At 42.9% G+C, this 144,179-nt stretch overlaps 4 protein-coding genes across 4 annotated transcripts; 3 read left to right on the top strand and 1 right to left on the bottom strand.

Annotated features, from left to right (window-relative positions):
- Positions 1 to 47,407: 47,407 nt before the first annotated feature.
- On the top strand, positions 47,408 to 48,680 carry RRS1 (ribosome biogenesis regulator 1 homolog). Its single transcript, XM_080339603.1, has one exon. It carries the CDS (start codon positions 47,487 to 47,489, stop codon positions 48,555 to 48,557), a length of 1,071 nt encoding a protein of 356 aa, XP_080195729.1. The 5' UTR covers positions 47,408 to 47,486; the 3' UTR covers positions 48,558 to 48,680.
- Positions 48,681 to 50,325: 1,645 nt separating this feature from the next.
- ADHFE1 (alcohol dehydrogenase iron containing 1) lies at positions 50,326 to 68,328 on the top strand (the record flags this gene model as incomplete). Its single annotated transcript, XM_080338736.1, has 14 exons — positions 50,326 to 50,381; positions 50,763 to 50,800; positions 53,061 to 53,104; positions 53,277 to 53,330; positions 54,550 to 54,704; positions 54,871 to 55,067; positions 55,470 to 55,547; positions 56,652 to 56,757; positions 58,010 to 58,162; positions 59,298 to 59,396; positions 60,342 to 60,420; positions 60,563 to 60,659; positions 63,781 to 63,938; positions 68,245 to 68,328. 14 exons carry the CDS (start codon positions 50,326 to 50,328, stop codon positions 68,326 to 68,328), a joined length of 1,398 nt encoding a protein of 465 aa, XP_080194862.1.
- A 13,769-nt stretch (positions 68,329 to 82,097) lies between these two features.
- Positions 82,098 to 98,997, top strand: VXN (vexin; the record flags this gene model as incomplete). Its single annotated transcript, XM_080364126.1, has 7 exons — positions 82,098 to 82,164; positions 85,317 to 85,372; positions 92,084 to 92,219; positions 93,888 to 93,971; positions 95,755 to 95,816; positions 97,468 to 97,553; positions 98,811 to 98,997. 7 exons carry the CDS (start codon positions 82,098 to 82,100, stop codon positions 98,995 to 98,997), a joined length of 678 nt encoding a protein of 225 aa, XP_080220252.1.
- Positions 98,998 to 117,573: 18,576 nt separating this feature from the next.
- On the bottom strand, positions 117,574 to 139,326 carry MYBL1 (MYB proto-oncogene like 1; the record flags this gene model as incomplete). Its single annotated transcript, XM_080340555.1, has 16 exons — positions 139,153 to 139,326; positions 135,134 to 135,236; positions 134,931 to 135,002; positions 131,985 to 132,077; positions 130,722 to 130,942; positions 128,770 to 128,947; positions 128,463 to 128,537; positions 126,868 to 126,972; positions 125,430 to 125,663; positions 124,740 to 125,108; positions 124,094 to 124,236; positions 123,568 to 123,682; positions 121,837 to 121,953; positions 121,646 to 121,750; positions 119,519 to 119,698; positions 117,574 to 117,702 (listed from the first exon to the last, which is right to left on the bottom strand). The coding sequence occupies exons 1-16, from the start codon at positions 139,170 to 139,172 to the stop codon at positions 117,574 to 117,576; spliced, it is 2,259 nt and encodes a 752-aa protein (XP_080196681.1). The 5' UTR covers positions 139,173 to 139,326.
- Positions 139,327 to 144,179: the final 4,853 nt, after the last annotated feature.

Raw genomic sequence — 144,179 nt, 5'->3', positions numbered from 1 at the left:
TGAGGAGAAGGAGAAATGCAGTTTGTTTACAGTGATAATGATGCAAGATATAAAGAAGTGTATATAACTAGAAGGAGAGAATTTGAGTTTCTTCAGCACTCTGAAAAAGAAAATTAAACCCCAAACATTTTTTTCTAAGACAGGAGTGAACAAAGGAGCCACCTTCCACACCTCTGGTTTCAGGGCTGGAGATGTGCCCTCTGTAACGAAAGCAGGAAAAGGAACACACAATTAACAGCTCAGTGATTTATATCTGGTGTTTTCTAGAAAGGCTGAGCCAAACTTTGAAGATAAATGGAGAAACTTGCAGCTTTACACTGTTGTAACTTAGAGCAAAATTTGTTTGTCAGTAGTAGAGGGAATAGAGGACTTATAACTATGGCACAAAAGTCCTTTGTAAGGTAGACTTGATGTAATTTTTTTCAATAGGTATAATGTAAGTACTTAGCAGAGTGTTTTTCTCTGGCCCCCTGACATTTAAACAGGAATCTATTAGTCAACTGATGTCATTAGCTAAAGTACATTCTTTCTAAGGATGACACTGATGATCTAATCGATCATCATTATTAAGCTAACATCAATCAACTGCAGGTAGACTACAGCAGCTGTCTGATAGATAAAGTTCCTCCACTAAAGTTGGAGACAACAGACTTCTAAACTCCTTGCTGTTTTTAAAACTCACAAAATGTTAATGGGCCAAATTCTGCTGCTACTGATTTCAATAGTGGTGTTACTAAAATTTATGCCGGTTTAAGAAAACAAGGGGAAACAGTGTTTCCTTATTTCAGCAATGGGATGTTCATGGTTGTGATAAAGCAGTTCAGAAGAGTATGGAAGATAGTTGCCAATTAGGTACCAAAGGCAAATATTATTAACAAACTTCAGCTTTACAGAGCATCAGTCTAATTCAGGGAAACAAATTCTTAGAAACTCCTAGTCCTCTTCACAGTGAGTTTTAGCAAAAATGAAGGGACAAGCTAGAAATAAGACAAATTTTGATTTGGGTGTTTGTACACCCACTACTGACTATTCATTGTGCTCCACTGGTTTGTTGAAGCTCTTCTGTAGACAATTTCATGCATACGTTGAGAAAAGTTATGAACTACTATATTAATTGTGTTCAGGGAACAGGATATCACCAACTTTTAAGGTGATTGTTTTCTCCATTTGCTGATGGCAAGGGAGTGAATCACCATAGAGTGGGTGTGGATGGATGGTGACCTCCACTGAGGTGATGACTTCCAGTAGTAAACAAGTATGGGGAAAGGGGTGAGCTTTGCTGGGAAAAGGGCAGGCAGACACATTCCTCTTCAAGGAATGAAAAGGAAGCAGAGGTTTTAAAACACTTATTTAGTCTCTATATGGTTATTAATCTTCTCAGATAATGTAGGACTGATTTCTATAGGGCTAACCATCCCATAGACATGCCATGTTCCTCATGGCAGAGATCTGGTACCCAGCTTGGTCTGGAAAGATCATTGCACTCTGGAGCTGCTAAACACACACAGCTGTGGCAATCCATATTGCCAAGCCCATATTCAGGAAGGATGCACCACCACTGAGTTTTTAAAGGATACCTCGATAGAGAAGTTCCTGGCCATGAAGAAACAGAATGTGTATATGTCCTGTCTTACTACTCCAGCTGGATCCCTACAAGTCAAAGGGGCCAGATAGGATTCATCCAACGGTGCTTAAAGAGCTGGCTAATGTCACAGCGAGACCTCTCTCTCTAATTTTTCAACATTCTTGGGAATCTGGAGAGGTCCCAGATGACTGGAAGCTGGCAAACATTGTCCCAACCTACAAAAAGGGAAACATGGATGAGCCCAGCAACTACAGGCCTGTCAGCCTCACTTCTGTTCCTGGCAAAATCATGGAGAAGACTGTTCTGGAAGTTATTGAAAAACATCTGAATGACAACACAGTCATTGGTCCCAGGCAGCACAGGTTCATGAGAGGAAAGGCTTGCTTAACAAACTTGATTTCACTCTACAACAAGCTTATACACGTAGCTGACCAAAGGAAGCCTGTTAATGTGATCTTTTTGGATTTCAGTAAAGCCTTTGATACTGCCTCTCACAGTGTCCTCCTGGACAAGATGTCCAGCATATAGCTGGATAAATGCAGTGGGTGGGCAACTGGCTGATGGGCTAGGCTCAAAGAGTTCTAGTAAACGGGGTTATGTTGGGCTGGTGACCAGTCACTAGTGGGGTTCCACAGGGATCCATCTTAGGGCCAGCGGTCTTCAATGTCTTCATAAATGACTTAGACTCAGGACTTGAGGGAATACTTAGTAAGTTTGCTGATGACACAAAACTGGGAGGAGCTGTCGACACTCTCGAGGGCAGAGAGGCCCTGCAGAGGGATCTGGACAAATTGGAGAACTGGGAAATCACGAACCGCATGAAGTTCAACAAGAGTAAGTGCTGGATTTTGCACCTGGGACACAGCAACCCTGGCTGTGCATACAGACTAGGGGACAAGATGCTGGAGAGCAGCTCTGCAGAGAGCGATCTGGGGTTTCTGGTCAACAGCAAGTTGAGCATGAGTCAACAGTGTGCCCTGGCAGCCAAGAGGGCAACCGTGTCCTGGGGTGCATCCAGCACAGCATTGCTGGCCAGGCAAGGGAGGTGATTGTCCTGCTCTGCTCTGCACTAGTGCGGCCTCACCTGGAGCACTGAGTGCAGTTCTGGGAGCTGCAGGATAAAAAAGATATAAAGCTACTGAAGAGTGTCCAGAAGAGGGCTACAAAGTTGATGAAGGGTTTGGAGAGGAGGTTGAATGAGGAGCGACAAAAGTCACTTGGTTTGTTTAGCCTGGAGAAGAGGAGACTAAAGGGAGACCTCATCATGGTCTATGGCTTCCTCACAAGGGGAGGAGACGATCTCTTCTCTTTGGCAACCAGTGACAGAACCCGAGGGAATGGCAGGAAGATGAGCCAGGGGAGGTTTAGTTTGGACGTTAGGAAAAGGTTCTTCACCCAGAGGGTGCTGGAGCACTGGAACAGGCTCCCCAGGGAGGTGTCACGGCCCCAAGCCTGACAGTGTTCAAGAAGAGACTGGACAATGCCCTCAGACACATGGGGTGAACTGTGGGGTTGTCATATGCAGGGACAGGAGTTGGACTTGATAATCCTTGTGGATCCCTTCCAACTCAAGACATTCTATGATTCTGCAATTCTATCATTCTGTCTTGAAAGGATTTCTGGTCTCTGAGGATTTACTTACCTGTTTCAAAGACCTATGCCCTGATGGCTACCATCAGGACATCAGCAAGGCCACAAAGTCATCCCATAAAGGCACATTTTCCTCCAGTGACCGTGAGACCGGGGCAGGCAGAGCCTACACTGTAAAGAGGAGATGTCATACCAGTCTCTGAAAGACAGGAACGAAAGGGAGAGAAGAAGCAAGTCCAGATGGGGGTGCCTGTCAGGTCTGCCTCATCCCTGTCAGATGTCAGCTGCCTCCACTGCTTCTAACTATAAATGTGACAGATAGGTGCCTCATGCCAGTGAGTGCTTATAATCATGCATGATGAAAGAATCTGAGATTATGGTGCTGTCAGTGGATTCTGTGTCAAACTGGAAATTTATATTTAGTATTTGCCTCACTTGAAGTCACTTAAGTTATTGCTGCAGTTCTTAGTGAATTCTAGGCCCTGCTCCCTCTACTCTTACATCTGACTGAGAGGTTATGGAAGTGGTATTCAAAAGAGCCCGTGGAAGGCAGACTTCTAAAGAAATTCAGTAGGATTCAGGTATCTCAAAGCCCCTTCAGAGTCTGTGCCCACAGAGTGCCAAGTAAATGGAAAGTGAGTTATCTTAGCCCAATCCCTTAGCACAATTTTCAGTGATTACATGAGGCACAAAGTATCAAAGATTTGGGCAGACTGAAGAGGTCAGCAGCAAACTCTAATGTAAATGAACATGAACTCATCAGCTCCTGTGATCTGCATTGATTTGCACTCACTAAATACTTTGCCAGGTTTCATCTGACAGACTAACAGACTGAGCTTTGTGCCACAGATTAATGGAAGAGGATAATCTAAAACAGTGCCAGTAATAGCGTTTTTGGGTTCCTCTACCTTGTACACATGAGAAAAAAAAAAAAGCAAGTAGATTTTTGATGAGTGTAGACTCATGACCAGCCCATCCTCATACATAGATGCAGGTTAACCACACTCAAGATACCTGGTACAAGTGTGACCTATTTCTGTTCCAAATTCAGAACAAGCTCTCCAGCTATCTGCACTTCTCCATCAGCCCAGGTGTAACTATGCTGGGATAATCTTAGCACTCTAACTCTACCGGGATGGCTCAAGAGCTACAGTTCTCTAAGGTGGATGAGTGCTCACCAGAATGAATCTTGTACCAGAACAACTCCACTTCAGTGAACTCTGATAGCACCTCTGGGCATCATTCATTCAGAGAGTGTTTTAGTCTGAAGGAAAAAGAATGAAGTGACAAAGAGGAAGTTCAGCTTTAACAACATCAGCTCCACTGAGACAAGGGACAGCTCATCAAACTGCCAAATATATCTGTATGGATTTCTGCGGGCAGAGCTGAGCTTGTTTTGCTCTTCTTCCATTTAAAAGTCATGTCTAGTTCTTGGTTGGTCTTGGCTATGTCACTATGTTTCCCCTCACATCCACCAGAGGGTGGAGATTCTCCTTAGTCCTCCTTTTGTATTTATAGAAACATTCCTTGTTGCCTTTTACAGCAGTAGCTAGGCTCAGCTCTAGTTGGGGTTCAGCCCTTCTAATTTTCTGCGTGCATAACTTCACAGCATTCTTGTATTCCTTTTGAGTAGCCTGCTACTTCTTCCAAAGATTATAACCTCTTTTCTTCCTGAGTTCCAGCCCCAGCTCTCTATTCAGCCAGGCTCATCTTCTTCCCTACCAGCTTGTCTTTCAGCTCCTGCGCATTTAAGATTTTCTTCTTGAAGAGAGACCAGCCCTCCTGGACTCCTTTGCCCTTTAGGACTGCCTCCCAAGGGACTCTGCCAACCAGCCTCCTAAACAGATCAAAATCTACCCTTCAGAAGTCCAAGGTAGCAGTTCTGTTGAATGCCCTCCTTACTTCTCCAATAATAGAAAACTAGATAATTTCATGATCACTATGCCTAAGGTGGCCTCCAACTACCACATTACTCATGAGTCCTTCTGTGTTCACAAATAACAGGTCCAGTGGGGCACCTTCTCTAATTGGCTCATTAAACAGCTGTGTCAGGAACTTGTCTTCCATACGCTCCAGGAGCTTCCTGGAATGTTTCATCTCTGCTGTGTTGTATTTCCAGCGGACATCTGGTAAGTTGAAGTCCCTCATAAGAACAAGTGCTAGCGATTGTGAGACTTCTCCCAGCTGCCTGCAAAAGATTTCATCTGCCTCATCATCCTGGTTGGGTGCTCTGTGACAAACTTCCAGCAGGATATCTGCCTCATCAGCCTTCCCCCTGGTTCTTACCCATGAACACTCAACCCTATCCCCACCCTTATCAAGCTCCAGACAATCAAAATATGCCCTAACATACATGGCTACTCCACCTCCTTTTCTTCCTACCCTATCCCTTCTGAAGAGTTTATAGCCACCTATAATCATTGTCTGATGTGCGCACAACCAACTGGGGCACAGTCATAAAATATATGCCTGACAGATTTTAAATTTGGCCTTAGATAACATATGTATTTAGCATAGATATCTAGTTAATAGCAACAATCTCACTATACTCCATTTTGTATACTGTGTACAAAATTTCTTAAGCTGTACATGAAAAAGCGGTTACTGGTTTCCAGATCCACTTCTCTTGAACTGATTTTTCTACCTCTGTATCATCTTCTCATAAATTTTGTATCTGCATATAACAAACTGTGGGGACATTTGTAGTACCATTTTAATATCACTCATTATCTTTAATGTTACAAAATGACAGTACTGGAATTATTAGTTTAAACAACCAGAGTGGCCATTGACATACAAAGTACTCCATACTCCATGAATTGTGCTAATAAGTATTTATTTCCTTGACAGCAGAAGTAAAAAATCTCATCCAACTACATCAAATTGGCTATATCCTGCACTGTTAATTCCTGATTTGCATGGCTCCATCTGAATAAAAAAAAAAAAAAAAAAAAAAAAATCTAGGAAGTTTCATGTTCATTTGCTGGTGGAAAAATAAATGTAACCATAGTAAGTAATTCTATTGTGTTCTCAAATTGCAATGGTTTCCAGAGCTGGTTTATCATCAGACTGTTCTTGTCTAACATATCTTAAAACACCTGAGAGATTGAGAATTTTCCTCTAACAAAAGTTTTCTGTTTATATCTGGCAATAGACTGCTCAAAGTCTAGCCATAACTTTGCAGAACTAGTCTTAATAGGACTGTTTGTGTGTCTCGTCTCGTTTCAAGAAGAGGAGCTGCTGCCTGCTCTGACCTTTCTCAGAATGATGCACCACACCTATACCTGAAATGCTCAAGCTGACTTTTGCAATACCTACTTCTGGAAGAGAAGGTGTTCAGTACCCAACAGAAATAAATCAAATCAGTGACCTTTACTTTCAATACATATGTAACATCTGACAGTGATCTAATGGTTTTCCCATCCAGGGTTGGAGGTGTGAAGAACTGACCTATCTGTTGCAGCCTGGGCAAGTCCTTACTGTTTTTCCCGCAAAGCAAACAGTTTCCCAGGTTCATTGGACACATCCAGCCTTTTAAAATATGGAGGAGACTTTGTTTTCACTTATACCCACAGAAATTCTGAGTAAATGAAGCAGGAGACTCTATGTGTGCTGAAGTTAAGAAATGCTCTAGGACTCCTCCCAAGTCGACTCCTTATTCAGACCCAGTTTCACATTTCACAGTATCACGCAGTATGTTTGGGATTGGAAGGGACCTCAGAAGATCATCTAGTCCAATCCCCTTGCCGGAGCAGGAACGCCTAGATGAGGTCACACAGGAACATGTCCAGGTGGGTTTTGAATGTCTCCAGGGAAGGAGACTCCACAACCCCCCTGGGCAGCCTGTTCCAGTGCTCCGTCGCCCTCACTGAGAAGAAGTTTCTTCTCAAATTTAAGTGGAACCTCTTGTGCTTCAGCTTGATCCCATTACCCCTTGTCCTATCATTGTTTGCCACCGAGAAGAGCCTGGCCCATTCCTCGTGGCACTCACCTTTTATATACTTACAGACATTAATAAGGTCCCCCCTTAGCCTCCTCTTCTTCAAACTAAAGAGACCCAGCTCCCTCAGCCTTTCTTCATAAGGGAGCTGCTCCATTGCCTTAATCATCTTTGTTGCCCTACGCTGGACCCTCTCCAGCAGTTCCCTGTTCTTCTGGAACTGAGGGGCCCAGAACTGGACACAATATTCCAGGTGTGGTCTCACCAGGGCAGAGTAGAGGGGAAGGAGGACCTCTCTGGACCTACTAACCACCCCCCTTGTAATACACCCCAGGATGCCATTGGCCTTCCTGGCCACAAGGGCACAGTGCTGGCTCATGGTCATCCTGTTGTCCACCAGGACCCCCAGGTCCCTTTCCCCTACACTGCTTTCTAATAGGTCATTCCCCAGCCTATACTGGAACCTGGGGTTGTTCCTGCCCAGATGCAGGACTCTACACTTTCCCTTGTTAAATTTCATCAGGTTATTCCCCGCCCAACTCTCCAGCCTGTCCAGGTCCTGCTGGATGGCAGCACAGCCTTCTGGCGTGTCAGCCACTCCTCCCAGCTTAGTGTCATCAGCAAACTTGCTGATAGTACACTCTATTCCCTCGTCTAAGTCGTTAATGAATATATTGAATAATACTGGCCCCAGTACTGACCCCTGAGGCACTCCACTAGATACTGGCCTCCAACTAGACTCCGCACCATTGACTACCACTCTCTGGCTTCTCTCCTTAAGCCAGTTTGCAATCCACCTCACTACTCTGTTGCCCAGACCACACCTCCTCAACTTAGCAACTACGATGATATGGGTGACTGTGTCAAAGGCTTTTCTGAAGTGAAGGTAGACCACATCCACCACTCTGCCATCATCCATCCACCTTGTTACATTCTCATAAAAGGCTATGAGGTTGGTCAAGCATGACTTACCCTTAGTAAAGCCATGCTGACTGCCCTTAATAACTCTCTTATCTTTGATATGCCTTGAGATGGCTTCTTCTTGACCTTTTTGAAGACTGGAGTGACATTTGCTTTCCTCCAATCCTCGGGCACCTCTCCCGTTCCCCAAGACTTGGCAAAGATGATGGAGAGTGGTCTAGCAATGACTTCAGCCAGCTCTCTCAGCACCCGCGGGTGCATCTCATCTGGACCCATGGATTTATGGATGTCCAGACTACTTAATTGCTCCCTAACTCAGTCCTCATCAACTAAAGCAAACTCCTCCATCGACCTGGCTTCATCCGGGGTCTCAGGGGTATGGGGCTCCCCAGAACAGCCTGTCCCTTGATCCTGACCCATACACTCTCAACTCACACATCATCATGATGTTCAGGAATGCTTCTTGATATTTGAACAAAAGTATAATATTTACAAACTTCCAACACATAGCTCTTTACAAAAAATAAATCTGCAATTGTTCAGATTGTTTGTTTGCTCCCCAGTCAGTGTAAAGTTGTGCAATGGATCGGAAAGTCCCCGCCAGCTTTTTCAAGGTACACATGGAAATCAAGGTACATGTGGAAAAAAGCAAGACTTTCAAAAACTTTTGCTTCATTGAATGTCAAAGCCTACCTCCTCTGCCCACAGGGTCTAGTTTCTGCTCACGTGCGAAATGTTAGTAGAATACTGAATTAAAATTACTCCAAACAGCAGGATTTTTCAAGAGTTGCAAAAGAAACAACAGGAAATTGGGTTTTGCAAAGAAAGCCACTGCTAAGACTTCGATTGCCATTTAGAAACTGCAAGTCAATGTACAGCTCTTAAGAAGAAAAGGCCTGTTAAATTCAGTGTACTTTTCATGCAGTATAACAACAAGGGTTTAAGCATATTTCTTTCAGGCATAAAGCAAGTGGAGAAATGTTCATAAATGTGAAAATTAATGTCACTTATCATGAAGCCTGATACAAAATCTATCTAAACAGATGGAAAGACTCTCCTGACCTCAAGGTCTGTTGGATTTCTCCCTTTTCACACTATGGTGACGCTCCATTCTAGGTATTTGGGCAGAAGCCTATAAGATCTCAGACACCAGGCAATACAGTGAGAGCTGGCTCTTCTGGGAAGGGAAAGGTCAATTATCTCAACATATTTAAAATTAAAATTATTAATAGTGCTTGCACATTAGTCTTTAACCAATTAGACTGGGATCTCTAAAGGAGATTCTTCTTTCTCTGGGTATGGAAGACCTGACTGCAGTTACCTCCTTTGGCAGGAGCTGAATCCAGGGAATGTACTAAATAACAGGCTCCACTTGGAAGGAATAGAGAGTGGAGAAGACAAGAAAAGTCCTAATGACTTAATTCTTTAGTGCCCTTAATTGCTTGGTATCACATTTTTCAAGGGAAAATAAAAAGTCCAACAATTTTCACCTTCCCAAAGAGCCTAAACATGTTAGTCAGTTTCTGCATATGTTTGCTCAGTGTTCCATAGAGCTCCCAGCTGGGATGGCACCACCTGAGAGCAGTCTGCTGGAGGTGGCTGGGATGCCCATTGGGGGACAGGCAACCTCTGCTTGACATCTCCACCCTGAATAAGGCCACCAGTGGCTATGAACCTCTTCAACTGCACTTTTCTGGCATGTCCTAAAAAGTAGGCAAGGAGCATCCATGAAGTTTTTGCTTTTCAGGCTGGTCTATTTTGCAGCAGGTGTTCAGAGAGACAAAGACTGGGTGTCAGCCTGATTGCCAGGAAACCCCCATGGTGGGCAGTCAAGTGACAGATTGTCCCATCGGGGTTCAAGGTCATTTGGGTTCGGCTCCTGCTTGAGGGAGTATTTCATTATTTGCACACAGTAGGATAACAGCAACAGGAGTGACTGAGAAACCTTTCTCTTCCCACCTTCTCCTGCCTACTCCTCCACCTTACAAAATCCATGAATTAAAACTCTTTCAGAGACAATGAGAGATGTGGGCTTCAAAACCACCTTGCAGGTGATAAAATTGACCCAGTATCTGCCATATTGTAGTAGTAAGTGCCCTTGCCCCTGACTTACTGGAGAAAACAGGAGCTACTGCCACCAAGGTGTTTAGGATTCACAGTTCAGTGAAATAAAAAGGGAGATAATTATACATGGTTCAACACAAACACATTTTTTCCTCATTTTGCCAGCCATCAGTTAGTCGTGCAGCCCTAATTTTGAACATTATCAAATGCCTCTATTTTTAAAGTATCCTTATTCAAGAACTCTGAGTCTACAGAAGGTATCAAAGACATTTAGAAGCAAGAAAATCGGAAAAATTTTTACCCGATGTCACCTTTCATATTGCTAGAAGTGTTAACTAAAGGTTTGCTTGTTCAAAGTGCCATGTTAATATTAATTTAGTAAAACTAGTTGTGATTTATAACTCATTAAACAGCAGCAGAATACTGTTATAGAAAAAAGAAAACCAACACATAAACTCACCAGTTAGTGGATAAACTTACTGCCTCTTTGGTGTTCTGCACAGGTCAATGTCAAGAGGGTAAACCCTATGGTCAGAATAGAAAAAGGTAAAATTCACGTATTTGCTCTGACTTTCGACACCTCACTACTACCAGCTGTTAAACTGCATAAGAAAAAATTGCTAAGAAGAAAAAGGCCACACTGTCAACTAAGGAGGACTTTCAGTATGACTGAGGAAAAAGGTGGTGGGCAGAATGATGTAAAAACTGTCCTTTGCCACTGGAGGAAAAACCAAGCCAGCACCCTGGGGGAAGCTCTCCTCCAAAAGCCAAGTAGTCCCTCCCAGAAGTACATTAAGGCCTGTCAAAAATCCACCTGGATGGATAGTCTTGTTGAAGGCTGCTCCTGACCTTTTCGCTCAGCCAGTCAGAACTCCCCTGCCAGACCAAACACATTTACTAGCACCTATGTTTACTTTGTTTCTACAATTTGGCAAAAATCACACTGCCCACGGAGCCTTCAGAAACTGATGTGGCTCCTGATGTGGCTGGGATCTACTCCTGCACCCAAATCCATGGACAAGGACTGGGGAGCTGACAAGCAGCTGACAGCAGAATTTGGAGCATTCTGATAGTGATTAAATTTACAGTCCCCATAGGATTACTCTGTGAATGATGCCAATGTAGGTATTGACAAGGTGCCTGTAAAACCGCACTGTTCCAGCACACAAAATGAACATATGTGTCATGCTGAAGGAGCAGTGCTGTTGTTGGTGTATGCTCACCTCCCACATGAAATGCCATCACACCTGTTAAATCACGCTTGAAAATGTGTTAGCACTTAACCAGAAATATTTTCAAAATAACACTCAAACATAAGAACCCTTAACTGCTGGAAACTTCCCCCTAATTTTCTGCTAACATTTACTTGCTGAAGAAGCTCACTTCCCCAACAGATTGCAAGAAAAAATTAGGAGGCCCGTTGGCTGAGCTGAATGCCCAGACGATTAATGCTTTTTAATAAGATCTTGACATTTCTCATTCTGACCCTGATTAACACAATGCTCTTCAATTCTGCTTCCTGAAAATATGTTTTATTGAAAAGGGAGAGAGAAACGAGAAGTGTAAAAACTTCTGGCAAATATCTATAGGTCACCCACACCATGTTAAACTGCTGGGAACATTGATGTTGCACAGGCAGGCACTTAAGAAAATGCTTGAATTAAAGCTGCCTGCGGAGAATGTGGTGTGTGAGTGTGGAACTGATGACAGTCGCACGGCAAATGAGGGAGGTGTGATAATCCCCTGCACAGGGATTGTACAGGAAACCGAATCATGTCATTTTGTACCTCTGAGTGCTTGAAGCTTTCAACCACAGTATTCTTCTCTGTTGTTTTATGTGTAATTTCCTAGTTCTGTATTTTTTACCTTTTTTATTCATTTATTTTTTAAAGCAAATAATGATGCTCCTGTGTTGTTTCACAGTGACAGTCACTGTCAGTGGGACCACAGCTGCTATGGAGTAGGCAAGATAGGAACAAATATGATTTCTAGAAACTTCATCTTCTCCAGACCTGAGGCTTCTGGTCAACCTGTAACTTGGCCCTGCAAGAGGAGAGCAAGAGAGCTGAAGGTGAACCAGACTCTCAGCCCAAGTATTTCACAAGCAAGCACTGATATGAAGTTGTACTGAGGCTTGCTGGGATGGAGTTAGCTTTCTTCATAGCAGCCCATATGGTGCCATGGTTTGGATTTGTGACTAAAACAGTGTTGGTAACATACCAATCTTTCAGTTATCACTGAGCCGTGCTTGCACAGGGTCAAGGCTTCCTCTGTTCCTCACTCTGTCCCCTGGGAGCAGGCTGGGGTGGGCAAGATGCTGGAAGAGGCACAGCTGGGAGAGCTGACTTGAAATACCCAAAGGGATACAGGGATTTCCCAAACCATTTAACATCACGCTCATCAATAAAACTTAGAAAGGCCAGTCTTCAAATGACTGCTTTCCAAAATAGCCATTGCTTGGAGACTGACTGAGCATTGTGGAAATGATTGCCTCTGCATCACTACTCTTTTTTTCCCTCTCTTCCCCTACCAAACTGTATTTATCTCAACCCAGCAGTTTTCTCACGTTTACTCTTCCAGTTCTCACCCCAGTCACTCTGACGGGAGGGACTGGACAAGCAGCAGGATGGGGGTTTAGTTGCTAGCCAGCCTCAACCCACCACAGAAGATCCCAAGCTTGATTTTCCTGTTGTTGGCAGCTGTTAGTGCATGCCAGTGCTACATACAAGGAGGACATTCATCATGTGCACCACAACAACGACACCAAGAGAAACGACACTGTTGGTGCTGTAAAGCCAGTGGAGAGAATCCACCTTGTTGGCTTTTACTCAGACAAGTTGCTGAATCTGATCAGGATGCTTCTCTGGACAGTAAAGGAAAACAAAGGGCCTTGTGCTACCTGAATCTTGGAGTAACCAGAAAATATGTGGTACAATAGATGGTAGTCACTAGCTAAAGAAAATCTTGCTTTTCTCTTCAAACCTGTAACATTGATTCAAGGTTTAAATGTTAGTGCTTGTCACATCTGCTTTAGTCTGCTGCAGGCTAGTCCTACAACAGAAATGTCTTCATATTCTTGTGCGCTTAGAAATGATTCTGAGTGGACCTGACGTTTTTCTGACCAAAGATTGTGATGACTAATGACAGTATATATGTCATATTCTAACTTGTAGTTTGATGACAGTCAAAAAATTAAAGAACTGTTGTGTTTCAAAACACAGGAAGTCCTGAGCCATGATACAAATTCTTAGTCACCCCATTACCCTAGGGATATGAGTTTCCAGCAGGATTCGAAGGTTATTTGTTTGTTTCCAATAATGCTATTAAAGCTTCTGATTTATTTGAAATAGCCCATCATCTGGTCTGTATTTGTTTGCAATTTACTTTAAATTTCAAAACAGTTAATTAAAAGGTTCTCTGAAGAGCTCCCATAGCCAAGAGCAGTGGCCTATGGTGACAATTCAACAACAGTGTCTGTGATACCTACACCACCACAAGCATGTAGAAGGCATCACTCTCAGATTGTCTCCTATCTGATGACCTCATTATATAGGCATTGATACAAACTGTAACCAACATTGTTAATTACCAATGCAGAAAAAGAAAATGAAGCAATTCTAGAAGTTTATTGAAGCTGTGCAGAATCGCGAAGGACCTGAAAATACGTCACTAACCCTGCCTTCTTCTTTGTAAGAGTGTTGTAATCTGTCATTTACTGAAGGTGGGTAATTTTTTTTATTAGTATTAATATACACAAAAATTATCCTCATTTTAGTATGCACAAAAATAATCCTAAAAGTAGCCACTTTTTGAAGGTCTTGGGCATTTTGAATATAATTTAATGGCAAGTGTGAAAAACAAGTGAGTGTCAAATGAGTCCCCAGAGATTTCTAAATGCCATAAGTAGAGAGAGTTATTGATTGTTGCTTAACATGCCTGTAGAAAATAATGGGGTAAGCGCAACTGTGCTGTAGCAAATAGAGTTATTTCATTTGTTGTGCCAGCACCAATATTTAGACATATCCAGAGCTGAAGCCTCATTATTCATAATGCCAGCTCCACTGTAACAAAAAAGGGACAGCAAGCAGGATACTGAGCCTTGTGCTTTTGCTGTCTTGCACCAAAATCGTGAAGTGGTTTAAGGAAGAAAAGGCAAATCAATAAGTAATTATTTTACAGCCCTCACCACTCTTCACCCATGTCAACTAATTGAGCTAATAAATAATTCATGGCTTTCTTGCTACCTCGCTGGAGACGGGCGGCTGTTTCCTCTAATGTGTCATCACTATTGATAAAGAGGTGACAGGGATGATCTTTCCCCATCTCCTTTCAGTCACATGTGGCCTTGTGAGTTTGACAGTGGTAGTTCAGGGTCTCTCTGCCAAGCTGAGTGTGGCTGGCAGCAGAAGAGGGAGGCTCGGGGTGCCCAGGCTGCCTAATAATAGGGTATCACTTGTATTCAGTCTCCTCCTCATAACACAAGTGAGCCAGGAGGCTCATGTACATGATCTTCACTCCTGTGTCTCTCTGATGTAGCTCATATGAGAGACGCCATCTGGGAAGTGCTGGGGCACTGGGGGCTCCATGTGGAGCAGAGGGGTCCCCCAGGGTGGCAGGGCAGGCCCTGGCAGCCCATCCCATCCCACCCCAGCCAGGAGCAGGGCAGCCGGGGGCACCGGAGCAGCCCCAGCCACAGACAGACACTTCCCTGGGGACGGGCTGAGGCTGGGATGGGATGTCAGCCCATGGGTCAGGGTCAGGATCAGGCCTGGTGAGGGTAAACAGGGTGAGACATGCCCAAGGTGGTCCGGCTCAATTCTGACCACACCACCCCCCGCTGTCCCAAACCTAGTGTCCAGTGCCAGGAGCAGGGGATGTGCTCAGGGCCCTGACAGGCAGGAAAACTAAAACTCTCATGAGAGGAGTTTGTGAGAGCTGGAGAAACCAGGCAAGTTATTAAGACACAGCCCCTTCCACAGGACTCCATCCATCACAGTAGGACTGCACAATTCATTAGGCCACATACAGATTAAAATAACCTGGTGGGATTTCTGCGGTCTTAGTTGATATTTATTAAAATTGGTTGTTCTGAGGCTAACTACAAACACCACAATTTTCTGTTATTTCTGGCTTTTTAAATATAACACTGCCTGCTTTTCCTCCATGACTGCTTTTCCTTTTCCCACCAGAAAAGAAGGGCTATTTTGGATGACTGGGCAGCCTGGTGCACTCTGATTTGACTTCTTTGGTTTCTTTGATGGGATGGTATTTCTCACCAGCTTTCAAAAAACTGCAAGCATCACCTTCCATATCCAAGTCTTCCTGTGTGAACTTTTGGACATACCAGTATTACAAGTTTTAAAATACATATGAGGCAGCTGAAAGGTAAGTTAGAAGAGTAGGTAGGAATGTGCTTTTTGATTGCTGAGTGTCAGGTTGTGCTGTAAACATCAACATGAAGTTCAGACTCTGAACAGAGACTAGGGTGGGGTGATTTACAGAGGATGTTTCCCAGAAATCTCTTTTAAGAGCTTATAAATGCTTACCTCTTTAACAGACTTCACTTTTTGATTCGTATTTTCTACAAGTACCTCCTTTACACTGCTAATTTTTCCTAAATTCAGTGTATATGTTTTGGGTGTTCATAAGAATTATCTTAGGGAAAAGTTAATGTTTTGAAATAACATTTCAAGTTGAAAGAAACAGAGTGATCTCAGAGTTCATGGGTTGCACTCCTATAAAGTGAAATTATTAAGGGGAGATACGGTTCTAATTTAAAGAAGGGTCCTGCCCGTGAAAGGTTGTCTGAAGTGAAACCTCCTGAAATGCTTATGGGGTGGACACTGGGTCCTGAACACAGACCATTTCACTCCGAAGGTCTGCTTCTATTTGGCCAGTCTTTGCTAATGCAGACACTGTTTCTCTGTAGAGGAAAGGAGAAGGAATTTTCCGCCTGAGATGCAGAGGACAAGGACCAGACCAGAGGAAATGAAGGAGTAAGGAACCTATTTGGAAATAAAAATGTTTTTTGTTTCTGGGTTTTTTTTAGTAGGTACTACAAAATTATTTAGACATACAGACAGTGAGCCTCAAACTGAGATGAGGAAGCTACAGCAAGAGAAATAGAATGTGGAAGAGGGAATGGAAGCAATAGCTGGGAGGAGAGCAGCACAACAACAGCTGGCAGCATCCAAACTGTAATTCAGAGAACAGGTCTTGGGTGAAGCATACAGAAGTTTTACCATTGACTTCACCCTGGAACACCAAACTGCTTTAGGCCCGTCAGCATGAGCTGGGTGTAATTTTTAGGGTTGTTACAAACACATTCGAACTTTTAAATTCAAAATTGCCTCTGGCCTCCACTAACACCTCACTTCCCAGTCTCTTCTAAAGCTGAGTTTGTGCCCATGGCTGTAAGCTAAGCATGGACAGCCACTCAGCAGGAACAAGTTGTCATTGATCTACTGGCAGTTGCTTAGATTTATACCCGCTGGAGATCCTGTTCTCAGGATTTGGCAGTTAAATGAAGAAAGAGCTAATTCTGAAATCTTTTATATTTAAAAATGAAAATGTCTTTGTACTCGAAATCTAAGTCTGTATTATTAAGCCTCTTACCAGCTGTAGTTTATTAGCAAGGCACTAGGACTCGTGGAAAGGAAGAACAGGATGTGATTCAGGTGAATCAGAAATCACTTCAGGATTGATAATATTCAGGACTTTTACCTCCTGCAGTAGTATGTAATAGCAAGCTGGTTAATCAGCAGAGGAAATGCACAGGATCTCTATAAATTATTTAATTCAGAAGTGACAGGAAAAATTATTAATGAGTGACACTATGATACAATGGTGTGACCACCTGTAGTTTAATGAATTAACATTGTTACAAGAATCTCTGCTTAAGACTTATACACTTAATTTGATTGTGTTAAACATGCCACTTATTTATCATTATTAATGGGATTTCTATTTTTAGGTATTGGTCTCAATATGAGCAATGGGACAATATAATCAAAAGCAGCTTCCATGATACATACTCTCTGTGGAAAAATTGCAGTGTTTCTCTGTGTGCTCCGTCCATTGTCTATTTTTTTGTCTGATGTTGTCACAACTATAAGCATAAGCCATGACAGAGTCATCATCTAAAGAGTAGCAGTTTATGGAGACCAATTAGACAGGTTATGCAAGAGGCTCAGTCCTATCAAGCAGCTTTTACCCTAACTTCAGGTCATATATTTTATTACAGTTGGTGAAATGTGATATTTAAATGTGAATCCTGCTCTGTGCACAGCCACATCTCTCTTCTACCTACAGTTCATCCTGTGCTTGTAGTCACACAGCAATCCAGTCCCTTTCATTTGCTGGTTAATTTCCTCCTGGTCCATTCCTTCCACTCAAACAGTTCTGTCCCTCCTTCTAAAAAAGATTGTAGTACAACTGCAAAGCATACGGAAGGCGAAGTGGGAAGTAACCTCTAGAGATGACCAGGTCCAACCCCCGCTTTGAAAGCAAGGCCTCAGATTAGGTTATCAAGAGCTCTGCCAAAAAAAGGCTTGAGGGCTTCACTTGTAGTGAGGGAGATGCCACCACTTCTCTAGGCAGCCTCTTCCAATGTTTAATGGGTCTCATGGTGAAGACTTTTTTTGGTTTGTATCCAGATAGAACTTCCTCTGAAATAACTTGTGTCCATTGTTTCTTGTCCTGTCACTGTGCACACATTTCTTCCAGTTTACAGGGCACCAGATTATCAAGTACTGTAAATGAACACAGTTCCACTAACTCTCACCATCTGCAAAAGTGATTCACTAGCACTAGATATCTATGTTTTCTCTACCCTGACGTGACATCAGAACAAGTTTCCTTGGGAGTCTCCACACAAGAGGCTGCAACCAGCAACCAGCAGCTATGAATAGAGATATCAAACTGCCTGCCTAGTTGACCTTCTGAGCATCTCTACAGATGATGTACAGCAGGGGCACTTGACCTAGAGTCTTTGTGTTAGAGCCAGCATGAAGACTAATCCATCTTCTGAAAAAGACCCAAAAGCACTGGCAGGAGCAGGTTGGGAGCCAGAGAAACTGTTCTAGCAGTCTGCTGCCTTATTTTCCTGAAGTACTGCAGTTCCTTCATGTTACACCCAGTCTCATGATGTCGCACACACATGCTCTTGTCAATTTTATTCATGTGACAGCACACCTTGGATTACCTGGCAGAGAAACTGCCACTGCACAGAGCCCACAAGAGCCTCCACATGGCACCTCTGTTCAAAGATAGCACATACCTCACCCAGGCCCTGCTTTCTCCTAATCTTCCCCTCGCCTATGTGACTGTTTAAATACCTTTCCTGCTTCAGGTTTGTGGGCTTGTGAGGGTTTTGGTTTGCCTTTTTTTTGGGGGGGGTGGGAGGGGGGGTTGGGTCTTGATTGTTTGAATAGTTAAAGCTTGGGTTAGGAATACATGCCATTGATTATTGATCAAATTCCAGTCAAACACAGTAAGACAAGTGGAAAGGTCTTTTCACACAGGAAAAGGAGGATTTTTTTTCCACATGCAAAGAATACAGAGAAAGAATCAGGAGGCAAAGGAGCTGTCAGAGCGAAGAATGGCTGCACTGTCAGTAGTGCTTCAAAGATTGTGTTCTAACTGCAGAAGAAGAAAACTAGAAATTGAAAAATGACAATGCTAGAAAACCTCATTTTGGAGACCCACCCATCACTAACACTGTCCTTTCACACCCTGCCACCCTATAGAAAGTAATGACATGTGAAGTGCAATATAGAACTGGATATAAATTGTTGTTGTGTTGAAGAGATGTGGCATGGATCTGATTCCATTTGATCTAGAGATGTGGAAACAAACGAGTTCAACCAAGGCAACATGAAAAGCAAACATATAAAACTATACTTTAGGCTAGTTACAGAAAATTCCACTTGAATTAAACCTAGATAGCATGAATGAACATGACTGCTACAGACCAATGCCCAGCACACCATGAAAATCAACTTTTTAAAAATGTAGCCTATGGTGACAAAGAGGAAACACCACGCTTAAGAAGTGATGAAGTCTCATTTGCCTGAAACTGTAGGTAGCAACCTCGGGTCTCTCCAGACTTTTTGGTGTCAATTACTCTTTTAAAATTTCAAAACTATGAGTTCTCACTGTCTGCCACATCCTTAGGAAGCGGGAGGTGGAAATGAGGTCACAGCATCGGTGGGGGCCACTCCTTCTTTGTGGCCTTCCTGGGGGCGCACTGATTTCCTCTGCCCTTACTTCTCCTACGTGGCCATCATCCCAAAAGCTGAGGCTTCCCCTTCTTTTCCTTGACTCTAATACTTCATGCATTTCACTTACTGCTGTCTCAAAAACCCTTTTATATAACTTGGTGCAAGACCTTACTGAAAATGTGAAACCAACTCTAATAAAAACTCGGACCTAAGCTGGAGAGAGTGTCAACTTGGGAACATACAATAAACAAGCCAGCAATTACCAAAAAATAGCATAAAAACCAGTCTGTTCTGTACCTCCCCAGCATGAAGTATTAACTAATTTAGACCACTTTTCAAGATCAGTTTTGATGCAGTCTCATCACAGTAAAATGATTTCAAAAGATATTGCATTGTCTTCAATATGGAAAATTCTGTAAAAACTGCTGAAAGAAAAAATAATAGGAAAAAGCCTAGCACATCTACACCATTTACTCAAAAATCCATTCATTAAAAAAAGTTAGATATGAAAGTTTACACCACTTTCTCTGCTGACCTAAAACCAGGCAAATGACCTTGTCCATCTTATAAAATTGGCTGTTACCATAACTGCCCTATTTTGGAAAAGGGCTAAAGGAATATTCATCCTGAAGCAAAACTTAAAGACTTGTACAAATACAGCTTAAGGTTTCTAAGCCTACATAAAATATTGAAATTATCTTCTTCAGATACCAAAATACTTTGATTCAATTGTTTTATTTCTTGAATTATGTTGAAGAACTCCTTTACTTCCCTTCACATGAAGAAAAAGAATAGCAGGATCCTGAGGTAGAGAAATTGTTACAATAAAGAAGTAAAAGCTGCATTTTGCTCCATGTAAAAGAATAAGAAAACAGTCCGCTCATGGGCAAGCAAGTGCCTTTACTGTGTGTCCTGATAGTTTCTTCAATGCCATTATATTGTTTACAATATAAGACCATAACAAAAATTAAACATGGAAGCTGTATCTTAAACACATTTTAGAATAGTTACATTCTTGCAAATAATTAACATAGTTCCCACTACACTTATTAGAAATTCAAATTCACCTAGTTGCTTTGCTGACACCTCCTACACATCCTCTGATACAGCTGTGGATAAGATGCAGGATCCATACAGTTATTTTAGGAACATCCTCATGGAAACTGTTGCAAAACCTCACAAATGTTGCAGAAACATACAATAGGAAATTATGCAGTCTACTGATGGTTTTTGCACTCCTTTTGCATATAAAATCAGAAATGTTTCTGCAGCAGAATTCAGATTCTATGCATTGCTTTACACAAACACAGGGCACAAAATAATTACATGCCCTTATAACATATTGTCATTTATGTCAATAACAACAAAGTATACCTGAAATAAGTTTGTATTTGAGAAAGCAGATTCTGTGAATTTGCTCTGGTCTTTGCAGAATTCGAAGGGAGCAGCAGGTGCATTTTAGAGGCAGAAATTTGCTCCTTGGGTGTTTTAAGGGGGGCCGTGGGCACACACTGGTGATTGGGAAAGGAGCTGTAGAACTAGAAGGAGCCACAGTGACAGTGGCAGGGTGCTGAGCTCGTCCCCTGCTCCAGGCACCGGCTGCCAGGCTCAGGGCAGCTCAGCACCAAGGGTGACCCCTGGTCCCCTGCCCATGGAATGATATGGCTGGAACAAAACCTTGCCATCCTGGGCTGTGTGTGACCAGTTCCCCTCACCAGGCCTGATCCTGACCTCCACCCACGGGCTGACCTCCCATCCCAGCCTCAACCCGTGCCCAGGGAGGTACCCTATGCCAGGGCTGCCCAGGTGCCCCCAGCTGCCCTGCTCGTGGATGGGGTGGTGGGTCCCTGGCTGGTGTCCCCCCAGGGAGCTCCCAGTCCTTGCAGCACCTACACCAGTATAAGTCCTGTCACCTTAATAGTTCTTTTTCTTGTTACAAACACATAACCTGGGGTAACCCCAGGCATGGTTCCTCACTGCTTGGCCCCACGCAGTCATTCTGACTTTGAGCCGCAGCAGGGTGTGCAATGGCATATTATGTTCGGTTTGTATAAAAAAAATATACAGGTTCAAGGCAAAAGAACACCAGGGCCTTCGAGATTCACCTCAACTGATTTTAAGGGCAAAATTCGGCTGAGCACCTGGTGCCACATGAGGTCCCTGAGTCTCTGCCACCCAGTCTCCAGCGCTGCTCCAGCAGGACCCATATGTCCCACCATTCCTGTGGTGTGTCCTCCAGCCTCACCATGTGGTGGAGCAACCCTGAACACCTGTGCCAGGGAAATCGAACTCAGCTCTGACTGTCTATATGGTAAAAGTGAAACTCCTCTGCAGTTTAAAACATCTAAATTTAGCTGTGACAGATGTTGCCATGGGAGACAAGTGTCTAAGCTCCCATCATCAGCAGTGGAGCTCTAGTCAGTACAGTCAGGGGAGGTAAACAGCTGCCCAGCCAGAAGTTTTTTACTTTTTGGTGGGCTAAGTTCGTACCTTGAGAGTCGGGGAGCAGCAAGAGTGGGTTTTCTTTGGAAGTGAAGGCAAGCTGGGAGCCGAGGGTGGCAGCAGGGTTGGCAGGGTGGTGGCCTCGCTGACACTAAGTGCTCTCCCTGAGCATCAAGACAAGAAGAGCTGAGCAGATGAGGCAATGTAAAACATTATTAGCCAAGACTCTTGTCATTCCCAGTGAGTGTGTAGTGGCAAGGCAGAGCTTAGGCCAGGGCAGAAAGGCAAGTCAGAGAGCCAGGGTCAGGCTCAGGGAGCTGTGAGGCCATGCAGGGACACCTCTGCATCACAACTGGGAAAGAGCCCCAGGTTAAAAATAGCTCCCAAGAGAAGGAGGAGCAGGACCCCTCTGAGGAGCCTCAGGACCAGCCAGCTGCATCATATCTAATCTGGTCTCAAGCCCAGGTTGCCAAACCCCCAGGATTCGGAGGGTTTTACATGGGTCTCTGACAGCAAGCTTCATTGTCTGCACTCAACAGGGACTTGATTCAGCTGTTACTTCAGAAGGGTTGGTGGCTCCTGTAGGTTTTATGGCATACCTGCCAGCCCTGAGTAAGTGCATTAGACTTTCTGAGGGGTTTAAAGTAGCTATATACAGGAGCTTAGACACCCTTCTACACCACTGAGACTCCTACTTATAGACACCTACTTGTAATCTGCAGCTAAATCCCACTCCAGGTGTCCCGCTCAGCTAACTGCCTGCACTCTCTCTGCCATCAGCAGTGAGAGAGAAGCAGCTCCAGAAGCAGTTCAGCTCATTTTAGGTAAGTTGGACAAATCTCTCTATGGAGCTGCCTTCCTCTCTCTGTGTAGAGGAACCAAAATGATTGATTAGACAAGATAGCTACCTAATAAGCAGCTAAAGCTGAAGGAGATGTGTCCCACCCTTTGTTCTTAGAGATGCGGCTGTGCAAGAGATACTGACGGAAGACTACAGCCTGTGATACTAGTGTAAGGACTCACTAACGCTGTGGGTAGCTACACTGCACATACACCTACACTGTAAAATTCTGCACCTGGATCTTCTCAGAAGCTCCTCAGCCCTGGCAACATTAAGTCCTAGCTCCTCGGCTCCTGTCTGCACCCTCTCAGGATCTACAAACTAAAAGCTCTCTGTTTTGTGTGCAGCACTTGAACTGCGGAAGATGCAAAGCTGTGTGTGCCCTAATACATCAAGGACCACACCAAAACAGCAAGGAGGGGCAATTTCCTCATTTTAATCCAGTAATTTAGTCCAAGTAACATTCAGCAGGTGGGAGACCTGGGCTCAGTGACATGCTCTTAGCCCTACATACCACATCTCCAGAGCCCTCTCTGAAGGCAGAGAGAATAAACCATAGACAGAAAGAATACATGAGAGCATCTAATCAGATGTGTAGAGCACTCATCTGAGAGAGGATAAATCAGCACTTTGGTTTCTGCATCAGATATTCTTTATTTCATCAAATGGCTGCCTGATATAAACCACAAACATTAATTGGCACAGAGAGTTGTGGTATCAAAATTCTTTGTTCTTCTTCTTATACCACAAGTAACTATGGATTCCAGTGAAAAATGAGTATAAATTACATAATTCATTTGCCTCTTTATACATCAACTCATCAAAAGCCTATTGAAATATATCTTCCTGCTCCCTGCATCATACATCCCCATTAATCAGGCTTGGTAGTTTGTTAAGGTGATTAATACAGTAACACAATCTTCTGGCATGAAGTGATGTAAACGTGGAGGGTGCAAAGAGAACAGAGCCAGGCTCTTTTCAGTGGTACCCAGTGCCAGGACCAGGGGCAACAGGCACAAACCAAAACACAGGAGGTTCCCTCTGAACACCGGGAAACACTTTTTCACTGTGAGGATGACCAAGCACTGGCACAGGTTACCCAGAGAGGTTGTGGAGTCTGCGTCCTTGGAGATATTCACAAGATGTCTGGATAGAGCTCTGGGCAATCAGCTCTAGGTGGCCCTGCTTGAGCAGAGGGTTTGGACCCAATGCCCTCCAGAGGTCCCTTCCAACCTTGGCCGTTCTTAGAGCCTGTGCTTATTTCACTCCCTGAGTCTGGTGGAGCACCAGTTGCTTTGTGTCAGTCCAGTTATCTAAGTGCTTCAAGGCTGTTTCATGAGCTGTGACCAGCAGAACTCAGGCACTGGGGTGTATTAGAAGGGTGGTGGTTAGTAGATCAAGAGAGGTCCTCCTTCCCCTCTACTCTGCCCTGGTGAGACCACACCTGGAATATTGTGTCCAGTTCTGGGCCCCTCAGTTCAAGAAGGACAGGGAACTGCTGGAGAGGGTCCAGCGTAGGGCAATGAAGATGATTAAGGGAGTGGAGCACCTCACTTATGAGGAAAGGCTGAGGGAGCTGGGTCTCTTTAGTTTGGAGAAGAGGAGACTGAGGGGTGACCTTATTAATGTTTATAAATATATAAAGGGTGAGTGCCATGAGGATGGAGCCAGGCTCTTCTCGTTGGCAAACAATGATAGGACAAGGGGTAATGGGATCAAGCTGGAACACAAGAGGTTCCACTTAAATTTGAGAAAAAACTTCTTCTCAGTAAGGGTGACAGACACTGGAACAGGCTGCCCAGGGGGGTTGTGGAGTCTCCTTCTCTGGAGACATTCAAGACCCACCTGGACATGTTCCTGTGCAACCTCACCTAGGCGTTCCTGCTCCAGCAGGGGGATTGGACTAGATGATCTTTTGAGGTCCCTTCCAATCCCAAACATACTGTGATACTGTGTGATACCAAAGTTTGGGGACTGCTCAAAACCCCTGCAGAAGAGAGAACCTTGTAAGAAGAAAAAAGATTACTTGGGCACATGACACATTCTGTTTTGCTCCAGGGAAAACTACTGGAAAAGGTCACTGATTCAATTTATTTTTGACCCACTATAAACTTTGTATAAAGGACATGATTCGGTGAGCTCATTTTCACTGGGCTGAACAGCACAGTTAATATGCCTTGGGTGCTAATCATTTCAATTAACGAAACCTAAGAAATTTGACTGAAAAATGTAAGCAGACTCATATTCTCCCTCACAGCCAAATGCACAGGGTCTCCATTAATTTCTGTCAATCCATAAGGTACAGATAGGATTGTCTCCTCTCTTTGAGGCCAAATTTAGTATTTGGCTGCAACCTGCCCTCTTACAAAGCCTCACCTGTCACTCAGTGGGAAATCCACAATCCTGGACAGAGTTCGTCCTTCCAACAAAGGGCATCCTGTTTTCCTTTGGTAGCTGGTCTTCCTTTCCTCAACAACAACAACAAAAACCTTACATAATTAAAAGTGCATCTTTATCTTAAGGTGGTTTTAAAACAATCTGAAGGAATGTGTTAACAGCAATGTATATAGCATGGCGAGTATAAAATTTTACACAGATTCTCCCTTTAACAGTGAGAATGGTGAGAAACAAACTGTGCTATGAAAACTAAATGTGCATCAGAACCAAATTTAAAACCATCATTCAGAGGGTAAAATGTGATTTTTCTGGAAAATTAGAAATACGATCAATGGCATAAGTGTTAGCACCAGTTAATGGAAGAACTCTATTTAAAAAGTTTGCAGCCTTATTTTTCTGTAGCTCCCTCTAGCCTGGTAGCTGGACCAAAATATTTCTAAGTTTAGACCCATGAAAATGTACACTAAATATAGGATATAAAATAACACTTTATGAAAACAAAAATAAAAAATTTTCAGCTGTGGGTGTCTTTGGTAAGAGCTTTACTCTTAGGTGGCTGGCTCCAGATCTTACTCATTTCAGTGGGAGTTGTGGGATGAGGAATTTCTAGGCTCAAGGACACTTTTATCCAGCTGTGTCAATGTACATGAAGGAATTTTGAACCTGCTCTTCATTTTCCCAAACCGTTTCTCCTCAGCTTCCTTCTTCCCTGTGCTTCCCTATCTAAACCCTTTTCTCCTCCCTTTTATTTAACAAAGACAGACATCACTGTGTTGAACCCCACACATCTCCAGGCTGGAGTGGCTGCCCTTGCTAAATCACCAATCTGACAAGACCAGGAGGAATGATATTCCCATCTAGTAATAGTAGGAAATACCACAAGATGTGGCTCAGTGAAGTATTGACTTTTTCATGTCATGTCATCATGTTTCTCTCTCATGTCATCTTTCAGTAACATATGGAATGTAAATTCACAAGTTGCAATGACAAAACTGGAGGGAACAAGTGCGGCAGACGCAGACTCCTTTAAAAAGTTGGGGAAGTTATAATATCACGCTGCTCTGCCATCACCTGCCCCCCAGGAGGATGAGGGCTGGCCGAGCTCTTACCAGGCACCCTCTGCACATCCTTGAGGTTATTCGCCTCCTCCAGCTGCAGCAGTTAAGCACGTCTTGCAAAATTTAAATGTCATTATCGGGAAGAGTCTGGTTAATGTTATCTAGTAAGGAGAAGACTCTTGAGTATACACATAAAGAACAAAACTCTCATATAACTAATTGGCATCATTTTACCATCAACCTTAAGTGAAGAAAGTAACAGTAGTCGCAGAATTAACAACAGGAAACAAGATTGTTTCTGGCTCAAATCAAGAAAGTTCATTTCAAAGTTGGAGTGGTTATGCTTTTCCACCTAAACTGTAACACTTTGATGAAACTTGACCCACTGGAAGCAGAATAAAGGCCATCCTCCTTCAAGAAAACAACATATGACTACTCTTTCCTCCTATCTATGACTAACCCCAATTAGAATTTACTCTTTTTATAAATATTCAGGCACCATTTGACGCACTGCTGAAGGAAGATAAATCTGAAACCATTTCTGGATGAGGAAGAATCACAAAGATCATTCACAGGAGGCAAACGCACTCATCTGTGAGAAATGGGAGGTGAAAGCTCTACAAGGATGGAGCACTCTCAAACTATCTGAAGCACTTGATGGATCTTTTCCCACCCTCTGTGATTAATAGAATGCATAAGCTATTCAGTCTCCAAGCATTTTGCTTGAGGAAGCTTTGATTTGAAAAATGAGACAAGTGCTTCCAATGCTGTCATTGATAGAAAATTAGGTGATAAAAGAGAGCACATTTAAGCAGCTCTTAAATATTCATAATTAGAGCTGTCAAACCACTATACTATCCCCTCTCTCTTCTTGCACTTACCCAAACGTTCTGTCAGGAGTAATGAAAACAGCAAAGCTGGGAGGATATGACAGGACTGAAGTGCTTCAGAAGTAATCACAGGAGGACAAACAGGTTTGGGTGGGGTTTTTTTGGTCCAGACCACAGTGCAGATGTAATCATCAAATCAGATGTACCTAATAGTTAATTTGCTATGTTGTGAGGTTTTGAGTAGCTTTTCTTTAGTGAATGGTACCATCAGAGGTTTCTCCTTCTGCTACTTCCCCTCTGTTTGGTGCATAACAGAGTATTTGACTTACCAACTTGATTGTTTGGCGTTTTTTTACCAAATTGATTGTTTTCCTAGAAATACATTTCAGGATTATTTTTCTCAAATGCTGAAAAGAAGATAAAATTATTTAATGCAAAATTATAACTATAAGCAAAGACAGTTAATTTATTTTAATGTTAGTAAAGTAATATATATTTATAGAGATCTTCTCTTTCTAAAACCCCATACTGACAGAAGTGGCTCTTCAACCACAACATCCCAAATATGAAAGTAGGTATATTTAAAAAATGAGGGATTCAAATTGTTATGAAATACATTAACTTTTGTTCTAGTATTCTATTAATTTAGAAGAACTGCAACTTATCTCTGCTTTTTCAGTCAGTTTTGTGCTCAGTGTGGCAGGAAGCTGCACAACTTCACCAGCAGCCATGAGATGTGCTTGAACAGGCAGTTGCACAAGCAAAGCAGCACTTCACATTGCAGGTTGCTGCTGACTGGACTAAATCTCTGCCACAAATGTTTCCAGAAGAACAATATCTTCGTGGGGTGCAAATGCTCACCATTTGGTTAATCACTACAAAAACATCTTCTGTGAGCACAGCTGCAACTATAGAAGATAATGTTTGCTTCATTCATGCTTTTCCATATAGCTTCTAAAGGTACAAGGTCTGCCTGTGCTGGAAGGTCACGCAAGCAAGCTACAGCTGCAGGAGCTCTGGGGCAACCCAGGTCTCAACCTAACGTAAAGCACACTGCAGTGACTTCCAGTTGCCTTCAGTGGCTACTGGACTGGTCCTCAAGGGGCATTAAGAGCAGATTACAAATTGCACCTAGTACTGCTAGGACCATTTCTAAATGGGAACAGAGTTATAAGGTTGACTTGAAACCCACCTGAGAGGCAGAGAGCAGTACAAGGCAGTCACTGGTACACAGTAATGTTGTCCTCTGGTTTTGGTGCAGGAAATGAAGACAAATGGCCTTTCCAATTGACACTTCAGGAGGATGTGTGCGAGAAGAATGGAATTACTTCCAAAGAGTTTTGGATGGGTCCATATCCCTACGCTAATGAAATGAGGCTAGCTTGTAAAAATAAAAGGGACTGGCACCTCACTTTCATGTCACTTCTGAGAGGTACCACGCGGTTAGGCCTAGGGAAAAATAACCGATTCATGAAACATATTGATCATATGTAAACTGATTTTGTAATAGTAAGGAATTAAAAATCTCAAAATAATGCAATTCTCCAGAAAGGGAACAGAGTCCAGGACAGACTGTCCTGGTGGTAGGCGCTGAATGCCCTGGTGTGTCCGGCTCCAATATCACCCGGATGGCAAAGTGGCTCACAGCTGCACATCCTGGACATGTGTAAAGGAAGATCTGGCACACTAAAAGAACATGGCCCCCACTGGGGAACCAAGTCCTTGGTTCTTTATCCCTAAATGAGTACACCCAGATCATGTCAGAAAGTGGGCAGACAGAAAGGGGGTTTGCGACAAAAGATGTGCCGAATGCATAGTCTGTGTTCATCCATATCTGCAAACAGGTTGATTGAATGTGTGTGTAAGTTTCATCATAATGTAAAATAAATTTACTGTTTAAGCAGACAAATATAATATATTTTCCCATGTGTTTGTGATAGCCCACTTCTGCAAAGTTTTTGGGCTCAATCCACCATCTCAAAAGCCTTTCTTTAGAGTCAGAGGCAGGAACCACAGTGTTTTCCCTTCAAACTGGCACCACCTTGCACCCTCCTTCACAACTGTAGGAAAAAACAAGTATATTTTGACTTGCAAAACTGTAAAGCGCTCTAAGGAGGACTGGACTTTACAGCTTGTTAGGCTGGATCACTAAGATAGTGTTTCTGGAAAAAGCAAGACACTATTGCTCATTCCCGTGTGCAAGTGGTGGGTGGATACTGAAACATTTCTGTTGTCACTTTTTGATTTTATGTGGCTTTGTGTTGAGCCTTAATTTGCTGCTTTTTATAGCTCGAGTGTAAGGAATACAGTTGAGCAAATGTTACTGCCAACCCCCCCAAAAAAAACTTCACAACCTGCTATGAATACTCATTTGCATTTTTGAACAAATTCACTGGGATTACAGTCCTAGTTCATCTCCAACAAGTATTTAGGTGAATTCCCGAATGAGAAGCAACCACAACTGTGAGCAGGGAGCACCGTGCTTCGAATGTGGGGTAGGTCCAAATCTACCTGAGAGAAGTGAAGGGGCTTTGGCCACCCCCCTTGGTACTGCTCACCCCTTCTCACACAACAGGACCTACGAGGTCTGTAAGAATGATGACACAATTTGTCCTGTAGGTTGGGACAGTACCTGTCCTCACACCTCAGCAGCATGTTTCGGGACTGACTCCTAAATTTCAGTAGCGTGAGCAGAAGCAGATTGCTGCCTGGTATAACAACAATACATAAAGCATAGCTGTACAAGTGCTCTCCAGTGTGGGGAGTCCCATGGTTTTAATGATGTACTGAAATATTTGTCTCTGTCTTTGGCCATGCAGCACAAGTAGGAGAATATTGTCAACACTACAGAAACACAATGAGTCAACAGAGTTAAATCTTGAGCCACTGACGCCAACAGGAAATTTCTGAGGGAGCTGGACTGGATCGTTGTGTACTACCTCTTCACAGACATTTTAAAGATGTATATGTTGTTTTTTTACTGTACCCCAGAGCATAGCACTGCTGTACCTAAAAGCCTGTGGTTTCAAAGACAACAAAGAACAGAAATCTTCCTTCACCAGAAAAACTCGTTCATCTTTAATGTGACTTTCAGCTGGTCCATCCCCTGAGCTGACGCACTCCAAGGCCAGGCGAGCACTGGTGGCATGTGGGAAGTGTCAGGGGTCCACGGCCAGGCAGGCAGGAGCAGAATATGCCACCAACACCCGCTTTCAGCAGCACCCAGCCCCTAAAGCTGTATCATCACTGCACCCCTCAATGTCCCAGTGCATGAGACACCTGGCACTGGGTAAAACACGTGAAGCTGCCATGAGGGGCTCCAGGTAGGACAGAATATTGCTTGGAGTTCACTGGATGACACCAGTCACATTGCTGTGCATCACCCCTTCTCCAGATTACAGGTTGGGTGACCAGTTGCATCTGGTACGTCAGGTCAAGGGCTGAAAGTGGGTGAGCCACAGGTGGGCCAAGAAGCAAGTGTTCATCAAGGGCAGACAGCTGAGTCTCTCCAGTTGACTAGCCTACTTTCCACCTTTATCCCTCAGGAGATGAGTAAAGATTTTCAAGGAATTCCTTAAGTAGTTTGATTGCCAAACCTATTTATATATCATCATCATCATCATTCCAAAGCACCAAAGTGTAGAAATAAAATAGACTATGAGTAAAAACATGAGCAAAGGAAGAAAAGAAACAGGAAAGGAGATTGGAGGAGAAAAAACAGCTTCTTCAGAGGAGATAAAAAGAAGGAAGCAGAAAAAAATACTCTGGGTAGGGAATGTATACATAGTACCTTGAATGGTCTCTACTTGTCAAGGTCCCACACAAGAAAGACAGGATCATCTCACCTACCTGTGACAGCTCATATGTCACAAAGACTGTACTTGAGTTACTCAAATTGCCACTAAGCTTACTGAAGAGAAATGAGCAATTCTAGGGCAAGTCTCATCTTGCCTCAAAGCAGTTATCCAGAATACCTCAGTATTTCTTGTTTCTCTCAACTGGCCTATACAACCAGCTCTGTGTGGATGCCTATAGTCTAATCACCTAAAGCTAGTTGAGGTTAACACCACAGTAACATCCCACGCACTCTTGCATGGTCTCTTCTGCTTCTTGGTGTTCTCTGGGACTCTTGAGCTCCATGTTTCCTGCTTCACAGACAGAGGTGCCAATCACAGACAAAATCTGTCACACTGCCAACCTGGAAAACAGCTGAATGCTTGGGAAACCAGGACCTGGCACACCACAACACAACACACAAGACAAGTAGGCTTAGATGTCCCAGGGCATCGCTGACATGCACTGTCAGTTTCTAGCCATAAAGTCAATGCCTGGCCAAGTAGCGACTCGTGTACTCTCCCCACAGTGAAGACTTTGGTAAATCATATAGAAACAGTAACTATGTCCACTTCAATATTGTCAAATACAATGGCCTGTGGTAACCTGTCCTTCACAGGCTGGGTTCAGGTCTTGTGTAAATCCGCTGAAGTCAGGGAGAAGATGTAAAGGGAACAGAGCACAAGTCCAAGTAGAATGACAATAGTGGGCATATTCAGCAGCATACTAATTCGGTTCACTAAACTGGGCTCTTTCCCACTTTATTCAAATTACTGTAGTGAAAGAGACATTTATAGAATGAAAAGGTTGGAACAAAGTTTGATTTAAATAAAACTGAACTAAATAAAAAGGTACATTTTCAGCTGGCAGAAAGAAACAGACTATATTTGGATTTTGGTCAGAATTCAAGGACTGTTTTTATCGCCTCTAAATATGGCAGCAGAATTCTGAGGTTCCTGGTACTGCAAGTGATTCTGGAGGCACATCCTCTTTGGAAGATTAGGGTAATTTTCCACACATTTACGTTTATTAATAGAGGGAAGGAGAAAGATTTAACTGTCTCAGAACTGATGGAACCTTGTGGAAGCTTCAGTTCTGGGAAAAGCTTCTGTCCAGAGCTTGTACTTGCTGCTCTAACAGACATTTTGCATCAATACATTGCTGCCTTCAGTCATCCACCTCTTCATCCCAAGAGAAGTTGAGAAATTATCAGGAATTCCTGATCCATTTGAGAACGCACTTGTGAATGTATTTTCAGGCAGGTATTCAAGTAAAATGACTCTGTGTTCAATTCATACTGATGAGTTAGGCCATGAATGGTGACGGCCCCGGTTTATATCCACAGTGGCCATCCATGGTGCTAGCAGAATCTGCAGACCTTTGCTGAACAATGCCATGGCTCAACTATTCCCTTTTTTGGTGGGTTGCTGGTCTGACTAAATGCTGGCGTTCAGTATTTTTGGATGGATTTAGGCTAACAGGCAAGTGACCTTGAGCTCATCATGTTCTGCCAGCTGCTCTGTGATGCTGTCTGCCTGCTTCCCACCTTCCTCCCTGTTCTCACCTGCAGAGCTCATCCCACCTGGACAACTTCCCTTTTCCCCTTCTACCCATCAGAGAATGAATGGTCTTCTGACAGACAAGGCCACGTTTCTCAAATTCATTGACTTAAGTGGAATAACTTCAGGTTTTACCCACGTAACAGACAGAGTGGGGATGTGTGGTTGTTAGCAATCAGGACACATAACCACGGGCGTAGTTATATGTGGTGCTTTATTTCAGCGCTGGGAAACCAGGGGTTCGCACCCAAAGCTGGCTTCGCTGGTCAGTTTAAGTTACACAGTATTTATACAGTCCATTCACATACATATTCATATATTCATTAAGATACGTAACGGTTACTCGACATCTTGGAATTATTTTGATCATGTGCAGTGCCTTTGCTCAACCTCCAGAAATACTGCATGTACTTCTCCTCACTCTATGCGTATTTAGGCTAAGATAAAAGCTAGGTTGTTAAGATAAGAGTATACTTGAACACGATATGCTTGAACATCCTTTCAGGGACAGTTTACAAAACTGATTCATCCTTTCAGGAACATTTTGTAAAACTGGTTCTGTTACTAACATGGTGAGGACCAGTAATGTACTAGCAGGGAGCTGGGGGATGATGTAGCTTTCTTAATACTCTTCCGCAATCTTGTGCCCTCCACACCACCTCTGACCAGCACAGTTTCACCAGAAGACACTTGCAAGAGCAAAAGGAAGCAGTGAAAATGGAAGCATTACCATGATCCAGAAGTGTGACTGCAGCTCTTCTGGGCATACTTGAGTCACCTTCAGCCGCCAGCTCCAGTGTGGACAGCAAGCACTTCTGCACAGACTCTGCAGGACCCTGGGCAAGCACTTGGCTGCAGATGGTCTCAATGTCACAGCTCCCTTGTTATCTGTAACCAAGCCATGGAATTTCAGGTGAGCTCAGGATAGAAAGGCAAGTCACAGTCTGCCCGTTGAACTGCACAACAGTGAAGGTGTAAACCAACGTGCTGAGTGTATGGGACCTCTTGGTGCTTTGGAAATGCAAGTGCAGCTGTTGGCACGCTGGCTGGAAGGGATGTAAACAGACTATTCATCCACCCTGAAAACCTCCTGCATATCTACACATGCACCAGTCTCCCCGTGAAACAGCATCAAGTTAACTACATGCATTCAGAGGCTTTTAAACCTTGTGATCTTACTGGAAGAGGAAAGCTGAAAACAGGGCACTTACTTATAATGAAGGCATTTACAGAAGCAAGACTTTTATCTGTTTACCGTGTGGTACTGAATTGAGGATTCTGTGAGCATGTGCATCAGACAACTGTGGAAAATGTATCTACGTTATCTTTGTTCAATATCTCACTAATGTGAAAGAAAGACTAAAGGTCATTTGTCAAATGTAGTTGCGAGGTAGGAAAAAAAAATCTCTCATGTTGGATATCTTGAAACCTTTAGGCTCATTATATTTTTGTTGAACAGAGAAAATGTGATCAATGAATCATTAGGTGTCCTGTGCCTGATAATGGAGGTCAAGAATGCCTTTTGATGATGAGTTTAAGATGCTTTCATTAACCTGTCTCAAGATGGTTGATTGCTTTCTAATGTGATGAGACCCTCTCCAGCACTTGAATTTTAAATATTTAGAGATCTTCATTGTTAAATGCTTCTCAATAATGCTTCACAATAAATGAATTATTGTGCAAGTGAAACTCAAGGTAGTTTTTAACAAAATCAGAGAGATTTCAGTATTCTGTAAAGACTAATCATGTTTTATAAAGTGCTTGCTAAAATAAGGGTACTAATAGGAAGACACCTGGAAATTAATGAGGAACTAGGTGGATCTCATTTTCTTTTCACACTAAGTTTCTGAGTATGTGAATATACTAATTTCTAATTCTAACTCTCTCCAGTTAACTTCTGGCTCATTATAGCAGTGCATATGTAAGAACAAATGAATTCATCTATGCTCAGGTCCTAAGGAGCAAAGCCATTTTCAGCCTTGATGCTTTCTGATGCAAAATCTATTTTGCATCTTCTTGACTATATAGATTACATTCACATTCACTTCACAATTCTGTTACACAGTTAGAGAAGTGCAAAGTGATGTCTGACTAAATGAGAATCAGGTTGTCCCTCATAAATTTTCGCTCCTGTTTCAAGATCCCAGTTCCCATTTCATTTACTCCAAAGTGAATCACAAGTAAATCCATTTAAATCCACTGGACTGTACAAATGGGAAAACAGAGAAAGGAAGATCTTAATTAGAGACGAACAGCAGTGTTCCATATTTAAATGGCTGCATGCTTTGTTGAGTTAGAATTTATGGGATTTTGTTCATGCACCCTTTTTAGAACTCTGACAGCTTAGGCCTTCTTTTGAAAGACAGTTCCAGAATCAGCTCTGAATTTATAAAAAAGAACAGAGGACAGTTTTTCATTAGGTCCTGCCAGTACCAGCTATTCATGGTGGATGAGTTTCCTGTACCCTAGATTTACCTGGTGATATGCTAGAAGACAAATTATTAAGTCACTAATTAGGCTGGTAGACGTCCAAATTCATATGACTTCACTTTATCGTACAGCTACGCGACATAATGCTCAATTGTCTCATCTGCCATCTGCTTTGGTGTCAAGATGTGCTTTTTTCCAAGTGACATTCTGCTGTCAATCGCAGCACTCTTGACATTTCTAAATGTCTTTGTTAAGAAGTTTGTGGTCTGCTTTGTGTTGCCACAAGAAAGTGGTGTTGATCCCCACCAGGGCCTTGCTGTTCATGGCAGCAGGAGGGATCCCTCACTCTGCCATTTCTATGCAGCGCCCTAGAAAATTCTGAATTTTCCTCCCAGTTCCTTGACAGTTTCACTTCCGAGTGAAGGATTCAGATGATTGCACTTGGTCTGTTTGCTATTTTGCTCTTCCTTTGCTCTACACATTCAATATTTTTCTGACACTAATTGCAAGTATGACATCAGAAAAATTAACATTGGTATCTAGGTGAGGACTGCAATGAGTTAATGTGCTGCTGAGATGCTCGGCTTACTATTCTCAATTTAATCTAATATAGACTGGCTGTGTACTGTAATGTATTCTATTGTGTACTGTATTGTATTCTATAAGGGGGAACCTCTCTTTAGGCAGCAGTTGTGCACAAAACAAAGTTATACTGGCTCAGGAGCTGAATATGAATCAACAGTGTGTGACAATGAAAAAAAAAGCCTGCCTTATTCCTTAGGGTGTTACAAGGAAGGCCATTGGCAAGAACTGGGAAGTATGTTACTGATTTTCTTTCAAAGCCTAAGAAAGATGTAGGCATATTTGAAAGCTTTTGGGGACAGCAACAAGAATAAAAAGCCTGGAGAGCCAACAACAGACAAGGATGGGTTAGAGGCACAATTATCATCAGTGCAATTTCTGGAGGTCTTTCTCATTTGCAATGCTGTCTGTGATTTTTGAATTCTTGTCTCAATTCTTCCAGCCCACAAACACCAACATGTTCCCTTGGGGAAACTGTTAAATATCGCAGGGAACTGTAGGGAACAGGTAGGAAAAGCTGCCTCACTGAGGGCTCATTCACAGTGCTCATGTCAGGTTGTGACACAAGTTACAAGGATGTTAATAATTGTCTGAATATCCGCAAGGTTTTTTTCCCCTTACACACCCTTTCCAACAGCTGAGCCTAACTGTCCCCTCTGAGGGCACCTAACTGCACCTTGCAGATACCCAGACAATTATTAACATCCTTATAGCTAACTAACCGGGTCCTAACTGCACTGTCAGATACAAACAACACAGCTACTCTTCAGCTTGATGCTGTGAAGCTGTGGCCCTCTCAGCAGCCCCACTGACAGTGTGTGCACAAAAGCAGGCTCGGAGAGCTGGCCCAGCTGATGGAACCCATGGCAGTGCCCAGTCACACCCGTCAAGGATCAGGCTGTAGACCTGTACTGTAGCAACAGGAGAATTTGGTTCATGAAAGCTTTCAGGATCAGGCCCTGCATAGCTTTCATAATGCATTTAAATAACTTCTCTCAGACACTGAAAGAAAAAAAAAAAGTAGTTTGCACCGTACAGAAAAAGGTCACAACAGCACTTACATTTCAACAAGAGGTAATTAACATATTATCTGGCCTTTCATTTGTCAGTTCTTATAAAGTGATGCACATGGCCAGCAGTTACAAAGGATTCGTCTGTACTAATGTTAGCAGAGAAAAATTTCTTTCCAAAACTCTAAAAGTTGCAAGAAGGGGCTATTAAGTAACACCGAAGGTATTTGCATGCTTCCACTCTTTTGCTTCAAGGTTCACACCGAGAATGAATATGCAAAGCTTTTTAGTGGGGCACTTGCCATAAGATGTACATTTGAACAAAATACACATCTAACAATCCATGTTCTATGGATGCACACACTCCTTCATTTTGATACCACAGTGACAAGGCAGGGCCTTCTGACTTTTTGTTTGGTGAGATTTCCTAGGAGAGGGTTTTGCATTTGAAACCTGCAGTTAAATGCGTATCTCGCTTGGAGCCCTGAAATCAGTAGGATTCTTCATGTACCTGAATATCTTCCTGAATCAGGCTGCAAACAACAGTTTTCCCGTCTAGTTTAGCTAAAGATGAAGCTGAGAGCTGAAGCGAGGTAGCAGCCGACAGATTTTGGTCTGTCTGAACAGCGCTCATCCAGGACCAGCTCTCATCTTGGCAAGCCCCACTCACTGCCCACAACACACACAAAACCTGGCAAAACTTTTTCGTATCCTAACATTTGGTAATGTAATGGCATGATTTTAGTGCTGCTACAGCAAAAGTTTGCCAAGGATTTAAAGTTAAATGTGTCTTGTGGACTCTGAAAGATCTATCCTTTTGTTTTTAGACAGAAGCGTAATCTGAAAGCAACTCAGCTTCTCCCTGAAAATTGCTGTCATGCTACCACCTCGAAAGACAGCAGAACAAAGTATTTCAAGTGATTTCAGGGACTTGTATATCTGGGCATTTTGCAAAGAGCAAGTTTGTAACAATCTGTTGAATTTTCCAAAATTATAATGAAATCAACTCAGAATCATAGCCTGTGTCCTGTTTGATCACATCTCAGCAAAGCTATTTACAAAAAAATTGGTGGGTTTCTAAATGGAAGAGATTGAAGCTCTAGTCCAATAAGGTTCTTAAATTCATGCTTAATTTTATCTGCCTGGGTTTAAGCTTCAAAATCCAAACAAAGGAAAGTGCAGGTGGTTAGCTTGCAAAACAAATCTACCTAGCTGAACGTAGGCAGAAAGATAGGTTTACAAGTATATTTTATTTCTATATGCATGTAATTTTAAAATACTGTACTTTACATGGAAAAAGCAAACTCAAATGTGAAGGTATACAAGTACGATTTTTTCCAAAGGATAGCAATCAATATTCCATTGAAAGTACATTTTTCCTATATGTAAAACAAAGATCTCATGCCACACTGAAGACCACTGCTGAATCCATTAAGATGATGAACACAAATCTTTGAACTTCCCATCCAAAACCAGATTTTTAGTAAATAAGATGTTTGATAGTATCCACCTACTTATCTTTTTCTTCATATTGTTTGAGCTTAGAGGGTTTATTAAGAAACAGGCTTAGAGTCAGATGTTTCCATCATAATAATCCGTAGCCTGAACAGGAGCATCTCCCATATCCTCAGTCCAGTACTAAACAGAATCACAGAATGTTAGGGATTGGAAGGATCTCAAAAGATCATCTAGTCCAATCCCCCTGCCGGAGCAGGAACGCCTAGATGAGGCTACACAGGAATGTGTCCAGGCAGGTTTTTAATGTCTCCAGAGAAGGAGACTCCACAACCCCCCTGGGCAGCCTGTTCCAGTGTCTGTTACCCTCACTGAGAAGAAGTTTCTTCTCAAATTTAAGTGGAACCTCTTGTGTTCCAGTTTGAACCCATTGCTCGTTACCCCTTGTCCTACCATATATAGTTTTTTTTTCTTTCTCTAATCAGAAAAAATATAATGAGAATATGCTTTATCCAGAGCTGTTCTGCACAGCTTGAGTAAATTGGAGTGACGAAAAAGCTGCAGCCATTCAAATCATTCCTTTAAAGAGATCTTGCTCTCCTCTTTTTTTCCCTACTGATCCTCTAAAACTTATTGATGAAGTATTTTTCCACTCAGCTTTTCTCCTCTTTTCTCTGCTCTCTCCAATTGTAGATGCCTGTATTTTCATTAATGTAGGCTACAAAGCCCAGGAAAAGGCCTTACCAAGTGAGTGAAAAGCAATTTCTTTCCAATATCTAACACTGCCCACTCCAAATGTTCAGCTGGGATTTTCCATGATCCTCTAATTGACTGTTAACTTCAATAAAGGTTGAGTCATAAGCTTAACTCACAACTCAACTGTTCCTCAAACTTACCACCACCTGTTTCTCACACTTACCACACCATTCAAACATATTGCATCGTTTATATCAGTGCACTATAAGAAAAATAAGCCCATCTTACTCCTGCAATTTGGTGGGTATGTTTTCCAGGTCCCCAGAAGCACTGTGTAGACCTACATGAGAAACACATGGTCTGACACACCTCGGCTCAGCACGTGGCTATTCTGCCCACTGACAAACTAGTCTCCAGACAGACTGTGGACTAGAGCAAGGTTGTCCCATAAATCAGGGGAATTCAAGCTCAGTGCATCACTGAAATAATTAGGAACACTCACAGATATGAGCAGGGCAAAGCAGAGATGGTCACAGAATCATAGCATAGTTTGGGTTGGAAGGGACCTTCGAAGGTCATCTAGTCCACCCGCCCTGCAATGAGCAGGGGCATATTCAACTAGATCAGGTTGCTCAGAGCCCTGTCCAGCCTGGCCTTGAATGTCTCCAGGGATGGGGCATCTACCACCTCTCTGGGCAACTTCAGCCAGTGTTTTACCACCCTCATTTACCATCCTCATGTCTAGCCTGAATCTCCCTTATTTTAGTTTAAAACCATCACTCCTTCTCCTGTCATAAAAGGCCCTGCTAAAGTCTGTCCCCATCTTTCTCATAGGCCCCTATTAAGTACTGAAAGGCTTCAACAAGGCCTCTCTGGAGCCTTCTGCTCCTGCTTCAACAGGAGCAAGTAAGTAAACATGGTAGAAATATCAGGCCTTGGAGATGTAGCTGATATATCTGCATTAATGCGGCAAAGAAGGGGAAACGACAGAAGGAAACAAAAGGGATGAGAGAAAAACATGGCCCTGGGTGACGGGTGACGTGGAGCCCTTCCAGAGTGCCCCAGATGGGTCCGTAGGGAGCAAGGCAAGCACCAAGAAGCCCAGAGAGGAAATCAGTGCAGGATGATCCTCAAGAGAAAAGGAATGTGTCCTTTCTCAGAACCGGGGATATTTAGACAGCTGGAGAATGCAAATGCTTGGCCCTGTAGATACTCTAGAGAAAGGAGCATCAAGGAGCAACAGCATAGCCCAGCAAACACTCCTGTTCCCATATAGCACCTCACGCTAACAGCAGCAAGGACTGTACATGAGTTGTATGAGACATCTGCAGGTTTTAAATCAAGAGTTAACAGTACTGTAGCCAGTCATTCACCTTTGGCTACAGAAGAAAATATTTTCTTTTATTCCTTTCACTTCTTTTGTGAAAATATTTATTTATTTTCATTTTATTGTTGCTCCTAGCTACTGCTACACACACAATTACCCTGCCTCTGCCTGAAAATTTCCTTAGTAACTGAGGAAAATTACAGACCAAGCAGTTCCCACAGTGCCTGGAGAAGGATTTTGGAACTGAGATTCTATCCCATTTTACAGGTTTGCCCCCTTTCCTGTAAGGCAGCAGCTGAGGAACAGAGGTACGCTGCACAAAACTGGAAGAATAAGGATGCATACACTGTGCAGAACAGCTGATCGGGTTTTGTGGCAGCACGAGGGAGGCTCTGAACAGCCCAGAGAATCGCTCATCCCCTCCAAGGACCCAATAGCTCTGACTGCAGATGAGGACAGGGAATTTCCTGCCCCAGCTCCAAGGGCTCTGATTCACCAGCAGTGGGGAGGTTACCTTGAGATGGCCAATGTTGTTTCTGCTCCCAGTTATCACCCCCCACCACCCCTTTGAGATGCTCCCAAACCCTTGGCAGGAATGACTGAGCGACCTATATAGCAACTGGTTTGGTTTATAGTATTTTATAATAAGGTAACCCCAAATTGCTGCCAGTTTCCCTTAATACTGTGTTAACCTCTACGACTTCTTTTTCAGTGCAAGAACTATTTTAACCAAATCCGTTGTCACTGGGTAATGATGGAGAGTCACAGCCTTAGGCTGTATGACATTCAAAATGAAAAATATTTGTTCAACAGAAATTCCCCTAATTTACTCTTAACCACAACATACATCCTGGGTGCAAGCTCGCACAAGTTCACAGTTGATTCTTGTCTTATATGAGTCACCTCTGGTTACATGTGGTTGAAAACCTCCGTAACTTGGATTGAACCTATAAAGTGCCATATTCCCATGTACAAAAAGACCTAAATGAAGATTTTTTTCCCCCTCTCATTGGTAACTGTCAGCCTAAAATGTATTAGCAAGACCCTGAAGTGACTGCAACCAATGTAACTGAACATCATTAGTATCTTCTACTTGGACACCTACAGTGTACATTATCAAAGTAGCTTGTGGGAGGCACAGCTGCACGCACAAACTCTTTTGCTGCTTTGTGGCAGGACCTGTATGTACATTCCCCACTCCCCATCACAACACCTTCAACGTGCACTTCATCACACTGGTATCAAAGGTATCTTTAAGAACAACATAGTCTGAAAACACACTTGTGGAGGGCTACGGTGGGTCTGTGGATTCCCTGATGAGGGCATGGGAACAGAAATTAGCCTTGAAGATATGAAGGCCTACCCATGAGAAAGATGGGAGTAAAGGAGTATCCGGAGATGTTAAGGATGTATGTACCTGTGAGAGAGAAGAGAGTAGAAGAGTAACATTGATAACAGCAAAATTAGCCAATGAGATGTTACTGCTGTAACTTGTAACCAATAGTGAAGAGATAAATGAATTGGTAAAACTGTATAAAAACGTGCTTGCAGCAATAAATGGCATCTACTGCTTTCATCCTGGAAGAACTTAGTCTATGTCATTTGTCCGTCTCAACCGCGACACACACTGAGGGCAAAATTCCACCTTGACTGATCAGCCTCGCTGATGAATGGAAATGAGGAGGATAAAAGGTTACAAACCAGGCTTGGGGAGCCTTTTCCCTGCTGACTGTCAGGTGGTGCTGAGGCTTTGAAGACACCTTTGGCAAGCAGCATTTCAGCCTACATATCCACATCACCCAGCAAGGGCTGGGAGAAGATTCAGGCAGTCATGGTGTGTGGCATGGTTGTGGTGTGTGTATGAAATGATGATACTGGGACCTATGCCTAGCCTCAGGTTGAAAGTTCCCCAATAAGTCACTGAAGAATCATGATCCTAAATGCATTGCTTTTTCTTGCTTTGAGATCAGGTCTCATCCTTCTTCCTTTAGCAAAAATCAACATTCAGATCTCTCTTGCACACATGAATGCAGTTACCTGCATAGGCTTAATCACATGCATGCAGTACCTGTACACGCACATAAAAGGCTGAGATATTTTATTGAACACATGTCCCAAAAAGCCTTTTCTAAGGCCACTGCTGGAAAATGGATTGTTTCTAACTCACAAAAGCATCAGAATATAGGAGCTGGCATCATCACTGTCAGCAGACACACAGAGATTTACCCTACTCTCAGATTCACGGTACCGAACCTCCTGCTACATTTGGTTTGTCTTGTGTCCTTCTGTCAACAAAAATCAGGTGTGACTATGACATACCCTTTGTGTCATGGATGAAGATTGACACATTCCATCTCGCTCCCAGTGTCAGAGATATTTCCAACCATGAACTCAACCCACGAACAAGAAGAATCATTTTTGTTTTTCTGGTTGCAAGTGTAGCCTTAGTCAAGGGCAAATCACTGTGCACAGCAGATTTCTTCTAAAAGAAGGAAATGTGTTCATTGGCTTTTTTTTTTTTAACATGTCGAAGTAATCTTATGCCAAAAAAGTAGGTCTACTATAGACAGGTGATGAGAGGGAGTGACACTGGGAAAATAACATGTTACTATGTTGCCATTCTTTCCATCACTGTCTGAAAAAGTTCTCACTCTGTTCTTTAAATTCTCTTTCAAAACACCTAGCAAAACCAAGCCACCATTGCTGGTACTTCTAATACTGAAAACACACTACAAGAAAACCTTCTTAAAACAAAAAAATCAGGTCACTGTAAAGCTCATAAAAAAGCAAACCACATGAGAATCTCTTTTCAGCCTGATTCCCTGATGTACAGCAAGATAGGCATCAAGCACTTGGGAAGGCCTCAAATTAGCTTTGTTTTGTTCACCAAAAATCAGTTCAGTGAAACCACACACTCACAGCCACTCCGCTGATCACAATAAATTATGGTCTACCCATCTCTTTCCTCAGCACCTGCAGTCATCCAAATCTCCCTGCTATCTTACCAGCTATCTGTGTTCTGCCTTCTGGACCAAAAATCAAGCTCTGCTTAGCATCCACTCATAGCTGCATTCCCAGCTACCCAGGCTGAGGTTTTGGGACAGGAGCTGCAGCCTCCTGAGTTTTGTCTTCATGGTTTTACACAAATTCAGCACTCTCCTAAAATCCCACTAAATTTTCAGACAGGAAATCTAATCGTGCTCATTTACAAACCAAGTTTTTAAGCACATGAGCACAGATCATCAGCATCAACAGAAAATCCACATGCCTAGAAATAACCATGTCCCTTTAACACATTTCTAGTAGGGACTTACCCTGGTAAAACCACAATAAGCAGCTACCCATTACCCGCAATCCGCAACTTAAGTCTTTCTTGAATAGTAAAACTGACTATCAGGTATATTTTTGTTATACCCCTGAAGTCAATCCTGATATTTGACAAAAAATGGTGGCTCAGGTCCTTGCAGGTTTTTTTTAAATCCCCCACAGTCTTTTTGTTTTTCACATTATATGGACTAGTGAATGAGTCTTTGTTTAGCCAAAGTTTCATGCCTATGCTTCATTATTTGGACTGCAAAAGCACTTCTATATCCCAGGAAATAAAAAGAATGCTGAAGTACATGAAATACATTTTACAGGAGTAAAAAAAAGTATTGGGAAAGAGAATTTGGTCCACAAACTGTTGTACTTAATTGAGCTGCAGTGAGCAAACAATTTCTTCCTTACAGGAAGAAATCCTAGAACATAGATTTTTAGTTCAAAGTGTACTGAACAAAGTCAGTAGCAAAGAATGATTTGGAGACCATGTGGATATTTTAAGGGCACTTTTTACTATTTGCCAAAATTACCAGCACTTTGGGTTTTCCTGGTAGAAGTGTTCTTCATAATGATCCTCACAGCAGGCTTATGAATAGGTTGAATCATCTTGTAACTACATCTACTGCCATCCAGAGGTAATTGGCAAAAGTTTGAAGAGTAAATCTAAGTTAATGGTATCACTAACCGTGAGACACAAATACTGTACATTAGAGCAGTTCCTATCAAACACAAAAGCTGTAGCCCACCTGAACAGAAAAACAAAACAGTATATCACATCGATATTGTAGTTCTTTCAGTGCATCACATTTATCACGCATTATGCTTTCTATTAATCTTTTGGACAAGTGTTTCTGCAATTCACACTCTGCCATCTTACGCTTTTCACGTAGACTTCAACTGTGATTAAAAAACCACAAACCAAAACCCTACAGTTTTCTTCACCCAACAGAAAGCCTGCACTTTGCCACAGTATCCAATTTCTATCCGGTTGTCTCACAGTAGAAAACGTAAGCAAACACTAAGGAATTAAGCACATATCCACATGCTATCACTCCTGTATTACTATTGCCCTTACTGAAGATAGAGAGCATCTCATGGAAAGAGAGAGCAAGGGTTATATCGTTTAAGCACCCATGTATTGTGAGTGCCCACGGCAAGGGGTAGCTGCTTTCAAGTGCTATGGCTGAGCACCCACAAATCCAGTCACAGGCAGTTAGAGAAATGCAGTATTTGAGATTCCAGAACTAGGAACTCAAAAGCAGAGATGACCAAAATGAATAAGCATTTCTAAAAATTCATCCTTAAAAATAATACTGCAAAATTGTATTAGCAAAGCTGGAGCAAACATGAGATTATAAAAACATAGACTTCCTAACAGCTTTTTCTATAATTCCACATTGATATCATCCTTTCATCTTTCCAAAAGCCCGAATTTTCAGCAGTGCACACACACACCTATTCACTCGCAGGAAGCTGTGTGCCTGCTAGTAATTCTCAGCTCTAAAATGGGAGTTATAAGCTCAAATCATGGCTATGATTACTACGGTGAGCACCTCAGAAGCCACTTGTCACAGTGGGATAGCTCCCCAAAACATCCATCGCTCTATTTACAAATCCCGTTTGTTTACAAATCCATTCAAATATTCTTCCAACCTTCCCAACCACACCATGAAATCACAAACTCAGAAATGTCGTGTCTGAATATACCCCATCACTACTTACAGCAGTAATGATTTCATAGTCAAACTTCACCAACAGGCAACACTGTGCTGAGGAAATGTGAACCACAGTCAAAAGAGGCTCCTTCTTCAGTTACATCCTGTGCTTACAGGACAAAAAGTTCAGCGTTGTTGGTAAAGCAAATAGATATTTCTTTCTTCTACACAACAGGAGGTCTATACAAAGACTATGAAATTTCTGCTTGTGATAATAAAATCTGACTCCGTCAAGACCTACAACAAAACCATCCAAGACTTCAGTTTGGTCAGGGTTTCTCCCATGTTCTTGAGAAGTCTGAATCCTCAAAATTATGCAAGAAGCTTTTTCAGAACTAGTCTGTAAATAGATATTTAGATTATTTCTTTGTGCTTTTTGAAATAATTTAAAGAATGTGTTGTAGCATCTATTTGTGACAAGTTTCAAAGTCTTACTATATTTGCTGGAAGTCTGATTTTCATAAACAGAAAAAAAAAAAAAAGATAAAGCATTTACAGATTTCCTCCATTTATCATAATTGTTACTGTTCAATCATGTATGTAGAGACTAAATAGACAAGATCAATTCATTGTCTCCAGCAATGAAACACATCTGCAAAAGGAGAAAAAAAAGCCATTAAAAAAATCACCTTTGGACTCTGTCCAAGACCGAGTGTTGAGTTTCCTGCCACTACTTCAGTAACCGTAAGGGTGCCCCTATCAGACTCTTATCACAAAATAACACTGAAGCATATGTAGTAAGTGAGTAATCTCGTTTACTGTGTCAGGACCACTCATTCAGGAGGCAACAATTTCTGCAATATATAAGAAGGCTGGAATTCAGGTCTAAACAGCAGTTGCAAGAAAGTGATTTTTCATCTTCTGAGATTCTTTTTCGCCTTCCTTATGCAGTTCATGTGGTTTAGAAGAGCAATTTCTGGCACATGTCACTTCTGCTGTTTCTGTGATACACAGTAATCACAAGCTCTCAAGGCAACTTTGGAAGTGTAGTAGATATTACCAATTATGTCCTCTCAGTCCCAGATATTTACCTGAAGGGTTCTGGACTTCATACAAATATATATCAAGAGAACTTGAAGAGTTAAGTGCATAAGGATCAAACAGGAGGGTACAAGGGTCAGCATAAAGGTAACGACCACACTGTTGAAACAGTGGACCTGGCTTATGCAGTTAAAAAATACAAAGATATTACTAAATCTGAATATTTCAAGTGCATCTCTTCAAACAGCTGTCTTCAATTTTATCTGTAATTCCTGGTGAGAGTATGAAGCGTCCAAGAAAGGGAACAAAATATTAGCCAGCACATTGCCATCTTGTGGTAAACGGGAAAACTGTCTATGCCATCAGACCTGGGCTTAAATGCATAGGGACTCTGTGCTTCGTGGTATATGAATCATACTCAGAACTGCTGAGATGGTGTTAAGAAATAGACTGTCTTAGTTTATTGAAAACTTCACTAACAATGGAAAAAACAAAGCCTTTACCATAGTTAGGGTTACAAAGTACAAGCTGTGATACCCTAGGATTTGAGAATCAGCTATTCGACTTCATTTTACAAGGACGGCATTTTATTTTCATTCCAACAATACTGCTGTGGCATTATACTCTGGATAATTTCCATCACTTCCAACATCATGTAAAGGCGATGTAACTTAGCAGAAAATTGTATCGAGAGTAAAATCTCACATTACTTGCCCTGGCTACGGTTAAGTGCTATCACGAGCTTGTTTTTAGGACACCAAGCATCAGCTCAAAATGTCATGGCCACACAAGCCAAATCACTGTATAGCTATAAAAGGATTCTTCCACAGCTCATTTGTTTAAAAATAGCGCAGAGGTATCTTTGACCCAGCTGACCTTTGGGTGCACGCAGTATCACCCGATCACCTCACTTATCATTACGCCTGATGCAACATCTGCCAGGTGATCCTGCTTTCCACACACTGTTCCTCCTCTCCCTTCTCTGCGGGGACACCCACCCCCCAGACCTGTGTCAATCTCTGCGGAGCTGGAACACAGCATGTGCGTTTTGGTCCCACAACAAGCACTTACAGGTGCTGCTCCACAGCAATAAGAGTCAGACATAAACAGTAAGTTACCATAAAAACCCAAACTCACGACTGAAAACGTATTTTCCTGTTTCTCAGCCTCCGGCCTCCTCAGTGGCACACCAGCGCCAGGGAGGCCGCTCTTGCACCACCTGCTCTTGGCCTCTGCCTCCCCTCACGCACAGGCCCTCTCCACACATTCTCCGCCGCGGCCCCACTCGTGACAGCGGCAGGAGCGGGCTCGGCGCCGCCCCGGCCCACACGCAACCCCAGCCCGAGGGTCGCTGGGGAGTTCGGTCAGTTCACTGGCCAGCGTCTGCCCCCCAGTCAGGTCGGCAGGCGTCTCCAGACAGGAAGGGGAAGCCCTGAGGGGCGGTGCCGCTGCAGCAGCCGAGGCGAGGCGCAGGCCCGGCCCGTGGGCAGCACCGGCCCCGCCGCCGGCCGCCCCCTCCCCGCCGCGGACTACAGCTCCCGGCAGGCATCGCGCTGTCCGGGCGCGGAGGCGCGAGTTCCGGCGCGCTGAACCGGAAAGGCTGCGCGGCAGCTCTGGGAGCGGCGCCCACGTGCGGAGCGCAGCGCGGCCCGGCCCGGCCCGGCCAGGCCAGGCCAGGCCAGCCGCCGCCATGGCGGCCGTGCGGGTGGAGGACGTGCTGGCGGCCGCCGAGGAGCAGGAGGCGGAGAAGCGGCGGAGCGTCACGGTGGAGAAGGAGCTGGAACTGGAGTTCGACCTGGGCAACCTGCTGGCGCTGGACCGGAACCCGCCGCCGGCGGCGGGGCTGCGCGGGGCCGGCCCGCGGCGGGAGGCGCAGCTGCGGGCGCTGGCCCGCGACAACACGCAGCTGCTGGTGGCGCGGCTCTGGGAGCTGCCGGCCGAGCGCGCCGGCGGGCCGGGGGGGCCGCTGGTGGCGCGGCTGCCCGAGCCCGCGTTCCGCCTGCCGCGGGAGAAGCCGCCGCCGCGCCCGCGGCCGCCCACCCGCTGGGAGCAGTTCGCGCGGCTGAAGGGCATCCGGCGGCGCAAAAGGACCGCGCTGGTCTGGGACGAGCAGGCCAAGGAGTGGCGGCGCCGCTGGGGCTACCGGCGGGCGGGCGGCGACCCGGCCCGCGCCTGGCTGGCGGAGGTGCCCGCGGGCGCAGACCCGGAGGAGGACCAGTTCGCCCGGCTGCGGCGGGAGAAGCGGGAGCGGGTGGCGCGCAACGAGCTGAACCGCCTGCGCAACCTGGCCCGCGCACACCGCGCCGGCCCCGCCGCGCCCCTCCACCCCACCGGCCACCAGAGCCGGGAGGAGCTGGGCCACGTTGCCCGTGTCGCCCGTGTCTCAACCGCCTCGCTCGGCCGCTTCCAGCCCCGGCTGCCCAAGGAGCCGGCGGAGCCACCGTCCCGCAGTGGCGGCAAGAAGCGCCGCTTCGAGCCGCTTCTGGGCAACCTGGCCGCGGAGCGTGGCCGGCAGCTGGAGATGCTGCGGGACATGAACAGCAAGAAGCCGGTCCTCGACATCACCCGCGCCGTCAACAAGCAGCTGCGGCAGGAGGAAGCCGAGGCAGCCGCCGCCAAGGGCAAGAAGCAGTCGCAGCGAGGGAAGCGCGGCCGCCGGCGGCAGCACGTTGGCCGCAGTGGCAAGAAGAGCGGAGCCCGGCGGCAGCAGCAGCGGCCCACAGGCAGCAGCACCGGCGGCAGCAAGAGGAAGAAGGCGTGAGGGATGGATGGACTGCATGGGGCTGGGCATGCCCACTGAGGCACGGGAAGGGACTGTCACTGCCAGCCTCCTGCCTGGTGCTCTATTCCCATGCCTGTTTGTCAATAAATACGCTCTGGCATTTCTAAAATGTCCTGTGTTTGGCTCTTGGCTGACAGCCCAGTAGTGCAACACTCTCTGCTCTGTCCTAGGGAAGCTGGTGGTGTTTCAAGGGGCGTCTGGAGCCCCAGCTCCCCCCAGTTTGAGGGTTTCGCGAGGTCAGCCAGGTGATGTTGCTTCACGGCTGCAGCATTTCCAGGTGGGACTGAAGCTGAGCAAAGCTGTCCTTTGCTCAGGGAGCTGGGATAGGTGGGGAGCTGGACCACAGCTGTAACCTGTGCTTTGGTGGAGTAACAGCCTGCTGGGACACGGCTATAGTTAAGGATGAAGTTGCTGGGCAAGTGGCCTGACGGTGGAGCTCTTGCTCTGTAAGTCAAGTTCTGCTCAGCTCTCTTGGATTCGGGCTCAGTTACAAAAGGAACAAGAAAACTTTATTGCAGGACTTAAGAAATCACCAAGATTTCTTGCAGAGTTCTGCTGATTGCCAAAATAAATAAATAAATAAATAAATAATCGAACCTGGTGACCAGCTGTTGAATTCAACAGAAAAATGTTAGTATTGAACAGTGGGCTAAAAACTGTATTTCTCCTTGTATTAACAGTAGTCTCTCATTTCTTAAAAATAGCTTCACAATGTTTTTCTTTAGCAAGCTGTTTGAGAGCAGATATTGGATATGATCTCAGACTTCTGCTTATTACTCTTTTGAACTCTGTAGTGCCTACTGTACCCTTGAAATAAAAAAAATGCAATTTGCTTTCCCAGTATATGGCTTAGCTATGGGAAGGATGCTGTTCCCTGGGGCCATTCCTGGTAAGAGCGACTAGTAAAACAAGGTCTGGTAATGTCAAGTAAATCAAGTTCTCAAAATTTCAAGGAGTAAACTTGTGAATGGTTAATGATAACATTTTGCTGCAGGTGAGTTTTTGAAAAAGCTAGCTGCTGCCTTATTCTGTAGCAGTTCAGTAGGATGGCAGCTTGAGCACAATCATGTGTCAGGTGGCAGCTGATAGCAGAAGGGGTGCATACACTGTGGAGCTGAAGGGATTTGGGTGGCCTTGGCGGACTGATGAGTGCTCAGCCTATGGGCTTTGCATCAGATGTGCTGTTTGCATCTAATATGTTTCTCGCTGAGTGCGCTGGGCTGCTTTGATCTTGCCTGTGGCAGGAACAGTCTCATGGACACAACCCCAAATACCAGGCCTGCAGTATAAGCAGCTAGGCATATCGGTGGCAGAAAGCACCTGGAAATCGGGATAAAAAGTTGTTTCAAGATATGTTCCAGACCTCTGATTTTCTTGCCATTCACACAGGGCACATCCTATACCTGCCCAACCAAAGCGCTTTGGCTCTTTTTTCCACACACAAGCATACCCCTGGGAAGCATTTTAGGCTGATGGCAACGTTCTTGGCGAATTTAACATCCTGGGCGGTTTGTGCGTTTCCAGCAGCGATGAGGCAGCGGGTGAAGGTCTCGCAGCCTGGGGCAGGGACCCGGGCAGCCCCTGAACGGCGACAGCTGGTGCTGCAGCTGCGCACGGCCCTCAGGTTTGGTCACTACGCGACGGAGACGGGGCTCGGGCAGCGGGGTGGCAGCCGGCTGGGCCTTGGCGCCGGCCCCGGGGGAGGCGCTGCCGCTGGCTCGGCCCCCGGCCCCGCGGAGCCGGGACGATGGCGGCCGGGCGGGATCGGGCCGCCCGCCTCCTGCGGCAGCTGCAGCGCGCAGCGTGAGTGCGGCCGGGCCGGGGCGGCTGCGGAGCCCGGCGGGCAGCCCGTGGGGTCGCTCTCCCGCTGCCCTCCCTGGGCGGGTGCCGGCGGTGGGGCGGGGGTCGAGGCCCGGCGGCCGCCGCGTTTTAAACGTGAAAAGCAGCGGCCGCTCCCTCCATGGGGTCTCTTAGTGCCCTTTCCCAGCGCTGCCCCCTCGGGCCGGCTGCCGGGACCTACCCGTGTGCCCGCGGAGCCGGGCTGCCGCTGTCCGGGCCCCGTGGGGGAGGCGCGATGGACGAGCACGGGTGGGAGGCTTTATGCAAGGGCAAGCTGCGGGTTCTGCTGTAGTTTTCCCTTTTAGCCATGCTTTTTTTTTTTTTTCCCCCCCAACCTTTAACTAGATGTCGGTGCCCGAGCCATTCCCACACTTATTCCCAAGGTAAGACTTAATTTGTGTCTCCAAAATAACTCTGTAGGAGACCATGGCCGTGTAGAGTCATACGTGTCGGTGTAACCTGGACAGAGGGTGCAGGTAACAGGTAGTAAAGTGAACAGCTTGAAGAATAAGGTGAGCAGTTTAAAGGATCGGGTAAGCAGTCTGTTACACTTTGCAACTGTATAACAATAGTGGTTACTGTTAGAAACATTCACTGTTTCCACATAAGCCATAACCAATGCATCCTGTTCTTCTCTCATTGCTGTTAGGCAAGCTGATCAGAAATTTGCTCTGGCTGCTACTACTGCTGTCATCACCTGAGCTATCTCAACTTCAGATCTGCTTTCAAGGGGAAAAATATGCATCTATTGCATTAGAAAAGAAATGGGAAACTATATGAATAAAAAGGAGCTATTCACAAAGCTTTGGCTTAGGGAATGCAATCTCCATAGGCTTTTTATACAATCAGTCCTGAGAACACAGGTCACTTAAGCCAGGGTTGCGGAGTAAGAGCAGGTGAGCTGTGCAGAGTGACTGAGTCACCCTGGAAGGAATTTCTGTTTGTACTGACTGGTGGGAGTCCATAGGAATAGATCCAGATCCAATAAAAATTAGTATTTCGGGCCATAATTTCAGCAGTATGTAATTCTGAGTGGCTTGGTTTCATTTGCTTTACTCAAGGCACTTTTTAAAGAATTACCATTACCATTTTACCTATGGAAAAGCTAATATATGTTCAGATATTTGTTTTGCCCCAGACCGTCATACAGCAAGACAACAGTGCAACTGAGAAGTAGAATCTCATTCTTCTGCTTGTCTGCTTGATGAACTACTCAGTCAATTCAAACTAAGCCCTTGTTAAATGGAAGTCTTAGTTAAGAACCCTCTCTGTATGTTTTAGGCAGCAATTGGGTCTATAACATAGCAAAGTGGTATCAGTTCAATAAGTATTTAAATAGTGGGTATTGATTTAACTGTGATTATAGCAGAAAAAAAAAGAATGATCCTTGTGTGTCTTGACAGTATTAAAGGAAATAGTTCAAGTTTTTGACTCAGTAAAATTCTTCCTGAAAATTAAGTTTGGCTCAAGAGTGTATCAGCAGGGCACTATCAGAAAGCAAGAGGTTAAATGGCTTGGACGTGTTCTTAGCCTGTCAAATTAATGACTAAGAGTACAGCAGACTCAGACTCCAGGAGAGGTCAAACATGTACAGCCTGGCAAGAGATGGCAATGAAAGAGCTGATAGCAGCTGGCCTGGGCTTGAATAGAGAGTGCATAAAGGATTTTAATACATCTATCTGTTACTATTGTGGGTCAGTGCTTCAGTGCACCCCAGAGTGTCTGTAAGACTCATTATCAGGGCTTCACGGATTGGATCTGAATCCAAATCGCATGTTTTCAATTAATACAGCAGACAGAAGGCATTACTTCGGCAGGAAGAGCAGAATGCCTCATCTGATCTTTTCTGGGAAAAGAATGGGCTGTTTCAGTTGACGCAGTTTGCTTCACTTTGTGGCAAAATCAGGATGTGCAAGAAATGGAGACTTTTGTGAAAATTCATGCAAGAATGACAAGGCAGAGAGAGGATGTGACAGAAATACTGTCCTTATAAATATCTTCTCTCTTCTACTAAATACAGTTGATAGTGACACACCGATTCGTATTAAAACTCTGTCTATTATTAGCAATGCATGCAGTTTCTTAATTTTCAAGCAAGCAATTCCATTTCACCTGTCAGTCTAGAACTAGGCAGAAGTAAAAAAGAAGCGTAAACTCCTGTTAGTCTTACTCTCACACATTCAAAATATGTTTGCTCTCTAGGTGCATATGGAGGATGTCTCATGGATTTGTTTTAGAAGTTGTTCTGAAAGTTATTGCGTAGCCCCTACACATTTGTAACACCTCTCAACCTGTGTGTAGCAGCCTGTGTGCTCTGCAGATACTCATTTCTACTTATAACGTGCTATTCTGGTCTTTGCAGACTGCAAACAAATTGTCATGCAAACTTCCTGCTAACTTACTCAGTTTTTATAGGAAGGAATTAGTTCTTGAAAGGAGAAAACACTCTTGTTTTGCAGAATTATGTGAATCAAATTAAGTACTTGGATCATTTAATCTCACAAACAACAAGGGAAGAAATGGGTTACTTGTGCAAATGTATTAGTGATTTTTAAAAGCAAAGAAATCTGTCCACTCTATTATTGAGATACAAACTGAAGTAACTTTTTGTTCCCTAATTTTACTGTTTCATTTCCATTGCAGTCACTGAACGGCCTACACTGGGAAATACGGACTATGCATTTGAGGTAGATTTACTAATAAAATATGTTTGATTTAAAAGTAGTATTTTGTATACTTCCAAATATGGCATTTAACAAATATTTACATTAGTAAAGAATTATATTTCACTTTGACTGCTTGGAACTAGATGCTATTACTCCATGTTTCCAGAAAAAAAATGTATTCCTTTTTTTGTAGATGGCCATTTCAAACATCCGATATGGAGAAGGAGTTACTAAAGAGATTGGCATGGTAAGCTGCCATAGTATGAGTCCGTCACAGCTGAAAAGTTGTTTTCTAAAGGGCTGCTAGTGCTACCAATGTGTTTTATAAGGGAAAGCTTATATGTGGTGTGTCTGAATCTCCACTGCTTTGCAGTATGCGTAGTCATATAGACCATTGTAGAAAGATCAGAAAGTACTGTAGGGTAAAGAGCAGAAGCAAGTTACATGAGTTTTGCTGTGGTGTGAGTATGTGAAGTACAGATTAGTGGATAATTAAACCACTGATGGTTTGCCAGGATTATGCAACAATATTTTTCTCTGAGAGGGAATTTAATTGAAAAAGTTTTGAATCCTGGTGACTCACCAGGATTTTCTCGAGATCACTTTCTTCTCTTCCAGTGCTCATTAAAATGAATCAGAGACTTTCCATTAAATTAGGTGAATATTGTTTCAGCTCTGAGTTTACACTGTGAAAGTGCAGAATTTTTGTTTCAGCAGCATGAGATGATTCACCTGGGTACCTTGTTCCATTTTGCCTTTATCATCGGGTTTTTTTAATTTATAATGTTTTTCCCCTCTTCTTGATATTTATGTCATTAAAAGTCCTCTTTTTCATTTGCAGATTTGTAAAGTAAATTGTCAGACAGTAAATGAAATTAGACAGAACTTCTGTCTTTAAACAGCATTAGTTTCATTTAGAATTTTATGTTTTGTATAGTTATTGTGATAATTAATTTAGCAAAGATTAGGATATAGTGTTCTTCTTGCCACCTTGTTTTGATTTTTCATCAATAATATTCAATATTAAATTTTCAATATTTTAATGCCAAGCATTGCTAGGGAGTTAGGGGAGACCTAACCTGTGGAAAAGCTTTTTTTATGACATAGGAATTGTGTAGGAAAAAACCTTTTGAAAAAATATTTTAGATTTTACTGTAGTCTTAAGTGGTTGCACATAGTTTTCACTTGTTGAACCTCTTTACCATTGGTTTTCTTCTATCATAAAACTTCAGCTTTATAAATTGGGCAGCTTCATACTTTATGTTGTTTTCTGCATGGTATATGTATGTGGTTAATCCTGTTTTTCTTCAGCTGATACTGTTTAAAAAATTTACAATAACCAACTGGTTTTGGGTTGGGTTATTTATTATTATTAAATGGTTCCGTTAATTTAGGTTAGTATTTAAATAGTTCAGTGTATGATTTTATACCAGTTGTTTGGTTTTTTAATTTCATTGTTCTTGTAGGACCTGCAGAATCTTGGTGCCAGAAGAGTTTGTTTGATGACAGATAAAAACCTCTCCCAGCTCCCTCCTGTAAATGCGGTACTGAATTCCTTGGCAAAACATGGTATAAACTTCCAGATGTATGATAACGTCCGAGTGGAGCCAACAGACCAAAGGTACTATGTCTGACAGGCCACTTCTGGAGGTAGTGCCTCAGCTCTTACAGCTTCCCACACAGCTTTTTAAACACCTCCTTGTCACCTGTACGCTGATCTTCATAGTTAGTTCCTCCATGTGTTGTTTTCCTTCTGACTAATTGGAAAGCTTTTCTCATTTTCCAAGTTTCCTAGACGCCATTGCCTTTGCTAAAAAGGGGGAGTTTGATGCCTACGTTGCTGTTGGAGGGGGGTCTGTGATAGACACCTGTAAAGCTGCCAACCTGTACGCGTCCAGCCCTGCGTCAGACTTCTTGGATTTCGTCAACGCTCCCATTGGGAAGGGGCAGCCTGTCAGTGCACCCCTCAAACCACTTATTGCAGGTGAAGCAAGAATGGGGGGTGTGGAGAGTGAGGGCCAGGAGAAGGGGAGTCATTCTGCACTCTGTATGATATTTCTACTGAAATCAGCTTTCCATGACTGTTTCACCTTCCTTGGGTCTTACTTCTGCTCTAGTTGTATTCAGCAGCAATTTTCCTGTTTGCTTCAGTGCAAGTAAAATCACAGTTATTGCCATTAGTTTGTCGTGTTTAGCTGAGTCTGATTCCTTCTACCGAGAAGAGAGATCAAAGTGGCAGTTTCTCTTTGACCTGTTGGCTTTGGATCAGAGATACCTCTGAGATTTACTGGATCCTGTATTTTTGGTGGCGTTACTATTGGTTTTTAATTTCGTTTACAATATTATATATTTATTATTTGTTGTTATCTCTATTCTTCCTCTTAAGTTCCTACAACAGCTGGAACTGGAAGTGAAACCACTGGTGTTGCCATTTTTGACTTCAAAGAACTAAAAGTAAAAACTGGTGAGTTTTGTTTGGGGTTTTTTTTCTGTCTGCTATTCAAGACAATTGCTTTTCCAATGTCTTCCATTATTTCCCTGCCTTGAAAGAAAGAGATATAGCATATCATTTCATGTGTCATGTTGTTTGATTCAACTGCCTCAGGCAAATTTAAAGAGCTTAAAGGTTTCCTCCTTTAATTATATTTATAGCATATTAACATAATGAAATGCCTATGTAATACTGTGGATTATATTTTGAAGGCAAAACAGGAAACCGAAATCTTTCAAGTTCTTAAATGGCAGAAAATGTTAATTGCAAAGGAAATTTCTATTTACGTTCATGGTCAACCAACTGTTCCTTATTTCCTCTGTATTTTTCTTTCTGCTTTTAAGACTTTTGTTTCTTTGTTGTGTAATTGCAACCAAATGTTCCTTTTCCTGACTTTTGAAACATCAGGCCTGAGATGCTGTGCAAGTGAGGGACACTGTCTTCCTTGGGCCTTTTCATCCCTGGCAAATAAAGATTAAGGCTAAAATGTCATCTTATGCTTCCGAGCTGTTTTGAGGTTTTATTTCTGAATGTGTGGATTTTGTATGCCACACAGTCAATGGTACTTTGTACCCAAATGGGTCTGCTGAGGAGCTCTGACCATAGTTCAGAGTTTTCTAGTCTATCAGTCTGTGTCTGTGTGTCTGTCTCTCTCAAATCTACATCTGTGTCCCCTTAACCAAAATATGAAGGCATGGTTGTTACAGATGCTGAAGACAGCAATTAGCAATAGCAATTGACCGTGGACACAAACCCGTCTTGCCCTCTAATTGCTCACAGAAGATACAAATATAAGAATAATATTGCAGATGCCATTCAGCGCAGAAATTTTGAAAGTGTAGGCTGCTGAGGAGGGTTACACATGGAGATGGAACATCGGTATAGTTCACTTCAGGTGACAGTCTCAAATCGTATATATCAGTAAGACTTAGATTCATAGATACTCTCCTTTCGCTCTCTTTTATCTTCGTAGTTTAAAATCATTTTCCCTCATTATTCTTACAGTTTGGACCTTAAGCTTGTCTTGTTCTATTTTGCTGCAAAAAGTCTTTAAGTAATTTTCCTCACATACTGCAGGTATTGCTTCAAGAGCCATTAAGCCAACATTAGGCATCATTGATCCTTTACACACACTGTCGATGCCTGAGCGAATAGTGGCCAACAGTGGCTTCGATGTGCTTTGGTGAGTTTTCTGTGTAGGCTGCTACTAGAGTTTATTCCGATTTTGTATTTTTACTTTGATGGTTGTAGAAAAAATATATTTTAGGAGCAGAAAGGATTATCTTATTTTTTTTCCCTTTCCAGTTCTTATTAAGATGGCCTCTGTTATACCTTCCTCTAGCTTATTTTCACTGCCTCCCCCAGAGTGTATGAAAACAAATCACTTATTTGCAGCAATTTTGTTTTTGCAGTGCACTGGAGAAACTGTTTGCTCCCAGGATGATTCTTGTCAGGGAAGAGAGTCCAGGTGTCCCTTTTTAAGATATCAAGTAGGTGATTAATCACAGTTGCAACAGCCTTTATCATTCCTCACAGACATGGCAGGGAATGGAGAAGAAGGATTTTCTAATGAAAGCCACCATGTGTCAACAAAAATTTGTGAAGGCTTGTGGGATGCTGGGAGGTCTTAGCTCAGCCGAGACCATCTTGAGAACCTCTCTCATAATGTGCTTTTCACATGGCATTAAATTTTCTTTATCCTAAACCTACAGCTTTTAACTGCACAAAATGCATGGAAGTTTCTTTCCAGAGGGTCAGAGCTTACTTTGCTTCTGGGTGCTGTGTATATTGAAGCAATAGATGTATAATGAAACTGTGTGATTTCTTAAGCGTGGTGAAGTATCCTGAACTACAACATCTGTGATGGAATTGAGGCATTTGTTCATAAATGAATATGGTTTGTCTGTAGTTTTGTACATCTAAATGTAGCATTGCAGGCTGTGCCCCTTCTTTATGTAGTCAGATGCATGAGTACCTGAGAGATGAGGCTGTTGGCAGTTCCACTTAGCTTAAATATCATACTCCTATTTTTTTAAAGGTCAATACTTTTAAAAAGAATAGTAGCTTACAATGCTTCCAGTGCCAAAGCCTCTCACAGTTCCTGTCCTACAGAAAGGAAATGCACCCATTGCAGCTGCGCAGTGCTCTTCAGTGAAAAGCATCACACCCCGAGATGCCAGTTCATCCAACCTGCCTTTAAGGATGGTGTGAGCTGTCAGGTGGTGACTGTGTTTGGATTTGAGATTGACTTCTGCCTGTCTGTAGGAGAGCGAAGCGCCTGCAGGTGCCTGCTCAGCATCTACCAGTTGGCTATGAGATTGTATTTCTGGTTTTGGCAGCGGAAGTAAATAAGAATAACCTGCATCCAAAGGACAGCAGAGCAGTAAAATGGAGCTCTCCCACTTGAGTAATTAATTTTTTAATATTTCTTTTAGCCATGCTCTAGAATCCTACACTGCCCTTCCTTACAACATGCGCAGTCCCTGCCCTTCCAATCCAATCAACCGACCAGCTTACCAAGGCAGCAACCCCATCAGTGACGTCTGGGCTCTTCATGCTCTGCGCATTGTGGCTAAATATTTGAAAAGGTAACACTTTCAACAGACAAATCCCTTGCAGTGTCTTCAGTATTCAGTACCCAAAAAGCGATGCTTAGAAAAAAAATGAATATAAGGTGAACTACTACATTAAACCTTTGTTTTGTACCCAGGATTTATAGTAAATAAAGCTAAAAGTTTTTCATATAAAAGTGAAAGTAAAATTAGGGTTACTAGGCTGTGTTGAGTTAGCTTTTTAATGCTTCTGTGGATTTATGTCCTCAGTTAAAGGTATTTCAAGCTGCTCAGCTAATATGGGAGCAGCATTCACGTGTCTTCTTCAAGAATCCTCTTTCTGTGGCAGTATGACGGGAATATGTAACAAACTGAACGCTATACTGCAGGTGTAATTTCTGTGACCATCACTGTAAATTAGGATACTTTTACTGCCATCAAGAAGGTAACGAAATGCACTTACGATAAATGCATTTGCTGAAAACTAGTTCATAGTTAAAACACCTTCAATTTAGATTAAGTTTTGAGTTAACTGGGAGTTGGTTTTGATCCCTACCAATAAAGTTTTAGCCTGTATACAGCTTTTGTATACCATATGTACTTCTGTTAAAGATCAGTGTTGTGGGTTTTTTTTCTAAAAAACTTTTTACAATACCTGGCTAATCAATGTGGTTGTTTATTGTTCTTGTGGAATCTATTCACCAGACTTTTTCTCCATGTTGTCAGACTACACAAGCAGTCTGATGCGCAGGAAGGTGAGGAGCCCTGTCCTCCCCCTGCACAGATGCTGAGTGAGGTCCAGACCACCATCTAATGAGATGGTGAGAAAGCTAGAGTAATCTTGGAGCAGTACATGGGCTTGCCAAAGCTTCTAAATACAATTGTTTAAATCACCACTGGGGTGAATATGGCTAATTCACTCTATTTAATTGTTTTTGGAAAAGTTAAAGTAAACTTGCCCTTCACTGAACCAGTTTGATCTACTTACTGATCCAGAAGCAGGATTGTTCTCTGACTGAAGTGTGACTTGATTCTATCTCCAGCATCTAAATCTCAGTTTATCTTCGAGGTTTTTGTGTATCTGTCCATAAAGAAGCCGCCCTCCCTTCTCCATCGTGCATTACCATTCCATTTGCGAATTCACTGATACCGTTGTCTCGATCATGTGCAGAGCCATCAGAAACCCTGAAGACCGTGAAGCAAGAGCCAACATGCATCTGGCAAGTGCGTTTGCTGGTATTGGCTTTGGCAATGCTGGTGTCCATCTCTGGTGAGTACAGAAAAATGTCAGCCCTATCCCAGGTCAGCTTCTAGCTGGTGTTTGTTTCAGAATGCCAAAGACATCGCTGCCTTTGTTGCTGAGTGTACAATAACACATTGTAGCCTGGCCTGTGATGCAAGGGGAGCTGTGTTTTGTGGGAAATTGATGGACTCTTGGCATTTACATGTATGAGGACTGTGTGTTCTGGTTCTTGCTTCTCAAATCCAATCATACGAAAATTCAAAAATGTGGCCTTCCTTACTTACTGTGGTAGTGAAAGAAGAAAAAAAATCTATGCTATTTAACATGTTGAATTTCATGCTAGCTGTTCTGCAGTGAGGCAGCAATGAGGCAATCTCGTGCCACTCCTGAACTGATGCAATTGTCTGTAAGTTTGTCTGTGGGGAAGGCATTCAGTAGACTGAAATGAGCTGTAATTAATATTGCAGAGCAATGTAGTTTCATCTGGGTGAAGATCTCAGAGAAGCAAAGCCTAAGCCTGAAATGTGTGGAGAAGTTATTAGCAGTCATTCTCGTCAGAGACCTTCCTTTCATTCCTTTTGTTTGAGCAAATCCACTCTTTAATTATACTTTAAAATTAATGTGTATTTTTCTCAGGCAGTGTGATCAGGTAGGGATGCAGATTATGCTGGTTTTGGCGTATCTATATTACTTCAGTAACTGAGCATCTTTCCGTCCAGTCAGTGGAGCAATGTAACTTCACATTCACAAAGTAAGGAGGTACTGTCTTTTTTACAGCTAGGTCCCTAAGGTGCAGCAGAGTGAGTGTAGTCTATACCTGATATCCATACCAGATCTGTACCTAAATACCTTTTGAGTACCTGTACCTAAGAGACTTGTATACAGAAGACTGGCCACACAAGTGACTGAACATGAATTTTCCAAATACCAGGAGAGCTGCCCTAACCACTTTCCCTCTACTCTCTGTTGCAGCCATGGAATGTCTTACCCTATTTCTGGTTTGGTGAAAACTTATAAACCAAAGGATTATAATGTGGATCACTCTCTAGTGGTAAAACTTAGTTTATTTTTTTTTAATCACACCTTTCAATTCTCTGTTATCTCACATTAACAAGCATTGAAGCACATTGGAGTTGAAAATGCATGTGATTTGATTTTATTTTCTTTCTCTTCCCCTCCCCACCCCCTTCCAGCCACATGGCCTTTCTGTGGTGCTGACGTCCCCAGCAGTGTTCACTTTCACGGCACAGATATATCCTGAACGACACCTGGAAGCTGCAGAGATACTAGGTAGGAATCTCTATGGATACAGCTTACTAATACAAATGGAATTCTTCCCAAAATGTCTTTTCAGGAGGGAAAGGAAAAAAAAATGTGCAAGCTGTAGTTGGTTGTTGCGGGGATTTTAAGTTTAAAAAACAAGATTCTAGAGTCTGGCTGAGTCACATATAATGCAAACTTATGTAGAATAATGCTAAATTTTTGTATTGGATTATGTAGTTAGAGAAGCAAACTGGAGATATCTGCTTCTTGTCTAGAAACATGGACAGCTGAAATTAACTGTAGGTCTGTTATGAATCAGGAGAGAGTAGCTGTGATTGGCATATCTTTTGGTGCTTTGTGGAGAGTAGTTACTTTATGGTAGATACCATAAAGCAAACCAGTACTCAGATGCATCTGGTAGCTAAAAGGAAGCATCTTGCCTAACAAATTTTCTGCTGTGGCAATGAATTAGGACTGAGTGATGTTCAGAATCACTCCTGCTCTTTTTCCGTGTCACACAACTGTGCATTTTGGTCTTTCTAATGTAGGCCTAAGCTTGTTTGTAGGTGTTGGGATTTCTCAGTGGCTGATGTCAAGGGCAAGCATGGAGCAGCTATTTTGTGAGCACATCTGTGGTGGCTCAGAAGTGGGTTAATGAACAAAGTGGCCTTTTCTGCTTCTTAGCAGAATTAAGGTAAATGCTGCAAGCTGGCAGCTCTTTTAAAGGTTACCTTTTCATACAGTGCTTTGTTATCTGTGCAACCCTAGAGAAAGGGTACCTCCTCACTGCACCCCCAGCATGCCTGTGTGTCATCTCAGAGCTGTTAGCAGCCTGTGACAGCATGACTCTATGGTGGGCTAATTTATTTATATCTAAGGTCATTTTTTTTCTTTGTCTGCGCTAGACTCTGTGTTGTAGCTAAACTGCTGCTAACACCCGTGCTCACTTATGAGCAATCACAGCCACATGCGCAGCAGTGCAGAGAGAAAGTGGTTAGGGCAACTCTCCTGGTATTTGGGAAATTTGTGTTCAGTCCCTTGTATGGTCAGGCTTCTGTATGCGAGTCACAGCAATCCGGTCATGTGTGACTTCCTTATATAAGTCATCTGAAAGCACTGTGGGTTTCAAGAAAGAGTGGCAGGTTTATATAGACTATGAAAACATCACAATATTTTAAAGAGGATGTAAAACAACATGGTCAGAAAAACTACACTGGGGAAAATTCCATTGTTTTATAAATGTTGGCTGTGAGGTTTGTTCAGCCTTCCTCCCAAGTATGCAGTCCTGCCTATGATCCAAACCAGAACACAAACCTAGTTGAAATCATGTACTAAGCTACAAAATATCTGTGTCCTTACAGCAATAACACACAACTCAAAGTAGACTAAGAAAATGTTTCTGGATAACTGGCCAGCACAGCATATCAGAGAATTTTTAACTCTGGCTCCTTGATTTTAAAACAAGTGGTTGAAAAGCAGTTCCTTTAGGTTTTGTGGTATGAACTGCTGCCATAAATTCTGTCTCAGAGAGCTCTGTTAATTTTCTCAATAGAAATATAAGCCACGTTATTGTCTGCTTTGCTGTAAAGGGATTCTGCTGAAAACATGTTATGTGGAATTTAATTTGTTAATTTCCACCTGAAGTGTTTACTTCTGATTCCAGTTCAGAGTCCAACTGACTGCAGTAGCTGATTCAAATCTGTCACACTGCCAAATGCAGTGACTAAGAAGGTATTTTATGACACGAAGCAGATTACTAAGTAGTTATGTTATGTGTATGTACAGCTGTGGATTTAGGTACAGGCAGGAACAGCTTTATACCTCCCTGGATTCTCAAACAGTTGAAATAGGTGTGTATGTGGATAGAAGTTTTCAAAGACTGATGTATCCTTTAGGTTGAGCAAAAAGAAATTACTAGAACTATAGCAATATTTTAAAACTGCCCTTCACATTTACTGTCCTTTTTTTCCCTCTTCCCTTTCCATTTTACTTTACTCTCTGAAGATACTGGATTTATTTCCCGGTTACTCCTTTACAGCAAACTCCAGGATGAACTCAGAATGCATGGCATAATCCTGATAGCATAAGACTTCATACAAGACTCTGTCATACCTTATTTATCAGTTTCTCCCAGACAGACATTAATCTACTACAGTACTGCCAGTCTTACTACCTGAATATCTGAGCTCCTCAAATGAGCTTGCTGGTCCCCTGTTCACTTAGCACCCTTTGAATGTTACACTGAACTGTGTGAGGATCACAGAAAATATTTTTCCTGTAGCTATGTTGTGCTCTTACTCATCTCTCGGTGTGGCCCTCGGACCTAACATAGTTCTGGTGTAACATCATTGAGGTTACGGAGAGAACAAATTTAGCTCGGCTTACTTTGAAAAGAAATCATATGGAGAAACCTCTGTCATCTATCTGGAGATGTTTTTATTATTACTTCTAAGGAAGTCCTGACCATTTATTGAAGAAGGAGAAGCAAGCTGTTCTGTAAGAAATATTGGTAATCTTCCATTTTATGTTGATGCTCTCATTGCTATTCAGTAGATGTTTCAAAGATACCAGTTCCTCCTCTTCATTTTTACATTATCCTACACAAGTCAGCACGTATTCAAACAGCATTAAGTTTAGGATTTACTTAACCCCTCTCCTGTCTTCGTCAGCCTATGCACTCTAGTTCTGTCTGGAATGTGCAATTGAACAGAACAGTGAGTGTTTTTCATGTCCTCTAGATGTCAGCAAACTCAAGGCCTTAAGATAAGGTTACCATTTGGCTCTCCTTCCATAAAAATAAATACCAAAATACCATTGACATTCATGCATAAGCGTCTTTCCTCCCAGTAGTTAGTCAGCCTGAAAAGTGCTTCTCCTTGTGAGTGCAGAGGGAAGGGGAGTTCACCTCATGTGGCAATCTGTCTTTCTGGCAGCAGTTCCCTGCTTCTGACCTTGTTTTATTTCAGCTTCTGCAAACTATTCCAACCGTAAAATGAAGACCGATTCCTCTTTTTGCTGTGTGTTGCTGTTAGGGCAGTGACTGTTATGTATGGATATGTATTCAGCTGATATTATGATTAAATTAAGTCCAGAACAGGCTTCCTCCGCTCTCTCCACCCTACAGTCAAGGCATTATGTCTTATTTTAGGAGCTGACATCCGCACTGCCAGAATCAAAGATGCGGGGTTTATTTTGGCAGACACGCTCCGGAAATTCCTATTTGATCTGAATGTTGATGATGGCTTAGCTGCAATTGGTTATTCCAAAGCAGACATCCCTGCGTTAGTCAAAGGCACTCTGCCGCAGGTAAGACAGAAAAAGCAAAACAGTTTTTCTTGTCAAATAAAATAGACCAGATTTCTGAAAAAAATGAAGTGTTTCTTTTCAAGCAAATGTTTTTTCTAGTCCCACATGAAAACAATTAAAATGGAGAAAATTACGGATAGTCAACTGTACGTTGTTTCTCTGCACAGTTTAGGTTTTTCTTTTCAGTGAGACGGGACACATACGGCAATCTGTTACTCACATGGATTCAGAAAGAATGGCTAGATCACAGTATCACAGTATGTTTGGGATTGGAAGGGACCTCAAAAGATCATCTAGTCCAATCCCCCTGCTGGAGCAGGAACGCCTAAGTGAGGTCACACAGGAGATGCTTGTTTTTTTTTCTTAAACGTCACGTTTTTGAAAAAGAGGATGTTTTTCATAGACCTTTGATCTTTGTAGAAGATACTGCTTTTCATAACTATCTTTGTTAATTATGTATGCAGGATGAGTTATAGATAAAGCCTTAATATCAAGTTCTATCTGGTAAAAATGACCAAACTCACTTTGCATTGAACTTTTCCATATTGACAAGCTGCACTTTTCTTCCCAGATGGCTTTTTTGTTACATTGACCCCCATCAGAATTTGAAATAAGGTCTCCTGGGATGACATAGATTAAACTTTTAATACCCTTTATTGTTTCAGTGCTCACAAAGACACTGCAAAAAGCAACACATCACTCCAAAGGCAAAATCCAGTATCTTCCTTGTAAGAGGGAACTTTGATTCATATGCTATAGACTGTTCTGTCTACTTAGGATTTATTTCCACCAAGTAGCAAGGAAAAGAAATACTATAGAGGAAATGAAACTTTTGTAGGCTGAAAGGTTATTCACAGCAGTACCTCTTACCATGTCTGGTTCTTCTCATTCATAAATCTCAGAGCAACTTATAACAGAGGGTAAATATTATTACTATATTATTAATATAGTAATAATATTTGATTAATATTTAATTAATGATAATGTTGCTATTTTATACCTGAGAAAATTATACAAAGGTGCAACTATTTAGGATCACACACAACAGAGGAAGAAAACTGAGGTCTCTGAGCACCCATCAAATAGGTTATGAATGTAAATTGTTGTCAAGTGTTTTGGAGGCTTGTTTTGATAAATATGTTCCTTTGAAACAATTGGGTTTGGGTCATCACAAGCACAACATCTCATTGAAAGCATGTTTTACATAGCTGGAGACACGGAAAGGTTCTTCTCCAAAAGATGTTGAAGGGGTTTTTTGTTTGTTAGCTTTGCTCAAATTGACTTAATTCACTTACTGCCATCTCACAGCATTGAATATTAATTGTACTGTGTAAAATGAGGTAACCTAACAGTTTCTCAAACCTCTTTTTTGTATATGAGATGTAGCACAATGAAAATGTATTAGTGTTCCTTAACAGTCCATTATTACCAGCAGAGGTAGTCCATACAGTTTAATCTTTGGTATGTTTTTTTTCCTTTTCATCTTGCTGTAGGTTTTCTTTGAAATACAGCACTGACCCTTTTGTGTTGGCAAGGCAGCGTGGTGCAGTGGTGACAGCACTACTAACTGTACAGGGTGTATTCTACACTCTGAAGGGAAAACAAAACTAATCTACTCTAGCTGCTGCGGTTTGGGGTGGGAACTCTGCTGGGATGAACCTTTATACTAGAAGTTAAAATAGAATTTAATTTTCCTTTCTGAGTCTATTGAAATTTATCATATTTACAGACAGCAGTGAGTCTAGCAAAGAAGATGCTGTCCCAAGGTCTAAGGCGGAAGGACAAGGAATTACTGGAGGGTGTCCAGCAGCGGGCTACAAAGATGTTTAGGGGGCTGGAGCACCTTTCTTATGAGGAGAGACTGAGAGAGCTGGGTCTGTTCAGCCTGGAGAAGAGAAAGCTCAGAGGGGATCTCAATGTTTGTAAATATCTCAAGGGTGGATGTCAAGAGGATGGGACCAGACTCATTTCAGTGATGCCCAACGATAGGATGAGGGGCAACAGGCACAGACTGAAGCACAGGAGGTTCCATCTAAACCTGAGGAGAAACTTCTTTACTCTGAGCACTGGAACAGGCTGCCCAGAGAGGTCGTGGAGTCTCCTTCTCTGTAGACATTTAAAAACCAGCTGGACACATTGCTGTGCAGTCTACTCTAGGTGAACCCACTTCAGCAGGTGGGTTGGACTAGATGATCTCCAGAGGTCCCTTCCAACCCCAGCCATTCTGGGATTTTGTAATTCTGTGATTCTGTGGCCGGCTCTGTGATGGTGTTTGAGGGGAGATGGGGAGAACTGAAAATGAGAGATGGTGCAAAGGCTGTTCTCTAGCCCACCCTGCCTCTGCAGACGTCCCAGAGGCAGCTACAGTGAGGCTGAACTGCTGGGGATGCAGGAGCTGCTCGTTTTTGGCATTTTACCAGAATGCACTGAGTCAGACCGGGGTGAGCTGGACCTTGCTGTCTGGGCACCAGCAAATATCAGCAGGTTTGTGCAGAGGGAGCGCTGCTGCCTCTGTGCTGAGGCAGACAGGAGCAGCATCTGTTTGCAGCCTTCTGTCGATACAGCTGGGAAACGCTGCAGTCTGTCATTGTGATCGTCTGCTGTTACCCGGTGTGACTTTACATCTTGGTGCACAAGGCTGCAAAACGGTAGTTTGGCCCAGAGCGTCCTAATATAAGCCTAAAAAATTTCCTGAGTACTTTAGCACAGTAACTTCAGCAGTTACATTTTGCACATTGTGAGTCTGAAAAAAACAACACACTTTTGCAGTAGTGCTGTTTGAATTTGCCTTTTGCTTTCAAAACTGTGGAGAAGGAGCTTAGTCTTTTCTTAGACTGGGTCTGTGTGTGTAGCAGCGCTGGTCAGAGGTGGGGAAAGAGGTATCATTGCATTGCTACTGCTGCACCAGCAAAGCTTCTCGTGTAGGTAAAGTTACGCACACACAGCTGCACTTTTCAGACTCATCACAAGCTGTGCTAACCCTGCTGAGCACGGTTATGAGCTGTGAATGCCTCCCGGCTGACTTCCTCACCATGCCAGACCAGCATTTCGCATGTGAAGTTCGCAGCACGGTGGCCTCTCTGGCTGCGTAACCACATCCAGCCTGTCCGCAAATTGCAGCCCCGTGGCTGGAGGGGGAAGTGGGGCGGCTCCAGCATTGCTCTGTGGCACTGAGCTGCGGCGGTGGCCTGGGCTCTGCTGGGGAGGCTGCTGAGCTGAGCTGAGCGTCCCCTAGGCAGGGGAATGGATCCCCCAGGCTCCAGCACACCACTTGGTGCCGGAGGCAAGGTCCCTAGCAAATGATATCCACTGTCTCACATGTGAAAAAATTGAGGGGGGAGGAGTGTTTACTGGGACTGCCTCTTCCACAGGGGAGATGTTGAAAGATGTTGTAGCAGAAGAAACTCCATCTTGCCAAAATACACCACATTTGTCTAAGGATAATGCGTTCCTAGTGTAGGCCTGGCCTCTGTCTTTGCAAATGTTTGTAACTTTCCCTAATCTTTCAATAAACGTTAAAATCACTGGTTATTGAAAGCATGAAAGTACTAATCATAACCGGTATGAGTACACTTTCAGCGGAGTGTCTCTGCAGTAGCCGATGACCTGCACTAATACAGCTCCTCATCCTCAGTAGTGTGTTGCTTCTCTGAGTTGCCATCCCTGCCCGTGTGGCTATTTTGTTGAGCAGAGCAGTGAAGCATATACCCGAGTTTCATTTCAGTCAGGGGGACTTCAGCGCCTGAAAATTCTGCTGAATCACTGTCCAAATAATGACCAAGCACAACTGTTTTATTCCAGTTCCAAGGTGTCAGGCTATTTATTAAGCGGTTTCACTACCAGCCCATGCTGTGTCTCTGTTTTTGGAGTCTGAGTTGCAAGCACTGCTTATTTTCCCCATCTGTGGCAGTTCTTGGTCTTTGAGAGATGTTGTATTTTGAAAATATTGGTCCCTAAAATCTGTCCTAGTTCCAGTGCCGACAAATGTATTGTGAACTGGACTGTATTCCCAGGATACTACCCACTGACATCTGTGACTGACAAGACCCATGTTTGAAGTACTTGACTTTGCAACTGAGCTGCATTTTAACCTTGCTCTGTGTATTTGATTATAGGCAATTTAAACTAATATATTCTTGGAAGTACAGTACAGTTGATGATGCTTCAATCTTAATTACTTGATTACTTATTTGCAAAACCTTGTTATTCTCTGTGAAGGACATTAGTACAAAGGTACATAGTTCAGCTACTGTTTGATAATTTAATTGACAACCTTCTGTAATCCAGTTTTTCTTTAATCTTGCAGGAGAGAGTGACTAAACTATCACCGCGTCCCCAAACAGAAGAAGACTTATCTTCCCTCTTTGAGGCTTCCATGAAACTTTATTAGCCTAAGCATTTTGTTCTGAAAAGCATGCTCTGTTCTAACACAAAGGTAATTTCTTATAGGTATGGGGGCTGAATTTGTTTAGAGAATGGAAGAACTTGTGTGTCTTTGACTTCTGTTCCATTGTACCCTGGCAAAAGGTCAAGTAATTCATCTTTAATTAAATAACACTCTGAAGTGAAGGCTTGACTGTGGGTTTTTTTTTTCTTGCTCAGGGGTCAGTGGTATTGGCTTGCATAAAAGTTGGAGCAGATTTCTTGCTTTACTGAAGGCTTGTGCTTTAGAAGTGGTCGAAAGTGAAAAAATGTTTGAAGGAATATTCCAAAACATTTTACAAATTGTGTTTTCTGCTAAAATTGTCTGAGATTTTGTTTTAAAAAGCTGTACTGTTTAAGAAATAATTTGGGGCATTTGTAAATTGGGAAGGGCAGTTACCTTACAGAAGATGTCAGCTTGCTATATTCTGTTCCACTTTATCATCAGGAATAGCATGGCCAGCAGGACTAGGGAAGTGATCATTCCACTGTACCCAGCACTGGTGAGGCCCCACCTCGAATCCTGTGTTCAGTTTTGGGCCCCTCACTACAGGAAAGACTTTGAGGTGCTGGAGAGAGTTCAGAGAAGGGCAGCAAAGCTGGTGAGGGGTCTGGAGCACAAGTCTGATGAGGAGCAGCTGAGGGAACTGGGGCTGTTTAGCCTGGAGAAAAGGAGGCTGAGGGGAGACCTTATCGCTGTCTACAGCTACCTGAAAGGAGGTTGTAGCATGGAGGGTGTTGGTCTCTCCTCCCAAGTAAACAAGTAACAGTACAAGAGCAAATGGCCTCAAGTTGCACCAGGTGAGGTTCAGATTGGACATTACAAAAAGTTTCTTCACGGAAAGGGTTGTCAGGCATTGGAACAGGCTGCCCAGGGAATCTGTTGCGTAACCATCCCTGGAAGTGTTTAAAAGGCACACAGACGAGGTCCTTAGGGACATGGATTTTAGTGCTAGAGTTAGATTATGGTTGGACTCAGTATTCTTCATGGTCTCTTCCAACCAAAATGATTCTATGATCATATTACCGTCTGGCTTCACTAAGGTGGCTATTGAACTGGGGTACTTTTTGTTGTTTGGTTAAGAAAAAACCTACACCCTTCATAGATGTTTGGAAAAGGCTTCCTGAAGGTTTGCTTTGGGTTAAAATTTTGACACGTATTGTCAGATATTTATCTTCCCTTTTAAGATCTGTATGAAGCATATAGGAGGAGCAAAACGAGCATAAAGTGTGATCAGACTCTACAGGAACCATGTAACAGCAACACATTATCCATCATGAACATTTTGTCTCTGTGGAGGCAACAGGTCTCTTTTCCTGCTGTGTTCTGTCCAGAGAAGATATCAGCTGTGTTTCTGTGAAGCAGTTGCTTCTGCTGAGCTCCTGCAGGTGCTGTCACTCAGGGCACAGCCACCAGCTTCAGGAGGTGGCAGTGTGCTGTGGTTCAATATTAAGAAGTGGTGGTGTGGCGTATGGCTGCACCGCTGGGAGCGCTGGTCAGACATGGGAGTGAGTGTGCACGTTCAGAGCAGGTAACCAGCTGGGTGGCTGTCAATTGAGAAAGGGAAGTGGGAAAGGGAGAAATGAAACTAAAATTTTAATACTACTTTTCTTTTTTTAAAAAGTGCACATGGTTGTGTGTACAGTTCATTTAAATCAGATTCTGCTTTATGTTGGACCCTTTCAGCATGTGATTCATGCAGCTACCACAGCACAAGACACACAAGAGAAGAAACCTATAAACCGCTGGTGTGCTTATTTTTTTTTCTCCTAGGGAGGGAACACTTTCCAGTCACTCTGTTGGAGTAGGAGGCTCTGTACTTACACTTTGCGTTCTTGTGTTTACCTGATAAAGCTAGTGCTGTCCTAGAATCTAAGGACAGATGTATACTGGATATTGACATGGAATCTGTTTTAATTCTCAGTTAAAGTAGGTGGATGAGTACTGGTTAAAGACTGGAGATTTTATTTTTAACCACAGAATGGGTTTATTGTCTGTGGGGGCTGCACTGCCAGTGTGCCTCAGCTGGTGCTGGGGCACACATTTGATTTCCATGTCTTTTTGAATCTTGTCCTCTGCTGAAATTGCCCACAAGACCCTCTGTCACAAGGGCTGATGTTGTAATAGCAAGGGGCAAGGGATTAATTTTGTTATATTGTGCAAAGCTACCCTGTTTGACCAAAAAAAATTGTCAGACCTTCTTGTATATGATTTTTATTGCCTGTTTGTCTTTCCACTCCTGTCTTTCTCCAGGCTGTGATAACAGTACAGAGTTCTGAAGAGAGAATCTTTTTTCCAGGAGCCTAATTCATGGCAGCCATGCTGTGTTTGGGGAGAATATACTTTTCTGGGGAATGGATCAGCATGTGAGTTTCACCACTGCAGCAGAGCACTTTGATAGGCAGCAATATAGGGTGTTTCCTTCCAGCACACATCTTATATTTGCCATTTACACCAGTATGGCTGTGATGAGCAGGCTGCTTTTTCAACTCACAAAACTCCGCACTTAACTTCCCATACCAGGTAACCCAGAGCTCTTGCTAGTTTTTAATTGAGCTTCACACGCCACTCTGATACGGTAATTTTGTAGATGAGACAACAGTTTTGATATAATCCCTAACCCAACACATGCAGGTGGTGCTGTAAGAAGGGCCATTTCTCTTTCCCACATCCCTTTGGCAGCATCAGAGCCTTTGGCTTAAACATTGTCAAATCTCACTCCCAGACATCAGCTATGGGAGTGTTTTCCCACCACCACTTATTAGCTACTAGTGGAAATTCTCTGAGGAAAAATCAAGGGAGCTCAGGCCACCCCGCTGCCCTGTCTATCAGACAGTGATGGTGTGACAGGGAAGCAAGCCCTGGATCCCAGGTGGTGGAAGTTTTATTCACAACTAAAGAGTTAGTGAGTTTTTTTCCTGTATTATCTTACTAAATTGCTCTGTACTGAGACAACCTTGTTGGTCAAATATAGCTGTGCCTTTGAACAAGCCTATTTTGTGCACAGGAGCCTGGCATTCTGGTAGGGAGCTGGGGTGATGCTGTAATTGTGAGTGCCTGGCAGTGGTTGTGCACATGTGGTTGTGGCTTGTTCTTGTGGCTCCTGTTACTGCCCTATTACTCCAGCCCTCATGATGGATCTGTTATTGCCTTTACATGATACTGAAATGCAAATAACAAATAATATTGTACTTGCTGTAAATATAAGCATGATTGAAAGTGTTTGAGAACAGTGTTTAACTCTTTCGTGTTAACTTCAATCCTATAAAGTCACTGTGAACCAGCACCCCTCAAAGAAAGTAGGCTTTCTCTGGCTTCACAGATCATAATGATTCCTCCTTGTTCCCTGGTGAGCTTGGTGCTCATATTGTGGGTGACAACTGAGAGCAATAGTAGAGGCATTCCAGAAATAAAGGCATCCAAACTGCTGCTATGTTTCTGTGAATATTTAAGACCGTTTCTGACCACCTTGCTCTGCATAATCGGTACAGAGTTATAAGTATTATTACATATTTCATTACAATACTTGTATGTCACGCTTGTTAGCAGCAGGGCTTGACTGAGTCCCTCCTCTTCATTGTGGAGTCAGAGACTTAATTTCTGCCTTAAACAGCTATAACTATATAAAAGGATTTGTCAGTATTTATATAAAGAAGAACAAATACCCGGTTTATCTGGACGATGTTTTTTTAATAGGTTTCTGGTGAGCATAAGTGGCAGCTATTCAGTCATGACAGAAGAATGAGAAACCCTAGCAACTCTTAATAGAGTAGAAGTTATCACGTTCATGATTTTTGCTGTGGACGTTGACCTGCTGCTTCTCTCCCCAGGTCCTCTATTCTCCAAGTTCTATTCAGGCAAACATGAACCAAATCCTGGCCCGTCTGGTTACTCAGTCCATCTGCAGTCATAAGCTTAGCTTTGGGAGTAAATATGAATCAGTGCATATGCAGTGCTGGTGAAAATAATTTTACAGTGGGTGTAGTTTTACCTGGACTACAAATGGAAAGCCTTCTCTCCTCACAAGTGCTGGGAACGTGCTGGGTTGCTGCTTGGCATCTGTAGAACTCAGGGCAGCTGGTAAAACAGTTTGTCCAGCCCCTCTTTTCCCTTGGCTCTTCCCATTCCAGTGCTGATTTTCCCAGCAGTTAAAGCAAAAAGAGAATGAAGCAAAAAATATGTAAATAGCTTGCCTAAATCTGCAAAAACTCTCACCATCATCCTGTGTGAATAAATTTAGAAGAAATCACCTGTAGGTTAGTGTGCATGTTCATTCCTTGTTGCATTGTCTTCACTTTAAAGCAATGTGCCAAGGCTGTCATCTTCTGTCATGTGGTTGGCTTTCCATCCCTGCCACCTGAAAAATGGATGAGAAAGAAGAGTGATGGTTCAGAGACACAGCCAAGCTATGTCTGGGCACTTTCCATAACCCCCGACTAAATCTGCTTAAGCATCAGCGAGCTCCCGGACACATGCCGTACGCCTTGGGTTTAACAGCCTCACAAATCTGTCACTGCCTTAAGTGTGTCTGTGGAGAAGGGACAAGGGCAACCTGATGCAATGTAGCAGAAGGCCTAAAGGTATGGACTCCATTTTTCCACAGACCATCTCTGTGTGCTTCCTAAATAAAAAGGATCTTAATTTAAATTCGAACAGCAGCTAGTGAATTCAGAGAGCGATATGACTGTTTTCCTGATCTCTCCAGGAGCTGTAGCTTAGGCAGGGGTGGAGAACCTGCTTGTCTGTGCAGTGCCAACCCCCAGCACGGAGAACAGGGTCTTCCCAACAGCATCCTGGCGTGAATCAACAATGCTGTGGCCAGCAGGACCAGGGCAGTGATTGTCCCCCTGCACCCAGCACTGGTGAGGCCCCACCTCAAATCCTGTGTTCAGTTTTGGGCCCCTCACTACAGGAAAGACTTTGAGGTGCTGGAGAGAGTTCAGAGAAGGGCAGCAAAGCTGGTGAGGGGTCTGGAGCACAAGTCTGATGAGGAGCAGCTGAGGGAACTGGGGCTGTTTAGCCTGGAGAAAAGGAGGCTGAGGGGAGACCTTATCGCTGTCTGCAGCTACCTGAAAGGAGGTTGTAGCATGGAGGGTGTTGTTCTCTCCTCCCAAGTAAATAAGTGATAGGACAAGAGCAAAAGGCCTCAAGTTGCACCAGGGGAGGTTCAGATTGGATATTAGGAAAAATTTCTTGACAGCAAGGGCTGTCAGGCACTGGGAACAGGCTGCCCGGGGAAGTGGTGGAGTCGCCATCCCTGGAGGTGTTTAAAAGATGTGTACATGAGGTTCTTAGGGACATGGTTTAGTGCTAGAATTAGGTTATAGTTGGACTTGATGATCTTAAGGGTCCCTTCCAACCTAAATGATTCTATGGTTCTATTCCACACCTACCCACCCCTGCTAATCCTCCCTCAAAACCTGCTTTCATCTTTGACTCGTCACCAGGACACCTGCAGAAATAGAAGTTGCTTTTTGAGCAAGGGTTTGATGGACTGTCAGTGACTGAATTTGCAGGGGTCTCAGCTCCCTTTGCCTGTGTGTTTTTTCCATGTGCAGGTACCTTGGTACTTAACCTTCACCGTGTGCCTGTGAAATCACGCAGGCGCAGTTTCTTACAAAAAGTTGAGCATGTATTTTTGATGTGCATTCACCATAGTGTTTGTGGTCGTGTAGTTGTACATGACAATAAGCGGGAGCTTCTACTTTTGCTCTGAGTTTCTTAGTGAAACTGAGACAAAACAAACCAAACCAACAAACAAACAAAAAAAGAGCACACACACACACAAAAGGCTGCAGTTTCCTTAGATGCAACATTTCAGAATTCAGTTTTGTATTTTGCCAGTTATAGACTCTCATTAAAAAAAAAAAAAAAAGAAATACCATTTAATTTCTTTTCTGCTCATTGTACCGGAATAGCTGCCATGAATGAGTCGGCAGAAAATGTTGTGCAGCCAAATAATAATAGTAAGAGGAAGAAGCATTTGACACACCTCAGTGGAATGTTAATCAGGGTCTTAAGTTAACTACTTTCCTACTAATAGGAGAGACGATGAAAAAAATAGTTTCAGTCTTTGCTTTCTTTTGAAAAATTACATTACCTGGTTTTCAGAGAAGCCTAAATGCAACAAATGGCAGCAGATATTTTCCTTATGTCTCTGAACATGGGAATTAAATGGGGAAAAGTTAAGGCACATCCATGAGGTGTCACAGTGAAGTGACAGCAGAGAGAAGTTGACAAGTGTCCTTTGGAGATCTGTGTTAATTCATGTCACACTGCAGAGCTGCAGAGTTTGGTCCTGTGACCACGTATGCTGGTGGCACATATGCCACCAAAGTCAACCAAGCAGCAACAGAACTATGGCTGTGCCCACACTGTAGTCTGAGCTCCGGTAAGTGTTTAATTTAATCTAATACTACTGTATCATGAAATATAGATATCATAGCACAAAACTCTGATTTATTGATGTGGAATTTTTCCCCTGTGTTCCCTGACTTGTGGTGACTTTGACCTACTTTAACAATGCACTTCTGCTTTTCCTGGAGTACGCGATTTGGATGTTTGACCATACAGCCTTAATTTAGTGACTTGACATTGAAATGCTGATTTACACCTGCAGTCAAATGGATAACACATGTTAAAGACTGATTGTGAGTGGCCCCAATATGTTATCGCTTCATTCTGTGGCATTGTCACTTGTCTTTATGGGATTTAAGGCCACCATTGTGTGGCATTGTTGGGATGGCTATGGACACAGCTGTGGGGGGTGATGCTGTGCGTGGACTTTGTCGTCTATCAAAAAGCGACATCACTTTTGAAAAATCTCTCTGAAAGTCTGGATGTTAATGTGCTGCTGCATGTTTTAAGACAGCATTGGAAATAAAGATGCTTTTTTTGCTGGCATAAACAAAAAGCAGTTAGCATTGAATAACGTGCTCTTCTGACCTTTTCACCTTAAGGAAGATTAATGGTCATTTAGATCAGAACTTCCCCCCTGATCAGGGGTCTGAAAGCTTTGGGGATTCAGACAGACAAAGTCTTTTCACCTCTGGGTCACCAGCACAGACTGGTGATGTCTCTCTAGTGACCATTAGGTGGTTGCTCAGTATTTGATGTGTGAGAGTTGGTGGGCATAATCCATTTTCCAATGGACAGGTCCCTGCCTCGTGAAAGCTGTCACTACATGCTTATCTGAGCAGCAAGAAATGGGAATTAACACAAACAGAGCCTCAATTGCAATTGCCTTGCACAACTAAAACCACAGGGTCCTTTGAAGGCTTGTTTCAGTAGATCATTCCTTCTCCAGAGTCGTCTTTCCAAGCCAGGAAGGGCTGAAGCAGTGTCAGAGCTGTGCAGCAAGCGGTGGCACTTCAGTGTTTCCTCCTGGAGCAGCCTCTGCTCCCAATTCAGGAGCACCCGAGTCCCATTCAGACACACTCACGGTGGCACCACTTGCGTTTCTGAAAGCTGGGACATCCTAGAAGAACACATCCCACAGCCTGAACACATCCCATGGAGCCATCTCCCAAGTTCAGTTCCTGACATGGACAAGCTGAGATACTTCATAACCACTATATTTGTGTTTTAAATGGAAGCCCTAAAATTAGGACTACTCGGTAAAACCAAGCACAGAGCTGGGGGGCAGGTTTTGATAGTAAAGTAACAGCTTGTGACTTCTCATGTCAGAAATGATAATGTCACCAGCTGTAAAGCACGTTCAGGGACCTGCCCAGCAGAGCTGAGCTAAAAACACCAACTCGCTGAACAAGGGCAGCGCAGGGTCGGCTGGTGGCTGCTGAAGGTCTGAGTGTGTCCTTCACCAGAGACATCTGCATACCAAACAAGGCGTTGGTAAAAAACCATGATGTATGTAGACATCTGCATACCATTGCTTACAGCTGAGACACTGAGCCTGAATTTATAACATAGTTACAGGCTAGACAGTATAAAAAGTTGAAGAGCTAGGATCTAGGAGTCAACCTCTTGTTGGCTGACCAAGTTGAGAGAATACGGCAAAGGCAGACTTCAAAGGAACATCTGAGGACATGCATTTTACAAAACATTGTAAAAACCTGCAGGATGTAGAATCTAAAACTACCTAGTTATTAAGGAGAATGTGACATGTCTATTGCAAAGACCCGAAAACTCTTTCCTGTTCTCTTTTCATTTTCTCTCTCCCAGGCTTCCCTCAACTGAACGAGTTACAACCAGAACTGAATTAATGAAGGTAAGTGTTGAAGGGTGAAAGCTGATAAGACAGAGGAAAAGGGCAAGTAAAGATCATCAGTTCTGTGAAAATCAAAGATCTCAGAGGCTGCATGACTTTGAGAGAATTGACCTCTATGTAGCTTATGAGCTTTAAAATCCTCTCCTATGTATTTGCAGCATTAATTCCTCTTGTTATCTGAGGTGATCTACTTTAATCAGATTCCTAGAAACAAGTCAGGTACTTAAAGGAGAAGATCTTTGTCACCCCTGCTGGCAGCGTCAGTAGAGAGACCAAACTAGCGGGCAAAACAAGATAACCCATTGCAGCTCTCCAAACCACTTTTTAGGATAATTAGAAGAAATCCCCCAGTTTCCCCATCCAGGCTCATAGCCGTACACTGTATGGCCATTTAACATTCTTGTCACACAAAAGCTACCTCAAATGTCTCACATTTCCAAGACAGAGCTATTGCGCACTGCTGTTCCCACTCTATCCAAAAACCTCCTCTGTCACAGTGCCATCTCCTGCACTATCTCTCTGCTTCACAAAGGCAACATAACTTAAACCTGGATCAAAAGAGAACTCATGAATTCGATCCTGCTTCTGTGCCTGTGATGCAGCTTTTCCTACTTCCTATATTTCTAAGTTTCTGGCACTCGGGTCTCTGAGTGACAATAATGGTGGTCCTTCTTTTAAATTTAATCTCATTTTCACACAGAGCTTAAGCCAGAGGAGGCAATGCCATCTGATACCCTACAAAGACCTTCATCCCACAGAGCGCATGGGTTGCATGGAGAAAAAGGAGCTTGACAGCTCCATGAGGACACGCTAGAGACAAGTAAGGTGACAGTTCAGGTTGCCTCGTCCTTGAGACTTATCCATGGGACGAATCCTAAGCAGTTTGTACCTGGTTACCCAGGCAAGGGATTTTCCTTCGTATGATGTGAGACATAGTACACAGTTGCAGCAAGAGGGCTACCACTGAACAAATCCAGGAAGCTCAGGACAAGCTTTAATTAATATGCTGCTTTGTCCAGAAATGGTTATGTTCACAACAGGAACCAATAGTCAAAATAATCTTAAAGTATTTTAGAGGAAAAAATCCAAAAAATCCAAAAAATTATTGTGCTTTATCAGGAGAATAAAGACATCACTGATCAATTATCTTGAGAAATTAATAAATTAAGGAAAAATGTAATTAAAGTTTGGCATCTTAATAAGCTGTTGTTGTCACAGCCTAATTTGGACATATCACTCATTTGTTGACATTTTGAATGCTTTCTGTGGATTACCAGGACATGACCAGTGTATGAAAGCTCATTAAGCCTCCACGTGCTCAGCCTGGCCCTGGCTTTAGTGCTGGCTCAGTGCAATCCCCGCTGCTGGCACCAGCCCTGCAGGACCCGGACCTCGCAGCACTGGGCATTGTGCTTCTCACTAATCATTGTGTGGACTTACTCAAGTGTGTTTTACAAGCTTAAGGCAAATTTGTGAATGTCCAATTATCTATATGTAACTTTTTAAAGAGGAGCCAACCAGGCTTGGTTTGTTGTGTTTTGTTTTGTTTTGTTTTTTTCTTTTTTTCTCAGAATCCTGCAGTATCTTTCTGTAACTAGTAGGGGGATGCCTCAGCTTGGCTTCCTCAGCTTGGCTGGTATTTCCTTTCCTGATTAGCAGAGAAGTCTGTGCACTGGCCCTTTCAAACAGCACAACACTTGCATCCCACTCTCCTGATCACCTATAGTGAATTTAAAGTCTAAAGGAAAATAACAGACTGGATATGATAAGTGCACTTTATCTTTTGTATTTGCTGTTGGTTTTACTGTCATTGGCAGTTGCAACTCTGTGGCTCTAAAATTAAAAAAGTGATTCTCTTTCCAAAAAAACGCCGCTTGCATTGCATCACGCGGAAGTGTTCTAGAGTAAATGCCTGCAGCAGGCATGTGCAGTTTTATCCCATCTTATTTTTAAATGGTTAATAGTGCATACCTCTGAGTTCACAATCCTATTCCAAAAATACCTGTGGTTTATCCTTATCATGTTGCCCAGCTAACAGTAAGAAATAGGCTCGAGTAGCTCAGTACGGATTACATTTGCCTCTTACGCAACAGGGTATGAGATCCAGGGAGAAGCCAGAGACTTGCCCTGAGAAGAGCTGTGTCCTCTGCGGGCCAGGGAATCCCTTGGCAATGCCCCTTGCATATGCTGAGAGTACTGGGATAGTTGCCACCGACTTCACTCAAAGAATGCGGGGCTGGAAAGGCATTAATTTCTTTAAAAAGACCAGGGTCAAATAAGGTTTCTGATAGTTCTCTTAAATCACTCAAAGTTTTAATTACATTTTTTGTAATCATAATTCAAATTTGTTTTTACTGGATTCCTTGTAAGCTTACCAGCTCTGGTGCACTTGGCAAACAGGACAAGGATATGCCCTTGTTTCTTCCAAATGTGGCTGGACAGATCCAGCCCATGGGAAAAGCACCTTCACTGCCTCCCCAGATGGACGTTTTGCCAACTTCTGAGATTTTCTGCCATGTTGGCAAGATCCACTGGCCCTTATGCTTTTTTCACCAGTTGTTTTTGCCTCAGCCACAGTATACGTCTCTTCCCTTTTTCCACCTCTCCTTTCTGCCCACGTTCCTAAAAATCAAATATCTTCCCTGTCCCAGACCTGCAGTTCAGGTTAGATGGATGTTTTGTCAGACACCATCTGTCTATTCTTGTGTCCTGAGCTGTCCTCCTCCTCCTCCTCAGTTGTCCCCATTCACCTTTGCTCACCAAGTTCTTCCACCAGCAAATGTTTTGATACTTTACTGACTACATGGGGAGTTCAGATATTTGGTGAGCAGCCATATCACAGCTCACAGTGTAGCATTTTGATTCCACATGTTGGCTTGGAAGTCTTCAGTCAAAGGTATATCTTGCTGAAAAAACTTCTTTGGGTCTTCTCTTGGCTGCAGTGGTACCACTTGAATTAAGTTAATAGGTTATTAATCGTGTTTAGAAGCGAGGAAAATTTGAGCCTGATTTCCAGGTAATAATTTGGGGAACAAAAAATTATTCACAGAATCAGTAAGTATTTGTTTTTCTGCTCCCACCACAGACTGGGCTCTTGCTAGGACAGTAGGGAGCCAAAGGGAGATACTATGGTGAAATTGTCTGATGTGGCTCTGCAGACAGTCCCTAAGTTGGACATGGTGCAGAGCATCTTCCTCAAGTCCTGCTCTTCTTCAGCAGGTGGCATGCAGTTGAGCTTTATAGTACACTTCCTTGGCAGGTAATATCACACCTATTTTGTAGCTAGATAAACCAAGACACTTGTCCAAAGTAACTCACAGACAGCTAGAAAAATAGTAGCCCAGTGTGTGCAGTCCTTCTTTTGAAGCCATGTTAGTATTTCCTGCAAAACCCTGGGCATTCATAGCACCCGACTGTCCTGTAAGATCTGAGAAGAATGAAGCAGCAAACTCCCTTTCATGAAAATTCATTCCCAGAAGAGACAGGTTATATTGGCCATCCCGAGCCCTGTTATTCTGCCTGAAAGTGATGTGAGAGCCTTTTGTTCTCTCTGCAAAGTGACTCATCCCCAGAGCATCATGTCCCTTGTGTAGATAATAGGTACTCAGAGCCTACCTGTTCCAAACCCAACCCGTAATGCAGCAAATAGCAGCTGATAACCAGTTCTTGAGTCTCACCTAAGTTTCCATATCCCCACCATGTCTCAACATGAGGAAATACCAAATACTTGTTCTAATGTTACCCCCAGCTGTGATGTTAAAATATCTTTATGTCATATCTATAACTAGGAAAACAATGACTCAGATCCATAATTGCCTCTTCTCATGGGACTCTGAATGTCTAAAGGTGAACTAAAGGGTGGGTTAGATTTATAGCTTTTTTTTTTTTTTGGTCAAGAATTCAGTGTTGCTCTTCATTATTTTTTTTCATCCCTTTGAAAGCTTTAAAGCCTCCCTGCCTAACCGCCTCTGCTCCATTCACCGCTGAATGGACGGTGCGCTGATCTTTTTCTCGGTGGGTAATGGATTTGGTTTGATTGCTTGACAGAGGAACAATAGGGGGATAAACAATCGCCTTCGCGCCCGTGCAGCTCCCCATCTGTTGAGTGCGTTCGCCTTCAGAGAGAGCCATGCAGGGACAGATGAACGTGCCAGCCGAGCCTGATGTTAATGACACAGTCATACAAGCAGAACATGTGGCGCAATAAATCAAAAACTAATTGAACTTTTGCTTGATTAGATCGCCGTCCCACCGCCCGTTTCAAATGTGACACGGTGTCCTGGGACAGTGGCCCCAGCCCCGCAGTGGCTGTGCTGCCCTTGGACAGCAGGAGGCTGCCCCGGGAGGTGACAAGTGGCACCAGCTTCTCTTCTCTCATTTGTTTCTTGAAACAGTGACACCTTCCACTCAACCGAAAAGTTTCCAAGGCTTGGGATGTGGATTTGACCAATATTTATTATTTCAAAGGAGAAACATTACACGGATATGACAGTGACAGCCCGTGTTTGCTGACACTTTCCATCTGGGACTGCTGGTGGCAGGCATCTATAGGAGAAGACAGCAATAGTTTTTGTGTTAATTACACACACGTGCTAGTAATGAAGGCTATTCATTAGACTGATATAATTTAATATCATTATTCACACTTGAAAGTGCTTCTGCTGCATCATTTGCTGGAGCCTGCAAGCCAAAATTTTCGAGCTCAGATGTCCATGGCAGCAGTGAAGTCACCAAAAGTCAAGAGGGCTGTTTTTCATAGATGTGGAAAGGGACAGTTTCTGATGAGAGCATTAAGGAATGAAAAGCTTTGGCAAGAAGACCCTTTATGAAAGTGCAGAAATATGGAATTAGGCCCCAGAACCATCAAGTCACATAGGAACCCATCTATGAGCCACCTGGCCCCCTCTGCGACCACAGACATGTGTACGTCTGTCTGACGTGCCCTTCTTTAGTCATCTGCGTTTGAAATTTTGCACCAAAGTGCCCTGGATTCAGCTACTAGTTTACAAACTTAAAAGGTAAAGCACAAAGTGCTTTTTCTAATACACCTGGAATCAGCTCCTCATTATATGGGAGGAGCAAATTTTAAAAATAAATGTGTTAAAATATCCAAAGTATTAACCCAACTTATTTTAAACATCATTGGAGTATTTCTGTAAACATTTATTTGCCTATACAATGGCTGCACAGAACAGACTTTATTAGCCATTTATTGTAGAGGATTCTCCAAACTGGTAAAAGGAGATGTAAAATAAAATGCTTCAATCTGAGTAAAGGCTTAAGTAACAACTAAATTAAATCTTTGCATTAATAGTATTCATAGAAAGGCAGATGGGAGCAGAAAATGTTGCAATGAAGAATATGGAATGAGATGAGATCACAGCATCAGTCTGTCCTTTGTAGATCTGGACAATGATCACAGAGCCAGATTGGATTAGTGAAACCTATTTACCAGAAGTTCAGAGCGATTGCATGAAGCAGAAAGGCAGTCAGGAGGGAGAGGTGGAAAATGCACCAGATTTACAGCTGCAGCGACGAAAATTTAGAAGTTTTCACTACCGTGATTTCATCCAAATGTGAGTACAGCAAAACTGTTAACAACCGCTATGGTGTTTGTTGTGTTTTAGACGGGCGGGGTGTTTCAGCATCAGGGAAATCTCTGAAGTGAGCAGCTCCTCTGCTCTGCCGTGCTCGCTGCTGCTTGCTGGAGCCGATCTGTGCAGATGCCTTGACATTGTGGCTGCGTAAGATCTTTACGCTGGCAAATTTGGGAAATCTGGAAATGGTGTTGATGATATACCTATGAGGTAATTGCTAAAGTGACAGCTTGCAACTGTGTGGCTATTCTATGTAACAGAAGAGAAAATGAAGTTCTGTGAGCAGTTAGCAGCTCAGATGAACGGGGTGAACTGCGTGAATGTTGAATTTAAGTCTGCTGGCTCAATAAGTGGAACATTTCCAAAGCCATGCCCTGGAAATGAATGCATGATTAACATTAATTGCTTGTAATGAAGAGCAAGAACCGGACAAAGCCCAGTCTGCATTTGATTGAACAAATTAGTTTAAACTCAATAGCTGCATATTTCATCAATAAGAAAAAGAAAGCAGGTAAAAGCAGGGAAAACAAATTGTGGGGCCAGATCGGATCTTTATTTGCAAGCTGGAAGCATGAGCTCTCAGCTGCTTTATTTCAGAATATAAGTGGAAATGACAAAGTGAAACATCACTGTAATTGTTTTTGTTGCCTGAAAGCTGGGCTGTACATAAAAACATCCTTTTGCAGGCAAAGCCAGAAACATCCCCTGTGAGGATTCAGTCTTCCCTTCCTACTCCCACTCCCTGCAGAAAATCGTGTTTGCAGGGGGAGCCCTACAGCCCCACTGTTTGCATTGCTGCCATTGTGCTCCAGCACAAGTGGGTCAGTTCTGTCTACCTCCGCGATTCTCTCTTCTTTCAATGGCTATTCAAGTAATTGCATGTTTGCTGGTGCTGGGGTTTCCCTTTCATGCCTTGCCTTTCTTCAGCCCCTGTAAGCCATTTGCCACTCGCACTAGCAGATGACAGGCAGCGAGTTGGACTGTGGATCATACATAATATTAAATACACAAATTTATTACCTGAGCACATTTATTCCTTGTGCACTAGCCTGGGTACCAATAACAGCACAATGGTACTTGCTTATGGTAGAAATCTATATAAACTGTGCTCCTCACACTGTCCAGTAAATACAATACTAGAGAGACAAGAAGATGATTCCTTGCATCAGTAAACTTTTCTGCACTTGAGTGTTTTGCTCGTGAGCAATTAGTTTTGCCCTCACATGAAATTCACAAAGTAAAGGTGATTGCAGCAGCTTCAAAAGCAAATTAAAACATATTCCTATGGAAAACAAAAACAAAGACAAAACAAAACAAACAAACAAACAAACAAAAACTAAACCTAAAACAAAAAAACCCACCTTCATTATGTTTGTTTGTTTGTTTTTCATCTCACACTCACTGTGGTTTAATACATAAAGCATGTCTTGCAGGAGAAGGCAGTAGGGATCCCTGAGGATATCATGCCATGAAAAACAGGCCCTAATCAAACTGACAGCTTAGCACGCTCTCAGGCTCGGTGCAGGCAGATAACTTACTTGTGATGAGCTCGGTGTGGAAGTTCCTTGTGCTGCACCGGCTGGCTGGCAGGGACCCTGGACAATATTTATCACCTCCCTTGTCACTGTCCTGGTTCACTGTGGGCAGAGCATTGGCTAAAACTCCATTTTTAGCCAGTGGGATTCTAATGCCCATCACTTGTATCCTCACCGGGGTATCGAAGGGCAGATTTTAGACAAACACAAGGTGTTGAGTAGCTTTGGTCCTCCTGCCAGCTCTGCTTGTACTGGAGCCCTGGAAAGCGCAGGCACTTCTTATTCCGGCTGTCAGATGAGAGGAGTTTGGCTGTGGTAACAAGCAGCCTTGGATGACCTCCAGCTGCTTCCACAGCTTCAAAGCTCTTTGCAAACCTTAATATATAGCAGAGATAAGCACTGAAACTCCTGGAGTTGAATGTATGCCAAAATGTAAAGGAAAGCTCACCTGGAGAGTTAGGAGTCACCCATCATGCCTTAACAAACCTTCTTAGCTCTTCCAAGCCTTTGGATTATACCTGGAGCCTGAATAGGAAAGCCCCATTCACATGCCTTGCCCTCAGGGTCAGCCTTTAGAACTGGAGTTAATTCTCTGGATTTGGCAGGTTTTTGCAAGCCTGTTTCTGTCACTGGCTGCTAAATCCTGTAGTCATGACCCCTGTAGCCTGAACACAGGGGAGAGTAGTTATTTTCAAGAGCAAAGGGAAGATACGATGAGAGGGAGCACTGGAAGTATCACAGAGTCTTTCAGGCCTGTTTCAAGTCAAACTGAAAGAGGTGTTTAAACAACTTTCAATTTGTTAAAAAAAAACAAAACCAAAAAAAAAAACACACAGCAACAACAAACAAACAAACAATAACAACAACAAACCACACAAAAAAAATCACCCGAAATGAATTGCTTCAGTTCAGTCAAAAGCTTGGCTTATGGTCCTGGTATCTTGAGTCTTGTGGCTAGCAATGTTATTTCACCTGTGATTTTGGTGTCTGCATGGGTCTGAGAAATAAAACTGAGAAACAGACTTCAAGCAAAAATGCCCCAAGTTCAAGAACCAAATGGGTCGTTTTGAGGATTAAAAAAGACTAGTGTTAGGGCAAGTGTTGTGCTTTGGACATCATGCAGCATAAATGAAATGGTGTCATGAAGCAGTTTGAGCTTACTGAAAATAAAGACATGTAGATAAAATGTTAGTCCTCTCCAAAGTTAATGTATACACTAGTCATGTTGGAAGGTGACTGGATGGAACAAGAATCTCATTTCCTTCTGAAACATCAGCAAGTGTGAGGGCAGATCAAAACTCAGGAAGGACAACAGATCCTCCTGAAGCTTATGGGAAAGGTGCTGACACTTGGGGAAGGCTGTTGTCCTGCCCCCATGGATATCTGCATTGTATAGCTAGGACATATTCTCTGAAGTGACATTAAAAAAGCTACTCCTAAGCCCTCCTTCTTTGCCACCCACACGAAGGTCTACTTATGGTCTCCCAAAAGTTTCATCCTCACCACTGTTTTCAGTGGGGACCTCTACTGATGTTGTTGGTTGGGCTTGTCGGCCTCCACTGCACCCTCATTGTGCTCCTGTTCTTCTTTTCGCAGCATGTAGTCCTGCCCGAAGACGAGCCAAAACTACACAGCACATCCTAACAAAGAGTGTAAGAAAAATCTCCTTTTCTCTCCCTCTCTGTTTTGTATGTTTGTTTATTTTGGTTGGTTGGTGGGTTTTTTTTAATTCTAGTTGGCTAAACTTATCCTTAAAAATGCGGTGGATACCTGGGAAGCTGATCTTTCAGGGCAAAGAAGTGCATTGGTGTCTGATGCAGGGAGTGAGGGGAGAAACAGAAAGGGGAGTTTCTGTAAACCTAGAGTTTATTTACAGAAGCATTTTGAAACTTCAAAAAATACAGTCTTGCTGTGCAGAGTCAGTCAAAAAGAACATGGCAATGTATCAACATGGGGCATCTGAGGGAATCACAGACTTAACTTTTATCCATAAAGCCTTAACAATAGTGCCAAAGGGACAAAACAGGAATGAAAAGCAAACAAATTATATCAATACATACATTAATCAAGGAGCCTGTATCCCTTTCTCCAGAGAATCTGGGAGAAAAACACCCAGCAATGGACTGCGACCATGACTCTAAAAGATGACTCTGAGAGAGGCACAGGAGGATGCTTGTCTTGTGATCCCGGCAGCTCTTGCCTGTCCTCAACTCACCCCCATGCACCACATGGAGGGCACAGCCAGAGCTTTCCCCACTCCCTACCAGTGAGGTGCCCCCCAAATTTGAAAAGCTGAGCTCCCATCTGGACGCATCCTTGACTCCATTTTCTACTCTGTCTGCCCTTCACAAATGCAGATTAAAACTAACAACTGAGCTCTTGGTGAGTGGTCCGATATTTTTAATCCTGAAGGCGAGGTGTGCAAAGCCCTTGGAGAATCATAGAATCATAGAATGTCCTGAGTTAAAAGGGACACAAAAGGATCATTGAGTCCAACTCCTGTCCCTGCACAGGACAACCCCACAGTTCACACCATGTGTATGAGGTGTTGTCCAGTCTCTTCTTGAACACTGTCAGGCTTGGGGCTGTGACACCTCCCTGGGGAACCTGTTCCAGTGTCCCACCACCCTCTGGGGGAAGAACCTTTTCCTAATGTCCAACCTAAACCTCCCCTGGCTCATCTTCCTGCCGTTCCTTCCGATACCATCACTGGTCACCAGAGAGAAGAGATCAATGCCTGTCCCTCCTCCACGATGAGGTCACCCCTCAGTGTCCCCCAGGCAGAAATTCTCTGCTGCAGCTGCACAAGCCATTTTCACGGCCCTTGTGCGAAGGAGTCCAGAGGAACAGCACGGGGCTGCCTCGCAGCTGAAGAGCAGGGTGGCAGCTTGCAGCTGGGCACGGGCAGGGACATGATCCTCTCCTCCCGGCCCTCTCACCCGCAGCGCTGTGCTGCGAAGCTTCAGCTTTTTTCTCCTCCCTTCCCATTTTCCCTTCACTGTATGAGGGACCCTCGTTCCCTGTAGTCCTCTTCAATAGGTCTGTAAATATTTTTGCCTCCAATTATAATGACTAAACAAATAATAGTAACAGCAGTAATAAAAGAACTGAACATTTTTCATGCTCTAAGAAAATGTTTTCCAGGTTTGGACACTTTGACACATTGGTTTGGGCATGAGTTGTCTTGTCTTCAGAGCCAGTTTTCCCTCCTCAAATCCACTTGGCCCATTCACAGCCCTTTCCACGATCCTTTTATCACAGCTCTGACTTGCAGCAGTCATTTCTCTTGTGCATATCAAAGCACTTTTTACAAGCTGTAAGACTCTTCTGCCAAAGCGTTTCTTCTCACTACAGACTTATCTGTTCTCCAGCACTTTCTTGAACTATTTTGCTGCGTGGCCTTTCCTTTTCCCATGCCCTATCTCACTTCCCAGCCCAATTCTCATTTGTAAATAGCCTCATCTTCATATTCCCAATTCCGTGATCTCTCCACAGCACCGTAGGTTCCCCCTGCTTACCACACTCATCTGTGCACTGGGGAAAACCTCACTACATTCACTCCCAGCCCTTCTCTTGGTGAATTAATCCAAACACTCCACAGGGTGCCTGAAGTGGTCCCCAGGAAGGGTGCATAACACACTGTATCTGTGTATTTTCTCAAATGGTTAGGATCTTAGTTTTGTCTGATTAACTCAGGTTGAGGTTTCAAAATGACTCTTCATTCCAAATGAGGATGAAAGTCAGGGTGCCGGAGTGTTAATTAAAATAAGCCATTTTGAGATACCCCTTTTTCATTTGTTATGCCTTTAGTGTATTCTGGTTTCCATGTAATTTGAAAATAGCAGAAAAGTCCAAACAAAAAGTGAACTATTGTGATGTAATAAAACAGAATACTCAGATAATTTTTCTCTTTTTTTTTTTTTTTTACAAGATACATAGTTTTCCAATAAGATACCCAGATTTCTAACCAGAATTTTCTCATAAAACTATTCTGCTGGAAAATTTTCATTGAAATCTAGGGCAACTGTATGTCTGTTATCATGTTACAAATCTCAGCAGTTAGTTGTTGTTTCTGCTGAGTGGGAGCCTCTAATATTTAATTTGGATTGGATCAGCTGCTGTAGCAGCACTATACTCACAATGGTCTAAGAAAATAAGATAAGAAAGTCCCTGTTTTTTTGCTGTATTTTTAGAGGTTTAGGTTTTTTTGTTGTGTGGGTTTTTGGGTTTTTTTTCCTCTGGGGCTTTCCCAACCCCGATTAAAGATGTCCTTTGATTGGCCTGTAGTCACAATGCAGGCAGCATCATATTAGTGGTGGGAGCACCGAGCCTGAGGAACGTTCTGCAGCTCCAGCTGAGAAACCGAGCAAGGCTCTGGAACCAAAGCCACTGGCACAGTCACCTCTCAGATTTGCGCATTCCCCTTCCTCGGTGCGATGCAGCTGCTCACAGCTCGTGGGCAAGCGTTCAAATAAATAGCACATACTGGAACATACATGCCTGTGAGGAAGTTGTGATTGCCAATTTCTAGACCCGCACAAAAGTAGCAAAATGATGATTGATTTTTTTCACTTCTATTCCTGCACCTGCAGCCAGTGCTGCAGAAATGCCTCAGCTAACATGAAATCTTCTGCTCTGGTGTTTGCAGTGGACGCACAACTTTAATCCTCGGCAAGGGCAAAAATAGCAAACAACGTGGACATCTGCCAGACCTTTTTTTTTGTGGCAGAAATACTCAAGCAGTGCAGCATTAAGTGATTTAACATTCAAATGATTGACCCTGGGGAACAACTTCTGTCCCATTCAAGAACCCACCCCAAAAGCACGATCATGACTGTGGAAGGGTGAGAGAGAGGGTGAAATACCTTATTTTTCTTAATTGAACATTTCACAAACATGCATTTTTTTGCAGTTCCTATTGCCTTATTAAGAGTTATTTCCAGGGATACTAGGTTCTTCCCTTCTCTTCCCTCACTCTCCCAGCCCCAGAATCCTTTGGTTAGAACTCTAAAACCAGTTCAGACACCAGTACCTGGCTACTTTGCAGAAAAATGGCAAATCCCTCCATGTATGCTAGTTCTGCCACATTAAATATTACATCAGCATTAGACCATCAAAAAGAGCTTAACTCCACAAATGTGGCATTTCTTCCACTAACAAGCATTTCATTGTTCAGCCTCTAAGCTTCAAAGTTTTATCCAAAGCCAGATGTTTAATTGTCACCTTTTCTGGCTGGTTGTTGCTTTGGCAGTGGGATTTTGAGTCCAGGAGCAGGGTTGTTGGAACGGCCTCCGTGGTGCTCTGCAACCCTCCTGCATCCTCCATGCCCCCTGCTTAACACAGCTAATTCCAGCAGCAGGTATGCGGGGACTCAGTGCTCTCAAGTGCACAGTAAAGTCCATAAAAAAGTGACTTTGCTGAGCTCTGAATTCAGGGTCAGCATCCTGCAAACAGACTGAGCTGGTCAAGGGACTTACAGGTTTTAAAACCAGTAGTTTTTTAGAGAGCTGTTTACTAATTCTGCATAGTTTGGGTGACTCCGCCATTCACACAGATGTAAATTTCCTGGTACGTCTAGAAAAGAAAAGTGACTTCCAGCTGATCTTTCTGCCTTACCCTAGCTACCCTAGAGAAATGTCAGCTCCAGTTTCGATCAAAACTGTGCTACAGCAGGTTTAGTTTCCTGACCTAGATAAGTCTTTGCATATTACAGTAATGGGTGAGGTAGCCAAAGTCACAGTGAAATCTTGAATTAGGAGATAAGAAACTCCAAAAGTGTGCTACAGCCAAATGCTCCAAACAAAGATGTTAACTGAAGATGTGCTTATAGAGATTGCACTGTTGTCTCCAGCTGTAGCAGCAAACGGCTTTGTAACTTTTTTATATAGATCCTTCTGTTTGAAGGCATTTTGTTGTTACTCATCCAACATGTAACAAGGAATCCCAAAAACACAAACAACACAGCTAAATAATTTCTGCTATTCATGAAGTTAAAAATCCTGCTTCCTTTCCCCAGGTTATATTTCCTCCTTTGCAATACACAGGCAGATTGTTAAATTGCAAGTCAGTGGTGGTTTACGCCACTTTCAGGATTAGGGATGACTGCGGGCAGCATCCTACTTACCAAAAATGCTCTTTCCATGACCATGCAAAAGAAGCGGCCTTGGGTGTCTCATGAGCAGAGGCTTGCAAACATTTTCTGCCAGACACCAAAGACGACCGAGCATGACGAAGAGCACTGCGCATATTCCCGCAGCTGGTAGGAAGGGTAAGCACTGTAGTGTTCCTTGAAAGCCAGAAGAGCTCAGTTCATGTGAGGCAGACCCCAAGGGCTGTCATGAGAAACCCCTGCCAGCCACAGCTTCATCCTGTTGAAGACAGACCCGTGTCTCTAGCAATGTCACTGTGGTGACATGATGGGGGAGTCATGGCCCTGGTAAAAAGCTTGCAAGTTTTGGGCGGTCAGGGCACGTCACAGGAGCCTGCAGCCTGTGAGAAGATGCTGCAGAAGGGTGAGGACATCCTGGAACTGGTCCAGGGGCAGCTGGGGGGGAGCCAGCGCCAACTGCTTAAGTAGCAACAGGAGGTGTCTCACCACCAACATCACTCTCGTTTCTGAATTATTGAGGCTCAGGTCTGTCTGGCAGCATCGGATTCATGGTCAGCAGAGCTGGGCCCCAGACACATCCCCCATTAGCACGTGTTTGCCTTCAAGGACACCAGTGGACCCTTTGACTTCAACTTAACACTGGGCATGTCCATAAGTAGATTACAGAGCAGGGACTATGTTGGGCCATGTGCCAAAATCCTAGGAACTAAGAGGAAACCTCTCTTAGGTCTTGGATTAGGCTTTGGTTGCCTCACCAGCCCTTTCCAGCAGTATTTTTGCCTGCTGTTGAGCAGTTTCTGCTCCTTGTCCTGCTGGTCAGTAGGATCTATGTCATGTAGCCACCTCCAGACTCCTGAGGGTACATGAAGTCAAAAGAGTAAAAAGTGGTAAGGTGGGGTTTTTTCTTTTTTAGAAAACACTGGTTTGCATGTGTTTTTATATTCACATACACAAAATATTGCACATTAATGGCAAACTGAATTAAAGCTTACTTGAAGAAAATGGATAATTTTGTGTGAGGGGATGTGCCTGAACACAGTCTTGTTTTTATCTTGAGTGTACGTTAGAAGGCTAAGCAATAGATGGAATTAAGGCTTTTTCTATGCAAATAGCAGGCCCGTCAGTTGCTGGTCTCCGTCTTGAGACAAAATGACTGTATTTACATATAAAACACATAACCGGCAACTTTTGCATCAGCTAGATGCAAGTAACTGTTTTTCTCACAGTCTACCAACATAAGGTTAACATAAGTAAGTCTAATACGAAAGAGTCGGAATAGTTGCCACATCTTGTTTCCTTGCTGGTTTGGATCTTTGCCCTGTTTAACTTGTTCCCTGTGTGACAGTAGCAAGACTTCAGGGAAACTTTATTATTTTAAAAAAAAAAAATGTATGAAACATTTTTTCCCTGCTGTCAGGACTTGAATCTTCTTGTGAAAACTGTTTCTGGACCAACCTAGGTAACAATACTGATGGATCCACCTGCTCGGAGCCCATGCCTGCTTTTAAAGCTCACCTTAGCTCTGGCCTCCCCACCTGCCTGTGGCAGCGCAGTGAGCACCGTGACTTAGTTCTGACAGACATAGAGAAGAACTTGATTTTGTTCATGCTCATTTTCAAGGACTCTGTTCAAGACGCAGGGGCCTAACTTTAAAAAATGCAGCTCTCAGTGACTTCTGTTTGTGTGATCTAGTGTTTGTGAAAGTTCATCTCTAGGAGCACAATTGTTCACTGCCTTGTATATTCTGCAGTCATTTACCAGGTATAAAATGTAAATTTCACAGAATAATAGAATCATTTCAGTTGGAAGAGACCCTCAAGATCCAAAAGTCCAAAAGACAGGGGAGGCCATGAAGAAATAGCATTTGTAATTCACATTGCATAAGTTTAACTGATTGCCCAAGATAGGATGCAATAAGAAATTAAATTTGAGCTGTCTCAAAGGCATATCCTATTCAGTAGATCTTCAACCACATTTCAGTCTCCTGAGGAGAATACAGACAGGTGCAACTAAGCAGCTGGGTCTCAGAGAAACCACAAATTATTTTCCTGTACTTTTATACATCTCATGCACAGAGGCAGGACCCAAACAAAACAAACCCTTCAAATCCCACAGTCCCCATCCAGCAAAACCCCCTGTGGATGACAGTAAAGCAGCAGGAAGAGCAGGCACCATACTGCTCCACGGGGACCTTGACAGACCACTTGATCTCCACAACCTGGTGTAAGAGGATGGTTTTGCCTTTTCCCCGTAGGTGGTAGCCGTATCCGACCGTCGTCCCCGCCAGGGTGACCTCCTCCAGGTGCTGTACAGCGAAGACGAGGTGCGGGGCTTGGGCCACCTGCAGAGCGTGCAACGGGGACCCTCCCCGGCCAAAGGGGCCCAGCACGGTGAGTCCCCAGGAGTGGCTTCATTCCTCTGTGGCTTCAGGATATTTTCAGATATTGCAGCCCTCCAGTCTGCAGTGAAGGAGGTGCTTTGCTAGGTACCTGAAGGACACTTCCATGCTTAAAATGTCTGGTGGGATTAATGATATAACGACCGTGGCACTGCAGAGTCATAAACTTGCTCTACTCAAACTCATCAGCTCTCTTTACTCAGAGTCATAGTGGCTCCCTTTCCGAAGGCTGACAATATTTTTGAGAAGATAGATTGCACATTACCAAGTCCGCCTGAGTCATCTTATTATATAAGATCCCTGCTCAGTTGCTTAGAACTTGCCAGAACATAATTACATGGGATGAAATTTTAGATTCTGGATGTCAGCCACAGACATGATTTTTTTTTTTCAACCAAAACTTGTTCAGCAGGGAAGGAAAAATAGAGTTTGCCAATGAAAAACCAAGGTAATGAGTAAATATAACTGACTGGTCATTCAGCTCTTTCAGCACTGGAGTGTTATGTCTAGAAGGCCAAAGCTGGAGCAGGGCCATGCAGTTTGGCAAGGGGTGGCCTTATAATCAAAAATGCATCTTTTGCTCTCCCTTGAAAAAACACCCAGATGTAATCAATTCATAAGCCTTTGAAAAAATCCCATGTGGTACGTGTTTGGTAGATACACTGGATGTTGAGCTGTTAAAAGTTGCTAAATCTGTAGAACAGACACTATCATGAAGGCATCGGTCTGCAACTGCACTGCTCATAAGCCATCCCCTTGGAACACCAACCAGGCAAGAGAGAGGCCTTGGAAACTGGGAAAGAACAAACTTAGCTTGGGACTGTAGGGAAAGTTCTCAAACCAGCATCTGAGACAAGAAGTGGCTGAACAAGGAGCTGGAGCTTAGGGGATGGAGTGAAGAGAGGAGGAAGAGTGGCTGGGACCTGCTGTGGGGCAGGGGGTGGCAGACGGACAGAGGGGAAGGAAGGAGGGACTGCTGGTCTCTGCTGTTAGGGGAAACAAGCGGTAAAGGATGCCAGATAGGTGTGAACAGGAGAAAAGGTGTAGGAATCCAAAAAGATGAGCAGAAGATGGGGAAATAGTTCTTGTAAGGGGAGAAAGCGAGCAAAGAAACTGGGATGCTGAGTGGGAAAGAGGGAGGAACAGAAATTAGATTTGACAGTGCTTGGTGAAAGAGAACTGAAAACAAGAGACCAAAGGGACTGAGGGAGGGAGGAGAGTGGGACAGGACAAATTCAGCAGGAGGATCTGGACAAAACAACAGAGCTTGTGCAACCAGGTGAGCCTGCTCGTGGGATCCCTCTTCCTCCAGCACAGAGGGTGCTCGGGGACCCCAGTAGCATCTCCCCTGCAATAGCTCCCTGAAGTCTGTCCATCACTGTCACCGGGCTCCTTGGTGATGCCTGTAATCTCACACAGCGGTGTCTCCCCCTTTTCTGGGTGCCTGCTTCACACCCCTGACTTTGACACCAGGACCGCTCGTTCTTGCCACCACTAAAAACTGTGCAGACTGCAAACGGTGCCGTATCCTGCTCAAGCCTCTGGAAAACTGGATCCCAGGAACTCCTAGTCTTAAACTCAGTACCTAGCTCTGCTTCCCTGGTTTAACTCTTTGTCCTCCAGGAGGTGATGAAGCTGCTTTTTTAAAACATTTGTGCAGATGATGAGCACAGCGAACAGCAATATAGAAAAGCAAGTGAAAATATTGATACTTCTGTCTTCAGCGGCTTCACTGGTTTGGAAAGTAGGTGTAGGACTATGTGCTGAGCTAAGGATAAACAGCTGCTTTCTGAGTGAATGCTGTCTATACAAGTGAGGCAGAAAGCCTGCTGGAAAATGGTTTCTGGTCACAAATTAGAGACTGAATCTCAATGTCCGTATCCTCGGGGGATGAAATAACTTCGGTCCAGTCCTGGTGTTTCATAACTGTTGAGTGCCTGAGTTCACAAATGTGGCATTTTAAGGGCAGGAAAGTAGGAGTGTTTGCAAATATCTGTATGAAAATAAAAATAGCTCTTTGCTGTGATGTGCTGCACCTTCCAATTTCAGTACGCACTGTCACTAATACTACCTACCCAGAGAACAGGGTGCCATGAGAGAGCCTGGAGAGGTCTGCAGTGTTTTCTGTGCTTGCTCCACAGACAAGCACTGTGCAACATTAAAGAGACTTCAGTTTTGGTAAAGCACAACTTGTGAACCTGAAGTCGTGAGGACTTTCTTTTGCTGAAACTTTGCTAGAATATTTTCTATATCTAAGAAGAAGAGAGACAGGCTGAAGAGAAGAATCAAGACAATACAAGAGCAAGCAAAAAGGGAAAAAAAAAAAAAGGAAAATTATGGACATTAGCTGAAGCACTGATGCCTGGAGCCACTTGCCGAATGCTGTTAGTACCTAATATGCAAGATGAGAGGAGGTAATTGAATTAAACTTTGACATGAGGGATACAGTTGGGTACCTAATGGAATTACTGTGAGGGGAAGTGGGAAGAGAAAGGCTAGTTAAGATATTTATCATGGTCAAATGTTGCCCCCAGAAGGAGAACACAGTTCTGACTGGAAACTCATGCTGGAGACAGTACTATAAGCAGCACCTTAGGTATTTCTGATGCTTGCTGGTGTTATTTATTAATAGATTCAATTGGTCACAGCAGCTATGAATTATATTCTGTCCTCTGTCTTTGTGAATCCTGGTACTTCTATAGATCCTTACTCTTTGCTTGCCTGAATACCCTTTAAAAAAACAGCAGACAAAATGGCCATGAACAGAAAGAAAGAAGACAAAAAAGATATCCACATTCCCACAATAAAATGGAAGGATTTGGCTTCATGAGAAAGAAATCTGGAATCCCTCATTTATTTATTTCCCCAGCACAATCAGCAGGAATGTCAGTGAGCGTTTATCCGTGAATAAGTTATCAGCTGAGCACTCACTTGTAACTGAAAGGTAACTTCCAGGTTTGAGGACAGCAGAGAGAGGTTCCATCCAGCCATAGGCAGACAGAAAGGTTGAAATCCCTCCCTGTGATGGAGTGAATGTAGCACACAGCTCTGCCCTGGTAAAAATACCCAAGGCAAGCCAGAAAGCAGGACAATCTCCTAGGCAGGACAAACCTGGCAGTGGGGGCTCCAAGAAGCACAAAAACTGTTACCCAACCTCTGCTGAGGAGCAGCAGATGGGACCACTCTATTTATATACATAGACATGAGTGTTCACAGAGGAGAAGGGCTCCCATTGAGCTTGGTCTGCTAAGGACAGTTCATCATCCCACTGGAAAAGTCCAGGAGCAAGCAGTTGAGTGACTTCCCAGAATGACTTAAGCAATTCCAAATTCACTTATTTTGACATCACAGTAGATGCTAATAATAAAGAAACTTCTGCATTTTTGGCTGTAATAAAATCTAGCGCGATCATAACCTGAATTTGGGCCCTGTTCTTATCTGGGTTTAACTTCATGGAAAAAGGCTTTTAATATAAGCTGTGCCAATGGAATAATTACTGAAAATGCCATTATTCTGATGCTTTGCAGTGGGAATTACTGAACAAGAATCATCCAAGTCCTGTAATCACCTGTTGGATGGAAAATCTTTGGTAAGTAAATACAGCAAGACCAAGTACCACTGTCTGATGCATCTTAAAACCCAGCATCCGTCAACGTGTCCCACATCAACAGCATGTCATCCTGCCACAGTACGTGCAGATTTCACAGTCTTCGTTAAGGCTTTGAGACGTGATTTATGCCATGATTTAGGTGGGAGCAGAGGCTGGTGCACGATGGCTGTCTGTCAGGGAACCGAGGAGGTGTTGCAGGATGGGAACAGGCAGGATCCCAGTGCTGGATGCTCAGCCACCTGCACAGAGAAGCCCATGCAAGACCTGGGAAGAATTAGCCTCTTGTTTCTCAGAGAATTTCACAAACTGGGAAAAAATGTATTTCTAAAATGGAACAAGCGTCAAATAATTCATATTTGGCAGAATGCCATCCTGACAAGACAATCAGATCAATAAAAAATGTCAATAAAGACCTGATGGGAAAATCATCATACAAACCCTGAAATTTTTTTCTGTAATAGAGAGACAAAATACTTTGGTTAAGAATTATTCAGCTTTACTAAAATATTTTTCCTCTCTACTGTCTCTTAGCAAAAAACAGTCCCTACATTTTATAAAAACTGGATTTTTCAAACAGCAAATAGTCCTTTGAAAAGTTTCTGACCAACACCAGACCATGCTATAGAAACTTTGTGGCTTAAAATGTTCTTTTGCATGGCTGAAATACACTTGCTAGCTGGTAGCTGGGCTACACTTGAGAAAACTGACTGCCCAATACTGAAGGGTGGTCAAAATTAATTGTATTCGGTGTAATAAAACTAATTGCCCCTACCAATAATTAACCCAGTTAAATTCAAGAGGATGCTTGCAAAAGTGATTTCAAACATCTTTAAGTGTTGGGGTACTTGCAGAGCACACCTAAAAATATCCAGTCTCAGGCTAATCCCAGGGGTAACAGCCCTAGACAGCTTAAGACCAGTTATAGCAGTGACAAAAATCTGAAGAAAATTTTCAGTATTGCCAATAAAAACAGTAATTCTGTTTATTGCCTGAAATGATGAGAGCACATCAAATTTTTTGACCTTTTTTTTCTATTCTGGGCAGCCCACACATTAGCTTAACATGTTGGAGGATATGCCTGTCTCAGCAGCCTGTTCGTGGGAAAACATGACTCAGCTCTGGCAGGTGATCCATGGTCAAATAAAACAAGGAGGAAGTTGATGACTAGGCACTTTTGGAGCTGTGACAGACCTGGGGTATGAACCAGGTTCCCCCATGGCACAGACCAGCACCCAGCAAAACAGATGAACATTTCTGAATGCCCAAAAAGCAGCAATGGCTGGGACAGCTGCTCCTTAGCCAGAGGTAGAAGGGGCCTATGAAGAGGTGCAAGAGGCTGCCCAGCCTGTAGAAAACCTCACCTCCTTGGGAAGCCAGACATAAGAAATTAGGGAATAAAAAGATCTGGAAGCCTCCCTCTTTCAATGGGATGTGTAATTTTTGCTCATATGAGCCCTGTGGCTCCTATGCGTGGCTAAGAGTTGTGCAGTCAAATCCTCTACCTGCTTTCTCTTGTTAAGAGATTTACAGTGTTTATTAATTTTTCTAAACAAGCCTCTTTCCTCAGAGGAACCTGGGGCCCCTACCCATCAATGGCGTTTCCTAATGACATGCTTTTTTCCTCTGGCAGTTCCCACCATCGCCAGTTACCCATATCACAGCAAAAGCAGCGCCTGTCATAGACCCTCCCGCAGGTGACGGTACTTCTACAGACGAGTAAGTCCCTTCCCATCCCTCCAGCCGAGCTGGGGGCTGCATGTGGGGTGGTGCTGGGCAGGGAAGGGGACAGGGCACCTCGGCCACAGGGCACCCTCCCACCAGGAACACAAAGAAGTGCTCAGCCGCAGATTTCCTTTGAACTGGAGCTGTAAAACCTCAGTGGTTTACAGTAAAGCCATGCCACTTGCTTCCCAGAGACAGGCAAAGAGTGGCTGGTTATCCTGTGCTGGTTATCCTGTCAGCCGTGGCTGTTCATACAGATGCCCTGGTACCAGTTGTAACTCTGTTTTATCACTAGAAAAAAAGCATCTAAATTCAAAATTTAAGTATTTTCCCAGTACAGGTCTGTAATATTTGTCCTAAGACAGCCTAGAAAAATGTTATTAAATATTTTTTTTAAACAAAGCTTTATTGTCTTTAAGTGTAATTAAGGAACGTCTTGGCCATAGTACAAGTGCATTCATCAGTAGGCAGTTAACCCAGACACAGATCCAGGTGATATTTGAGATGTCACCATTGCCACCTGATGGACAGTAACAAGCTCATTGCCACCGTGCCCTTGCACTCCATAGGATCTCTCTCAGCCGGTGTCTGTCAGCACATCCCCTGGGTCAGGAGGAGCTCAACCCACCTGGGTGCTGCTGCACAGTTCCTGGGGCTTTGTCAGGAGTAGTAGACCCTCATTGCAGCCCATCTCCTCCTCACAGGGATGGGTCAGGCACAAACGTACCTTTTCAAATAGAGGCCATGAGGTTGGTGAAGGGTTTGGAGGGGAAGCCGTATGAGGAGCGGCTGAAGTCACTTGTTTTTTTCAGCCTGGAGAAGAAGAGACAGGGGGAGAGCTTATTGTGGTCTACAGCTTCCTCACAAGGGGAGGAGGAGGGGTGTGCGCCAAACTCTTTTCTCTGGTGACCAACAACAGAACCCAAGGGAATGTCAGGAAGATGTGCCAGGGGAGGTTTAGGTTGGACATTAGGAAAAGGTTCTTCACCCAGAGGGTGGTGGAGCACTGGAACAGGCTCCCCAGGGAGGTGTCACGGCCCCAAGCCTGACAGTGTTTAATAAGAGACTGGACAACACCCTCAGACACATGGTGGGATTGTCCTGTACAGGGGCAGGAGTTGGACTTGTGGGTCCCTTCTAACTCAGGACATTCTCTGATTCTGTGGAATGGGCAGCCCTTGGTTCCCAGTCGCAAGCAGGGAAGAAGGGCACAGAGCTGAATGCTTGACACATCCATGCTTTGTTTGGTAGCCACAGGCAGCGCTGGAGGAAGACAGCAGAGTACGACCTGAGCCTGCCACCAGCCGCAGAAGCTTCCCTGCCGCTGACAGGAGGCCACCTGTATGGGACACCCAGCCTCCTGAGGAAGATGTGGATGAAGCACAAGAAGAGGTCAGAGTACCTGGGAGCAACTAACAGTGCCTTTGAGGCGGACTGATAAGGCTCAGCATCACTCAGAAAGACCCAAGGTCCTTTGGCCAGGACAAGGTGCTCTAGGATCACTGAGGGAACAGCCACAGTATAGCTCATCCAGGAAACAATATCCTTTTTATTACTTGATGCCGTTGCCTCAGAACGGTGGGAGAAAGGCTAACTAAGGTAAATGGTGAACGTAATGCAACTCACTGGCCTTTCTTTGTTGTGATATACTAAAATACCAAGTACCTAACCAGATTTACATCTTGACTCAATGATGCTGAAACTACTGCTGGCCCACTCAACATTTTACGTGTCCTGTCTGAATCAGCTCAGACACACAACAAGAAAAGCCTACCAAGAGGTTTGTGTGCTCCTTCAAGGCAACAAATCAGTTTCAGGGTGCCATTAAATCCCAGGGCTCTGCTCATTGTGTACCACTGCTTGTCCTCTTCCTCCTCTCATATCATGAGATAAAAACCACATCATACTATATGCTTGGTTGAATCACATGTGCTTAACACCTTTTTTTCTTCAGTTTCGATGTTTCAAGACAGGGGCAAAAGATGTAATAATTCTAAGAGAATGGGTGAGCCAGAACTGAGCAAGTTTGCAAACACACATTTACCAAACTCTGCTATGTGACAAGTGATTGGTATTTGAAAGTGTCCTGCCAGATCAAACTGTGAGCGACTAGCTAACCTCAAGAGATGCTTTCTTCCATAGAACCTGCTTGTATGTTATGTAATAGTCAGCAACTTACTCTCTACCTATGTGGTATAGGATAGTTCACTAAGTGCATAAAACACTAGGAGGAAAGAAGATATGTAAATGGGGCAACTAAGCATGAGATATTTGCATATAGGAGACCTGTGTTTACGAACTGATGCATTTAATGGAATTAGCTCAAAAATTTTCTCTTTTTTTTTTTCAATTCAGAAGTTAGTTCAAAATTTTTCTTTTTTTTTCAATTTAGAAATTGCTGATCATGGTTCTTTGGTTTTTCCTCTCAAAGAAAAAAAAAGTTTCATAAAAAATATTTCACCAGTATTACAGACAATATTAGTTGTGAACAATATTTGCCTCATATGAGTGCTCCCCTGGTTATTATAAAACATTTCAGTTTGCCTAAACACAGACCTTGAAATACAAAATTGGAGGAAGCATGTCTCCAACAGCTCATAGTAATGATGATCGTCTCTAATCTAACTGCCAGTGCCCCAAAGCATAAATGAAAAATCAAAGTTGCACTGGATGACAGAAGCAGAGGAAAAAAGCTCTCATCGGAAACTTGCTTACCTGCAGCCAGTGTATTGAAACTACTGATTTGCCATCATACAGTGGCAGGGTACTGAGATGAGGAAGCTCCAGAGCCGTGAACCCACCAAAGGTCTGAACCATACATCAGTAGTGCTAACAGTGGGTACAGCTCCTTCCCCTCCTGCCACAACCACCTGGGCAACTTCTGCACTTGAGCTACCTCTGTCTTCAGCCACTGCATGTGTTAAGCTCATCTTCAGCCTGGACTTAGGAAAAAGTATAGTCCTAATTTCTCTTGCAGCACGGGACTGAAGGAGCCTTGAATTACAGTCTGCAGAGCTGCAGGCTCAGGAGCCCCCAGCTCAGAGGTACCAGGGTACCTCCTGGGAGGGAGGGAAATGCTGCTGAAGCAGCCAGCTCCTTTCTCTTTGGGTTCACAGGTTCTCACTTCGACAACCTGAGCAACCAAAGTCCGCAAGATGGGAAAACAACTGGAGCAGCCCAGTAACCAACTTGCTTTATAGAGTAAATGTCCCTGGTGCCTCCAAAGAAGGTGGCAGGTGACACCTGCATGGGGCTGGACCTGCTAAAGAAGGTGGTGGGCTGGAGATGGAAGTGTATATTTTAAAGAGTACTATGGCTTTTCATATGGCCAGAGCCAACCCGGTCCAGAGTCTGCCAAGGAGGGCAGAGGCACTAGACCTCCATAAAATACTTCTGTCAGCCTTCATGTTCAGCTGTCCACCACTGCTTCTGTCACAGGCTTCTCCTTCAGAGGTGCTCCACAACTCACAGCAGCTAGAAGTCACACAGACTCTCCCCTCCTCCTTACCCAAGACCAAAGTCCTTCTGTGGCCCAGCAGCCTGACAGAGGGATGATTTCCTCTCCTGCTTTTGTTTCTTCCTCCTGGGAAAGGACGAGCACACAGCTCATCATTAACCATGCGCCGAAAGGCCCCGGCTGCTGGCAAGGCGAGAAGAGGCAATGGTGGGCTGGCATGGACCATGTGTCACCAGCCACGGTGTGTGGGAGCCATGCCGATGCCTGCTGAAGGCTGCACACCTGAACAGCACCAGAGGAGCTTTCTCACAGGGGTCCAACAAGCCTGAGATGCTGCCCCTGCACAACAGCCCAGACACTGTAACCCTGCCAACGTCAGGTCTTCCATGACTGAACCAAGCTGCAGCCATGGCTGAGTTTGTCCTGAAATGTCTTTCACAAGTGTCACCAAGCACACTACTCCCTCCCACTCCCCAGCCCATAGAAATCCTGCCACAAGCCTTGGCCTCGTACACACATGCTATTTTTACACAGAGGTAAACCTGGTAAATTCAGTGGGACTACTTTCTTGCACAGCAATGCATACGTTCAAGGAGTAAGGAGAAGAGGAATCACCAGTTCCCTTTTTTAGTCTAATTACCTAGGCAGAGCAAAACCAAAAAAGATGGACAGATGCTGAGAAAAGTCCATTTGCTGCATTTGGGGTAACTGACAGTGAGTGTTTGCGGTACCTGCCCTTGTAGTGAACTTGACCCATAGAGCACCCAACACAGAGGCCAGGGCAGCAAGAGTTTTGTCTGTCACGAGAACTGTATCATAGCATTTAGTTTGTTAATTGATAGCTTTAAGCAGTATGAGGATGAAGGAGGAGAAGAGACGATTAATGTTTCTACCTAACTGCTGTATCTTGAAATGTGTATTTATTATTTTCTTATTTATTTAATTTATAATTTGGATCTACAAGAGAAGGAGAGATTTACAAGCAGCATATTTAATTTCTTTGTATTCCAGGAACTTCCATGGATATTTCTTGTATTGTAGTAGATACTTATTTTATCGATTCAAATAAAATATGTTCCATTCGTTAAAAAAAAATAAAATAAAGGAGCAAGTAGCATGTGGTAGCATACAGGTGTTGGTGACTTTTGGAAAGCATTTAGTGGAAAGTAAGGACAGGGTCTGTGATACTGAAGAACATGAACACCTCGTGACAAAGAACCCAAATTTTGCTCCCCACAGGGAGAGACTTGGAAGTGCATGTTTGTGAGCAGCTCCAATATTTTATGGGTGGTGGAATCACTGTTTGCCATCAGATACTCAGAGAAAATCTTTGGCACTGCCAAAAGAAGTTAGATGTTAGATACACATAGAATCATAGGATGTCCTGAGTTGGAAGGGACACTCAAGGATCATTGAGTCCAGCTCCTGTCCCTGCATATGACAACCCCACAGTTCACACAATGTGTCTAAGGGCATTGTCCAGTCTCTTCTTGAACACTGTCAGGCTTGGGGCCGTGACACCTCCCTGGGGAACCTGTTCCAGTGCTCCACTACCTGCTGGGCGAAGAACCTTTTCCTAATGTCCAAACTAAACCTCCCCTGGCACATCTTCCTGACATTTGTCACCAGAGAAAAGACATCAGGACCAACCCTTCTGCCTCCCCTTGTGTAGCTGTAGCCATGATGAGGTCTCCCCTCAGTCTCCTCTTCTCCAGGCTGAACAAACCCAGTGACTTTAGCCTCTCCTGATATGGCTTCCCCTCTAAACCCTTAATTTACACACCTGACCTCAAGTGCATTACAAACACAACATTTAGTCTCGCTATGGCCCTGTGAGGTAAGCAGTGTCACCTCCCTCCCATCAAAATACACCATCAAGACAGAGACTCCTCAAGGGCAGATAAGGCTCTGGCAAAGAATAAAACCAAGAGCTCCCCATCTTCAGCCCTACCAGCTGACAACAAAGTCACTTACCTCAAACAAAATGTGGTCTTCGGAGACTGTACACTGAACCGTGGCCCTACACGAGGTGGGTTGCACAGGGACGCAGGAGCCCAGGTCAGGGCAGCTGACACAGGACTGCAAGGGGAGAGGCTTTAAGATACAACAAGGAAAGAAAATGTATAGTGTTGACATCTTTCATCAACCCATCTGCTAGATGATGGTTTGTCCCCCTGCTTGCCACATGGCCTATACCCCACACAGCTCTGGTGAAGAGGTGCATCATTTTTGGTCCTTTCATTACAGACAGTGTCTATGTTTAAAATGAGCAAAGGATGAGTGTCCCTTTGATAAGTGTCAACACTACAGGACATGGGACAGATTTTTCTTCTGGGATGTGGGGTAATACCCTGGTGTTTGGTAGGAGCTCCTCTGCAGATACCAGACCCTCAGTCATGAGTTTAAAATGTCAACATGAGTATGGAACAGGACATGGATATGCAAGACATTTTCCAGATGAAAATGTTCAGAAAGCAACATTGGGTTGACTCCAGTGCACCATAAGAATAATGTAAAATAGTGATCAAAAAATAAGTGAACTCCACCATTTTTTCAAAGACAGAAAAGCTGCTAACTGTGCAGCTGCCTGGCACTGCCTGACCCGTGAATATTGTCATACTTTATAACATCTATAAGAAGATGCATTTTTCAGATGCATTTAATGTCGTTTTACAATTTTGTGTTGCCCAGAACTAGAGATTAACTTGGGCACTGACCTGACTGAAACAGAATGCCTGATGACAGGCCATCCCACTTGCAGGAATTTATATGTTTCATTTCCAAAAAAAGGTTTCTAATTTCTTGTCACCAGTTCAAAAACACCTTTGTGGCAGAGCTACTCATTTAAATATCCATCATTTCTTTGCATACTGCTTTATTTAAATAAACTGTACTAAATTTAAAGGTAAGCTACTATATAAAATAATTCTTACTGATGCATGAAAAAATAAAATCTCAGATATGCTTTGCCTGCCTTTCTTCCCCTTTTGCACCCAACTTCACAGATCCTGTAGCAAACAGGTTTGCCAGAAGAGTTGTTCACAGACACATCACTGCTTGGGGGAATACCACACACTTTTTACAGAAAACATACCTAATTCAAACATTGGCATTTGCAGAATAATTTCACATCTGAGAGTTACCCAGCCAGAAAAGTTGCAATATCAGGACTTGCATGTACAAATAAAACCAAGCCAGATTTCTCAGATGAAACACTGTATGCAAACTCTACAAACAATGCAGATTTCAAATAGCCATGAATATTTTATGAGAGATTTTTAAAATCTCAGTGTTAACTCCACAGATTGTCCATGAGTGAGCAGCTCAACACTATGTGGTATTGAAAACTTTTTAAGTGGCAAAACTATTATTTAAAGGAATGGGCACACAGATCCCTAAAACACAAAGCAAAGCATTTAGAAGGAAAAAAGAGAGTTGAATATTTAATAAAGTTAGATGAAGGCCCAGAAGAAACAAGCAGCTGAGTTCAAAGGAGAAGATGAAGTGGAAGCACATGTGAATGATGGTCCTCTTCTCAGCCATCAGGTTTGATTCACTAAAACTAAAAAGGCGTCGTTCTTATCAGCCTTATTCATAAGCCCCATGAAGCAGCCATGGGCTCCACAGTGAACCCCAGGGCAGGAGACCCAGGCAGACACTGGCTGGCAGCTCCAGCCCCAGGTGTCTCGCCCTGTCAGACCTCCCGCCCCACAGATTCACCTGCCAAAACAGTTTACTCTGTTTATTTTAGACCAACATTTTCCTACTGCACTGCCACAGTTTGCATAGCAGTGAAACAGTGAGAGGCAACACACCCTCTATTTGCTTGATGCTTCCTTTTTTTGGGAGGGTGCGCGTGCGCTGGACCATAAAGCAGAAGAGACATGCAAAGGGTCCCGCAGTGTGCACGCTTCTTCACCCACTACTGACGAGGCATTTTTGGTGCAGCGAGCCCTCGGCGCAACCGTGTCGGGAGCTGACACTGCAAAACCAGCTGCTCTGCTGAGGTATCGCCTGCCCCTGCCAGCAAAAGCAAAAGTGGGTTCAGGAAGCACCAGCATCTGTGTCAAAGCAGTTGTCCAGGTAACGAAGACCACGAAACACACAGCAAAAGCTTCAGAAGTTACAGGCTCCTTTATCCTGGGAGTGCAGTGACAAGCCCAGCAAGACTGTGTTTAGTTGCTGGGCTGCACAGAAAGTCCTGCAAGTGAAAACTGCAGCCCTATAACTTCTTTATAACTCTGTCCCAGAGTCCTCGTGATACCGGGTATCTAACATCTGTCCTTGTAAGTTAGGAAGCAAACAGATTTTTGATCAGATTTGAAGCAAGTTGGATAAAGATTTATCTGTAATGAGCCCTTGTAAATGGGGTTCATCAACACTCAGACTCTTGCCACGTCTGTTCTTTTAATCATGATGGTAAAACATCTAAAAGCCAAGCCAGGCTAATAATTTTTTTAAAATGTTTACATTATAAATAGAAATATCAAGTTATTTAGCTGACTATCATATGCTTGAAGTGGGTTAACCCACTAGTGGAAGAGATGTAAATATTCTAGGGAAAAAAAAAAAGAGTACAGAACAAGTCTCTGATCATTTTCCTCCATGAAGAGACCTTTCAATGCAGAAGCCACCAGCAGCCAACACACTGGGCTCCGGTGCCTCGGTGCACCAGCCACACACAGCAAAGGTCCATCAAAAGCTGCCAGGGGGTAGGCAAGGGTGTGAACACATGGTGCCATCATTCAGCCTGGGGTTTTGCAAAGAAGCTTTAATTTTTGTGACCATTGCACAGCTGACACCCGACTGACACGTGCTGAGGTAGTTGTTCCTTTTGCAGCCACCCACAAGGCCCTCGCCAGACATGGGGTCTCCATGTGGAAAGCAGAGATGCTCAGTAACTGTGTGGTGCCTCAGGTGGTGCCCTTTCTTCCCTGACCTTTGCCTCCTAAAGAAATGAGACAAACTCCATCGGCGTGACAGAGGAGCCACCCCACATGTGCAAAACAGCTACGGTCTGGTTGTCACCACTTCGCCACCTGTTTTGCCTCAAGTCAGTGCTGCCTGTGGGCAAGGAGCAGGAACCAGCCCTTGCCAGGAAGCTGGGGAGCAGGAGGGCTCAGCCCAGGCTGCTTCTTCCATGGCCAAAAACATTCCCAGCTGTGCCGCAGCTGGCCCCATGTGCCTCCTTGTGCAGGGGAGGATGTGTGCGCAGTGCTCACTCGTCTGTCGGTGCGAGCATGCAGAACAGGGTCTGGCCCAATTTGCATAGCAGCTGGACACATCAAGGGCCTTCCTGCAGACCAGCACTTTAGCATCACCTCCCAGGGTTAAAAATACCTTCTTACTGCATGTGATCATTACTGGGCTGGACATATGTGTAATGAAAGCTCAACCAGCTCTGGAGACCCCAGCACAGGAAAGACAGGGACCTGTTGGAGAGGGTCCAGAGGAGAGACACAAAAATGATCAGAGGGCTTGAACAGCTCTGCTATGAGGACAGGCTGAGCGAGTTGGGGTTGATCAGCTTGGAGAAGACTCGGAGGAGACTTTATTGCAGCCTTTCAGTACCTGAAGGGGGCCAATAAGAAAGATGAGGACAGACTTTTTAGCAGGGCCTGCTACAACAGGACAAGGAGTAATGAAACACCGACACAGGTTGCCCAGAGAGGTGGTTGATGCTCCATCACTGGAGACATTCAAGGCCAGGCTGGACGGGGCTCTGAGCAACCTGATCTAGTTGAAGATGTCCCTGCTCAGTGCAGGGGGATTGGACTAGATGAGTTTTGAAGGTCCCTTCCAACCCAAACTATTCCATGATTCTATAATCAGCAAAGATGGAAATCAGAAGCCCTCTGAATCCAAAAAGCAGAGGGGTCTGCAGCCTCAGCCCCCATAGAGGGTCAATAAAACCCTTCCTCAGCTGGTCCAGCCACTAAAGCGGGAGCCAGCAGCTCCATGTAGACAGCATGGTGAGGAGGAAGACTGCACATTCAGGCTGATAATGACCTTTCTGCAAAAGCAAGAGAAAGAGCTTATTCACACAACCCTTGTTTTTTGGTGCAACCAGCTGGCTTATGCCAGCCTCGCCACGACACAACAGCCCCTAGTAGGCATCCAAAATACTGTATGAATTACCAGTTTGACCACCACATGCCAGCATCACACTGACACAGCACACAGCTCAGAGACCAGGTCAGCTTCACACAGGTTTGCTTAGCTCTACACTATAACACCACATTTCAGCAGGGAGAAGAGTTTTTCACCTATAGCTGCTGACACACATGGGAGCCTTCAGGAGCCTTTAGGTCACAGCACTGGGCTGTCTAGGTCCACATCCAGCATTTTGGGGTGTGTAAGGATGTAGGAGGGTGCTGGATGCTCTGCCCAGAAATCTTTGCCCTCCCTCGGAATCCTCAAATAGAGAAGAGAGGCAGGCAACCACACAGGTATGCAGAGGTAAATGCTGCTTTACCAAGACACAGGCTCCATCCTCAAGTCTCTTCCTACGTCACTGGCTAACCTGGTTGGCACCACCATCTTCTGCCTTGTAGATGGCTGCATTTTTATTAGAAGAGTGTTGGTACTAGCAGGCTTGCAAATGCCTGGTCTACAAGACACAGCTAAAGGCTCAGCAAAAGCAGATTTCAACAAAAGAAAAATATACTCCAGCTACTCCAAGTGCCTAAAAATAGGGTAGAAAAATTGCTCCACTGTGATAAACCTCACTGCCTTTGTAAAGTCATAGGCATGAACTGCATCTCAGCCACTGAGCTGAAGCCTTCAACAATTATTATTACAGGAAGATAGAGAAAAGTTAGGTTCAAAATTGATAGAACAGGTATAAAAGTTTACACACAGCTCCCAATGGCCCATTGACTGCTCAGTTTTCTGTAGTTCCCCTGAAGTGCAAAGCCAGCACAGGATGCAGTCATCGAAGCGCTGACAGAGGCTCTGGGCACTGCAGACCTCTGGGACTGTCCCTGTTGTCCTCCACAGGCTCCAGGGGAGGCAGGCACCCTCATGCCAAAGGAGAAGTGTTCCCAAAGGGGGTCAGTGGTGCAAACCTCAGCACAGTCTGCGTTTAGTTTTGGAACTGGTACTTCTGGTACTTTCCATGAGAACCAATATTTTTTGAAGAACCTCAGGGCAGCTCCTCCAGGATCTAACAAACACAAAAAAGCCAAACCCTCTGCCCTCCAATCTCCTGTTTGATGCACCAGAAGAAAATCTTGAACAGATGTTTGGGGTGAAGTTGGAGATATATGAAGTTATGGAGCCAGTTTTATGCAAGAGTCAGGCCAGCCAGTTACAGCAGTCACTTTTGTCCCATCAGGTCAACAGCAAAACCCCTTTGGTAATTCTCCCATGTGACCCAGAACAGAAGGAAAACTCCCAAGTCATCTTCTTCACATCCAGTTGTGCTCCCAGCTGGGGGATTGTTAGTTTAAGCAGAATATTTCAGAGAGAAAGTACCATTTGTGTGAACCCTGCAACGGATCTCTGCAACACCAAACAGAACAACTGCCTCATAGATGGGCACAGGTAGCACTTAAGAGAAACACTTCACATGATCGAGGAAACCTTCTTGCCTCACGCTTGCTACGCAGGAGGTATGTGTTGTACAAAACCACCCATTGACATGCCCAACACCCACTCCCACACAGCACAGGCCAAAAGGCTGGTGGGGTCTCCTTGGGCCACCAAGCTACGGGGTGCCTGGCTTCAGTCCCTGCCACCAAGGCACTGTCACCTGCTGCAAAAGAAACTACTTTTTTTCCTTTTATTTACCATGAGAAAACAGCATAAAGTCCATTTTATCAGGACAAATGCACACAGCTATTATTAAGTTTTACTGCATCTTGATAACCAGTACTGACATGGGGACCCGGGAGATGCCACACATTGGGAAGCTAAAGGATTTCCCTCCCATGTTGGAAATAGTGTTCTGTGAGGTGACGCTGTTGTTGTTTCATAAATATCCTGATAGGATTGCTGGACACATGTCACCTTACATCGCACAAGGCTGAGGAAGAGGGTGTCTCTCACCACCAGCATCACGTACTGACTGCATGGTGACCCACGGCCAGCACACCACCCCAGGGCAGCAGGGTCGCTCATGTACTGCATGCTGCAGGTGAGGGAAAGCAAGTCAAAAACCCCCCGTGTCTGCAAACAGCCAGCTCTGAGGCTCTGGTTATATTTAATTCAGGTGACACAAACCTCGGCTGGTTCTCAGTGCATGCTCCAGCTATGCACATTCCCCATGGGAAACACCATTTCACATGGCAAGGCATGAAGAGGAAAGCAGCCCCCTTCCCTCTGAATGCTTTAACATTTTTCAGCGCCGTAAGGCATGCAGTTGTGGATTTAATCTGCTCTAAAAGGTGATAACTAGATGTGTCTGAGTTTCGTCCTGCACAGGCTGCGGGCCGTGCCGGGCAGTGCCCCTCAGCACACTTGGACAGGCTGGGCAGGGCAGAGCCGGGGCAGTGCCTGCACCCCTCGGCTCCCCAGTTCATTCCAACCCTTCATCAGCCTTTTTGGACCAAAATCCTCCTTTCTAACCTGCATCAAACCCAAGCGGAGTTTTTAGCATCACCACCTGACTACTACTGAGTAGGAGGGGGAAGGCACAGAGGGGGAATTTCCACAGCAAGACATCTTGAGCTGGAAACATGCCTGGCAACCAACCTGTCGAACGAAAGTCAATGCTGTAAAGGTTTTGAGCTGGCTGAAGGTCACTTTTTCAAGATCTACATTCCACCTGCTTTGCAGCTGTCATATTGCTTAAGTAAATTGGTAGCTGATAGTTTTAGTCATGTTCAGTCAGAGAGGCTTTTTGTTCTGAGGTTTTTCATAGAAAAAAAAGAATGAGGTACATAATCCTTACTGCAATGTGATCATGTCTGTCCTCCCATCTATAACACACTTTGCAAATGAAAAATCTGCAACAAGCACTGCCTGCAAAATATTCTGTCCATAGTCTCCGAGCCAAAAAACTCCATATCTCCAAACTGCCCCCTCAGAATCAACAAAACAAAAAAGAAAACAAAAACCCAACAACAACAACAAAGTGTCAGGGGAAGAAAAGAAGAAAAAAGGGGAGTAGAAAAAAAAGTGACACCAGGGTACGGTAGTAAGTACTTTGGCGCAGCCACCACCTGAACTTTAGGGGTCTGTGCATGTAGATTCGGCCTTGAAGCTCACGACATCTCTCCTAAACAAGCAGACTGAGGGTCCTGCTGATACCAGCGCTTGGGAGGCACACAGAGATGCAAGCACTTCAGGGTGCCACTGGTCCTGCTCGCTTAGCTCTAGAGATTTTAACTAAATTCATGTTATCTCTTCCCTCCATCGTATCACAGTCAGACCTTGCACAATCATAGTGAATTTTTCCAACACTTTTAATTATCTGCATTTTTGAATATTTAAGCAGGGCTAGCTCCAAGCACCTTTGCAGAACATGCCCTTGGTACATATAAAAACAGTCTCTAGCAAGAGTTTGGAGAAGGACAAGGTAGACCAGGACTGCTGTCAAGAGCTGGACCTGCTGCTGGCTTTTCCACCTGCAGAGCTGAGCTGCCACGGGGCAGGGACGTGGGCTGGAAGGGGGGTGCTCAAGCCGCCCTTGTCACAGAGCTTGTCACCGAATCGCGGGAGTGGGAAGCTGAGCAGGGTCAGAGGCTGCAGGTGCTTCTCACTGAAATTGCTCTTGCAACCACTAATTCCCATAAAGGTAACATTTCTCTGCTTAACTTGCTGTTACCTGCTCATTTAAAGCTGGAAATGAGAGAAGCACGCATGCTTACTCCCGCCTTCCCCAAGGGCAAGGAATGCAATGCTATCCCGTGCAGAGCCAGGCTGGGTTATAAACACAGGCCCTGATGAGCTCTGGCCAAACATTTACCAGCTGAAAACATTAGATGCAGAACTACTGACATTGTCTGTCATGAGCTGAACTGACGCTCTGGACCTAAAAACTCTTTTGAACATGAATTCCAGAGGTGGATTCAAACTCTGAAGCTATTTACAGCCACATTGCTGAGGGCCATTCACTATAAGCATGAGACAGGAATACCGCAGGTGCAGAGAAATTCCCCTCGTCATGTATTTATACCCATGTTTGCTACTGAGACCCTGCTGAGGAGGGGGGGTCGGATGCCACTCGCTGTCACCCAGCGTGTCAGGAGCTGTGCAGGGGCAGGAGCAGCTGCTGCCCGGCAGCGCTGCCCGGCAGCCGCCCCGCTCTGCTCCCCGGGGTCCGCCCGACGGAGCCCCCGCGCCCACTCTGACCTTCGCCATCTCCAGCTGCGCCCCCAAAGCGCGACCTCGGGCGACCCAGGCCACGTCTGCCATTTTTCCCCAGCTGGCTGGACAAAAGCAATGGAAGATGTAATACATTTTACACATTTGCCCAATGCAATTAGCGACAGGCTCTCGGTCGAGGGGCTGTATTGTCACACTCAGCTGGAGCCAGCTAAGCTGATTTGTCCAGGCTCGCAAAACTTCCCTTTCACAGGCCAGTGACTACGGTTAAAGGACAAACTGACAAGGTCCCATCTTGGCCCCAGCTGCTGAAAGGTCCACCCCCTCCACCTGGCCCTACAGGGAGGTGGGATGTTTTGAAAAGCACTGGGTTTCTTTCTCCCTTGGGCTCCCTGTTGGACAACCAGGTCCATGCTGGAGCAGTTTCCAGGCTCCCTCGTCTCCCATCCTGGGCTGGAGGTCTCCCGCTCCAGCCTGGTGTGCCAAGTTGCTAAAACATCCGTGCCAGCACTGCAGGCCAGTATTTGCAAACTACACAACATACAAACACAAGTGTAACCATAGATTACTGCTGGCCAAGGAAAAACACGTGCGTTCTGGTAAGCACCAGCAAGAGCACAAATGGAGCATAAATTCAGCGAATGCAGGGTGCTCCATACCCAGTCACTGCAGGTTTGCTAAAGGAGAGGTTGCATTAAAAACAACAGAGAGAAAGGAGAAAAAAAAAAAAAAGAGGGGGAAAGAAAAGAAAAAGCTCTCCTCTTCCCGCCAAAAATTATGCGGCAGCAGGCCCACAGAGTGTCTGCCAGATGACCTGCTTGTCACACTCATAATTGCTTCCCATCTGGTGTCTGGAGCACACAAAGCCTGGCCGTTTGCCAGGGCAGGACGACGCACAAACTGGCCTAATTCTGGTGACACAGGCCCTCCAGACACCGCTGAGCCGCTCGTTTCCGTATGGCTGAGGAGGACGTGGCATTCATTTGTAAATTGCCAGCGGCTGATTTATCCGGCTATTTGGGCGCTGCTCAGCCCAGCTCTGGCGCTTCCCCTTTGCTGCGTGGCACAGCCTGAGCCCCGGTGGTGGGGCGAGTCCTCCTGGGCACCCAGTTGCCACAAACACACACTTGCCAGGGTGAGAAGTGGGCGAACAAGGATGCTGTCCACCCCCACGACACTCAGTTTTAAGATGGGCACGTCAGGCTAATTCATCCCTACCCATACATGCAGAAGCATCCTCAGCTGCTCTGATTTACAAATTTGATCGCTTTTCCAAAATTTGTCTTTCCATCTAATGTATGTGCATAGCTCATTTTGTTCATGTAGCTCCTGCAAAGACTTCTGAGGCGCTTCATATCACAGCTTGTAAGCATGGTCTTTCAATGAGCAGCTTGCTTTGTCTGATTTATGGATTTGTTCTATTGATGTTTTTTTCTTTATATATATATATATGTATATATATATATATTTAATGCCTACTGTAGTAAGGTCTTGATACCCTCACAAAACTGAGGAAATACTTCTTAACCTATGGGACAGACCATTTTAAATCAGAGCACACAATACACACTACTAAAGTTCTGTTGGTTGCACAACAACCAAATATCACTTTAACAAGGAGTAATTAAGATCAAGTAACTGGCCAACAGTCAGCAAGGAAGTAAGTGCTGTGTAAGAAGAATTCTACCAACCCAAGAGACAAAACACCCTTTCCCCTCAGTGTGACACAGGACGGCCACAGACATACATCCTGCCAGCCAGTACACAGCCCATTCCCATCTTGTATGTGCTAAGGCCATTAACATCTGTCTTCTCTGAAGTCAGAGGGTGTGACGACACAGACAGTCATAAGTCAGGTAAAGAATCCAGAAGACTCTCTAAAAATAAACCCAAATAACAACTCCAAATGTGTTTAAAACCAGCAGGTAGACAGAATTCCCTTTGCAATAGCAACTGTATCACTGGGGTCAGGCAGTCCAACAGCAGGCATCCTCAGAGGACTCCTTCCAGCTCTATAGTTCACAAAAACACACACAGCTATGAAGCAGAAGAGAAAATGAGATTAAAAAAGAAAACCAAAGCACCAACATAAGTTGATGCTGAAAAGTGCCATATTGCACATCTCTTACTCCAGATGCAAACAGAAGCTTCACTGTTGAGGTTTCTTCATCATCAATAAGGTGGAATACAGTGGATATGAGTATTCAGATTTTTACTTTATACAAAAATGCAAGATTATGTACGAATGTCCAAAGCTTACCTGTTCTTCCAACACATCAAGCTGGCACAACTACAAGGATCGCATTGTTCCCTTCAGCTGCAGGGCAAGAATCCAGCCCACTGCAGGGCTAAGCTGGCTGTCTCCAGGGGAAGCTACACAGACCAGCATGCTGCAGCTTCAAGAGGGACCAATCTTTTGGCTCAGCTGGCACAGAAACAGGAATCCACAGCTTCCTCATGAAAGTCAGCATTTAAGCCTGTAAAGCTTCAGCTTATCCAAGGTGAAGGAAAATTATTTAAAAAAAAAATTAAATTAGGTCTAGCATTCAAGACATTTGTGTATTTTCTGCTTAGGTACTGAACTTTAACTTTGTCACAGAACCAAATGCAAGAATCAATTCATTTCAGAATTTTTGTTGTTTGCATAGTGTTGGACCCTGGTCACAGGTGTGGTGCAACAGTGGTCAGTTAATATTCAGTGTTAAAACCCTTATTTCATGAAGCTTGATTCACTCACAGCCTTGCATCAGGTTTAGTTTGTTGCAACTCTACAGTAGAGTTACTCTCATGTAAAACCCGAATAGTAGTAGGAGCTGGGATTATTCTCACCAACCAATTCCTTAAACACCATTTCTTCCAAGTCAAAGCCAGGCCCATGAGTTCCAGAATCTTCATATAATCAAACTTAGGGCTGTAGTTCTTCCTGGATGTCCATCAGCTCTGCTTTCTCTCACTGAGCAAAGCTGATATAGAATAATGAACTAGTTGCATCATCAGAGACTTCACTTGCACCTGCGTGCACTTGGTCTGGATCTCAGACATGAGCAGCCAGCCGTGACAGGAACCGGTGCCCCACAGTCAGCCCACCTCACTTGTCCCAAGCGATGGAAATCTTCACACACGCAAACATGAGGAGATCTGCAGGATACGTACAGCAGTCTGGCTACAACAGCCAGAACCCCAGCGAAGCCCCTGTAGCAGTCAGTTTGCCAAGCTTAAACCTGGGTGATACAAGTGACTAGGACATATTTCTGAAGAACTGGCTTGTGTTAGCCCCTCTTGTCCCTTTCCTTCAACAGATTATCTTATTTTAATTGTTTGTCATTTAGATTTTGTTACAAAACTGGGAAAGGCAACAGATATTATCTATTGAACACCCATGTTTCTAGCAAAATGAGAGTTGAAGTCTAACACTTATCCAGGCAAACATACTAAAATATCACTTCTACCATACAAAAGAAAGAAACATAAAAAAGCTTTCCACTAGCAACATTCTTCATCCCTCAAATTGTCTCCTATAGGTATAGGTGTTAAAGCTTTGAGAGTCAAATACAAGCTGTTAATCAAATAGAAGCCGGATGGGCTGAAGCAGGTGTTGTTGAAGGACTCCATCCCGCTGTGTGACCCACCCACTCCCACTCCTGCCGTTTGTGTCTGCCCACTCCAGAACAGGCACGTTTCCTGCAGTTTCACAGGCACACATGCATACATGTTCCTTCAAGGAGCAACAAGTGTTTAAGTTCTCAAATAAAACGCACTTACAGTAACCTGGTACATAGATGCTTTATTTCTGACATTAATATGGTCTGTATTGTATGTGAGATTCTCTTACATAAAGGAAAAGTTTGTAGTACAACAAAAACTAAGATAAACAAGGCATTTGTTGCACATTATGTCAAACCTTAAAACAAAAATATGGAGTAATATGTGTTTAGGTTTCATGCAAGTTTGGCAGCTGCATGTACAATCTACTTATAAACTGAAAGAAATGCAAATGCACACAACATTCAAAAAGTAACAAAGATGCCTGACATATGAAAGATTAAAACCTTTCAGCTAAAGCAACAAAGTAGGAGTTAACTAAACGATCCAACCAATACCAAAACAAATTAATACTACTTAGCACAAATCTATGCTTAAACTTGGTATAGGCAGTTCTGGTGATACCACTTCTACTGAAATGTATCATCCAGATTATAGATATTTATTCTCTCTCAACGTCTTATTTCATTTTTTTAGTGAATTAAATCCTGTCCCCAGTGTAAAGTGTTGTTGTTAAATCCATTCTGGTAACACACACCTAAATCTAGTACTGCCAAGCATTCCAATTGCCTCCTCTCAGTTTTCACAGGTGAGGAGTAATCCTGGCATGATGGGTATTTTCTGATCCCCTTGGCTTATATAGGATTCCCTCCCATAAAATTTTGATGTGAATTAAAAGCTGCTAAAAATGTTTATGCCTACTACTATCATAGCCAGGCAAATTATCAAATATCAAAAACTCTTAAAAATAAAGATTGTGTAAGCTTTGAGATGTTTAAAAAGGTTGAATAACCCATGACCTTCCTTGTGCCGCTCACCATGTGTTAAAATTATCCATTAATAAATTATTCTCTACCATCTTTGATATTAAAGTGATAGAAATACTTTCCACACCCTGCATAGTACTGGTTGATCTCATAAAGTTAACTAGAGAACCTGACCTCATTTTTGTAATTTTACATACAGTGCATATGATGCTCGCTCTTTCCATCTCTCATAGCAGCAAGCCGATTCTGCCACTATCTGTAGCAGCACACCCGGGAGTGGAGAGGAAGAGTGTCTGAATTATAAATAACTACAACTACAGTGTACAATTCTATTTACCTGTCAGTATTTGTTGATGGCACACCATTATAACTTGCTCGAAATTAACTACATCAAAATCTCTAGAACACAAGCAAACCAAAACATTCCTTCAGAAAAAAAAAAAATATATAAAATAAGTGCAAATACCTAAAATAGGCAACTAAAGCAACTGTTGTGACCTGTATACCTTTAAATAAGGACAAAGATTTTTCATAAATAAAAGAATGTTCTCTGTGCTCTTCAAATATTTAGTAAGTATATAATGGTCAAACTTAAGTGCAGATACAATTGGTTTGAGATCCAAGGTGCCAAGTTTCTTTTTTTTTTTTTAATAAAATATAAATATATATTTAAAATGCATTAGTTTTTAGTTCCTATGCAGGACAAAGTACTCCTGGGTCACATACAGGACCCCACCATTCCTTTCTAAATATATTTAAACAAGGTACACGAACAGTTGCTGTATAGTACAGGTATACCTTGTAATTATTTTGTAGACCAACATGATTTAAGGGTTATAGTGCAATCTCTTTGTAGATGTAACACACAGTATAGATTGGTACGCTTCACCACTGTAATTCTTCTGCTACTCCATGCTTTAAACTTGTCCTTTTTTCATTTTAGCTGTTTTAACAGGAAACAACATTGGCTTCTAGACAACCTGCATACATATAAATATCTACATTTAAGCTTTAAAATGAAAATAAATTATAAAAACAGACTCCTTTCCAATTTACAAAATTTTCCCTGTTCCTACATACTGTACAATACATTCAACAATCATCTCATTTTGAGATTTCTGAAGAAAATACTGATGCTTTACACTAAAACCTAATTCACCCCCCTCTGCCTACTTCTAGTACCATTTGCAAATAAATATATTTAACACTGTAGTTAATTTCATTGTTTTGCAGCATACCAAAAAATTAGTAGTGCAACTTTCTATCCTTCCTTTGTACTCCTTTCCATTGTGTTTCTTTATATACTAGGAAAATGCTACATAAGCAAAAGCACATTCAGTCATGTATGTTGCTCATTTGGAAACCAGTAACAACCTATGAACCTACTCTATATTGAAAATGCACTAACAGAAAAAAGCAATGCAAGTCAAAAGAATAAATATGAAAAATAGACCTAAAAACTGTATGTTGTCAGTACTGCAATGTATTTTACCATTCTTTATCATATTTTAGGGTGTTGCTTTTTTAATATTTAAGAAATTCATTGCAGAACTCTGTACTATCCCTTTGTAGAGAGTCTGAGAGTTTCATGTCTGTTCATTGTCAGTCAAAAGAAGAAAGGAAGCTTTAAGGTAGCTTTAAGGTTTCCCTTGGCAGGCTGTCTCAAAGTAAAGACTTAATTCACAAGTATTGTGCTGAAATCGCCTTCAACATTGTGTCAGCTTCAATGGAAGGAGATGGTTGTCAGTTGCAGTGACCGTCACAGTATCAGAGCCCTTGAAGTGCTGTTGGTAGCTGTGTATGTGCTCAGATATCTTCTTGCTTGCTCAGTCATGATAAGCTGGTCTTCTGTTTTTCCGTAAACGACTGCCTCCCATTCACAATTTGACTGCATAAAACAAAATTCAGTTCAAAAGGTTCTTTTAACTAAATACAATATTTGAGCGATTCTCATCCAGCCTTTCAGAATAATAATAAATTATCAAAGTCTAGCAATACTGTATTTCCTGAGAAGGATTCAGTTCTACAATACAATACCTAAAACCTGTGACAAAGTTCCCTCTCCATCCCTTAATCCCGTCCCCCAGCAGTGCATCTGTGTTACGCTTTAAGTTCTAACACACAAAGTGAAAAACACTCTTGAGACTAGTTCAACAATTGATACATAAAGGGAAAGTTAATTAAGTCATCTTCTCTTTGGCTATCTTCCCCTTTAAATGTGCTATGTTCAAGAAGCAGAAAAATACATTATTGACAGCTGTCTGGAAACACCAAGAAAGGCAAAGTGGTTTGGCAGCTGAAAAAGAATATTGTGAGGGACTTCACTGAACCAAAGTGGCAGCTGTGGAAGAACGGGCAGATGTTTTGGAAATATATTACAAATGGCAAAGGAATTAGAAATAAAAATGAATGGAAGAATAATTAAGCCACTAGTCCTGCTTCTTCCATGAAGCAAACCCTGCACATTTACATGATTTATTGAAACTCCAGTTGATTTGCAGCAGCTCTAAATTGGACCTGACACTAGCAGATTGGAGCATAATGAAGAATGCAAGATTCTTTCCCTCCCACATGGAGCTAGAAACGGATGCAAAGGATCACTTCCACACAGAGATGCACAGTGGAAGTTTGCCATTTGAGTTTCTCTATAAATTTAGCAGGACTTGATTCATGGAAGGCATTTGCAGTTAGAGAGGCCACTAAACTAAGAGGGAATTTCTCAGGGGAAAGAGCAAAAGATAAAGATGGTTCAATGAGAATATTTGTGAGTATAGTATGACTAAGCTCCCCTTTAAAGTATTCTTAAGATCATAGTTCTGGGCCAGATTGATACATTCACCTTTGTTCCAATTCACAGCACTTAATTATTTTTTTTGAATACTACAATTAAATGAGGTTTGTTCTTTCTTCTCGTAAGAAAGGATCAGAAAGTAATACTGTTGCCTCTGAACTTCAAAACACATCATCATTAAAGCAGTTAAGTGGGACATGGAAAATCAGGCTCCAGGTGCCCTGCCTGTTTTTTTGTTTTTGTTTTTGTTTTTGTTTTAATAATTAATGCAAAGCTGTAGATGTTCTCAGAAGACACAAAAACTTTATACATGAACTCCCTATGGGGCAAACTGGAACAGGTACCAAGTCAGGCCAAAGAGAATCTCTCCCTAAACCTGGTGGTCAAGACACTCAGAAAGAAAACTAGGTTCCACAGTTTTAACCGTATGGAAAATATACAGATGTACAAGAACAGGCATGTTACAAGAACAATTACCAAACAGAGCCTGTGGATGACCTCTGCTTAATGAATCCCACTGGGCTTATTATGAAGTAAGCACCAGCGAAATTTGAGAAACTTAATTGCTATAGAGGTTTAGTTTGCTACAAGTCAGGTTTTCTTACTGCTAGATTTCGGTACCCAAACCTGTTTCATAGGTCTACCCTACCCTGTTTGGTTTCTTTTGTTTTTCTTCCACATTTAAATCTTAGAGGCCACTCAGTGAAACATCAGGGTTGTATTTAAAGAACTTAGCTATGAATGAACACTTGGTGGACAAATGACCAGCTTAGAAGAAATAAGCATCATGGACACTCTGACCAAAACTAGATCACCAAATCAAACAATTCTAGACATTAGTACAAGACAGAAACCAAAAAGAAATTCTTTGTTAATCTGCTAACAAATCTAACAGAATTCTTTGCATCCAGACCTGAAGAGCCTTCTCCATTTTGACATTTTTTGAAGCACATGCATTCAGTTTCTTCTTAATTACTGCATTTGATTTGTTTGCTGGATCTGTATCCTGGTTTTCTGATGTCAGGTTACATCTGTTGTCATGTATTTCCAACAACGGTAGCATTAATAAAGATGTGGTATATGCATTTTCTGACTATTGACAAAAAAGAGGGTAGGGAACAGGAATAATAATTAGTATTTAATTTTTTAAAACTCTTCAAGTGATCAGAGAAAAATGCAAACAAAGCAAATAGTAGCAGAAAAAAACCCTAGGGAAGAATCTGAAAAGAAAAAGTAATGAACAGTGTACGAAGAACTAGCCTGGTCTATACTGGGATTCATAGTCAATACTGAGCACAGTGAAACAAGCAGCTGTTTGCATGATGTGGGTATTACTGAGAAGCAAGTTTCTTTTATACAAAGCCAGGCCACAGCTGATTACATTTGTTAAGAACAAGACTTTATCAAGTGGCAACTACAGAACAGTTTTAAAGAAATAGGCTTGCAATTCACTTCTATAACAGCACAAGCCTCATGAAAGTAAGCACAAGGAGACAGGAGTAACAAAATTAAGATCACTTCAGTATCAGGGGGAGGAACTGCTTTAAGAACTGAAATAAACACTGAATTGATCACTCCAGAAGAGTTTTATATGCTGATAATGTTTATAGAAACAAAAAGAAATTAATCCAGCTTCACTATAGCAAAGTAGAAGAAAGGTATATAGCAATTTTAGAGAGCAAAATTAGATGAGTAACAGCAGCATATGTACTTGCTTCCTTACAAAAACACCCCACTACATTGTGTTGAACTGCCTTTACATACTTATTCTACCTGGGACCTTACTCCTAATTTACCACCACATGGACACACAATTTCTACTCAAGGACTGGTACATTTTTCATTTTTAAATCAGACACTACCACTATGTCTCTTGCCAAGAGGCAATGTTCCTGTTGCACCAGCATCCCTCGTTAAAATGGAGGAAAAGCACTTTTTTTCCCACTCCACTACCTTCAGTGTACCACAAGGCTACGGACAGTGTATCTTGACTTTGGTTTAATCAACTGAACATCAGTGACGCACAATATACCATGTCATAACAAGACATTATCAAGAGAATACTGGGCATTTTGTGTCTGTTTTGAATGGCTGCAGCAATGCTGCTCCTCATGAGACAGACATGTTCTTGGAGAAGTGGGGAGATTCCATGAGGTGGCAGAGAGTTAGGCTTGGCATGGAGTCTAGGAGGCGTTGAAGGGAATTTAGAAAAACAGCTACAATAAACAGAAAGGGGTATGACTTAATCACCTGTTCTTTTTAAGGATTTTGGCTCCTGTGTCTTGAATATAGCTTTATACCTGATCGAGAGTCACAGACATTTGCTCTTTCAGAATTAAACACGTACATATATCATTTTAAGAACCAGATTAGAATAAAGTTTTCCTGAAAACGACAAGACTAAAGATTAACCAATACAATCATTCAACTGGAAAAATATTGGGAATGAAGGACCAAAACAGCCCCATCTCTGAGCTCTCAATGTCTTGGTTTTTGAGGCAGAAGTATTCAAATTCCTTCAGGCCGAGGAAGGCCACAAACCTCAACTTCTACATGCTTGCTTTTTCTTAAAGTATTTCCCTACTATGTGAAGCAGGAAAAGGGAAAACATGCTGCCCAATATGCAATTAGGTATCTTCAAAACGCACCTGCCAGACTGTCAAACATGCAAAACACCAGGGCAAATGCCATCTTCCTGGTGTATTATAGAGAACTTCAGCGTGCCATTATATGCTAAAGTTTACAGGTAATCAGCATGGAAGCAGCTTTGCTATAACAGCAAATCTGCAAAGCATCCACATTACTTTACCAGTCCTGCTCTGAAGGCTTGAAAGGAAGAATTCATGCATGAATTCAAGCCCAATATTCAAGTATTGCTTAAGCACTTAAAGTAGAATTTTAAACTGAGGATGATTTTCACTTTCTAGATTTATTAATCTAGCTTCAATCCAAGCATTTTATTTGCATTGATAGAGTGAAAGATGCTCACTTCTATATTAATATTGCTCCCAGTGATGCTCTTAAGTAGTTTAATACTTACCTGTACATCTAAAGTATTATCTTCTGTGAAGACCTGGGCACCAACCTCTTCTTTTTCCCATGGATCTAGGACCAGTGATTTTCTGACTTTTTTAGAAGTGCTGTGCTGCAATGAACATTTTGCAGAGAAAAATTGTAAAATATTATTTAAAAGCAGTTATTTCCTATTTGAAATTATTATTGTAATGTTACCTCCTGCTTGCAGCTTTTATACACAGTGTCATCTTCCTCCTTGAGAAATATATCTGTTCCAGTTTCCTCTTTCAAAACTTCCCTAATGTCTTCCTCCAAGAAGGCAAGTGGTTGTGACTGAGTTAATTAAAATTGGAGGAGAAAATACAGGAAGTCTATTAGTTGCTAGTTTTTGCCATATTCTACTTTCAGCTAAGGTAGGACAGAAAAGAGATCTTGCAAAATATAGCAACAGATAAAAGGATTTAAGCTATTGTAGTTAACAACTACAGATCAACATTTCAAGGGTATGAGATTTTTTAACTCATCTTACTCCAGATTATTTCTAGACAGATAAAATATATACATGCACACAGAGCTTAAAAAAATGCAAGGCAGCATTGAAAAAGACATGCAACCTACTTGTTTTTATTCATTAGCCATGATTATCCACTGGCAAAAGGGATAGAAATACTTTATATGTACTAAACACATACATGTATATGTACATGCATACAAACATACTAAAAACCTGTACTATAAAAGTATGACTGTTGTTGGGAAAGGAATTTATATCAATCTTAACGCAAGTCTTTGAATAAGACATTGATAGTCCTAAGTACAGTACCGAATTTCACAGAAGCCATACAGATGGCTCCTTTGTGTACCAACAGGAGAAGAATTCCCCTAAGCCCTCAAAATTTGATTTTGAACAGGAGGTTAATAGTGGACAGAAACAGGAATGCCAAACCACTCCATTTGCATAGTGAGAGACTGTGAATCCATAGGGTAACACAGATGGTGCCAAGCCCTGTGGCAAAGTCTGAGCTACCTTCTGTGTTTGCAGAAAAGAAGTAGTCAATATATATTGGCTGGAATTTGTTCAGAACTTGAAAAGCATATGTCTACTGAATTCCAAAAGTTATTACGCATTAACATACCTTAGCTAGGCTAGGAAGAGAGCAAAAATTAAATTCAGTTGGAACAAACAAACAAGTAACATAATCCATAGTCAACCCAAAAAAAGCCTCCTGTGACAGCCAGAAGAATCAGATGAATCATCAATTGGTATATTAACATTTTGGTTTTCAGGATTAAAAAAAAAATTGTAGATTTCATTCAAATAAACCCCTACGAAGGATAAAACACTTCCAAATCTTTGCATCAGAAAAATGCTCAGAATACTACCATGCTGGGGTAAACACCTAGTTTCAGTCTTAGCAGTGTAGAGGAACCAAAACCAGAAAACAACTTGGTTCCTACATAGTCCAGAGGATTCAAAGAATGCTGTTTTTCAAGTCAAATGTGAAAGCTGCTTAAAATGACAAAGTTTGTCACATTTGTGTGCACTAGTTTGCTCTTACTAGATTATCCAGTTGGAGGACCCAGCCCCATTCAGTCTCTGACTTTTTCTTTTGAGAAAACATAATGCTGAAATATTAATATCTCAGACAATGATGTTACCACCTTGTAAGAGGTCCAGTGTTAGCAAGGCTACACAAATTTAAAACAACTCACAAATGCAGAATCAACATGTTTGAGATTACTATGCATCAAATGGTTATATGTGCTGAATAGCATTTGAAAAAGGCAATGCCTCTGTACTACACTGAAGGATTCTAGTTTAACATACAAAATCTGAATCATTTTTATTCACATTACAGCTATTCTCTAGGATTATATGGAATATCTCAAAAGCAAGAGTGTATTTAGACTTTAACAAAGAAGAAAATAAACAATGTTATCACATACCGTAAGTTTGAGGGGACCATACTTCTTTTCCTGAGCAGCCAAAGCATTTTTAAAAGGAGTTGGAGTCCTTGGTGTTGAGCCCAAAAGAGATCTTCTAATTGTGGGAGTTCTAAAACTATTCAAGCATAGAAAATTGTTCACACATGCATTTTAATATTTTACTCTATCAACAGTAATGTAATAAAATGAGTCTAAGAAACATTTGAATATACCTTATTTTACACAACAGATATCGCCACCATGAATCTGAAGGTATTAAGATCACCACAGCATTACCCCAAATATATTAAACTTTAACTGGATTTTGTTCAGCATTTTAAAAAAGGAAAAAAATTAACTGAGTACAAGTCACTTTCTTTTAAGTTAAAAACAGAAAGCTGCTTTGTTTGTACACAAGTATTTAGATGCTGGAGAGTAAAACTCATCCACGGTATGCATACAGGTAGACTAATTTTTCAATGTTTGGATTTATTTTTTTTTTTATTATTAAAGCAACACTACCAGATATTTAATGTAATAATCCTACCCCACATTTTCCTTTTGATCTTTTGGTGTCATTTCCTTGTGTAGGGGAGTCGTAATAAGAACTTTCTGCCCACAGATTGGAGTCGAAGTAAATGCAGGATTTTCAAGGTTAAATTGTTCATTTCCGGAGCAAGTGTTGAAAAACTAAGCATGAGGAAAAAAAAAAAAAACCAACACAAAAACCAACAAATCTAAGAAACCTTAAAGTACAAAAACTTGCCACAGTACTGAGCAGTAAAAAAAGTTATACGTATATATCTGAAGGGCTTTTACTGACAAACCCCAGTAATCTATTCTTGACTTATACTCCAATACATTTGTGATATTTATCACTGAAACCTTTTTACCTTAAAATCCCTACTGCTAAATTAGACCACAGAGACAATGGGTCTCTATCAACAATTATTTGCATGAGAAAGCATGAACTGGGACGTAAGTTGCCACGCCCTTCCCTCCCAGTTAGTATCCAAAACAGAGGAAATAGGTTATTTAACAATTTATTTTTAATATATCTACCCTTATGCAGATGTTTAAAAAATCTTCTGGACATATTTGTTTAGGCTATAATGTATGACTAGGGATGGAAGCACTCATAATTTATAATCCACCCAATGCAGTCTTCATAGTTTAGCCATATTTAAACTCACCTGTGATGGAGAAAATGGTAGTGTTTTCACTGGGGTATGCTTTAGTGCAACATTGATGGCATCATTACACAAGCCATCATTCAGTTCATTAACTGGCGACTGCCCAACACGCAATCTCTTTTTCTTTCTTAGGATAGTTGGTGGAGTGCTGAATTTAGTTACGTTTGAGGTTGTTGGAAAAACTGCTTCTTCCTCGGCACTGATGCTACTGTGTTTTTGGCCATCGAGCACAACGCTGACATTATACGGGCACTCAGCAGCCCCTTCGTCATGTTGAATCCGCATTAGTTTTACTGGAGCTGGCTTGACAGGAGATGCAACTGCCTCTGAAAGCTCAAAACTGGTGACATCACTCCATGCTACAGGATCCTATGAGGCAAGATGCAACACACTCAAACACTAGCCGGCTTACCCAAGATCATTTCACAACATCCAAGCCAATCTAACAGCTCTCTACCTCCAGAAGCCATATGTTGAATTAATCTCCCTATATCTTTCATGCAATCCTAAAACACTGAATATTTTAAAACTCAGTTATTTTAAAACAGGCAATAAACCAACTCACTCAATATGGGTGAAACTACAGACAAGTACAGAATAAGGTGATTTTAATAATATTTTGCACATATTGCATAAATTTATGTTCCTAAATAAACTTTTTTTTTTTTTTTAGAATAAATACAGACTTACAGATTCAATAAGCTCTAGTGTCTCTGCAAATTCTGGAATAGTTTGTAGAGATGATAGTACTGTATTTGCTTCCACAGCCAAATACTTAGGTGGTGAATTTTGCTGAACAGATGTGCCATGGGTCTCATCCATGCTGTAGAATTCACTTGTTTGTTCCCCAAGGCTATTTAGTGCATTAGACACACAATCTTCTGTGGCAAAACTTCCAGGCCAACAAGGTAAGTTTGCAGCTTGCTATAAGGTATGAAAAAACATATTTATGTTATTCAACCTAGAAGCTGAAAAGAGTCAATTATGTGACCATGGGGAAGAAAAAAAAAAAAGGTAGCAGGTGGAAAGACTAAGCATAACTATTAATTTTTGCTTTTTCAAATCCTAACTACTTATTTGCATTAATGCAGTTAGTCTTCTCCTTACATTAACATACTCAAAATTCTGGAATTGTGTAAAATTTTTATCTTACCTCTCATTCATATCTTACACACGCTTATAACTTAGATAATTTTGAGTTGTATTGGATACCATCTCTGATCCAAGTTTCCTGTGTTCCTGAATATCAGTACATTACAAAGTCATCTTCACTACAGAACACAGGTACATTTGAAGACTAGAAACTGTTTCTAGAAAGTTTGATCTGATTTTTTTTTAATGCAGATTCTGCATTGATAGTTTACTTGACTTCTAAATGCTTATCCTATTTTAGTACACTGTTTAGTACTCAAGAAACAGATTTTAATTTCCACTCAAAATTGAAAAGCAAAGCAGATTCCACTAGATAAACAGAGCATTGCACTGTTTCAAGAGAATGCTACCAACAGCCCCATCACAGAAAACTGGAAGTTCACCTGTAATCTAAATTAGTGATCAATATGGTTTGGTTGATTAGGTATCTGGTTAGTTGTCTGATGTTCACAGCCCTTTGTTCATGAGGAAATAAGTGACTGTCATCTGCAAGTTTCCTTCATTCCACTTTACAGTGCAAATTTATATACTGTTTGTCATGTCCAAATGAGGATATTAAGTATTGCAAGCACTCGCAAAAAGTTTCATAAAAATATAATCTACAGGATGTTTTGAAATCAAATAGGGCAAAAACTATGTATTTTTCTCATTTCTCTGTTGAACAGATGATCAGCATTGCTGATCTGTAAAACTGAATGGCAGTGATATCAACAAATGTGCTACTTTGTGAAGACTATTAAAATGATAGGTTTTAGGAACTGCCAAATCGAAGGTCATATTTCTGCTGTTTTCACTAAAAATAATTTGCCTCAATTCTAATATGTAGATTGTGTTTTACAACCCAACAGCCATAGGTTTGATTTTAGAAAGTCAGGTGAAAAAAACACCACACAAAACCAAACATCCACTTCTAAATTGCTGAGGATCAGTCTCAGTAAAGCATATCCAAATATTTACAGAGATCTACAGTCCTTACAGAAGACACTCTCTTTCTTCTGATTTCATTCTCTGCTGACATCAGCAGCAACTCAAGTTCCTTTATTTTCTGCTCTTTATCAGGATCATCATCAATAAATGACTGCTGAAAAAAATTAAGAAAGAAGACATTACTATTTTCCACTTCTATCACCCCTCCACAGTAAAGATTCTACATTATAATATAGCTACATTTTGAACAGAAATCCACACCAAGTGGGAACAGAGCTGTTCAAGATGTATCTTATTTTGTAAAACAGTGGCCACAAGTGAAACATCTCCAGCCATTACCAGGAGATGGATCCAATGTTAAAGTGGTAAACAAGCTAATATTTTACCAGGTTTCTAGTATGGCCCATAATTGCTCAGTACACTATAGCACTTTTTAACCAAAAGTCACTCAGTTCTGTCTTTAACAGAAGCAACAATGTTGGCACCTTGCTAGATGCGTTTGTGTTTTCACGTGTTCTCTAGAATTTTGAGTTATTTATCCCTCCTAAGTGTGCAAAAAAAGTGTTCCAAATCAGCATTTGCTGACAGTGTCTACAGAAGCAATTCTACCACTACTAACAGAAAAGAAAATTAACTACTGGCTTTGGTTTAACCTCCTTAAAACTTTTTATTATTGTTATAAATATAGGTGAGGGCATATGCCACGAGTTTCAAAACTAGTTATACTCCTCAACTTAGGGAGGACTTCGAGGAGCAGAAAGTATCTTATACTTTTCTGTATAGGGCAATCCTGAGTGCCAAAGGCCATGCAAGGCTTTGTTATGATTTGTATTCTTATACTGAGATCAGGGAAGAAAATGCAACATCAAACAGATGACCCACACAGGGAAACTTAAGTTTAGGAACAGAGTTCTGCAGAGTGCCTCTAGCACATCTAGCACAAACAAAATAGGTGTCAAAATAATTTTTTTTACTAATTTCAAATTCACAATAAGTATTCCAGGAAGTCATATTACAAACCAAGAGCTACATTCAGTCTGCAACACAAGAAGAATTCCAGATATATTCTAAGTGAGCCCAAAGGAGCAAAAGAAAATAAACATATCCATTTTTTGTTTGTTTGTTTTAAAGTTTCTCCATACTTCAGCATTTAGCATGTTCCAAAAAAGCATCTTCAACTGATTGACAGATGTTTATCAGCCAGAAAAAACTAGAACCTCTCGAGAACAAAAAAGCACACCCATAAGTATCAGTCACAAAAGTTATTTGAACAGAGTATTTCAGATAGGGTTATATTTATTACATATATAAAGTAGTAAAATCTTGTATTTAAATTTCTCAGAAGCTAGGTAATACTAATAGGTCACAATTTTAACCTAAAGATTTAACTAGCAGTCTATGTTTTAAGCCATGTTTCCATCAGAAATAAGGACAATATTTTGTTTCTGGGATGTATGAAGACAGCTCCTTTCCTCCTACCTAGACCCATTAAGCTAGCAAGCCTGCTTACAGAGGAACACTTCCAGGAATTCAGGCAAATGATAAAGACTTAGAGATTTTGAAGTTACAGGTTTTTAAACTCTTCGTTCTACAGCATAATACACAGTACATTATCTTCATTTACAATGCTGGTTAACAATTTACCTGAACTAAGTTGGAAGAAGCTGAAACATGTTCTAAATAGCTGCCTTCTGGTGAGGCATACTGGTATGCTGGAATCTAAAAAGACATAAATCATTTTACAAACCCTAAAGAAAATGAGACTATAAAATGATCACTAGTTGATCATACATAAACTATTTATTATGGTTTACAAATTCTCAGTTACCATAAAAATCACAAAAATACTCAAGAGATCTTCATTCTTTCAGATTTGTTTCTCAGTACAAACCAAATAAATTATTTGAAACTAGTAAACACTAGTTATTCTAAATTTTGAACTTACATGTGTCTGAACAGGTATGTAAAATTGATTCTGAGTGTGCAAGTGTTCCATAGTCAGACAAGGTTGGGGCTGAAGTTTGGATGAACTATCTCTTTCAGACTTTATACCATCTTGTAAATACCCTTCCTGTTCCACCTTTCTTCGCATTGTTGAATTCCAGTGATTTTTAATCGAATTATCAGTCCTAAAATGAAAATGTACAACAGTGACTCATTTCCACATCGCAGAGCTTAATATACAGCATGATTTAGAGGGTTTGTACAGTAGGTTCACCCAAAGCTGCAAATCCAGAAAGCTCCAGCATCTTGGACAGATTATCATCAGTGGGGTTTTGGCACAAAATAGCCAGAAAGCTATTTTTTTTTCAAAATGTCCTTCTACTAAACTTCAACTCCGCAGGAAATTAAAAGTGGCAAAAGAGAAAGCCTTGGTTCTGGCTATTATCATGTATGAGAACCCTTTTTCTTGGACACTTGGAACAACCATGTGTTCTCTGTCACTACACTATTTACCCCCCGCTACAAATTTGCAGAACATAAAGCTAAGACCATCACCCTAAGGGCACTGTGGGTAGTGTTTGCCACTGGCAGACATCTCTTTAACACAAGTGACAGCCTGCATTCCCAGCTCTGAGTTTGATGTGCAGCTTTGTGGAAGAATATCCCACTACCCCTTGGTGCCCTTCATCTTGTACGGGAAAGCAGGCCTGGCAGGAGACCAGTGTCCACTGTTACCCCCCTTGGACAGAAAACGCCTGCAATTTGACAAGCAGGCTGAAATCACTTTTAACACTAGACAAGCATTAAGGCAAGAGCAGAGTATTACAGAGAAGAGTATTACAGTCTGAAAATCTAGCAAAATTATTACTAGCTTTAGAGAGAGGTACATAGAAATAAAAACTGCTTGAAGGCCCATTCGTCATTTAAGCCTAACTCCAAGAAGTATTCCCTTTTTTCATCCCACTAGTGTCAGGCTCCTTACAAAACTTCTAAGTCTAGGATACAATCTTTAGCTCAGAGTCTCATCTTGGATTTATTTCAAGAAATAAGTTAGTGAATTAGAAATGCCTCTGTCCTTACAAACTCATCTTCTCCACTCTGAAATTCTATTAAGATGCAACCTATTTCCTTCTCATTCCTACAAAGGCTTTCCTGTGATTCATGGATTGTGTACTTTATTAAAACATCAAGTTTTTTTTAAACACACATGTCTAAGGACTCATTTTCCCAGCATTAAGAAGTCTGACGTTCCTTGGGCATAGCTAGACAGTCACCTTCTGAACACACAGATTGAATTCAGAGAGGGACAGTTTAACATTGAACTTCAATTAACAGTACAAGGTAAAAAATTTATTTCATTAAACTCTTTATACACTAGTATTTTGTTTTCCACAAGCATGTAGGTTGGCATTTACACTTGAAACAAAGATAATGAGAACAATGCATACAATTCATTCTTAACTTAGAGACTACATGGTAACCAACTACCTTTGCAATGCATGACTCCTAAGCCTGGACTTTCAAAGGTTACTAAGACTCTCTTTCGAGTGTTCTGTTTAACAAGAAGCGTTCTACAAAGAATATATTAAAAAAAAAAATCTGATCTAAAACCAAAAAGAAAGTCACTACCAACTGCATATTAATGAAGACACTTTGGTATCAAGTCACAGGATCCATACTTCCACTATTACTTGCAGTTACTCTTCTGCTCTACTACAGTTTTTTCTAAGTAATAGGAAGATTTTTGAAGGAACCTGCAGAGCATTAGAGGTCTTTATTGGTTTGATGGCTTTTTAAGAATACATAATCAAAGGCAAAAGATCTTCAAAATGTCAGTATCTATCAAGATAAAGATGTGACATAGGTTTCAACAGATGCTCTCTGACTAACAAATTACAATGGAAAGAGTTGTGCACTTTCAATATTCCAATATTTAACACAAATAGAGTTGAAAAGCACCTTCCAGGAAGAAGTTTTGCTATTTCAGCCCATCGGTTTCCCAAACGCTTGTGAGCTTCATAGATTATTCTGTCCTCTTCTTCTGTCCATGAAGACTTTTTTACCTCAGGATTGAGATGGTTATGCCATCTCTCTCTGCATTGCTTGCCTATTCTTCCTTTGAGGTGTTTTGCAATTAGAGACCAGCGCTTTGGACCATACTTCTGAACTAATTCAATAACCTGGAACACAGATGAAAGCACACTATAATTCCAAAACCTAATTTTCCTCATCAAAGATCAAGAACACTGATAAACTCACATTTTAGGACAGTATTCTAATAGTCAAGTTGATAAGATACTAGACCTACAGAATCAGACAGTGACTTGGACTTTTAAAAACAAGAAATCAAAACATTGCTTATTAACTCCAGATTCACCGTGTTTAGAATATAAGTATATACCAACAAAAACATAAATTGGCAACTTTCCTTTTGGTCACCCATTGCATAAGCTGACATTAGGAAAGACCAAAAAAGAAGCTGGTATAGATGCTTGGTTTGACATTCTTCAACAACATACATATGAGAAAAAACCCACACTTCTACTCCCAACCTTCATCCCATTTCTACATGTTTTTATACATTAGAAGATTTTTCTTAAAAGACTGATGAGAACTGTAAAATAATTGATTAGGAAGACCATATTCACAAATTGACAAATATTAGTTTTAAACATCTTAAACAGTTTTAAACAGGGGGAATAAGCAGTTGATTTGAAATAACATATGTGAGAGCTATACATGCACCTCCCTACAGGACAGGCCAGGTTTTGCAGGCAAAAAGCTGCAGTGTGGATTAACAGAAACAGGGAAAAGGAGTCTAAAACACCATTGCTAGCTTCTTTAACAGTAGAGTATGAAATCACTTCCCTTATTAACAACCTCTTTAAGTCTAGTGGGTTTGAGGAACAAAAGATGCAAATGAGACCTTTGATCTTTAGTGCTGTAAAGAGATCTCTACATGGTAAGCTAGAGTAGTTCAGTTAGCAATCTGAGCAAAGGGAAATTAAATGCTTGAGCAGATCAGACATTCCATTTACATAAGAGCAGCTGCATTTTTTTTTTTCTACATTACATTATGCTGTGTGAGAAATTATCTATGTCAGAAGATGCATCAGACATCACCTTTGTGGGGATGAAACCTACGAAAAAATACACATTCTTAGCAATCATATGCCAGTTTTATTACAGTAAAACAGTACAGTATCAATTAGTTTTTATTACCCTCTGATCTTCTTCTTTAGTCCAGGGACCTTTAATGAGTTCTGGGTTTAGTACCTTCTGCCATCGATGCTGGCACTGAAAATCTGAACGATTCTGAAATAGTTTTAGAAGACCAGTGTAGGTGTTAAACTCTTGAACACATAAAACTGTAGATATTAACTAGCCAGAATTATTAGCTTATTTCAAATTAAAATACTTATTCAGACCTTTGTTCTAACAGTTAAATTCTCCCTTATCATTTCTTCTTCCATTTGCTTACAAAAAACTCCAGAAAAAGCAGCCTCACAGAAAGTTCTAATTGACTTCAATGTTCTTACTTGATAATCAAATTCAGAACTTACTCTTCCTTAGAGAAAAACTTAGAATTATTTTTGTCCTCATTACTCCATACTTTCTTTGAACTTTATAGCATTGACATGCTTTTGACATTATCAATAACCTATATAAGGAAAGAAATTTATTTTTTCTTTCAAATAAAAGAATAAGCTTTTTTTGAAGTCTCGAATATAATTGCAGCTCTTTACTAGAGCATTAAAGAAAACTATATCAAGTTTAGCTAACACACACTAATTAAACAACAGTGCTTTTTCTGATCAGGACAGATGGTGCTTTTCTGAAGCTTCACGAAGGATCTTTTGAAATACTGTTCCCAGTTATGAAGGAGAAGTAAGCTTTCACTTTGCCTCCTAAAAACTGTCTGTATGAAAGTTTGGGATTCTCAGGGTAGTTGGTTCAGTCCTCAGAAATACACAGAGAAGAGCTTGTCACAGCATCGCATTCTAGTACACCTTTTATAACACTGGGACACAATGATTTACTTTCTTCAGTGTAAGCTGCTAGATAGCAGGTACTGATTTCAAGGTTTTGCTGGGCTTGTCTACCAAGTAATAGTGTTACTGCATTCAGATGAAGTTAAACAAGAAAAGTCTGCACGAACAGAAAAAACATCCAAAAAACACTGTTACATCTAAAATTACATTGATCACAGTACCTTCAAGTTAATCACAAGTAGACATTGTATAATTAAAAGCACACTAGAGTTTGTTACAAATCATCATTTCCTGGAGGCGATATGCTGTAAAATACAGACTCGATACAGGACAGCTGTTGCCATTTTCTATGAAATTTTTAAATTGTGGCCTTTTAGTGTTTTTACCTTTCAGACATTTCTCAAGTCATGACATATTTGGTATAGAAGAACAAAACAAATGATGGGAACAGTAAAATAGTTTCAGATAGCCTTAGCCACAATAAGTTGAAAGAGAACAGAAGCTGTGTTCCTTCTCCAGAGTTACTTTTAAGCCATCTTCACTTTTCTGGGCAGAATAGAGGGAGGGTTTACTTGTGCCCAGCCCAATAGTGAAATGGGGTTCTGAAAACACGGCAGTTTGAGTGTCTTTACATGTTAGCTACTCAAGATATGCTTGATTTTCCTACCAAAAGACAATCAGCAACAAGGTAAGTGCTAATTACAACAGCCTCTAATATTTGGCTTTGTAATTTGAACACTGCAGTAGGTCACCCAAAGAGGCTGTGCAGTCTCCATCAATAGAGATATTCAAAACCAAACTGGACACCGTCCCAGGCAGCCTGTTCCAGCTGCCCTTACTTGAACAGTGCACTCAGACTAGCTGATGTCAAGAGGTTCCTTCCAACACCAATGATCCTGCAATGAGCAGCCTGATCCTCCATGCATGTTTCCCATGATAGCTGGGGAGCCTCTTTTCAGCCTCACTTGGGCCTAGCTGAAAAATAGCTTTCTGTCTCCAGAAGCATTTGTCTTCAGCTGGAGAATGTTTTTATTAAACTGCCAGATTTGTTAAATGCAACTCCATACTACACCTGCAGATCAGTATCACCAAGCATTGCATTTTTAAACAGTTTTATACTAAAGCTTTTTTATATTATCTCTTACTCCTCTGCCATTCACCGGCTTTTGGAAGAGGATAATGCACATGTAAGGAATAAGGATTTGCTTATGCAGTCCTTAAATCTCAAAGCTTTGAGCTTGTTCCCTGATATTTATACTTTGCCACCTGTAAAAAAAATCAGAAGTACCACAGTTGCACAAATATGGTAAGAACAATGAAAAGTTACAGTTGTTGAGCATTTAGAATTCAAGTCTATTTTTACCTAGTTACACAGGTATTTCAGACAACCATATCATCCCACTCAATATTATGAGAACCACTAAGGTGGAGGAAGGGGAGCGTAATTTTTTTTTATTTCTAACATTTGAGTATTCAATTCCACTTCTAGGTAGTGAGTTCAGCATTAGATCTTAGCCATGTTTATATAATAGGCATTTTAAAGCATTTAATCAGAAAAGAAACAATCATCATCAACTCTAGTTGTAGGTATTTTCTACCAGTGCAGCTCATACAGCTGAGGAGTTATGTAATGTCTGAACCAACAGCTCCTTTATTCATTCCACCTAATCACTGGAATAGAACAAGAAACTTTCTTAGAAACTTGCTAAGGTTCTATTTGTTGCAACAGAAGAGTGGAAAAAATTACATATTTTAGCGAAGCACATATGACTGTAAAACAAACAAACAAAACAACTGAAAACAACAACAACAAAGAGCCCAATGAACACCTCTCCTAACTGCTTCAAAAGCAACCCATGAACTGCAGATGTAACCACCACAAGTGGTACAATTAATAGAAAGCAGGAATACATTCCAGAATGAAAACAAATAGCAAATGTGGACAGAAGGCATTGATTATTTTTGGTCATTTCAGACCATCACATGAGCCTCAGTCTAAGGTGATAAGATTCTCCAAGGTTTAAGCTACATGTCAAGTCCAATTTACAAGCATCTTTCAAAATATTTTTTACTATTACACCTTTCCAAATTCTGTTTTACCTCATTTCTAAACTAGACATGACAAAAGTAAATAAATATTAAAAAGGAACTTAACTGAAACTGAGATTCAACTTACTTGTAGATGACTAGCAATGAAAGCCCAATCATCTGTACCATTTTGTTCCACCAGCTTCTTTAGCCTTTCATCCTGTTAAGACATAGCCAGCCAATAAATGTTACACACTATCCCAATACGATACTAAATAATACCATCTTTCATGTGCTACCAATATCATATAGGAATGCAACTAAAGCAAACAAAAAAAAAAAAAGTATTACCTCATCACGTGTCCATTTCACCCTGTTACATATCTTCTTCAAACCTTTTTGCTGTGGTACTTCATAGTCGTGATCCACATATTGAAGGTCATCATCTTCCTCACTGCAGAGTCCAACAGAAGAGTGAAATAGATAGAGTTTAAAATAACTCTGAATAACTTTTTTTGTAACTACTTGTATCTTTTTTCCAATTGTACATATTGTTCTAAAATGATATATGGAATTTGCATGAACATAAGATCTGCCTCCAGCAGTGGCCTACATTCACCATGTCAAAGGAACAGAATTAATTTTAATTTCAAGGCCATGTACTGGGACACAGATAGATAATTCATCCCAAATCAAGACTTAATTTGAAGCAAAAGCTATTGTTTAAGATCATGGTTTTGTAACAAATTTATGAATCTTTATTGTACACAGATGAGCTTGTGAGATAAAGTGGTTTTCTAGTCTGAAAAATACATTCATGTTCCACCTCTATAAGTCAAACAACAAATACAAGTGTGCCAAATAATTTAGTGCCAACTTGAGAACTTCACCGAGCTCCTGCCTTGAATAAAAGCGCCGCCTAAATGTTACAGGAATAAGATACAAATCTTCAAAAACAGACGTATTCCAGCAAGAAATGACTAGCAGATCAGTGCTGGGTCTGTAAGTTAAGAGTTGGAGGGGCGGGAAGGCAGGTAACCTCTGTGACTCCGTGTAGATCATACTCCATCTACTGGGGAAAATCGGACTGCACGGCCTTGACAAACCGCCTTACAAACCAGCACCACGGGGAAACGTTTCATGGAAATATCACTGCAACTTGTATGTCAGTGACTCATGGTCGACGGCATAAATTCAAACACGTGGAAACCTAGGCCCAACAACAAGATGAGCAGTTCCTCTGCATTAGTGATAGCAAAGACACAAAGAAAGGACTCCCACCCAAATACACATCTTTAATTAAAAGCAGTTTCACACTGCAGTCTTTACTTTTCTCCATTATCAGTATAAAGCAGGATATAAATATCATAAATTCATGTTCAAAACTATGTATTAGTTCTGTTTAGCCCTGAAAATTACTTCCTTTTTTCAACCAAAGATAAAAAACATCCTTTCCCAGTAATGGAATGAACCTGTGCTGGTGTCCTCAGAACCAATCAGATGTCAGATCTCTACATTATTTTCCAGAACATGCAAATTACCCACACAGCATGCTGATTAACCATGTATGTACATTTGTTATTTCCCATGAAGTATATCCTCTGTGGCTAACACAAATACATGGTCATACAAGAAGAGCACTACTTCACTGAAACCATTACTGCAAAACAGTATGTACCCAGCTCTTGCAGACCCAGTGCATTTCACATTGCTTTTACATCCTACAGCACATCTGGATTTGCTCCACTTCATGATGCAGTAGAAATAATAACACATTAACATACTAAAACTTTTTGGAGCCAGTGAAATACAAAGCAGTAAGCTTGTCTAAAGGTCAACAGCAAGTTCTTCACAGTACTTACAAAAAAAATGAGCTGCAAACACAATGATCATAAGAGTTTTGCATTAAGTGGCTTAGGACTTCAGAAAACAGGACTTAAACTCACAGTTAACCAAGAGTTCTCTCTTTTGCTCCTACCTCTTTTTTTTTTTTTTTTTGGTCTCTTATACACGGGTTCTCAGCACATTTCAGGAGTATATCTTGGTATTATAAGGAGTATATCTTGATATTATAACTCTACTTCATACCAAACAAGCCATACAATTTAATCTTGTGATTAAGCTGTTTATCAGCACAGGCTCCCTACTCACCCACTGCACACAGCACACTAGTTCAAGAACAGAGTCTTCAGCTATGTGAAGAGTAGTGGGGATTCTAAAAGAGAGGAAGTGCTCCATGTACACAGCAGTGATGCTGATGAGAGTGCAGGTACTAGACAACATCGGTCCTGGCCAGCAGCACTGGGTAAGAACCCTGCACCCAGAGCTCTCCAGTGGCACATGTGACCCATGGCCAAACCAGCACAGCCACCAGCCACCTCCATGCACTTCACAGGCACAAGGGCCAGCCGAGTAGGCAACAAGCTCTCTTGCACTTGATTCCACATGAATAACCGTCCAGTCTTTGGTCTTGTGTAGAATAGTACACCAGCAGACTATAAATTAAATACACGTGAGTGGCTGGGACTACTAACTTAAGTTTTTGATTAAAAAGAAAATATTTTCAAACATGTTGGGTTGTTATAGTTCATTTGTCAATTCTTCTACAGTTAGGAAATTGTGCTAAAATATTGCACAGCAGTGGAAAGTGGCCACCAAATTTCATCAAATAAGAAATCTGGAACAATAAAGGAAGTATTTCATTACTTCTGTGATAACTGTCTTTGTAATTCTGAGTAGACAATCATTAAAGGAAAAAATCAGGCTTCCAAAAAAAAAAAAAAAAAGGAGCAGTTTAATGAAATTAAGCTTAATCCTACTTGATGCAAAACAACTATACTTTCTCCGTATTTTGCAACTAGATTAACAATCCTGAAATCACCTTTAAGTAAACTCATAACTATAATGATTTCGTTTTGGAGATATCATCACCACACATTGACACAGCATTCATCTAGGGCAACTGATCTCTAACTAAATGTTCCCCCGCTATCTACAACCCATTATATTTTCAATTACAACATCAAAGCACTCCTTAGCCATGAGATATAATACAAGCTAAAGCTTTGCAAAGATGAAATTACTGTTTGCAATACCACAGATGAAAGTATCTTCAATTACAAAGTGCCGCTTCGGAGTAACAAGAAACATTCTCTCTGAGCTGATTCTTGCAGATAGGTAAGTATAGACAGCTCCAGCAGTCAGCCTCTGCAAGCAGAGCCCCTCAGTTAATTTTTGCTTCCTACATAAGAACCCCAAAGCATTGCTTTCTTGGTTTAGTTGCAGTTTTGCCGAAACAAACACACAAACAAAAATAACTCCTTCCATATCAGAGGAAAATCCAGAAGCAGTTTTAATATCCGTAACTGTGAAACCACCCCAAATTTCATGAAAACTTAAGTAGCCACAGTAAACCCCTGGTGTCATAGGTAACTCACACATCAAAAATTACTCACTGAGCATCCTTTCCTTTCTCAATCCTAATCCTTCTTTTACATTTCTTCATCACTTTCCAGAAACTGATTTACTATTTAGAACAAAAATAACCATAGCAGCAACAGTTCTCCAAGACGCACCTTCTGAATACAAAGTAAAGACACACCCATTTTCATATCAATAAAACAAAAGACGTATCTAAACCATATGGGGCTGCTGCTGAAGCTCTTGAGGAAGACACTTGCTCTCAGGAAGATTTCAGGCCAGATTACAGCATCCTCGATCAAAGAACATGCCAAATCAGGGAAAGTAGGTGCATTTAAGATATTGGAAGCATCAGCAAGGCTGAACATTAACAAAACAGCCCGAAACCTTACAGCAAGGCTGTGCCAAAGCCACTCGGGAGTAGAAAAGCAAGAAGCATTACTCCAGCAACAGGAAAAGTAACCAGCAGGAAAAGCTACGGCGGAGGCAATGCACTTATCACTGACAGGCTCAGTGGCCACAGAAAAGCAAAGCAGAGAGTTGCCTAGGTAAGCTACAACAACGATTGTCCGAGGGAAAGCACAGAAGTGAGAGCAGCTTCAAAGTCAGAGGCGAGATTTATACCGGAGCGCTGGAGCTCGCAAGCCGGAGGGCAGACAGATACCTGTGCGGGTGCCGGCCGAGGGAGGAATCAGAGGGCGGAGGGAGAGAGGGAGGGCGGTGGGCAGTGACACCCGAGGCCGAGGGCAGCGCCAGCACAGCTCGGCGGGGGGTGCGTGGCGGCGGGGCCGGGGCGGGGCGGGCCGGCGGCGGCACCTGGCAGGGATCCCGGGGCGCGGGGGGGAACCTGGGCGCGGGACAGCGGCGTGGGAGGCAGCGAGCGGCTGCTTGGGACGGGGCGGCGGGCAGAACGCGCAGAGATCCCGGCGCGGGCCCGCGGCCACACTCACCTGCGCAGTCTCTTCGCCATCCTCGGGGCGCACCATAAGGGGGAACCGCCACGGCAGCGGGGCGCAGCGCGGAGCCCTCGCCCGGGCTCCTTCTCTCACAGCCGGGCGGCGTGGCAGGGCGGGCGGGGGGCGGACAGGGGCACTGGCGTCTCGGGAAGGCTTGGGGCGGACAGGGCTCCTTTGACAGCCCCCTCCTCCCCGCGGAGGTTCGCGGTCCCCACAGCGCCCCGGCGGCCGCCCTCAGCCGCGGCCCGGCCCGGCCCCCGGCGCGTCAGGCATGGCTCGGCCTGGCCCCTGCCCGCAGGACGGAGCGCGCAGCGGCCCCTTTCTCGCCCAGCTGTGCCTCCCCCCTCCTGTCAGAGCTGCCGCTGGCTCCGGCGGCGCCTTCCTACCCCGGGCAGCTGCGCTGCCGCGCCGCCCTGCGCTGCCCCGCCCGGCCGCCCCGGCTGCCGGCCCGGCCACCGCCGCCCCGGCTGCGCCGCCACCGCCGCGCTCGCGGGCTCGGTCGGTACCGCCGAATCTCGCGCCCAGCCTCCTTCCAGAGCCACCGTTTGAATCTGCGCAGGCGGACTGCCGCCCCATTGGCCGCCGCCGCCGCACGCGACCCGGGCGGGGGGCGGGGCCTCGCGCCAGCCGCGGGCGGGCAGGGGGAGGGGCGGAGGGGCGAGGCATGACGGGGGAGCGAGTTTCCCGGCCCGCGGGGGGGGGGCACCCCGGCTCTCTGCCGCCCCCCCCCGCCCCGTAACGCCCCGGCGCGAGCACCCGCGCGCCGCCAGCGCCAGCGGCAACGGGGGCGGGGCTCCCGACGAGAAAAAAACCGGCGGCCGCGCGGCAAAACTGAGCGTCTCCTTCGAGCCGGAATCGAACCAGCGACCTAAGGATTCCCGCGGGCCGCGCCTCTACAGTCCTCCGCTCTACCAGCTGAGCTATCGAAGGGAGCTGCGCGCAGCAGCCGTCCCGCGGCACACAGCCTGCTGCACCGCACGGCGGCCTCAGCCGGCGCCCCTTTCCCCGAGAAGAGCCCGGCCGCAACGACTCGGGTCAGACCGAGCTCTGAAACCGCAGGCAGCTGGGGGGTGACAGGGCGAGCGCCCAGATGAGGATTCCCGCGCCATGGGCCTCCTCCCTGCTGCCGGCGGGCCGGTAGCGCAGGGGCGGGGACGGTGCCCGCAGCCCCTCTCGCCGCTGTCCGGCCCTCCTGCCCGGCTCCAAAACACCCGTCCCCTGTGATGCTCCAGGAGCGCCGGTCTCACCGCAACCCACCAGCCCGCCATGGGGCACCCGTTCTGGCCACTACACTGTTAGATGTTTTAAAAAAGCACCCCAAACATGGCAGCCCATCCTCGTGTGGCTGCTCTGACAAACACATGAGCTCTGCAGAGCTTCTAGGACAGGGGCGTCAAACTCATTTTCACCGGGGGCCACAGCAGCCTTCGAAGGCTGCTGTGGCCCCCGGTGAAAATGAGTTTAACGCCCCTGTCCTAGACGAAAGTCTTAAGCCAGAAGTTATTCGTACAATTGAAGACTTGTACGTATAGAGTTTGCACATACATACATGCACAGACATATGTTCATAGATGTACAGCCTGCGAGGGAGCAGGCTTGGCTCGCAGCGCCCTCTGCGTAGGCACACAGGGACCTCAGCCCCTGGCATAAGAGGAGAAAAAAGGCACAAAAACACAGTTTACCTGCATTACAAACCTATTATTACAAGAGACAACTCCTATTGTTGTATCGTTCACAGAAAACAAAAAATCTAATTCCTTGGGGTTTTCATTTGTTTCTTAACAAGAAGTCTGTGCTTACTAACAGGTGTTCAGCACCAACCTGCATTCACTGTGGTTCGCTTTTAGTGAACCCAGCGATGACAGCACAGCAGGTTTCCCCGCATCAAAGCTCTGGCAGGAGTCTTTGAACTACAAAAGCTGCAATGAGAAAGTATGTGGAATAAAACCACCCTGAGACGGGATTTGTGTTGTCAGCCTCACATGGCATGAAACGTCATCTTTTAGCATTCATTTATATTTAATTCAAAGTGTCAAAGGAGTCTGGAATAAAAATGATGTTGTTTAAATAAGTACTTTCTTCTACAGTTCTATAGTAACATATGTGTTCTTAATTTGTAGGAAACAGATCCTGAAAGCATTAGTCAAACTACTAAATTAATAAGCACTGATGGTCCCATTGTTAAAAAACAAACAAACAAACAAAAAACCCACAACACTAAAGATGCAGTGTGTTGTGAGATCCAGTAAACATTCTCCTGGGAATGCATCAGTAAGCACATATGCGACTCACTTTTTTTTTTTAATTCTGTATGTATTACTGTCCCATATGACAAGGTCTAATGTTCCAAGTTTCTTGTGCCCCCTACATGACAAAAAGAGGCTGGAGATGCATTCCCGCTCCACTGCTTCTCAGATTCTAGCATCTTCACAAAACTAAGCCAGAGGTCTAGCTACTCTTGTCTTCAGAGACCTTACAACAAGATATTTTTTCCATTTAAGAGCATCCCTAAGACAGAAGGCACAAACCAGCAGTTTATTTCTGTAGTGGGATACAGAACATCTCCCCCAAATGCCACCATTTTCAAGGACCATCCCATCCCACCATGTCCCATCCAGGCTGTCAGGTCCCACAAGCCAGCAGGCTCAGCTGCAATAGAGCTCTGGTAGGACACTCAGCAGCCTGCAATGTGAGTCCCACCATGGGACACCTGTTTTCCACATTTGCTTGTCCTTCTCAAGACTCCCTTGTGACAAAAGAGAGCTCAGTTCCAGCCTAGACCTGAAGACAGTGCTGCAGGTTCAGGGTGGCAGGATGAGGACAGTGTCACCATCACTCCGAGCTCACGGACATTGTGTGACAGGGGGCAGAGTTCCAGTGGCACTCTGCCACTTCCCCATTGCCTTAGGGCTGCTTCATTGGGCCTCCTAAAAAAATAAAACCCAAACATCACTAGAACCACCTACTGTCATTTGGATCCTGCCTGTTTTTTGTGGTGTTCCCCAAGTGCCAGCAGCAGTGGACATCCCAATTCCAAAGACGGGACACTCACACCCTTACCCAGATGACCTGATGGGCCAAGTGCCCTGGAAGAGACAGCGATGATCCTGTAATTTGCCCTGTTATTTATTCCTCCTTGATAAGCTTCCTGCTGATCTGTGGGGGTGGGGAGGAAGGAAAAAAATACCTATGAGGCATTCATTATGCCCCTGATCAACGACAGATGAGCAACTGTTCCTGCGTGGAAACAGGTCCCCTTCTGTGCAATGCTGATACTTCAAAAAATTTCACCCAGCTGCACTGACATAGAGGTACCACACTATTAGGCCATATGTTAAGTCCATATGTGTATTACCAGAATCATTTGTTACTGCTCCAATTCTGTGGGAGTTCCATCTATTCCCTGGCAAAGCCTTTAACGAATAAAAAAGCACCAGTCATGATCCCATTTCATATTGTCACAGAGCTGAAATGATGGAAAAACTCTGATGTCATGTGCAGAAGTTTGTAATTCTTTGCTGATGTGCTCATCAGAATCTCAGTGTGAATTCAGGCAGCCAGTTCAACATTTATCTGGACAACTAACCAGTACAAGGATATTCCCTGGAAGGCACAGGGCTTAACACCACTGACATGAAGTTAAGAATAATCAGTCTATCCTAAATGATCTCCCTGTAAGATGTTTGGAAACCTTTCAACGGAGGAACTCAGAGTATTTGTGAAGATGACTCTCAGCACAATCAATCAACAAGGCATGCAACTGACTTCTTGCTACAAGAGCTTCAACCTTTGAATCTAGCAAAATTCCTACAAGATTAACACAGGAATTAGTTTTTGAATTGTGGAAAACAAGTGGCTTATTTCTTCAGCAAACAGATTCCCAACTCAAAAGCAACCGCTGCCAGTCTCACAGAACTAAGGTCTATAAAGTAAAAGAAACACGTAATGATCACTAACATCAAGCAGCACAGGCAAGCTTACAGCTTTTTACCAGATATTTTCCTTTTAGTAGCATTCAATGCCTTATCACCTGTTCCTCTAGGGACTGTAAGCTTCAGAGTTCTACACTGGCAGAAACACCAAAATGTCAATCAAAACCACATGCATCCATCAAGTCTCCAGCCCAGCTACCTGACTTGCCTAGGTTCAATGTCACGGCATCACTCATTCAGCACTGCCCAAAGTGATCCTGCTTGCATCAGCCTGTGGGGGCTGAGCTTCTTCCCTGTGTTTGGAGACGTTCCCAATGAAGAGCACAAGGATACTCACCAGATACTCTTAAATTAAAATAGTTCTCCATATGGACAGCACATTATTATCTGCATCTGCTCCATGTCTCAGTACTGAAAGTCCGTACTTGAGTCATGTCACAGTCAGTTCAGTGAAGCTGCAGTTCAGAGCAATCTCAGCTTCCTGTGTGCCTCCAGAGTCATACTTAACCTTCTTTTTGGTCTTTTTTTTAAAAAAAACCCTATTGGTATCAAAGTTTCTGAAGGGCGATATTCTATTCATGGCTTTTGAAAATTATCTCCTTTGCTGAACTTCTCTCTAAATGCTCCTTACAACATTTTCCTGAGATGCTACATTTTATTGGATCAATCACTTCACCCTGAAGAGTTAGCAAGCACTGCACACTTTGACTCAGTCTATTCATACAGCCTTTCAGAGAGGGGAAAAAGTGCTGATACTTCTGCCTAACTCAATTAGCCGGTGTTCTGTTAACTGCAACAGAGAAGAATTGTATGTGCTTTGTGATTTCATGAATTTCGCTTTCCTATATTGATAGGTCTACTTTATTCAGGCTAGTGTAGGGGGGGTGAAAATGTAAGGGCTAAATGCTACCTTATCACAAAAATATCAATATAAATGAATATATCTGGATGGGCTTAGAATTTATACTAGTACATTAACCTCTATGACAACTGTGCACAAAAAATATCCTCTTGCACATTCCCAAAGCAGCCTCTATCAACTTCTCAAGGAGGCTGTACAACTGCTCAAAGAATTCAGAGGTGGCCTTT

The sequence above is a fragment of the Nesoenas mayeri genome (genome assembly GCF_963082525.1).
Source record: "Nesoenas mayeri genome assembly, chromosome: 2".
Lineage (NCBI taxonomy): Eukaryota > Metazoa > Chordata > Aves > Columbiformes > Columbidae > Nesoenas > Nesoenas mayeri.
Note: the sequence above shows the minus strand (reverse complement) of the source record. Positions and strands in the feature narration are given on the sequence as shown.

Bases quoted from the DNA above. Each gene is read 5' to 3' on its own strand.
- RRS1 (XM_080339603.1), top strand. From the start codon at position 47,487: ATGGCGGCCGTGCGGGTGGAGGACGTGCTGGCGGCCGCCGAGGAGCAG.